Source organism: Antechinus flavipes, chromosome X, assembly GCF_016432865.1.
Source record: "Antechinus flavipes isolate AdamAnt ecotype Samford, QLD, Australia chromosome X, AdamAnt_v2, whole genome shotgun sequence".
NCBI lineage: Eukaryota > Metazoa > Chordata > Mammalia > Dasyuromorphia > Dasyuridae > Antechinus > Antechinus flavipes.
This window is the reverse complement of record NC_067404.1, coordinates 54,124,405-54,245,410: the sequence shown is the minus strand read 5'-3', so window position 1 is coordinate 54,245,410 and position 121,006 is coordinate 54,124,405. Positions and strand designations below refer to the sequence as shown.

The following is a 121,006-nucleotide window of genomic DNA, read 5'->3' as shown; positions in this document are numbered from 1 at the left end:
ATCTTGGTACTTCCCAAGAGCCAGGTTACTGCTTAAAATCAATACTAACATCAATCTGTGACATGTTTCTTTTAGAAAGGGGAGATATGCTGATGGAGATAACATCAGCATAAGTTAATAGCAATTTTAAAAAACTGGACAGATGAGTCTTAAAAAATAAAATCAGCATAAAAATAGATTAGGTGAGGAGAGGATACATAAAATTCAACTACTAGGCTAAAAATATGGGCAAACTAATTCTTACATAAAACTAAGACAATAGGAACACTATTGCAGGAAAGTAAGAACTTTTTCTCCATGTTTCTGTGGATGCTGCCACTACAGAATATTTGGAGCATCTCAAAAGGTTTTAAGCCTTAATAGCTTTATTTTATTTTCACAATCAGAGGTGTAAATGCCATTACTTCAATGAAATTGAAGGCCTGGAGAGTTCTCTGGAAACCGTGAGATAAGGCAGCAGCACCTCTAAGTGGGTAGTGGGCAGAGCACCAGTCTTGGAAGTGGAAAGATTTATCTTCCTGAATTCAAATTCACCCTCAGAGGGCTTATTTGTATGAACCCCGGGCAAGAAGATTTGGATGACAAACCACTCTCGTTATCTTTCTTTGCCAAGAAAACCCTAAATGGGGTCACAGAGTGAGACAACTGAAAAGGGGCTGAATAAATACGGGTTATCAAGGGCCTCAGTTAAATACCCTTCAATAGCATGTCAACTGGTGGATTTCTACACATGGCAGGATGGTACTGTTGCTACAGAAACTTGCCTTTCACTTTTAAGTTTCCATTCATAATGAAGTTATGAATTAATAAAAAATTAAGTGAAAAAAGATTGTTAGGAAGATTGAGATATCTATATATGGCAGGAAACAGTTTACCTTTTGCTGCCCTTTTTTTTTTATACACTAAAAAGCCAGGATCAGTAGGTCACCAGCTTCACAGCCATTAACTATTACAAATATTCTCTTCATTTTTCTCCATAGGAAAATTTGGGGGTGGGTAAGAACGTCAGTAATAAACCTGGTGACAAGCACAGACAAAAATGACTGTGGGACTCAGCTCTGAAATGGCAAACAAACAAATTTAGTAGCAACTAATACTTTTGAAATGTGAACATTTAAGGATTTTGGTAGCTGATGATTCTCAGCTTTGGTGCAAAATTAGGACCTTTCACTCATTGCAAACTGTTTCCACTATAATACTATTAAAAATAATTTCTCATTTCTATACAATCCCTCTGAGTGATGTAGGGAAAGTTCAATCTGATTTTCATCTCCATTTTGAAAGGAAGCAAACAGGTTCAGAAATCAAGAGGCTTTTCCATGATCACCAGTAGTACCTCCTAATTCCAAGACTAGAGTTTGTTACATTGTGAGCTCCTCTAGGGCAGAAACTGCCTTTAGCTTTTTTTGTAGTTCCATCGATTTAGCACAGTGCCTGACACATAGTAGGTGCTTAATATTTATCAACTGGTTCCTACTATGCCACAGAAGAAGGAAAAGAGATAAATAACTAAAATTTTCATTTAGCTTAAAAGTAGAATGGGAATAACTGCTGGTGCTTTTCCTATTCCTAACACCTTAAAACTCAAAAAACAACAAATCAGGACCACCTTTGTATCCTAGAACACTGAGGCAAGGAAAAATTCAAAAGCTGTTTCTTCTAAATTCCCATTTTGATTCAGAAACCCAACGTTTCAGCAAAATAGTAAAAACAGAAGGTTGTTCTACTTACCCAACACAAGATACCTTTAAGATTCTTAACCATGGCATTAAAGACTTTTTTTCACTAACTTTACACCAAAAACATGGAAGCCAAATCTGCTCTTAGCAACTAGTGAAACTCACTTTGGGAAGAGGCCAGATCTTCTGAAAGGAGGGTGGTTAGTAGGAGACAAGAACCACACAGGACATGGTAGGTAGGAAGGGCAATTGAATAGGTTCCTGTGCAAAACAAAGTAAAAAACACAACCAGCCTACTAGCAACTTCTGATTTAGCATGATAAGTTGGATGGGTACCCAACAATCTTACACCAAAGACCACTATGGTGCTATTTTAGATCGACACCTTATTGTCCTGAAATGATTTCACCTTCTGAATGATTCCAAAAGAAATAAAAGCAAGTTTCAACCATAGCCTGGATACACCACCTCAATCCAAAAAAAGTTCTGTGATGGGATACTTCCATGAGTGGCCATTCTAGTCCAAACTTGATCAAGCATTAAAATACCTTAATGCTTCAAAAACAAGCCGTCTGCCATTTGCCAGGTGAGCTCCTGCTGTTTTTTTAAAAATAGTTTTTACCACTCAGAAAACATTCAGGAGTATGTGAAAATAAAGGCTGGAGATATGATACAAATTGATCTTTTTAAGGAAGGAGTATCCATCTGCTTCATGGCTATTTGTGGATCTGTAATAAGTACAGATAATCTAATTTTATTTTCTTGAACTTTAATTTTTAGGAAATTTAAACAAATCTTTTCTATGGTTCTCTTAAGTGCTGTTTTCCCATAAAATGTCAATTCTCAAAAGACTCACTTATTTGTACACTTAAGAGGATTCAGCAACTGTTTAGTTTTAGATGGCATAGTAGCTAGGGTTAAATGATATGGATTACCAGCCAATACTTTTTAAATACAAAGTGTATGTTTACTCCTTAAAAAGAAATTTTAAAAATTCAAAGTACAGGTTAAAATGCAAAACGTCGTTGACAGTTGTAGTTTTATTATAGTCTGATATGAACACATTTACTCCAAATCGCTTTGCTCTTCAAACAAATTAAAAATTCTTTAAGGGGAAAATACAAGTTTTTAATTTTAAAGGGAAGAGGTACATTTGGATGTATTTTTGTTATCACATGATCACATCACAATATAAAATAACTAGTAACATCAATGACATCAAGGACAATTTTGTCTTCTGGACTACATACTAGTACAACTTGAACAAGAGTCTTCCTACAAAAGCATAAGTAAAAAAGAGCAAAGTTTAACACCACTTTAGAATGAATATCTTCTACAACCAGAAAATGCAACATTTCTAATTCGTGTCACAAAATGTTAGGAAGTGTTTACATGATAATTTTGGTCTCAATTTGCTTGAGGCATAACCAGTTCATAATGTCCAACGTGGCCTTCCTGTTTGAGCTGATCTAGTAAATCTTCCTTACGCCTTTTTCTACCTACCACCAAATATCTTTCACGGCCTATTCCATGAGATTTACTCCTAAGACCATACTTCTGGGCAATCTGATGTATTTGTTTCCGTTCATCATTGGTAAGCTCTGTAGAAAAAGTTAAATCGGTGTGGCTCTCTGACCGTGCATAATTTCGGATGATCTGTTCGATATCTTTCTTGGCAATTTTATTTCCCTCTCTACATCAAGTCCAAGCCCTTCCCGTTTATGCTGCTCTTTAACTGAGATGGGCTCCCGGATACCTTCCCCACACTTCCCTAAACCACCCCCCGTCCAACCCATTTTTCTTAAGAGCCGATTCCCTATGTTATCCTCTCTGATTTCTTGTTTATAAGCTTCTTCTGCTGAGCGACCTCTAATCTCATTTCTGGAGATTACATCCTCAATGGTACCTTTCTTCAGGTTGTTAATGACGGTCGGCTGTGTCTTTTTGAGGATTTTCACAGCTTCTTCTGCAGCCGCATGCTTGACAAACTTTTTCACCCCAACTGCTTCGGTAATGAATTCGTCCTCCAGAATCACCTTACATTTCCACCTTGAGTCTGTCAGCCTTTCAAAAACATATTTGACAGTCATTTTGTTGAACTGAGCCGTGTCATTTAGTGTGCATACAGGGTTTGAAGAGTTCTCATAAATTACAAGATCCTTTAAATCTTTGTTTCCAGATCCCTTAGGTGAATAGCCTACTGTTTGAACCTGTGTAGCTTGGACAACTGGGGTATCAGATTGTGTTTTTTGAAGAATTTTCAATGCTTTGGAAGCAGCTGCATGTTTACTTACTTTTTTGCTTCCAAAACCTTCCGCTAAGCAGTGCCCTTGCAAAAACACCTGACAGCGCCATGTGCGATTTGGCATAATCTCATGCTTGTATTCAATTGTCATTTTGTTAAACGAGGCAGAATTGTTTAGGATTCCAATAGCATCATTTGCATTTTCTATAAGGACAAAATTGGTCCAGTGTTTGGAACCGGAAGCAGAGTCAGACTGTTCGGCCCCGTTCTTGACGGAGAGATCTTCTGGGGCTTTTAGGGCTGGAGGAAAATCGTAGGAGGATACGCCAACCTGACACACCACGAGGTCATCTTGATAAATGTGTTTAAATTTCCTTTTAATGACTCTAACCTCAACAGATTTTTGCAAGAGCTTTATGGCCTGCTCAGTAGCTCGATCCCTAGAACCATTTTTGCTGCCAGCATAACCTGTGGTCAGATAGATGCTCTGGCATCTAACTTCACAAGCAAAGCCATCAATTAAAAGTTTTTTATTTCTGGGGATGTCAACAGGGGGGATTTCTTTTAAAGAAGCATATATATACTCAGGATTCGTCTTACATGCCTGAATGCAACGAGTTAACATATACGTGTAATTAATTTTATCAGCTCCGAGAGTTATCCCTGAAAGGCTCTTGCAAATAACTGCAGAAAGTCTTTCGATAAACTGTTGCTTCCCAGCTACCTCTGATTCTGAAAATTTGACTACTGGGGAAGACACAGCAGCTGTTTGAGAGGCTGGAGGAGGATGGGATGTACCGCTCTGGGCAGGGTTTGCACTATCTGATAACATGCTAGTTGTTGCAGTCTGGTTATTAGTGAGAGCACAACTTGTTTCGGAATACTGAGACTTTTGATCTTGGGAACTGTTGTTATCATCTTGGTAGGTGGCTAACGGCGTGACGGTAGAGTTTGCTTGCTGTGTTTGAGTGTCTGAAGGATCTTCCATTCTTTCATCTTTATTACTACTAGCTACAAAGTGTACAGGTTCAAAACGAGGTTTCACCTGGAGTCTGGAAGCAGCTTGCTTTTTGGGAGGGATTTGACCTACAGAGTGAGTGAGATTTATAGTTAAAGAAAAGCATTTCAAATGATCATTCCCCAAACCATACTACAGTTAGATGGCTGCTTCATTGATAGACTATTCAAAAAAGGTCTTCAATTTCACAACTGACAATACTTGGCTTACCTTCAGGGAAATGGTAATATAGTGCTGCACGGGTCAATTTATTTTTCCTGGGAAGGGGGAATGCAACAAGATAGAAAGGGGAAAAAAAAACGCTGATCTAAAAAGGCATTTATCAGTATTAAAACAGAATAAAAATGTCTATCCAAGTTAAAGAAAATCTCACTATACCCAGTGGCTAAATAAATCACTCTCATCATCTCAGCCCAGGCAGAAGCTTAGCTAGGAACCCTGTACCTGTTGAGCAGCCCCAACCATAGGGCAGATGCCCTAGTTTTTACTTTGCATTTTATGACAGCAGTGGCAAAATACAAAAGATCCAGTTTCCAAACCCTGCTTGAACTTTTAAAAAAATCACTTATGGCCTGTCCTCCAATCCAGAATCTAGCTCACCAAACATGACTGTTCATAGTGTCAATCAAGAATCCTGTGTGTGGAAGGTAATGAAAATAATACCAGATTGGATGTTAAGAGACCTGGATTCTGGTTGAGGGCTCGGTCCTTAGCTTAACTGTATAATCCTAATTGGGCAAATGAGAGAACTGGTCAAGGTCATTTCTAAGGGCCCTTCCAGTTATCACATTCTACAACTACTATAATTTATATATAAGTAGAATTTAGGGGTGAGGCTTGGAGAGGGTCAACATAATATAGCTAAGACAACAAACGGTCAGGGCAGCTACATGGTACAGTGCTTAGAGCACCTGTCCTGGATTCAGGAGAACCCGAGTTCAAATCTGGCCTCAGACACTTAACACTTTCTAGCTGTGTGATCCTGGGCAAGTCACTTAACCCTGATTGCCTCATGAAAGGGAAAAAAAAGATAACAGATAGTTGTGAAATGGTAATAAAAGATGCACTATTAATAACGGGCTAAAAAATATATCACAGGTCGTAATTTATCATGGGACCATCAGAAGCTATTGAAATAAGTGTGCCATGTATCCAATCACAACTTGACACAAAAGGAATGAAAGCATAAAGGAGACACCTAGTGGTTATGCACATGTAAAAAGAATTATAATTTAAAATATCTGAGTGCTGTATCTCTGGACTTTGAAGGTAATGGCACACAGGGAGACATTATTTGGATTATAAAAAGGAAGTTAACTTGTGAGACTCTTTCATCTGCCTGGGTAAGATGAATGAGGTAACACCTCCCCGCAAGAACTAGCCTTCTTTAAATCCAAGTGGGAGTACGGAGTTAAGATTTGTGATATTGACTAAGGAAGGACTAATAAAACTTGATATAAATTCAAAATACAGTAAGTGATCTATGTGCCTCCAAATTAATTAAATCCATTTCACTTATTTGGGGGGGGGGAGACTTTGAAGGCTCGGATCCAAGTCCTTCTACCACCAATTTAGATCATAACCCCTTTTTGCCTTGTCATTGTCGTTTTCTCCCAAATCCTTCCAGAGAAGAACATTTAAAATTTAGAAATCCCCCACTTAATGCTTTACCTTAATCACTCTCATGAATTTCTATGACCAAATTTTACCTGTATATTCTGTACTCATTTGGAACTTGTGTTGACTAACTTTTCAGAAGATCTTATTTTGAACAACTTAACTGTCCCAAGATTGAATCAGATTAGTGAACATCAAAGAGGTCCAAAAAGGAATACTTATCTCTCTGTGTATATCTTATGTCTGACTATCCCTTGGGCAAAAATGTGTCTCCAGTATCTTTCCTCATCCCAACCCTTAGCAGCAACTTTGCCCTCTTTTTCTTTCCCAACACATCCCCTAAAATCACTCCAACAGATTAGCCCCAATTAAGTAGCACTTAATTCTTTCAGGGTGCATACACTGTCACCCCAAGGCAGGGGCAGGGGAGAAGACTGGAACGCTAGTTACTGGAAGCCTATTCCGTGGAGCTGTTGGAAGCAAAATAGCACATGTTCCATCATGTTCAGCTTCTTCCAGCCTATGGCTCGCCCAACCTGAGCACAATTCCACCAGGCTGGCCCCCTCGTCTCCCCAACTTGAACCAATCCCCCCCCCTTTGCCTCTGATGAAGACTCCAAGATGCTGGTAATTCACAGAGTCCAGTAGAGAGGCAGCTTGGTGGAGTGGAAAGAACGTTATTAGCCTTAGGAGTCAGAAGAGAACTGGGTTTGAATCCTGCCTCTGACATTTACTAGCTGTGTGACCTTGGGAAAGTCACTTAACCTCTCTAGGCCTCAGTTTCCTCACCTGTAAAATGGGAATAGGGTCACCCAAATGTTGAAGTCAATATTAAAAAGCAAAACAAAACCACCATTTCATCCAAGCTATAGGCTATAGCTATCCTTCCTATCAACTGCTACAAAAGTGCAGAAATAATATGGAGTGGATATACTTTGTAGGGGAATTTTGGTACTGATGGTATATTAAAATGTGTGAAAAATATCTGCTGTACCTACCTCACAAGATGGTTATATAGCTCAAAGCAGTAATGTATGGGAAGGGCTTTACACATCTTAGAGTGATCTAGGAATGTCGGCTCTTAGAATAGCCATCTTTTCGAACCTCCTCTTTCACCATCCTTGGTCTGGGCTTCATTCATAACATTCACCCATCTTGGTAGCTGGGCCTTGGCATCCCCCCGCCCTCCACCCTCCCCACCCCACCCCCAATCTTATGGTCTATGTTCTCCAGGCCCATACATCTTTTAGCAACTAGAAAATCAAGAATACAGAAGGCCTTGAGCTGGCACAGCAGGACTGCCAGTAGTCTCACTGTTAAATGGCAGTCTAACTTTACAAAGGTACTGTGAACACAGTACTGTGCCAGGTGCTAATGGAGACACAAGAAACCAAACATAGTCACTTGGCTGTGACAGAAATACAAATATTATATATACCCTATGCAGGTCACTGCAAAATTCTCCCTATTCTTCATTCTTGCTGGGTGCTCGATGGCAGTGAGATCCTCAGTTCTTTGTCCTTCTTGCTAGTAGCACGTCCTGGAGAAGTGCTGGGGCAAGCTGATTGGGGGGGGAGGGGAGGGAAGGAGGGAAGGAGCAAGGTGGGGAGGGAAGGAGGGAAAGGGAATCTTCAACTCTTGAGTTGTCATTCCCCTTCTCACTTCATTAGCACACACCCAACTTCCCCTGAATTAGATTCGCCTTCCACATCTATCCACTCATTTGGCCACCACCCTAGTTCAGGCCCCAATATTCCCTCTGCATGCATTACTGTAATCACCTTCAGTCTTTCCCCACTCCAATCAATTCTCCATCTAGCTGCCCAACTGATATTCCTAAGTCACAGTTCTGACTGTGGGAATTTCTCAGAGGCTTAAATGGCTCCTTCTTCCTCAAATCAGTATTCCAAGCCCCTCACGATCTGGCTCCAACCTATGTTTCTAGAAAGATTTCAGATTCCTCCCCACCCGACATTCTGGCCATCCCGGCCTACTTACTGTTTCATTCATGTACATGACACTCGGTTGCATGCCCCTACACCTGGAATGCTCTCCTCCTTCCTCATCTCCACCTTTGGGCAACTTCAAGGCTCACTTCCAAAAGGAGTTATTTTTGATTCCCTTCATTGTTCTCGTCTCATTCCCCCAATTATTTTGTTATTTAATCTGTATATTTTACATATTCACTTATCTGTGTCTGTAGAATGGTAATTATTGAGGGCAAAGACGATTTCATTTCTGTATTCCTAGTACCTCGTAAAGAGCTTAATAAATACCTGTTGAATCCTGCCCTCAAGGAGCTTGCCAGAGGAGAGATGATATACATAAATACCTACGGTGTGAACTAAAATTATACCATCAGAGCCACACAAATAAAATGTCATGACCCTTAAGGTGATAGAGAGACTGTTTCTGGCTGGGGATATCTCTAATAGGCAACCAGAAATTTGGATATAGCCACATGCATTGCACACACACAAACCAAGGGGCCATTGTCCTTAACCCTAAAAAACCTTAAAAAGGACAGGTTTGCCCATTGATATCCAAATTGTTTTTTTCATTTAGGTATAGACAACCATTTGAGTAGAATCCAGGAATTCATCATCTGACAGAATGGGATTAAATGGTTATTAAGGTGATCAATCGTAGTATAGTAAATTTATTAGGCTTGGGCAAAGAGATCCAGACCTCCATTCAAAATTTCATTTGCATTTTTCCAAAGCAGAGACATTTTAATATTTGAGACCTCATGACACTATTCTCTCCTTTAATACTTGCTATATTATTTTACCCAAGGGTCTGGGTAGGATGGTGGTAAGAGAATACCTACATTTTACAATTTTTTAAAGAAAAAACAAGTTGTCTTAAGTCAAATGTGAATGGGAAAAATTTGACTGATTTTTTCCCAGATATTAACAAACCGACCTTCACAGATAACTTTTGTCAACTTCCTATAGCGTCTAGTGGGTCTAATATCTACATTCAAAGCCCTCTAGCTCTATTCTTTCTGACCATGAATAATTCAAAAACATGTGAAAGGTAAAGAATCAATTTATGGTATAGTTTAAAGAGCTGGAAAAGAGATCCCTTCATTTTGGCAGATGAAGAAATTTTTGGCCTAGAAAGGTTGCAGAGCTTCCCCAAGGCCACACAGCTAGTCTCGGCTCTGGTTCTTTCCATTCAAGCATCTGTTAAAACTCCTACTGCAGGCAAGACACTGGAAGAGGTCAAAGTCCCAGTTCTCAAGGAGCCCAGAATCTACCGGGATGATAAAACTGATCTGTACAACATAAAGCAGGGAGCCAAGAAAGATCAAAATGTTCTTTTCTTCAAATTATTCGAGAACTAGAATTTTCAGTTAATACATTTACCCCAATTCTTCTATTCCAGGGCTATGTAGGTAATAAGGATTTGTAAGTTAGGGTCAAATCTTCCATCCAGAGTAAGATCCTACCCCCTGTGTAGGATCTGTATTTTCAAAGCAACCTGCAAGCTAAAGAAGTAGGTTCATTTTTAGAAGCTTTAGGTTGTTATCTTTTAAAAATCAGCAGGATCAGTTATTGGGAGATGCTAAGTTTGTCCATTTAAATGACGTTTTAGAAGTGAGGATGAAAACTTTCCATCCCTTCATTTGGCCAGTCTTACTGTCTAAGTAGGACTTCATACTAGATCCACATACTCAAAAGTGCTTTTTTCTAGGAAATAAAGCTACAAAACTAAAAATTTTAAGTATTTTAACAGTACAGATTGTAATTTCACTGAACTGCTGATTTTTAAATAAGATAGGTTGAAAACAAGCGGCACCACTGATTTATATAAGTAATATAAAAACAGCATCTAGGGGGTGCGTGTGTTTGTGTGTGTGCGTGTGTGTAAGATGGGCCAGTCTAAGGAAAAGGAGACACAATAAATGGAGAAAATCCCATTCTGGTTTAAAAGAACCAGAAGATGGCTTCCAGTGAGTACATCAGTTAAATTATATCCTCCAGGGAGAAATAATAGGAGGACACAGACAAGAATTGCACAGAAGAGGCTACAATCTGTTTACTGTTTGTTAAGGGCAGCACCAAATCAATGAGATCAAAGATCCACCCAAAAGGAAAAAGTGAGGAATATCAGACTTCTTAATCACTTACTTTTAATCATAATGAAGAAAAATGTTTTCCGGATAGACTTCTCAAGAGAAAATTGCCAATTTCTAATCCCTGCCTCAAAGTCTGTTTTCAGGAACGACCCTGGCCCTGACCCATCATACAGAAACAGAATCCATTTTATTTTTAAGTGAAAAAAAGATTAATATAGCTGGATTAGGAAAATGAGGGTGCCAAAATTAAAACTACAGAAGAAGTTGCTGCCAAGATCTGTATCTAAAGATAGAGGTATAAAGGATATTACACTTTACATTTGTGCAAGACACTGTGCTGGGTCAGGGGCCGAGTGGTATAAAGATACAAAAATGCCAAGCCAGACCTACCTTCAAGGAAATGAACACTGAGTAAGGGAGACAGCCCACATAGAAAGAGATCATTTTAAGAAATTAAGTGCATGAAGGAGGTAGAAAGCAAATGTTCTTCAAGTCCAGAGGCAGGAGCTGGGACATATCATAGCAGAGCAAGCAGCAAGTGGGCACCCGAGAGGGTCAGACGTGGGCCTGCCTGGAAGAAGGAACAGCATAGGGCATGCCTGTTTGAGGAACGGGCGGTAGTAGTTCAGCTTGAATAGGACCAAAGATGTAAAAAGCAATCTGAGCAAAAGTAGAGTAGAAAAAGATAAGGCTAGAAAACGAGCCTGAGGTCAGGTCCGGCCAGAGGATCATGAATGCCAGGCTAAAAAGTTTGGATTCAATTGGAAAGATAGAAAGTCTTTAAGCAGTTAGGTGATTACAGCGATCCATTAGGAAGATGAATCTGGCAGTGACAGACAGGCTGAACTAGAGTGAGTCAGACACAAAAAGAAATTAGGGAAAAGCTCCTGCAAGTATCTAGGTATTATCTAAGGGTCTTGATTTAAGGTGGCAGCAGTGGGGAAGTCCCCTGCAGCCAGAAATCCTGTCATACCTCAATTTGGTATTCCCCAGCCCTGCCCAGCACAGTGCTCTGCCCATACTAGGGCCCGAATGAAGGGCCGCAGTCACACGCTACAATGCGAGAGCATCAACAGTGTGTGTGTGTGCCATCATGAGCAAACTCCATCTTGGGAAATCTGGTTTAAGTATGGCATTATTATTTTTATTTTAAAAAGTGGGATCCCATTCCACGGGCCTCAATGATATTTAAGATACTTATTTTAGTGTTCTAGTAAATGCCTATTCTCCATAAAACTGTTCATTTCTGTTTAACAGAAAGTATAACAGAAGAGAACTCTCAGATCCTAAGTTTGAAAGTAACTATTTTTTACACTTACAAGAATTAAGTATCACCCTCATTTTACCAAATGAAGTAGAGACCTCAGGTTTCTTCAGTTCACACATCGAGGAAAAGGAAATATACTCACCAGCACAAGGCGAGGGGGGACGCTTTTGAGCTTTGGGAGCATTAGGCAATACCAGTTCATGTGAAGGCATCTCCCCAATATCAATACCTTCAGCCATCTTGAAAATTTTTTCCATCAATTGTGGGCTATACCTATGTTTGAAGTAATAAAAAATGATGTTAAAACATATAAGAATTAAACTAGTTCCAAAACTTCTAAATGGGCTATTCCTGTTATAAGCTGTTGTACCCCATGTGTGGAAAACTGTGAAAAGGGTCTCAGAAATGACCAAGCCTACACTGGCTTCCAAGGACAAGTGATCCGAGTTTTGGTTTTACCTCGTAACTGTTTCCCATTCTTACCTTGGGGTCCCGGGATTGATCACGGGACCGATGATGCCATTTGGGGAGAATTTTTTTTTAATGGATGTAAAGTACACGTGCTGAATTTGAATGAGGGTGAGAATTTGTCATTTCTGGTACCGTTCGCTCCTCAGACCCAACCGTCCCTTTTCCAAGCAAAGCAGAGAAGTCAGTACACAGATAAGCCTACAACTGTCTCTTAGAGCTTATTGAGAATTTGCTCGGGTCTATCTGAATAGTTCTTCCCATAGTTAAAAGGAATATGACTCTTTTCTATTTAAGTCTTTTCCCCGATACCTCCAAATATCACTGTCTATTCCAGAGTTCACTATCTGGCAAAGTCCATCCTCTTTGCTAGGTTCTAGTATAGAGCTAGATATATACAGTCTAGAACTCTATTGGGTCCCTGTGCCAGCCTTTTTTCAGGAGTCTAGGTCATGTCTCTTCCCCTTCCCCCCAATTAACGCTTTTGAGTTTTCCAGAAAAAAAAGTTTTTATACAAACCCACCAGCACTGCCTACTGGCAGCTATTGGGGTAGCACGATTCCATAACTACAGTTAGTTCACGATCCACTCTAAATAGATACTTTAAGTCGGACATTTACTCTATCTGAACTTGGGAAATCACAAGTTATATATAATAGGATCAATTACAAATCAGACATTTTAGGGTCAAATTTTCAAGGTGTGAGGAAAGCAAAGGAGAATATGGAAGGTCTAGAGCCAGGGGTCCTCAAACTGCTGGCCAGATGCGGCAGCTGAGGACAATTATCCCCCTCCCCCAGGGCTAGGAAGTTTCTTTATTTAAAGGCCCACAAAACAAAGTTTTTGTTTTTACTATAGTCCGGCCCTCCAACAGTGTGAGGAACAACGAACTAGCCCCCTATTTAAAAAGTTTGAGGATCCCTGGACTCTAGACAAACCTCAAGTGGAGAGAGCTAAAGGAAATGCCTTCGTTATGCTTACATTCACTCTCAGAACCTGGGGCCTTAAAACAGTCACAACCTCAAAAGTGGTCTTTAGGTCCATCCAATTCCAAAAACAGAATGCAATGATCAATTCCATGTGTGGTATCCATAAACAACGCACACATGCTCAGTATAGGAATAGCCAATGTTTGCCCGTTGATTTTTTCTTTTCCAACAATGCTATTCGTTATAACTTCGTTCACTCTATGAAACCCAACTAATAGGATAAAAATAAATCTTGGTATAAAATGGGAAACAGTTTCTTCGACTTTAATAAAAAGTTACTATATACTTCAACATATTTAACATGTATGGGACTACCGGCCATCTAGGGGAGGGGGTGGGGAGGAGGGGAAAAGTTGGACAGAAGGTTTTGCAAGGGTCAAAGTTGAAAAATTACCCATACATATGTTTTGTAAATAAAAAGCTTTAATAAATAAAAAAAGTTACTTAAGAGTTTAACGCTTGCTAATTCTAAAGATCAAGTTCGATCAGAAAGACGGGAGAAAATGCATTTCCCTCCTTTTTCTGCAGGATAGGGTGGGTAGCTCTGAATGAGAACTGCTGCATACAATGGGTAATTTGAAGGAACTGCTCTCCCTCCTCTCCCCCCTCCCTTGCTTTCATAAAGTTCCTTACAAACTTTATGAAGGAGAGGAGAAAGATTTAGAAATGAAGGCGGTGTAAAAACAAAAGACATCAATAAATTTGTCTTAAAGCTTACCTAGCACCTAGTTAGCAAGAATAGTTACCTAGTGATTAGAGGAGGTATATGAATTATTTCCCTCTAGTAGCTCAAAAGAACGCCTCAGGCTTTTTGCATTATTTTCACTTCTTGGTTTGCAGAGCAGATAACAATTAATGTTGACTTACAAGGCAAGGTGGCCAGGAGTGGGGATAAAAGGAAGAGAGGGAGGACTCAAAGTGTTCATCCAAGTTAGAAGGCGCCTTTCCCAGTTGCAGCTCCCTCTGAAACTACTCGTCCATGAAATCCAGCCCCGACCCCACCCCCCAGTGCCAGAAATCATTGGGCGTAGTATTTCAAACTTTACCATTCAAAGAAGACTGCAAACATTATCCTGGATGACAATGTTCCAGAACACGTTCCTATTTAGTTTTAATTTCGCAGGAAAGCAAACCAGCCCACCCACAAATCTGAAACTGGTACAAGTGATTAAAAACTTTCGGTCCCCTCGTCGTTTATTCCGTCTTTCCCACTCACAGAAGGATTGGATGATGCAACAAGAGGAGCATCTCTACCAAGTAAAGTAGGGGGTCTCGAGTTGGTTTAGGACAGAGCACTTTAAAACTTGTATAATTTAGTCTAGAAGCTCTTTTCCTTCAAAAAACAAATAAAAAGCCTCGGAAAAGTCCTCAGTCCAGTCTTAAAAACGGTGATTAGCCATGAACTGTTAAGTCAAACAAGAAACACACATCTAAGGAACACAAGCTGTGACATTTGCCCTAGAGCAGCTCCATTCTGGGACCTGGAAAAAACAAACACACACACACAAAAAAGCGCGCACTCATCCACCCACCCACACTCTCCGTCTCTCACACAGTAGTATTTGCAAACCAGCAATGTACAAGGAAAAAGGTGATAGATATTCTAGGAGAAAACCGCAATCTACTGTGATTGTTAAAATTCATGGGTTTAAGCTGTTCAAAATTCAACAACCCTAGCATTTGCCAGTGTGCCTGCAATTTAGCATTTTCAATATACTAAGAGAGTCAATGCATAAGTGCATAATAGAGATCCGCCGAGATGCATAGAGAGGACTTAATAGTTTGACTAGTAATGGCTTACCAAAGAAATGCCGAAAGGATTAAATTGCTCCATTAGGTCCCACCAAGTAAATGAGTAAAAGCACTTGAAAATTAAGCAGAGGTTAGGATTTGCAGTTACAAAATTACTATTTACAGACTCCTGCGAAAGACAAAACCGAATGCATATAGCCAAACTACTGCTACCAACGCATAGTTGACAAGAGGGCAGGAACAATTTCAAATAACTTTTAAATAAGTCTTTGGAATTATTCAGAAATAGCCTTTTAAGTTGTAAAACCTACCTCTTTTCCTGCAATGATCAAGAAATCCCAGATTTGAAAGGGAAAAATCATTTCAAAAGCTCCCCCTTACTTTATTAGCAAAGTGACTCATCCACTTTACCCACTAGCCAACTGTTAATTTCATACCCTATCCCTAGCCAGCATCTATCATCCTAGGACTGATTTTAGACTAGTACAGAAGGGATATTCATAATAAAACAACTAAGGCAGAAAACCCTAATTTTACGATACCAAGAAATTTCTCACAAACAACATAATGGCCAAAAAGGACTCTTGCTTGATACATACAGCATTCAACAACAATGCTTGGGGAAATAAACTTTTGGCTAACGGAATATTCTGGATAACAGAGTTCCCATACATAAACATAGTATCATTTGTCAAAGAACCAGAACATAGCAAAGAGAAAACTGACACTAAAACTATACTCTACATAGGTGTTGTTCTCATGATTCTAGAGGTACCTCCAAGTGCATTATATAAACACCAAGGATCATCTCATAGTATCTTAAACTCAGAACTAGATGGGACCTGAAAAACCACCTAGTCCAATTCTCTCATTTTACAGAGGAAGAAAGTGAGCCTCAGGAAAGTAAAAGAACTCATTTCTAGATCACACACATACTCCTAGATCTAGGACTGGAAGGGACCTCAAAGGTCAACTAGTCCAATTTCCATATTTTATATAAGGGGAAACTGAGGCCAGAAAAGGAAAGGGACTAGTCCAAGATCAGAAAGAAGTTCAAATTTGAACCCTGGCCTTTGGACTCCAGCCTGGAGTCAGTGTTATAAACGGTACCTAAAACACACCCAAGAAATACCTTTCCAGGATAAATCCCCAATATCACTTTATCACTTTGTTTTTCTTTCATAAAGAGGAAAATACAGAGAAAAACTCTAATTATCCGAATTTTCGAGTAGGTCAGATTTTAAATAAAAAGGAGTTTGGGGGCTAATCCTTTAAAACCATGGTTCTACTGAATAATCCTAGGAAATCTGAGGCATATGAACCATACAGGTTTGAGGATTATGAAGATTACGGGTCAAAAATCAGACTACTAAACTTTATGCTTCTTTAATAGGATAAATTCACAGGAAGATAGATCTGTAAACCACAAAGGGCTTAAAATACACACCTCTCCACTTCTTTGAATCTGGGGGAGGGGGGGGCTTTTCCAGCTGTTTTAACTCAAACTCGAAAGGCATATCAGTAGAGTGCATAAGGACTAGACTCTTACAAATAAACAAAGTACAAAAGATACCTTGCTTAAAGAAAGGAAATGCAAACAATTCCCTCTTCATTGCTGTTGTTAGGCTACCTAAGGCTATTAAGAGCTATTTATATGAAACAGTGAAGCGCCAAGGCACCAGGGATCTGGGTTCGAGCCCTTTGCCTCTTCCTCCCCGTGTGACCTTAGCTCCTTTGGCTTCAGTTTCCTCATTTTTTAAATGAAGGAGTTGGACTAGATGGTCTCTCGGGTTCCACACATTTGTGATGCTCTGAACCCCTGATGCCAGCTAATTCATTTATCTCTTGAAATAGCAAACAAAGAAAAGAAAAATTCAGTAGTTTTCCCTGGGGAATACATCTGGTCGATGTTTGTGTTTCTGATCTCTTAGAGGAAGAAATTCTATTGAGCAAGAAGAATAGAAGAAATGGTTTGTGAAGTATAACAAACTGAAGTTCCATTAATGACAAGGGAGAACGGTAAACTTACACTAGCATTAACCCAAGATAGTTTAAACTTTATTAGACCGATGCTTTGTTAACTCAATTTTTCATTCGAAAAAGAAAGTCCCACTGAGTTAACTTGAGGGCCAAATTTCAGTCAGAAAAATGATCAGTCTGGCACAGACTGGATTTTAGTATTTTGATGGGTGGAGCTGCCTATGGCTAGTTTAAAGAAAAATCAACCTATGAAATGCCACATGGCAGTTTCCGTTGGATTGGACAGGATGGTCCAAATTCCTCTATCCGGGAGGCCCCAAAAGGAAGGGGGTGGGGAAAAAAAAAAGACCTGAAGCCCAATCCCCAGGCAGAATGCTACTGATGCCTAATCCCACTTGGGGCAAAAAATGAAAGAAATCCTTTTTCTACAGTAGATTTTCCAGTTCCTCAGCCAGCTTCATTGGCAAAAGTAGGAGGCTCTGTATGTGTTGTGGCCCAGGATGCTGAAGGAGCCTTCCTACCTATTGAGAGCCAAGAGCAGCAAAGGGATATGGGCCAAACAGTGCAGAGGGAGACACATTTGCCCTCCCAAGGGGAAGAGAGGGCCACAGAGGGCCAGAAGGGTGATTGGAGACCAAAGTCTCTAGAAGGGGGGAGGGGTGGAGAAGGAGTTGATGTAAAGTCAGAACTAGCTCTAGGCCCACAGGAGGGCAAGGGAAAGAACAACATCAAACTCAATCAGAAAAGGATGGGAAGTGAGAAGGAAGAGGAAAATGGGAGAGTTTAAAGGAAACTGAAAGGAAAAAAAGGAGAGGAGGATAGAAGTAGAAGGAAAATGGGAGGTGTGAAAATGGGAAAGGTGAGGATGGAAGAGGAAGATGGAAGGAAAAAAGGGAGAGAAGGATGGGAGGGGAAGGAAAATGGGATGAGAGAAGGAATGGGAAGGGAAATTTATGAAAAAAAGAGGTTAGAAGGGGAAGGAAATAAGAGGAGCGAAGAAAGGGAAGGGAAGGAAAATAGAGGTTAAAAAAAAGGAGGGAAGGAAAATGGAAGGAGTAAAAATGGATGAGGATGATAGATGGAAGGAAAAAAGACAGAGGAAGGGAGGGGAAGAAAAGTGAGGGAGAAAGAAGAAAAAAGGAGAGAAGAGGAAGGAAAACGGGAGGGGTAAAGGAAGGGGAGAGGGAGAGGGAGAGGGAGCAGAGGGAGAGACGGAGGAGGGGTCGAGCCGGACAGGGAGCTAGGGAAAAGGGAGGGGGCGAAAAGAGGGGAGGGGGCGGGGACAGGGGAGGCGGTCGATGGAGGAAAGAAGGAGGGAGGCGAACAGGGGGAGAGCCGAAGGGGCGCGAGTAGGGGAAAAACGGAGAGGGAGAGAAAGGGGGGGAGAGAAGGGTCTAGAGAGACTGAAGGGGGCGAGCGGGGGAAGAGGAGGCGGGGTGAGCGGGGGAGAGATGTAAGAGGCGAGCCGGGGAAGGGGAGAGCGGGGGAAGGGGGGTGCCAGGGAGAGTGAGGGAGAAGGAGGACTCCCCGGACCTCGGCTCTGGTCCCCCCAAACACACCCCGCCCTCCGGTCCTCGTCCTGCTCACCTGCAGCCCAAGAAGATGTGGTTGGTCCACGCGGACGAGAGAGCCAGCAGCTGGTCGAGCGCTGCTCCGGGGTACTTGTGCAGGTGGCGGCAGATAAAGGTGCGCCGCAGCCCCCACTGCCAGTCGCTTTCGTGGCTGTAGCGCCACTGGCTCACCACAGCCTCCGGCGGCATCACCGAAGAGGAGGGCGGCGGCAACAAGTCGCCTTCCCGCAGCAGCCCATCGCCACCCTGCGCCATCTCCAACTAGGGTCTCCGCGGCCACCCGCGCAACTGCCAGCGACCGAAGCGGGGGTGGTGGCTGGATAGAAGGCGGGGTTCGAGGGCTGCGACACCGGAGCGGTCCCTAGAGACCACTCTCAGGGCGGGGAGCCGAGGCTGGCGAGCCGAGGTCGCAGGGCGAGACCACGGCTGTGGCACATGGGGAGAGGAGCGGAGATGTGGGGAGACTGCGAGCAGGGGAGCTTGGGAGCAGTGGGCGGGGGAAAAGAGGGGCAGGGCGCTGGGGAGGCAGGGACGCGTGCGCCGGAAGAGAGGACTGGGCTCGAGTGCCTCCCCCTTCCTTGCCTCACGCAAACTCACACGCTACGCGAGACCATCGGCTTTCCTCCACTCCTCAGCATGCGGCCCGAAAGCCTCAGTGCGCACGCGCGTCTCCCTACCCAGCTCTCTAAACTCTCATCCAAGCATCTCGCGAGACTACTTGGGAGAGGGGGGGGGGAAATCAAATGGTGCCCCAAAATGGTCGGTCACGCCCCTCCGTGATGTCACTATACTGCAAGCCGCGGGACTCGAGGAACTTGGGAGAATGTTCCAGAGAGGAGCCCCCACCTCCACCCCACCCTCCGCCCTCGCTGGAGAGGATTCAATTGGTGTCCCTCCCGCGGCCGGTGGTGGTGGTCGCGGACGACCATGGGTGTGGGATCCCTAGATCGCTGCAGTCACGTGAACGACTCGGTCCTCCCGCGGGGCGGGGCTTAAAGCCCTCCGGCTTCATTTTGACACTTGCCGCAGTGTGTACTGCGAAATGCGACAGAAAGAGAGACCTTTACCTCCTTGATCTCCTCCCCGCCCCCAATCAACCCCAGGAAAAAAGGTGCTGCAGGAATTATGAGCCCCATTCTACAGTTGAAGCAGGCTTAGAGTGCAAGAAGACCGAGGATAGCTCATGAACCGAGAGCTACCTGACTCCCAGGCGCTGCTTTCCATCCATACCACACCCTTCCCTCCCTAGAAATCAGGCAAACATTTATGAAACACCCACTATGTGCCAGGCCCTGGACATACAAAGGCCAAACGAAAACGGCCTCAGCGCTCCAGGAGAGACAACACGGACACATACACAGAATATACAGAACCTGACCCAGCAATGTCATTAATAGAGGGAATACCTTCCACTAACTCAATTCAGTCAGTCGGTAAACATTTATTAAGTGTCTACTGTGTACCAGGCACTGTGCTAAGCTCTGGGTATACAAAAAGGGGAAAGAGACCCTGTTGTCAAAGAGGTCAATTTAATGGGGGAGACAATACAAACATACACACATACATACATACACACACACAAGGAAAGGAGAAATGGGAAATAATTGAGAGATGGCTCTAGGATTAAGAAAAGCTGGGAAGGACTTTATGTAGAAAATAGAGTTTTAGTTGGGATTTACATTGTACAGAAATAGGTACCAGAAAGATAGATGCAGAGTAGATGGAAGCTAACCTTAAAGGAGAAGGCTTTAGGAGCTGGGTGGACTAGGAATAAATAGCCTCCTGAAGAAGGTAGCATTTGAACTGAATTCTTGATGTAAGTCAGAGATGCTAAGAGGTGAAGATGAAGAAGGAAAGCCTTCCAGCCATGGAGGGAAGTCACTGCAAAGGCACAGAGACTGGAGATGGAGTGTGTACAAAGAAACAGGCCAGAAGTGTTATCCAGTATCGACGTGTCCTTTTTCAAAGGAACAAAGGATTTGATGACTGTGTCCAGAACAGAGTTGGGATAGGGAGAGATGGCAGAAAAATGGAAGTAAAGTATGGTTAGGTGCATGGGACAAAATATGTGGGAAGCTCTCCCTAATCTGTCCAACAGGACTGGAAGGCAGGATCTGGTTGAATCTGGTTGATTGGATCTGAGATCTGGTTTTCATCACCAAGCCAATCCCAACTTCATGGTGGCCAACCAGAGCAGAACTACTTCACCAATCACCAGGCAGCTAACGAGCATTTGTTAATTGCCTATTACTAGCCAGACACTCTGTGAAGGACTGAGAATACAAACCAAGTTTAAAAAGGCAGTCCCTGCTCTTATTTAACTTGGGGGAGCCAACATGAAAACCAACATGTACAACCATGAGATATACAGGGTAAACTGGTGATAACCAGAGAGATCAGGAAAGATCTTTCTTGGAAGATGGTATTTTAACAGGGACTTGAAGAAAGTCCGCAAAGCCAAAAGATGAAGATAAGGAAGCAGAGAATTTCAAGCGTGGGAAACAGTCAATGAAAATGCTTGAAGTAGGGAGGATCCCAAAGTATACAGGGATGAGTCAGGTTTAAGAAAACTGGAAGGGGTGAGGGGTTGTAAAAGGCAAAAAAAGGAGAATTTTATATAGAATCCTACAGATGATAGGAAACCATTGGAGTTTATTTTATTGAGTTCAGGAAGATATGGTCAAACCAGTTCTTTAAGAAAATCATTTTGGGGTAGAATTCTGGGAAGATGGTGGACTAGGTTGGTAAATTTCAAGCTTCCAGATTTCCCCCACAAATAGAACAAATTTTTACCTTAAGGTAAGCACAGACTGGTGAAACCCAAAGAAGACTTGGGTTGTCTAAGGACAACCTGAGAAGATTTGAAGAAAAACTTCAGGCTGGGGATTAAAGACAGAAACTTTCACCTTTTGGACTGTTTGTAGAGTCAGGGTCTGAGTCTGGGAAGACTGAGTAACCCGGGGCTGGTTAAGAAAGCCAGGGATGCAGGTGATTGCCTGCACTTGCTGGAGGGTAGAATTCTTGGTTTGGGCTTCCAGGTCAGAGGGGAGAGCTAAGGTGAAGCTTGAGGCACCATCCCCCCATCCCATGATTAGAGGTAATTATATTAATACCTCTGATTTTAAAAATAATGAACCAGCAAAGAACCTCATCATATAAACTTACTGTGGGAACAGGAAAGACCAGGATTCATCTTCAGAGGAGGACACTGAAGTAAAAAAAAAAAAAAAAAAAGCTTCTATCCCAAAGAGTAACTTGAAATAATTCCCTGCCCAGAAAGAATTTATAGAATAATTCAAAAAAGAATTTAAAAATCAAATGAATGACACAGGAAAAACTAAAAAAATTTTTTAAAATATCCAAGTAAAGCAAGCAGATTATGAAAAAAAACTTAACCTACTAGAAAAGGAGATAGAATCTCAAAGATGAAAATAACTTTGAAAATTAGAATTGGGCAAGGAAAAGCCAGTGAAGCTATGAGAAACCAAGAAATAACAAAACATTATAAAGAATGAAAAAATAGAACAAAATGTGAAACATAAGAAAAACAACAGAAATGGAGAATAGATCAAGAAGAGAAAATATAAGAATAATTGGACTGCCTGAAAGTTGTGACCAAAAAAAAGAATGTCGACACAGTAATGCAAAAAATAATCTGAGAAAATTGTCCTGGAATTTCTTTTTTTTTTTCCATTTTTCCTCATGAAGGGAAGGTAGAAATAGAAAAAAATCCACTGATCACCACTTAAGAGATCCTTTATGGAAGACACATAGGAATATTACTGCCAATTTTAGAAACCCCCAGATCAAAAAGAAAATTTTGCAAGAAATAAGGAAAAAACCCAATTCAAATATGATGGCACTACAATTAGAATTGTACAGGATTTAGCAGCAGCTACAATAAAAAACCGCAGGTCCTGGACTCATATCTACTGACAATCAAAAGAACTAGGCCTGCTGCCAAAAATATCATACCCAGCAAAATTATCTACACTACTGAATGAGGAAGAAATGGACACTCAATGAACTTACAGATTTTCAGGACTTTCTATCAACCAAACCTCAGCTTAATAGAAAAGTTAACATATAAGAAAGAGCCAATAACAAAGCTCAATTTCAAGGAATGCAACATGAACAAAAGTTTGGGTTTTTTTACATGGGAACTGTATGTATATCTTTCAGATTGACATGAACAATAGGGTAGCACAAAAGAAAGATTGAGGTTAAGGTAAAAATAGTAATCATGTTATACAAATGGGGTGCAGAGGAAGAATGGACACAAAGACTAATGCCTCCCCCACAGAGGGGGAAGCGGGGCTCATAGTTTTGGAAAGCTACTCACGTCAGGAATGGGTTAACTAGGCAACAAGACATATATACCATAAAGGATATAGCACCCTCCAAAATCTATGAAGAAATAGGGGGGAAGTATGGGTGGACAGGGAAGCAAAGGGTGAGGGAAGAGGACAAGGGAGGTGTCCATGAGTGGAGGGAAGTTAAGTAATAGGAAGGCAAGTTGAGGAGCAGAATCAAAGAGTCAGCAGGAATAAGAAAGATATATGTATGTGTATTGATAGGGGTTCGGTGTGTATATATGTATGTGTATATATCTATAAATACAGCCTTTCTTAACTATAGCCTACTTGGGAGTAGGGTGGGGAATGAAAGGGGGAAAAGAAGAATAAAGTAAAAAAGGTTTGCAGCAGAGAACATAAGAACAATTTATAAGACAGTAAGGAAAAGATGGACACTCAAGACTATAACTTCTGCTTTTATACATACACATATGTACTTTCTTGATGTGGTAATTTGTTGTTATATATTTTGAATTTTCCCTGATGTTCTGCTGAGCACATGACACTATTCTCTTCTGTTTTGTTTTATATTCCTTTTCTGTTTTTCTTTTTTTCTTATTCTGATTTTTTAATAAAATAAATTGAAAATAGAAAATAGAAAATCACGCTGACAACTAAATGGAGAAGTACAATAGAGAGATGCTTGAAAGAAAGAAACTGACCATCAAGCTATTGCTATAGATCAGGCCTAAAGTGATGAGAGCTTGTCCCAGGGTGGTGGCAATGTCAGAAGAGAGAAAGACATTATACAAAAGATATTAGAAAGATAAAATGATCAAGCCTTGGCAACATATTGATATGGAGGGAGGATAAGAAGGGAGGAGGAATTGAGGATGACACCTACGTTAGGAGCCTGGATGACTGGGAGGTTGATAGTGCCATTAACAGTGATGAAGAAATTAGGAGGAGAAAAGGGTTTGGGGAGAAAAAAAGATGATGAGTTCAGTTTGGGCCAAATTGAGTTTAAGATATCTACAATACTGTTTGCTAGAAATGTATCAAGGGAAACTTGCAATTCCTTACTAATTTCAAGGATATTCCCAGGAACTCGGACAAAAAGAAACTTCTTAAGCTTTATTTTCCAGCTCATCTAGGTAATAAGTTACAGTTTCACTACTTTATCTAATCTCTTGGGAAGATTCCTCCATGTCTCCCAAAATGTGATCATTGCTGTTTTCTGTCCAAGGTTTTTTATTTGTTTGTTTTGTTTTGTTAGCAATTTATCCTAAACATATTTTCCTTTTTTAAACAATTAAATCTTTTTATTTTCAAAGCAAATGCAAGGATAATTTTTCAATACTGACCCTTACAAAACTTTGTGTTCCAAATTTTCCCCTCCTTCCCCCAACCTTCTTCCCTTAGATGGCAAGTAATCCAATATATAAACATATTTTCTATCCTAAACTGAAATAAGAAAATGAGCCTTTAGGCCCCAAGCTGGTTATCCCATCCAGCTAACCACTACCCTAGAATCTCTAGAACCTAGAAAATTGAAACATTCCAAACATGTGGCAGAGCTGGGACCTTTTCTTTGTACAAAGGGGGAAGCATGTGTGCCATTTGGTACCAGCATGTGAAGCTAACGCTAGGCATTAGTTATCCCTTTTGTTTTCCCCTCCCTCATAGATCTGAGGCCTTCGCTCTGACTGAAAGGTGGTGGAAAGCCAGCAATTTTTGGTACCCCAAACTCTGGACCCCCCCTTCCCCAACCCAGTTTGTACTGAATCCTCTGGTAGCCATTTGGAGAACTGTCCCCCTTTTCCACATCTCTGAGACCCCACATCTCTGCTCGGATAATTGGTGGAGCTTAACTGCAGGCCCAGAGGCAGAGTGAGCCAGTCTTCTTTCTAGCTCCCATACTGGCTTCAAAATATATTCTTCAGCAAACTGACCTGAGGCATGTTTCCCTGTCAATGATAGTTGATCACAAAAATCATTTAATGGCAAAGTCATTTAGTGGCAACTGTCCGTGAAAGTAAGAAAGAATTGCTGTCAAGGGACACTATTGCCTAGATCAAAGCAAAACACCCCGCCCGCATCACACAACTCATAGAAAAGTACAGAAGAATCTGAGGGAGGGAAGCTTCATTCAGACAGGAAATACAGAGCCTGGGTAATGTTCCTTAACAAAAAACCTTGATTGGAACTCGCTGGGTACATTTACAAGTCTAGCTACAAGTTCTAAATATTTGCCCCGAGGCTTGATAGAAACTTGAAAGCCAAGTGCTGAGAAATCATTTCCCAGAGAAAGAAGTAGTAATCCGAAAGGTCTGGCTGGCAGTTTTAGGTAAATCCGGGGTGACCAGAGCTGGGAAAGGCCTCTGAGTCCTGGAGTTTCATCTCCTCATTTTGAACAGGAAGAAATAGAGGCTTGAAAAGTTAAGTGACCTGCCCTAAGTTACATGAGTAGAGAGTAGCAGAGTTGGAATTTGAACCCAAGACTTGGGAAACTAAGACTCCACACTATGTTCTGCTCTACCATCCTGGCATCAAGCTAGATAAAGTATTTAAGAAGTGCTTACTGTATGCCAGGAACTGTGCCAAGTACTGGCAATATAGTAGAAGCGAGGAAGAAATCCTTATCCTTTTACATTCTAACGGGAGAAATAGCTGGTAGCTATTATATCTTTTTTACTTTATATTTATTATATTTTATACTTTATTATACTGGAGTTTAGGGCACATTTTCCAGAGGGGACTAAGAAAGCCTAAAGAATGCTCAGTTAGAAGCCCTTCCCCAGCCACTCCTCAGTTTTCTGCTAACTTCACTCCTCCCACTGGTTTGGGGAACATCTGGCCTCCATTAGCCCTCCCACTATTTCGAGAGCTTAAGTGATTGATATACCCTAGTCACTAGAGGCAGAAGAGGCTACATTTGATTGGTTTCCTAGAAAGGCTAATTACCTCTCTCCAGCTGTGCCTCCTGATAGTTTCCAGAGCCTTGCTAAGGAGGGGGAAAGAGGGAGGGTTATGGGAAGATGAGGGAAAAGACAGAAGAGGAATGGGATCTTTCCCCCTACTTCATGCTCCGATTCTTTCCATCTTTGTATGTTGGGAGTTGGGGGCGGGGAGTATGGAGAAAATGGTTTGTTTTGTTCTCTTCCTACCCATGGCCTCCCCATCTCATATTTCATTGAGCTCAGAGTCACTCCAGATGGAATCCAGTGGGTTTAGTAGCCCAGCCTGCGATCCGTCAGGTAGAGTGCCCCCTCCTTGAGGAAGAAAATCATTGAAATCTCAGAATAATACTGCCTTGTGTTTGGTCAGTTCAAAAATTTAAAAAAAAGATGGCATTGAGCATTTACTCTCCATCAGTCACATGCTGAAAAGCAGAGATAAAAAGAAACAATCCAACTCTCCAGAAGTCTATGTTCTAATGGGAGAAACAATGTGTCAACAGCAAGAAACATATAAGATACACATAGTGTTGATGGAAGATAAGGGATTAGCTTCTGGGAGAATCCCAAAAAGCCTCCTACAGAAGGTGGGTTTTGAGTGGAGTCTGGAAGAAAGTTGCCAAAAGCAAGAGGTGGAGGTAAGGGGGGCGGGCAGAGCATTCCCAGCATGGGAGACAGGGAGATGGAGTGTCCCATATAAGGAACTGCCAGTATGGCTGGGTTGTGGAATGAATGGAGAGGTGAAAGGTGTTAGGAGACCAGAAAGCTACAAAGACCCTGGGTTGTGAAGAACTCTGAATGCCAATCAAGGACTTTTATATTTGGATTAGAGTGGGAGGAGCCAAGGCAGAAAGTCTAATTTAGAAATCTACTTCAGTAGACCAGGCTAGAGGTCACACAAGAGATATTGTGGGAAGAGAGGGGAAGGGAAAGGGAAAAGGGGAGACTGATGGGGAGAGAGGAGGAATGAAGAGGAGAGGAGAGAATCAAATATCTAAGTTGTAAATTTGGGTGGCTGAGAGCATGTGGAGATATTTTCAACAGTAATTGGCAACTTGGGGAAAGGGGAGGCTATGAGAAGGATGAATTCTGTTTTGGACATGTTGAAATCGAGACCTCTACAGGATAATATATTTGAAAATATCCCAAAGGCGGTTGGTGAGTTGGGAGTAGAGCTTGGAAAAGAGATTAGTCTTGGATACATAGAGGTGAAAATCATTTATACGGGGGATGATAATTGAATTCATGAGAGCTGATGAGATCACTCAGGGAGAGAATATATAATGAAAAGAGATGAGGGTTCAGGACAGAGCCTTGAGTTATTTTAAAATTAGTGGGTACAATGTAGATGAAGAACCAGCCAAGGAGATTGAGAAGGAACGGGCAGACGGCTAGGAGGAGAGTGAGGAAAGGGTAGTGTCACTAAAACCTTGAAGTTGTTCTCCCCTAGATGAGAGAATCTATAGGAGAGGAAGTTGATCGACAGTGTCAAAGATTGTAGAGAGATTATGAAGATTAAGGGTTCAGAAAAAGCCATTGGATTCGACAAGCTCCCCTTCGATTCCCCCGAATTCCTATCTAGGACTTTGTTCTGTTTCTCTTTAATGAAAGTCCTTGGGACTTTAGCTTGTTTTCCACGTGGGCCTCTCAGTGAGTGGGTGGTATATAAGAAATCATTAACTAGTTCCCAAGTGGTCAAGGAAACGCCAAAGGGGAGCTGGGGTGGGAGTCAAACTTCTATCATTGACTAGCTGTGGGATAGGAAACAAATCACTTTAGTCGTGCCTCAATGTCCCCATTAGCAAAATGAAGGGTTTTGAACTTGACAGTCTCTTAGATCTTATCTAGATCTAGGAGCCTATGATCCTTTGAAAATAATATAATCACAGCTGATCTTGCCAACTTTCTTAATGCCCGGGCCGTTGGTAAATGATAATAGTAGCTCTGCTTATAACAGTAGCTACATTTAGTTAGCACTTGAACCTTTGCAAAGCAAATCTCCTGCGAACAACTCTGGGAGACAGGTGCTATTCATTTTACAAATGAGGAAACTGAGGCTCAGAGAGGTCAGTTGATTTGCCCAGGGTTAAACAGCTAGTAGATGACTGATCTGGGATTCATACTCGGGTCTTTCAGACTTGAGGTCCAGAACTCTTAGCATCCTGCCAAAACGTCTCTCAGTACTGGATAAAGGATGGTTTGTGCTTCCTAAGAGTGTTCTCCTCTAGGCTCAAAGATAGAGATCGTGCAAATGAGAGGCCTTTGGATCCAACCCCTTGTACCTCCCTTCATCTTATGGAGAAGGAAACTGAGACCCAAGAGGGAGAGAAGGTTACTTACCCAAGGTTTACATAGGATCCTAGGTCTGAGACTGGAAGAAACTTTGGAGGCCACTCTCCCCCCCAATCCTACCATCCTATGTCACAGGAGGATGAAGTAGCTTGCTGGGTCATAGTGATAATAAATCTCAAGGTAGGATTCGAACCTCAGTCCTTTAACTTGGGAGTCAGTGCTCTCTCCATTCTACCACACTATCTCCCTCATCTAATTATATCTATGATGTCTCTTCACTCTTGCTATTTTTCTAAGTTTTACCTCTGTTTTGAATCCCTCAGGGGCTAATGGGACTGTGGTAGAGTCTGTTGCTGGAACTTAAAGAGGTGACCCGGAAGAATTGGCCCCTTGAAAGTAACAGTCCTTTTTATTTGGTTTAAGGGAGGGGCTACTTAGCTGAGCTCTCCAGGATAAAAAGTGGGGATTAGGTAAAGGGCAGGGGTAACAAGAGAAGGTTCTTAGGGCACTAACCTCCCACAGCAAAGAATGGTGGGCCAACACCTCCCAAGTGAAGCAGGGAAGGGATACAACCAGGGAATCTCGCCAGGCTGATTTGGTTCCATGGTCTTCAGGCCTTAGCCTGAGGAGAAGGGGAACTGTGATGTTGGGAGCATACAGCTTCCAGGTCCATAAGTAGGATTTCTGGCTCTGACATCTCTTCATTCTGCAGAGGTACTCAAGGGAGCTAAACAGAGCCAGGTGTGGAGAAGGGAGGGGGAAGGGTTTCTCTTAGGTTTATCTGATTGGTTTCCCATCTTGGACGTCACAGGCAATGAGCCTGCCAATTAGCTAAGAAGCTGGAATTTTTCTAGCTTAGAAGGTTCCAGACATAGGGGATTTCAGAAAATGAGCAGAGAGAGGGGGGAGACATGTTTATGGCGGGTTAGACTGTATTACTCTGGTGGTTGTTTTTTTTTTTCATTTTTTTTAACTACAAGGATTTTGTACATAACAAATACTGACATGTTCAACCCTAGAGTGAACTAACACACACACACACACACACACACACACACACACCCCTTGAGTAAAATATGTAAAGTTATAAATCTGAGTGCTGAGGATTTGGCTTCCCTCTGCCTTATAGCCTCTTGCTGTTCTATAGTTTTGTTTCATTAAAAAAAAAAGACACGAGGTAGTGTGAACTGTATTTTTAAAAAGTTTTATTGAGGCCTTTTAAAAAATATCAGTGTTATTTCTAGAAAACTGCCTTCCCACTCCCACCCAGTGAGTCCACCTTTGTGACAAAGAAAACCAGTTAAGAAAAATCAACTGATAACAGTGCCAATTCCTGACAACATATTCAACATTTTGCACCTTTAATTTCCACCTTTCAGCCAAAAGGAGGGAAATTTCAACATCTGTTCATCTGTTGTCAACAACCAAGAACGTCCATTACCATTTCAATTGATCATTGCTATTATTCAGTTTCCCCAGGTTTATTGCTCTTTCCATAACCTCCCTTTCCCTAAACTGAAACCTATCTCATTCCCTCCAGCTGAAGCTCTCTTGACTTTTAGCTAAATTCAACCACACTGCTGTGAGAAGAGCCCAGGAAGCACCCCTCCATTCCCAAACAGCTGCGCCCTTGGCTACAAGTTGGATATGGGGCAACAATGTGCCATCTCCGTCAGTTCTGAAAGCTAATGCAAGCTTGGGTGCCTTCCAAGAGGCACAGTGCAGGAACTAGCATCCCATCTTACCCTTCCTTGGGGACCTGACATCTACAGTAATGCATCTTTTTCTGGGTGCTCCATTTTAGAAAAAACACTGGCATTCTAGAGAGTAGCCAGGTTGCTAAGTAGTCTGAAACCCAGGTCAAGAAGCAGTGGTAGGGGTGTTTGGCCTAAGGAAGAGGAGACTTGGAGAGAGAAAATGGCATTCTTTGTGTATGTGAAGAATTAGATGTATAGAAGAGGTATTAGAGTTGCTTTAGGCAAATCAGCCTAGACAGCATCAAGGTACCTGGAGGAAGAAACAGGAGGGAGCATGGCAGTCGGGTAAGTATTAAGTCCTTCCTATGTGTCAGGTACTGTGCTAAGTGCTGGGGATACAAAGAAAGGCAAAAGAAATCCCTGTTCTAAAGGAGTTCCCAACTGAATGGAAGAGATAACGTGCAAATAACTAACCATATATAACCTATAATACAGCCGAGATTGGAGATAAGAAAGGGAAGACACTAGTACTAAGGTGGATTGGAAATGCTTCTCGGAGAAGGTGGGATTTTAGTTGGAAGGAACCAGTTTGGCCAGCTCTTAAAGCAAGCCGGGTGGCAGAGATGAGGAGGGAGCAAATTCCAGGAGCGGTGGAAACGGTGAAAGGAAAACACCCAGGATCAGCATGATGAAAATGTCTTCTTTGAAGAGAAACAAGGAGGCTGGGATTCCTGGATAACTGGGGAGAAGTAAGGTGTGAGAAGACTGGGAAGGTAGGAGGAGGACAGGATATGAAAATCTATTAAGGGCCAACAGAAGATTTTATATTTGATCGTGGAGGTGAGCCACTGAAGTTTGTTGAGCAGGGGGAAGTTGTGTGGTATGGTTATATCTGAACTATAGGTAGATTAATTTGATAGTTGAGTGAATGATAGACTGCAGTGGGGAAAGACTTGGGGGCAGAGAAAATAAGCTGAAGGCTAATTGAAATAGTGTAGTAGAGTTGAGTAGTGATAAGGGCCTTCACCAGGGTGGTGGTTGGGTGAGGGGAGAGTAGGAATCACACAGGAGAAATGTTGTGACTGTAGCAATGGCAAATTATGGCAACAGACTGGATATGTACAATAAATGAGAGTGAAGAGCTAAGGATGACATTGAGATTTTGAGGAGTTAACAACCACCAGCTCTTCTCCACAGATCCCAAAGGAGACAGCCCAGGACCCTGAAACCAAAGTCCGCTTCCAGCGTGGCCTCCCAAAACCATCACTGAGGGAAGCAATCCTCATGGTACGGGGGCCCATCTTTCTTGACGCCACCAACGTCAACCATTGATTAACTATCACCAGTGGGCTGGTAAGCCCAAGAGCCCCAGGAATGGCAGTGTGCCCCAGCCCTAGAGACTTAAACCACTGCCACTACCTTAAGCACCAGTCCTTCTTCCAGCTTTGGCCCCCGAGCCATCATCCCAGAAACTGGTACCCAAGGCGATGTGATCCGGGGACTGCTTATGGAGTTGCAGGATCCTCCCCTCCCCTCTCATCACAGCCACAGCTGCTAAAATCCTGCAAAAGAAAATTCTCACCACAAGAGTCTTTGGCTTTGTCAAACAGTTGATATCGGGAATAAAACATCAATGGAATCAACATCGTGGAGGAGACATTACCATCTGTTTTGCTGCTATACCTTTAGGACCATGGGACCATTCCATCTGACTTGCCCCTGAAATCTTCCTTTTCCCTAGTCTCACCCATTAGAATTTGAGCTGCTTGGGAACAAGGACTGTCTTACTTTCCTGTTTGTATTTCAATCAGCCCAGTGCTTTGCACACAGTAAGTGCTTGTCCCCATTCATCTATTCATTCTCCTTTGCCCCAAAGAATAAAAAACAGAATTAGTGGCTCAGAGTTAGCTTTAGGTATAAGAAAAATAAATAACAATATAGCTAGCCTTTCTATAGCACTTTTACGATTTGCAGAGCGTTTTATATGTTATCATATCTGATCCTCCCAACAAACCTGTATGAGGTAGATGTGATTATTACCTCCATAACGATTAGAAATATGCCTAAATTCTTAAGCTGGTACTGATATTTCCCTCACTAGAAGTCTTCAGAAAATGGCTGAAACACCATATATGGAGAGCTAGTGCAGAGTCAGAGTTCTTGTCAAGTATGGGTTGGTTGGAAGACTGAAGATATTGGAATGGATAGGGATACCAGGGCAGTTCATCTTTCAAAACTCCCAGAATACCACACTCTGCCATTTGAAATCTGGCCTTGATATAGATCCTTCCTCAGGATTCTGGGGTAGTCACTCATTCTTAGCCCACATCCCTTGAGTTTCCTTTTTTTTTTTCTTTTTGTCTGTCCCCCTCAGCGTGGCATTTATGGTTACAGCAACCTGGATTTTGATAAATCGACTGTACTCAGCTCATCTTGGAGTAGGTAGAATGGTTTCCATTTCCCCTGCAGTATGACAAGTGAACCCAGGCTGATAAACTTGCCTCTGTGTCTATTGGGCCACCCATTCTTTTTCCCCAGCAGATGCTATTTGTGGGCGATAGTGAATGCAACATACAGGTAACCTTTTATTGTGGCGGCTGTAGGGCAGATTAGTTTCCCAGTACACTAGACCTTTCCAACCAGCTAGAAGGGGAAGGTGAGGCCATGGAAGAGCGTTGAGGGAGATGTTAGAGGAATTACAGGTACCATAGCAATACCCTTCAAGTCACACGTGCTGTTTGTGGTCTCTCAATCTGCTTAAGCATTTCACTTGAAGGCCAGTCTTGAGCCCTGGAACATTGGCTTACTCTGTGCCTCCTCCGACCAGAATCTCTTGCTTAAACAGAAACTGGGAAGAGCTCAGAAGGCCATAACTCAGGTATTCTGTGCAAGTTAGAATTGATACCATAACTAATCTCATTCCCCAGGCAAGAATCTAAGTTGCCTCTCCCCCAGTCCTAATGACATGGGGCTCTTGGGATAGCATTTCCTGTATTTTTCTGAGTTTTGTACCCTCAAGTATCTCACTCACCTTGTTCTTGTTAATGCTCTGCTTTCCATCAGTGCTTCTCACTTCCTGGTGGGAAGGGATTCTCAAAACATGTTACCATTCTGTCCTCCAATCTGTCTCACCCCGGGTCCCAGTGCACAATTAGGACTCCCAAGTTCTGCCCTTAACCTGGGCAATGCTTTCTCACTGAAATCACGCTGCCAAACATACTCCCCTCTCCCTCTCACTGTGCCCCACAACCAGAAAGCACCTCAAAATAATCCATAGCTCTCTGGATATACCCCTTGAAGCATGGCTCTCAAAACAGTCTTCTGATCTCCAAATTGCCTGGTAGCTGTTCTGAAGTTACCCCTCACCAGCCTACATTCTTAAATTATACCGCCGAATTGTCTTTTAACCCGTAGGGGTGATGTTTGTCCCTTTATCTCCCTCTAACCCACAGAAAGACAAACTCTTGAGAGATGAGATGGATCAGATCACAGCACTATTTTGCACATTTTATTTTATTGAAAATTGACATGGATCATAGAAAGGCTTTGAGCTAAACAGTGCTGGTTCGGAGGTGTTTCTTTTGGCCATCGAGGGCCCCTTGAGCAGTGACACCTTTGAGCAAAAAGGGCAAAGGAGAAGAGGAGGATAAGGAAGAGCCTGGAAAACATGCAGAGGGGGTCCCTCAAGAGACAGCAGAACAGTGGCAAAGGATGGGGGTGGGGGTACATGAGAGAAACTAAGAGCACGTGTCATCTAGGTGTAAGTGAATCCAGTAATTCAGGACAGATTGACCACATATGGCTAGCTCTTCCTCCTGGCTCCTGGTCTGAGCAGAAACCCTCTCTTAGGATCCCAAAGGGTCCAGAAGCTTGTATTAAGGTGGTATCATTACTCCTATTTGATTGAACACCCTCCTGTCTCTCCCGCCACCTGGGTTTAGCTGGTAGATCCATTTTTCCTCACTCGTTGAAGAATAGATGATGCCTCTTGAATTTCTCTTCCATGTTTAAGAGCATAGGATATCGGTTGAAGACAGAAACCTTTGAACTGGCTTAAAAAACCCCAACCCAAACCAACCCACTTCTACCACACCCATGTGTGGTCTCAGATGGGCCACGAGCTCCGTTGGCTCATGTGGTCCTTGAGACCGTGACCCAGTCTCAGATCGACCCTTCGTTGCCTCTGGGCATTGACCAGGTGGGCAAGGCTGGCGTTGGGCTGAGGCTGGGTGAGTGCCGCAGCTGTCTCTGCATGACTGATGTTTGGTCCCCATCAAAGCTGGTTCTCTCCGTGCCTTGTTAGGTAAGGACAAGGCACTTGCATATCAGAAGATGGCCTCTTGCCCGGATTAGGGACACGTGACCATTGGTAATACTTGTGGGAGGGGGGAACAATGGGACTGTGTTGTGAGACAATATAGGACCCTAACTCTTCTACAGTGGCAGTCTTCTCCTTTACACTTAGTGCAGCTGCCGAAGACAAGATTAAAAAAAGCTAGAGAGGTAGAGAAAGAGAGAGAGAGAGAAAACATGAAATTAGCCAAAGAAGTGCATTCAAAGCAAGAAAGTGGGGGAAGGCCAGAGAAGATCCCAGCACACCATAAGTGTTGGACTCTGGAAATCAGGGCTCTCCAGGGAGCCCCAGGAAATCTGTGAAAGGGGCTTGTAAGAAAATCACACTCAAGTTAAAAGTCATTTTGTTTTAATTAGAACATGCAAGCACTTTTTCAAATCAGCATTTAATATTAAAACGATCTCGATCAATGGTTGGCAACACAAGAGCCAACTTCTTGGCTCCATTGGGGGGTGGGTGGGGTGGGTGGTTGGAGAGGAGCTGTCCAAGGTACACGTAGAAAAGCACTGGCCATTATGAGGTGTGCCTAAAGGCAAATTCTTAAGGCTGCCTTTGCTTTATATCATAGCAACAATCAAAATTTAGAAAGCTTTCTAAAGGAAAAAAGACATTCCTTTTGTCTTTACAGTAACATGGGTTACCTGAGAAAGTAAATACGTTCATCATTAGTTTAATAGTTTGCATCAGAATTTACTTTCACACGTGGGTTATAAGGAGAAAGGGAAGAGCCTCTTCTATCCTTCCCAGTGTTCACTGGAAACATCAAGGACCCCCTGACAGCGGGTAGCCGTCTCCATCTGTCAGATGAGAGGGAGTTGGTCTGCATGAACCACCTAAGGCCCCCTTTGAGCTCTGACAATCTTTGGTTCCATGATTCCTAGGGAATGTAGTAAAAGCTCTACGGAGAGGTTGAGTATTGACGCTAAAACAGAGTTCTGGATAAGGTTGTCCGTTTTTAGAATTATGACGAAGGCAAAGGACCCTGTTTTATAGTGAAGCAAACTAAGGTCCTGGGAGGGAAAAGGACTTCACAGTATCAAAGAATGTCTGAGCTAGAAGAGACTCTAATAGTCACCTAGTCCAATGATCTCATCTGACATATGGGGAAACTGAGGCTCACAAAAGGAAAGGGATTTAACCAGGATCACACATATAGTTAAATGAAAGAGACAGGACTGGAAAACAAGTCAATTCAATTCCACTGCTGCTGTGTAAATCATATATCCAGAGGAAGTGCCGTTTGATATGATGGGGAAAATGCTGGCTTTGGAGTCAGACCCTGGCTTCAAATACCAGCTCTAATAGTTTCCGTCTGAGAAACCGAGGACAAATCTGTGAATCTCAGCTAGCCCTGCAGTTAAACAGGGATTTTTACCCTCTAAGGTTCAAATAAAGATCAAATGAGGGTGATTCTCTACAGCTCATTACTCTAGGGGCATTTTCTTTTTTAATGCAGATAGTCAACCATCAATGGGAGTCCTTATTGCAGACTACACTCCCTAGGTTTCTTTGAAGATATTAGGAAATGTCAAATGGGGAACAATGCAGCTTTCCAGGGACCAGAAGCCACAGAGACACCCGAGTATTTGTTTGGGAGGGGAACACCAATGAGTGTTTACTGGAACCACTTGAAGTATCTTTACCCACAGAGCACTGGCCCATTGGCCAATCCAGGTGAAGATACTTCAACTCCTCAGTGAATACACAGTGCCCAAAAAATTTGATTGACAAAAAAGGGAAATGTCTAATGGTGTCTGACTTTCACTTTTCCCTAGCTTAGGGGGAAAGAAATCTTCTCAAGGTTAAGGGGAACTCCCCTACCTCCCCACTAAAAACTCAAAGCAAAATCCATAAACCTGTGTATGAAATCAATAAATGAGCAGTGGAAGTTGCTGGCTGCGCTGGGGGGGGGGTGACTCAGGCTATGGGACGGGGTGGGGGGAGGGCAAAGGCAGACAGTGGTAAAGGAAGGGGCTGATTATTGCATGGGGGCCATAGCTGACATGCTAGAAGAAGCTCTCAAAGAGGGAACCTCAGCTTAAAAGGCCAAGTGTGGTCCATTCCAGCTGTAGCAGGGAAAACTATTCCGTACACAGCCACGGGTTACTGCAAAGGAAGGTCAAAAAGATGGCATGTTAGCTACATCATTGCCACAGAACTCCTTTTTTTCCAATCCCCAAAGATTCTTCCAAACTCAGACATTGCCTGGCACATCTAAAAACTGCCCATACCCTTATTATATGGAAATAGTCCACGCATTAAAAAAAAAATACTTCGAAAAGCCCCTGTTATGTGGAAGCCATTTGAAAATAAATCTCTGGTTGTTAACATTTTTTAAAAATCCAAACTTTTGGCCAGAAGTCAAGTTCAGGACCTTCCTTTGTATCTCCGTTACTTTTTCATATGGCATTTGTCAATTGGGAAATGACTTTGGTCGCATTGATTTTGTTTGTGCAAAACCTTTTCAACTCAATGGAATCAAAATAATCCATTTTTCATTTTATAATGTTTTCCATATCTTGTTTGCTCATAAATTCTTCCTTTCTCCATAGATCTGACAAACTATTCCTCATTCTCCTAATTTGCTTATGGTATCACCTTTTATGTCTAAATCAAAGTCTATATCTCTAGTGGGATCCTCCTATTCGCACTGAGCACTTTGTGTCTGATGTGCTTGACATTTTAAAACTGGCAATGATTTGGCCAGAAAATAAATAAAGAGGTGATAAGAGTCACCAGGGCAGACCTGAATACCCAACTATTTTGTGAGATCAGTTTTGAAGTCTGCTGGAGGGAATTGCCACACTTGGCCCTGGCCGGACCTTGTGGGCCACCATAAGCAAAGTGTTCCAACATCTCCAAAGAGAGAAGTCTTGTCACTTTACTTGTCGCTGTTGATAACATAGAGCCCCGTTCTCTCTCTGGGTTCCATAGGAGTGTAACGACATCCCCTCTGGAGCTCATAGAAGAGAAACGTGTCCTTCTACTCCTATACCTGCTAAGGAGGAAGAGCCCTGGCATCCATAAATTCATCATGTTCCCGGGATAAATTGGCGGAGAGTTTTATACCACCCCAGCTTTCAATGTGGAACTCAGAGAAATGGGGTGACTGCAAACACTGCAGACCTTTCTTTCACACGGCTTGCCTAAGTCTGGAATTTGGCCTTTCAGACAAGGAGGTTATTATTGGAAATATCAAAGAGACCTTACTTGGTATCATGCCCGGTCTCACAAGGCCACAGGGACACATGTGACAGTAAATGGTCACGCTGATAGATATTTCCTAAGAGTAGTTATGTGACATTCACATAGAGGGACTCGGGACTGAAAAAGGGTAAAGGAGTTGGGTTAATGGGGAATTGAATGAATTTACCAAAAGTCCTCAAAGCAGCAGGTAAGAAATGTCAAAGTCACGGTCCCTAGTGAATAAGCGAGTTAGAAAATTATTATATTAGGCAGAAGAGGCTGGAGCCAAGTCAGAACTAAGGGGAGGTAAGGGAGGCAGCCTTTTAGAGGAGAACATGTGGTGGGAGAAGACATCGGAGAACAGTTTTTATGCATGTGTTGTTGATGCCAGAAAACAACTGAAGCACAGAAAAACAACTTCTGGGACTGTTAGAAGAGGGGTAGCTCCAGTGAGCAGCAAGGGCTGGAGGTACTGTTCGCAACTCTAATCTGGGGCATAAAAGGAGGGTCCCAGCTTAGGCCCAGAGGTCCAAGGAGGGACTGTAACGTCACCAGCTTAGAGGGCAGAGGTCATAGCCAGGGAGCTCAAAGCTCTGGGAGTAGCCAGGTGGAAAATGATAGGAGTCAGCTTTCTGGGAGGGACCTCCTGCTGGCTGAGAGAGCAACGCAGAGGTTTGCTGTCTTTCTGGGGCATGTAGCCACGAAGGGACACAGAACTTCCCAAGACTTGGCAAAGCGGATGACCACAACCTACTTCTGGTGACTCACACAGACACAAATGACATGGTCAGAAGGAACCTAGAAAGCGTGACTAAAGAAAGAAAATAAAGATCTAAGAGATACCTGTGGTGGACTTAGATTTTTTCAAGTTAAATTAATTTTTAAAAAATTAAATCATGGCTGTCCAATGAAAGCAAGTCAAAATGGATTTGGGAAGTGAATTGCTGTTTAAGACTATGTTGTCTGAGATTGGTGATTTGCATCTGTGGCCTACGGCTTAAATATAGGAACGAAAGGGTCAAGGATAGAGCGTACAGGACAAGACTTGTTAAGTCTCGCAAGATGAACGAGAGGTCCTATTGCAAGGAGACAAATTGGACCTCACGAGTGTCCTAGAGATTGGTAGGACGAGAACCATATCAGGAACAAGGCTCTGGAAGGGTTAGATATACTTTATCTATAAGAAGCAGGAGAGGTAATGGTGGGGCAAAGGAGCACTGTATATCTTGAAGATACACTCATGAAGAAATCTGGTAGCCATAGTTGGGGAAACAGAGTGCATGATATGGGCAACTGGGGCAGGAAGAGAAATGATCAGAGTATACACACTACAGGCCACCTGGACAAAGAACTAGAGAAAGTTAAGAGAGTGTTAAGGACCATGTCTAGGTGAAGGGGCGGGTCAATTCTGCCAGAGCCTCCACGGCTGTGGATCATAACATCGGAAGGAGCTGTGGGGCAGCCTTTGCTGACACAGGTGTTGCTTGTGGACTGGGAACGAGATAAATTGGAGGCAAAGGGAAGGGTGCCTCTCAGTGGGGAGGTCAGAGAACAGCAACTGCCCCTCAGTCTCCTATCATCATCATCATCATCATCATCATCATCATCTTCATCATCTTCCTCTCACATCAATAGATCCATTCTACAGGTCCGAGTTAGATCTCCAGCAGCCACTGGCAGGAGGCTTCCATATCATAACAAGATAGAAACAAATAGAACCCAGAACTAGCCTAGAATCGAGGCAGGGAAATGAACAGGATGACTATTGGTGTTCTCTTTGGGATAGCCAAGAATTTTCTGACTTGTCTTAACAATCATTTCATCCTTCCAAAAGTCAAATGAGCAATGGAGGTAAATTCTCTTCTGGATCTGATTCTCACCAACAGAAAAGACTGGTTCCTGAGGTGAAAATGATGGGGACTCTAGGGAGAAGTATCCACTCCATACCAGAGTCTGTGATAGAGAAGAGAGGGAAGCCGGGTCTATAGAATATGACACATATCCTAGATTTGTGAAAGTAAAGTGTAAAGGAGTCAGAGCAATGATGGGTAGGACCCCATGGTTTATACCGTGCAGGAGCATTAGTCCAGGAAGGATGGGAAATTCTCAAAAATGTAATTCTGAAGACACAAAGAGAAACAATTCTGATGAAGAAAAGGGGGCGCAGTCTCTACCACTGATGTCAAACTCATAGAAACAGGGGCCACTGAACCCTGCAGGTATAAAGATGTCTGCTAGCTGTATGTTGACTTAGAAAACCACCTTTTCACATTATCTGTGTTCTATTGTCTTTTTATAGCTTTTGCTAAATCTTTCCCAATGACATTTTGGGGGGAGGGGCAGAGGCAATTGGGTTCAAGTGATTTGCCCAGGGTCACACAGCTAGTAAGTGTTAAGTGTCTGAGGTTGGATTTGAACTCGGGTTCTCCTGACCTCAGTCAGGCCTGATGCTCTATCCATTGTGCCATTTAGCTGCCCCCTTGCCAATGACATTTTAAACTGGTGAGCTGCCACTTGCTTGACACTTCTGGTCTAGAGAGACCATTTTGGATGCAGAAGGAACTCGACAACCAATGGAGGTTTTGCAACCCCATGTGCTAAAGATGAAAGCTAGGGGAGAAAACGGAAGATGAATCCAAAAGCCTCACATAGTCCTGCCAAACCAGCGTCAGGAGGACTAAAAGAGAAGGCAAGGAGGATAGCAAGGGAAGTTAAGAAAAATAAAGAGGGATTTGTATGTGCATTTATATGTATAGCATGTTTGTGTATATATATATGCATATATGTATCTTCACTGTATGTCCATGTGTATGCATGTGCATATATGTATCTCCACTGTATACAGATCCATGTGTATGTGTGTATATGTATATGTGTGTGCTTTTATTTATGTTCAATGTGTGGTCTGTGTGTATATCTATGTGTATGTATTTGTGTTTTAAAAGACACACTGGGAATACAGGAGGATCAAAGCAGGGTCAGAGTGGCTGTTCAGGGTGTGGGAGACTGATGAGGCACAGAACATAACAGTCCACTCTCTTGGGAGGGGGCTTTGGTTTTCTCTGCTAAGGAGAATTTCCTTGATCTAGAAGAGACAGGAGAAAAATGCTAAAAGGAAGCTTCTAAATAAGGGAGCGGGAAGAGACTTCCCAGCTGCCCTTGAAGAGCTCGAGTCACCTGACCTGGATAAGCTTGTAGGGGATAAATCTAAGGGGATGAAAATTTTGGAAGAAATTTCTCTTTCTAACAGGAACATAGACTCGCACAAAGAACGGGAGTGTGTTCTAGAGCACGACATGTTATTCCTCTGGGCAAGTCGGAACGATGTGGGCCAGAAGCCAGTGGGTCTCTGTGCCCGAAGAATATCGGTATCGACAATCGGCACAAGGGCAGATGCGGCCTGTCCGTCACTCTGGCCGACGATATCGGTCACTGAGGGGCAGTGTGATTCCAAAAGACCTTGACAGGCTAATAGCAGATAACATGAAATCTAAGAAGTATAAATTCTAACATTAGAATTAAAAAAAATCAACTTTACAAGGACAAGAGGGGACCCCTGACTAGATACTAGTTCCAGTGAAAAAGAGCCAGGGATTTAGTGGCCACAAACTCAGGAAGGATCAATAGCTGCAAAAACGCTCGTGGACGCTTAGTCCACATGAAGAGACTGCTGTTTCGTGGCTTATTTTAGGCAGGACACTGATGAACTGGCTGCTGTGGGGCCTTGATTCAGTGCCACAAAGGGATCAATGAAAAGAACTTAGAGAAGGCTGAGGGGGAAGGGGGACCATAACTGTTTCCAAGTATCCCTAAGGGATGTCTCCTGAGGCTTGTTCCTTTGAGGTTCCCCTTTATTGGAAATCTCCAAGCAAACGCTGGCTATCACTCCCTCACTGGGGGGCAGAGGGCCATAAAGGGCATGGCCATTTAGGAGTTTGTGGTTCTAGATCGCGTTTGAGGCTCCTCGTAGCCCAGAAACCCCGGGATTTCTCCCAGAGACTCAGTGTTCTAAGAGGACCTCCAGAGTTCTGTAACCCTACGTGGAAAGAAAGAGAGGGGCTGGCTCGCTCTGTGCACGTGACTCTAGGGAGGGGGAGCCTCCAGGAAGGTGGTCTAGCGGAAGTCCAATGTGAACGTTCCATTTCAGGGGGAGGGGAAGGCCATTTTCAAAGCGTCTGATGAAGAAACAAATTCAAATCTAGGCAGTTACACTGTATGAGTTGCTGACAATTGAATTTTGGTAGCCCTCACGCACAGACACACGTTTCCCTCTCAGCAATCCCAGAATGAGCCAGTGGCGGCATTTAATACTCTTTTCCCGCCACGTCCCCCCAGCCCCGATTATTTTTCCTTCTTCCTGAGCCCTGGATCTGAACTGGAAATTCTCAGGAGGTCTTGGCTCAGTGTCTGGTGCTCAGTTCCCCTCTTACTGAGAAAATCAGAGTTCAGGTTTCCCCATAGGCCTCCTTGTCCCCTAGGGGGAGGCCCATGGAGGCCCTAAAAGAAAGACAGAGAGGGAGAGAGAGAGAGACAGAGAGACAGAGGGAAGAGACAGAGGAAAAAATAGAGGGAGGGGGGAACACAGAGGGAGAGAGATTGAGATAGAGGGATAGACAGATGGAAGAGAGAGACAGAGAAAGAGGACAGAAAGAGACACACACAGAGAAAGAAGATTAGACAGAGATGGAAGAGACAGAGAAAAAGAGAGAAAGAGAGAGAGGGGGGGGAGAGGAGAGAGAGAGACAGACAAAGAGACAAAGAAAGAAAAGAAAAGTTTAGAAAACTTTTTTGTCTTTTGTCTCTCTCTCTCTGTCTCTCTCTCTCTATATCCTCCGAATTGAGCTCTCTCCTATAAATAATTCAAGCAAAGCATCCGAAGAAGGGACTGGCTGTGAGCAGGAAGCCACCATCCTCCTGGCGGAGCCCTGCCTTTGCTTTTGCTGGGAAGAGGAAGGGAGGTTTCATGAGCCGGTCTGGGGGCTGAAGTTTCTTTTAATTACTTGAGAATTGCATTTCCTTTTAATGTCGGATGCTTTGGGGGGGGGGTGCCCTGAGTAACCGAACTTCTGGGCCTTCTATCCTAGGTGGAGAAGCTCCAGCAGTATCCCGGAGGCCTTGGAAGAGGGGAACCAGAATAGCCAGGGGAACAGAGCAGAGAGCATTTTAAGCTTTAAACCCCATTTTCTCTTATTTGAATTTCAAAGTCCTGTTAGGGGAGGCTGGCGGGCGCCCCCACCCCCATCTAACAGATGAATCACAAAGAAGGCAAATGCATGGCCCCAAGTTACTTAGGAAGTCAGGCCCAGAGCCCAGATCTCCCAGTTTCCAAGTTCTTTCCAGTGGGCTACATGGCCCCTCCCTGCCTCCGCTCCAGCCGCCTACTTTGTGTATTTCAGTCAGCTAGTAAATTTCTCTAGCCTTTTAAACTCAAATCATTGGCAATTTTCGGGGCAGATAGCTTAGCTATGTATATAAGTGTTATAACTAAATTAGGCTTACTTCTCAATAATGAGAACTCCTTTTTTAAGAGCTTTAAAGCTTACTGAGTACTTTGGACACAACAATCCTGGGAGGTAGGGGCTGCAAGCATAAATATCCCCATTTTATAGATCTGGAAACTGAGGCTCCGAGAGGAGGAATCTTAGCAAATGTCAGTCAAGATATAGCTTGCCAGTATCAGCCAGGATTAGAACCCGGGTCTTTTCCGACTCCTGGCACAGAAGTGGATTAGGTCGTGCAGTTTCTCAGAGCCACCATTTCTCTATTTGAATTTTTTTGAGGTAGGAGTAAGGAGGAGGATGACTGCTCCCCTATCGACCCCAAGGCATTGGTATGAAGATCTAGTGGGGTGCAAGGAATTTTTGTCGTTATTTAGTCGTTTCAGTTGAGTCCTACACAAATGAGTCCCCCATTTGTGGGATTTTTTTGGGGGGGGGTTCATCATTTCCTTCTCTAGCTCATTTTTACAGACGAGGAAACTGAGGTACACAGGGTTAAGTGACTTGCCCAGGGTCACACAGCTAGGAAGTGTCTGAGTCCAGATTTGAACTCATGAAGATGAATCTTCCTAACTTAGACCTTGCAATCTATCCACTGCACTGCCGCATGGCTCCCTTGAGCCACATGGGAGCTTTACGGATCCTGGGTTGGGAAAGGGTCTTATTTATATGGATGGGGGAGAAGGAGGGAGGAAGTGGTATTGGTGGTGAAATGGGCTTAGGGGCAGCAGTGAAAAACAGAAAAAGTGACTCCTCTTCCGCCTGCCATTTTTCCTTCTTGGCTCTCCTGAACCTTAAGTTTTGAATACGGAAAAATCTACCAGTAGCCTCTCACATCTGAGAGTCCCGGATGCAGCTTGTACTTAATGGGAACAAAGGGGCTCTCTTTGATGGTGAGCCTGCCATACAACAACTACAGTCCCAAGAAGGGGACTCAAACCATCCTGGGAGCAGGGAGCAGCGGCAGCAGGAGGGGAAAGCCTTGTGCTGGGCTTACGGCAGACAGTGTTTTGGGGGTTGGCTGACCACGGGTCCCAGGAAGGAGTCAGCGCTTGGTCACCAACATAACCTCCCAGAACTTAGGAGAGGAGGCCAGAGTTTTGGATGAAATGGGATTTGGGTTGGCTTCCAGTTACAAATAAAGTGACTTAATGAGCTCCACATTAATAATAGTCTGCTCGGGGTTATTTCCAATGGCGGCCAGAAGGGAATTTTCTTCCTAAATGCATTAGTGGCTCCTCCAGAGCAGGGAAACCTAGATTATCTGGAACCCAGCTTTTCTGCTTCTCTTTACTCCTATTAGGAGCCAAGTCCCAGAGCAGCAGTTCGGGAAGTTCGACAAAGAACATCCTCCAAGAGCTGGCGTGGACTCTAGCCAGTCAAACTCAGTCTCTAGGACTGGGCAGTGAGCAGAACAATGACACTAAGGCCTTCACTGAGGGCACTGTGGAAAGGCCCTCGCCCTAGATTTGGAGTCAAGAAGCTGGGTTCAAATCCCGCCCCTGTCACTTACTACTGTCTGACCTTGGGTAAATCACCTCCCGTTTCTGAACCTCAGTTTCTTCCACAGTAAAATAGGTGTTATAATGAGGTGATTCAGGCCAGTTCTAAGAGACTTGTGATGGCGAGAGCCATCTGCATCCAGAGAGAGGACTATGGGAACTGAGTGTGGATCACAACATAATATTTTCAACTTTTCTGTAATTGTTTGCTTGCTTTTTGTTTCCTTTTTTCCCTTTTTAATCTGATTTCTCTTGTGCGGCATGATAAATGTGGATATGTTTAGAAGAACTGCACATCTTTAATCTATACTGGATCACTTGCTGTCTAGGGGAGGGGGCAGGTGGGAAAGGAAAAAAATTTGGAACATAAGGTTTTGCAAGGGTGAATGTTGAGAACTATCTTTGCATGTATTTGGAAAATGAAAAGCTATTATTTTAAAATGGGAATTATATATAATATATAATACTTGAAAAGCATCTTTGCATGTATTTGGAAAATTAAAAAAAAGCTATTATTTTTTAAATGGGAGTTATATATAATATATGTAATACTTGAAAATCACCTTTGCATGTATTTGGAAAATTAAAAGCTATTATTTTTTAAATGGGAATTATATATAATATATAATACTTGAAAAACATCTTTGCATGTATTTGGAAAATAAAAAACTATTATTTTTAAAATGGGAGTTATATATAATATATATAATACTTGAAAAGTATCTTTGCATGTATTTGGAAAATTAAAAGCTATTATTTTTTAAATAGGAGTTATATATAATATATATAATACTTGAAAATCACCTTTGCATATATTTGGAAAATTAAAAACTATTATTTTTTAAATGGGAATTTTATATATAATATACATAATACTTGAAAAGCATCTTTGCATGTATTTGGAAAATAAAAAGCTATTGTTTTAAAAAATGGGAGTTATAATATGTGATATATTATAATATTTTATATATACATAAAATATGATATATATACATATATATATATAATATAATAGTACCTATCTCACAGAGAGATTGTGAGGTTGGACTATGGAGAAGTAGCATTAGGAAACCTGAACTCAGTGAGGGTTGCCATATTCTATTTACTGAGGTAGGAAAGTCAACTTAGACATTTTAGAAAAACTTTCCATTCAACTTAAACATTCATTTAAGTGCCTACCAAGAGAGAGGGTACTGTCCTGGGCACCAAGAGTGAGAACAAGTTCCAAGAGGAAAAAATGTTTTTTTCTGGATAATTAGTCAATTTTCCCCTTACCCAGAATGCCCCATTCCATAAATATTTCAGTGAAATGAGGTTTAATCAAACTATATAGAGGAGTGTGTGTGTATGTGGGGGGGGGGAATTAAAGCTCCCTTACTTTGAAATTCTTGCCTCTTCCCTAGGCTTTGAGAAGAGTTGCTAAGGTGAGTGAAAGGATACCCGCTGAAAAGACTGTCTCTGTTTAGTGTCTTAAGGTAGCAGGTGAGCAAGCTTCCAAGCCAGGTCTTAGTATATCCTCATGAACTCTGCCAGCATCTGGTGGCTCCTGGGCTGCCCCCACCATCTGGGCTGCTCAGCTGCAATGCCGCCTGCCTGATGAAAACCCCCGCCGTGCCAGCCACAGGAGCAGGCTTGGCCACTGCCAACACTGGCTCCGTCTACATGGTAACTTTGGCACTGGAAGGGCCCGTATTTGCTAATTACCCTGGCTTTCCTCTCTATCCACAGAGTCTGGTCTATGACTATGAATGCAGGGAGTGCTCAATAAATGGATGAATGAATAGTCTGAGGGTTTCCTGAGCTCCAATAAACCCGATATGGAGTAGAGTAGAGGGAATTAATTCCCATCCTTCTCCGAGCATCTCCTCTCCCTTCGACTTCCTATCAGCTTTCAACCAGGCTACAGAAAGGAGATATTCTTTGGCTTTAGCAGCAGAGAACTTGTTTTCATCTTCCTTTCAGGTCTGTGCTGACCCGAGAAGCATGGCTCAAAAGGGGCTGGAGAACTCCCAGCACTAGAAAAATGACTGCCCCAAAAGATACTGCACCGAAAAGCGGAAGAGGAGACCGGTCTATTTGGAAATTAATGAAAGGGGCAAGGGCTCCCTTCCGGACTCGTAGCTTGGGGAAGCCAAACACTGAACTGAGATCACCAAAATTTCTAAGAGCTGGAGGATGTTGCTCCTTGACTAAGCTCCCAAAGGAGTGGAGGAAGGATTATTGCGTACCCCTCCCCTTCAAACCACCCGGGCCTACTCTTGCCAAGCTCAGAAAGGCTCACCAGTCAAAACCTTGTATCCTCACGGGGCCGAGTATAGAAGTATATAGAAGTATAGTATATAGAAGGCACTCGGTCCGTACATTCTCAATGGTCGATAGACATTCGTCTTTCGAGCGGCCCTACGGTCTCAGAATCGAGGCCCCTTGCACTGGTGGACGACGGGGTCTTGCCCCTTGGCCATCAAAGCCTAACATTTTCCCTTTGTGAATTTCCCATCTTTGCCAGTCATGAGGATACTGGCTTGCGCCAAGGGAGAGGCTCTGTGGGACTTATAGCTACTTTTTCAGTCCAGGAAAGTCCAAGACAACCAGGAACGTGGCTTTTTTTTTATTAAATGGAGGAGGGAAGTGCCCCAGAACCCACTGCCAGGTCTATTTGAATTAAGGAATCACAGAATCTTACCAGGGCCCTCGTGCTCACGCAGCATGCAGCAAACAGCAGAGTTAACTGTAAAACAGTGAGAACTGATGAAGATGGAGTGAGAAAGGGAGGGGGGCAATCAATACATCATGCAGGTTAGAGATCAGAGAGAAGATAGGTGCGGATGTGGGAGGCTTGGGCTCACAGTCCCTCCTGCCAAACCTACCAGCAAACATCTCTGTGTGCAAAGTCCACCTCACCCGAACCCAACCACTCGTCCCCGGGCCTAGAGGAGATCGCGCTTGCCACCCCGGCCTACTATCCCCAGCTTCGGGTGGGAGAAGGGCCACTTGGAGCCGCCTGAGTTCAGAGCCCACAGTGGCGGGACGGGCAAGGGTCTGGCTCTCATTTTGGAGTCGTGTGACGACTTGGACCGCTCCGAGCGTTAGCCTCTCCATCATTAAAATGGAGAGGACTGCCTGGCCCTACCAACTTCATGGGACAACTGATGAAATGAGATCATATATAGGAGAGGGATGGAGTCTGGACCTGGGATGTCACTGACACAGGGAATTAATTCCCTGGTCTAGAAATTCCCTCGGGACCTCCTCAGCAAACGTCTAGGTTTAGAGTTGCTTAGAACACTGAGAGGGAAAGAGGCTCGCCCAGGGTCACACAGCCAGTTTGGGTCAGAGAGTAGATTTGAACTCAGGGCTTTCTGACGCCAAGGCTGCCTCTTTCTCCACCATGCTGCATTGCCAAAATATTCAAGAAGGTCCTTCCGAAAAGAAAAACATTCAACTGAGTCAGATCAGGTTATAATGCTGGTTCTACCACTAACTTGCTGGGTGACTTTGGGCATATTCCTTCCCCTCTCTGAGCCTCAGTGTTCTCATCTGTAAAACGAGAGCACAGAAATCAATATCCTCCGAGCCCCCTTCCAGTTCCGCCATGAGACACGCCACATCCATGTGGGATTGCTCTGATTCTTCAAGTGTGTAAGCAGCCCACAGCCATGTAGAAGGGGACGGTTGACCCCCTTAGGGACCCTTCCTTCCTACCTTCCTGACTAACCCCTACTCCTCAAGCCAGGATTTTAAAAACATCTTCTTGGCTCTTTCCAGTGCTTAGTAATTAATCTCCCTCCCACTCTCCCTCAAGCAGGGATTCTTAACCTTTCTTAGTGTCCTGGAACCTTTGGTGAAGGCAACGGCGTCCTCCTTGGAACGAGATTTTTACATGCAGAAAATCCAATACGTAGAATTCTGAAGGAAGCCGCTCAGAGTGAAATAGTTATTGAAATATTAAAACAAGTTCGTGGACCCCCAGGTTAAGAACCCTGGGACTTGAGACAAACGTTTCCCTAGAGACTCTTCCTGTCTAGGAGCCTGGCACCCAGGGAAACATCGAAGGGCCAAGAAAAACCCCACTTTTCTGGACAATCTCCAAGACTCCTATTCCCAGCTCAGGCTCAGTGGGAAGAAAAAACCAGGTAAGTCAAGTTGACCTCCCATAGTAGTCAGTGAATAGCCTAAGGGATTTCGCCACCAGCCAGTGAACATCCACAGGACATTTGGAGACTTTTCTTATCTTATAAATAAGGTTCCGTCCCATTGGTTTCTCTCATTTAGACCGATAAACGATCTCCCGATGTCTGTCGGGTACACTCTGTAAGGTTCACGTGGGGCGGTTATGGAAACGGCTGTCTCCTGGACCCCGTCCGCCACTAGACAGGAGTTATGCCTCTACAAACGTGCGTGTGTATGGATGCACGTGATAAAGACGGCTTCCTCCAGGATGCAGGCTGATTCCACAAGGCACACCTGCTAGGTTTCAAGGGTTCATGTTGTAGACAGCTTCACTAAACTGATTTACCGATCTGCTTTTAAAAAAAGTTCCTAAAGGGATCACTGGAAAAAAAAAGAAAATTCTGAAAATCATTAACCCTTCAAAATGGCCCCCAGAGCTGGGAAATGCGAATCACTCTCGTTGCACAAACACCACTGGAGGTTTTTGCTCAGTGCAGAGAGGAGGCCGCGCCTCTTGTGGCTGGATACCTGGGGTCTAACTCGGGGCTAGAGGGCTAATGAGAACAGCAGCTTATGTTGCTCATCCTCTGGACCTGTCCTGGCAGTTAGGTAAGGCAAGTGGCGTCAGTCCCATTTTTCATGTGAGCAAACTGAGGCAGAGAGAGGGGAAATGATTTGCTCAATGTCACAGATACACACACCCCACACTACGTATACATATACCACTCAAGGTACACAGATTACACATACAAACCAGGTGTACACACCATACACACAAATGTACACACCATGTACACACACCACAATTAACCAAACCATGTCCACACTACACACACACCACACCACATACATACACACCATACAATGTACACACTCTACAAATATCAGACACATCAAGTATACACACCACACATCACATGTACATACGCTACACACACACCCCACACCATGTATATATATACCACTCAATGTACACAAATTACACACACAAACCAGGTGCACACACCATACACACAAATACATACACCATAATTAACCAAACCATATACACACTACACACACACCAGATATACATACTACACACCCCCCCCATCATGTACATACATACCACACAATGTACACACACTGCAAATATCATACAGACACATGGAGTATACACACCACACATCACATGTACACACACACACACACACACACACACACACACACACCAACAAAGAAGTGGCAGAACCATGACCCAAAGTCCCAAGCCCAGTGCTCTTTCTCCTTTCTCCATGGAGTCTCTTCCAATATGTCTCTATTCCCTGGTCTCCCCTGGGGGTGAATAAACACAGTCAAAAACACCTTTTCCTTCCTCTGCCTCTGGGAGAAAGGGCCGAGAATGCTTTAGTCACTCAGCTGGAAGTCGGCAAAGGAAGCACAATTAGACTTTCCTTCTGCTAGATTGCCAACTCAGATTGCCAACTGAATGAGCCTCTCAAAAGTTCAGTGAGTCTTCCCCCCTACTCGGGGTCAGGTTTTAGGCCGGGCAAATAGGCTACAACAGCCAAGGGCCTATGGGAAACCAGCTCCTGAGGCACGAGTGGGGGGCCTGGAAAGGGAGGGGTGGTGGGAGCCTGGGGCAATGGAGAGGGGACCCAGCACTGCTCACTTGCCTAAGCTCCCCGTTCTTTAGCTGTGTTGGCCAGGGCAACTGATAGCAGCATCTGGATGAGAGTTGAGTTAAGCAGCAAGCATGGGCCAAAACTTAGTTGGACTCGGAATTCCGGTTCACTTCTATTCTGACCTCACCCTAAATCTCCGACAATATGGTTCCCATCTGAGGCTCCTCTTTCTCTCTTTCCCACTGCTTTTTGCTTTTCCTTCTGACCCCTGTAGGTCTTTCTCCTGATTGCCTCTCCCTTTGTATTCTCTCTCTCCTTTTTCTTTGCCTTGCCCTGACCGCAGGAGATCTCTGAGGGAGCCAACCCTCCTGGAGATGCAGGGCCCCTGGGGCCACATTTCTCCAAGCCCCTCAGGCCTCCATCCCAGATGGAGAAACTATCCCAACACAAAGGCTGATCACTAGGCTCAGGGTAAGAGCTCCAAACTGCCTGTGAAAATCTGAGGGAGCTGCACAGACAAGACTCCCAATACCACCCTCCCTCCCCCCAAAGACTGGTTCATACCTGAACCTGCCCCTGGGGAAAGCGGAAGGAGGAAGCTAAACCAAAACCCCAATTAGCCACTTACTTCTTCTTCTCTTTGTCTCTTTTGAGAGTCTGGGAGCTCCCAGCCTGCTGTCCCTGGGACAGCTCGGCGGCTGACTTCCTCTGTTTAAAGGCATTCATTTCTTCATCCAGAGACTTCTTTTTGTCCTCCAGCTTTTTCTTTTCCTCCTGGTGTATCTTCTTCAGACGGTCAAATTTCTCATGCAGCTGTTTAAAAAAAAATCCAACAACAACAATGAGGGGCAATAGGCAATTTCATTTAAAAATAAATCCGCACAAACAAAATCAATGCAGCTCAGACAAGAAAGGAACCTGGCAATCGGAGGGGGTGGGAGAAGAGAAATCTGCGTCAAACATCTCTGATGAAGGTCTTACAGTCGAGAAATTTAGGGAACCGATTCAGAGAATGCGTAATGACGAGAGGCAGCAGGCTGTTGGCTCAAACTCAGATCAAAAGGGGGATCCTAAGGATCCTCACCAATGCATCTCAACTTAGAAAACCGCCATTAATATCACGTCCTATTGTATTTTTATTTATTTTGTTAAATATTTCCCAATCTGGTCCCCTTCCCCCTCAACTCAGGAGTGTTATGGGAAGGATGTGAACAACAGCTGAGAGTCTGACGCCATCACTCTAGCAGATAAGAGAGCAAATTTTGAATTCACAGGGAGATTAAGTCCTGCCTCTTACACTATGGGACCTTAGGCAGATCACTTAAACTCTCAGTGCCCAGGGTAACTCTTTTGAAGACTAGATACTGCAGGGAAAGAACCAATCTGTATTGACAGAAGGATTTTCTCCTCCAGGAGTTTCTTAGACCATTGGAATTTCAGGTCCAGTGTTTATCCCTATAATAGACCAGTTTTCAAAAGTAGAATCGCAAACTATTAACAATCACATGGTGGATATTCCAAATTCCTAATAAAGTACTATATTGGATACGCAAAGACCAAAATTAGACACCTATGGAATGAACGTCTAGGGGTGACTAGGCAGAACAACCTAGAAACTAGCTACTTTCTAGCAAAAAGTAGAAGAAGACCTTGGACTACAGGCTCTTTTGAAAAATTTTAATTTAATTGTTTTCTCAACAGTATTTTATTTTTCCAAACACATATAAAGACAGTTTTCAATACTAATTTCTAGATTACTAGTTCTTAACCTAGGGTCTATTAACTTGTTTAATTTTTAAAAAACTGTCTTTTGATATAATTGCTTTCCTTTGCTTATACAGTTAAACACATGATTCTAAGCAGTCCAAAGGCTTCACGAGTCTGCCCAAGGAGTCCAGAACACACAAAAGGTTAAGAAAAGCTGCTTTGAACTGGCCTTGTTTTTGTGAGGCTACATTACGACCTCGACCTTTCAAAACTGAGAAGAGATTGGTTCAGAGACTAGTCGGGACTGTGCCTTCAGGGATAAAGGCCCAATGAACCTATGGTCTTGTCCATGCAAGTGAAGAACATCTGCCAGATATCTGCTGCCATCCTCCACGTCCTATGGGAATGAAGGAATCTCGCAGATTTTTCTCTGGGAACCGAAGGCCCACCCCAGCTCAGCCCCTGCTTTTTTCCTTCCCTTCACTGTTAGAGATCAGCCAGGGTTGGACCTCACGTTACCTCTTTCTCGGCTTCTTTGAGCTCCGCTTCCTTCTCTTTGACTCTCTGGACAAACATTTGCCTCATTTCCTCTTCCTTTCTCTGTAGCTCTCCCAGGAACTCATTCCTCTTGGCTTCATAGGTCTCCTGCAAACTATAGAGAAGACCAGTTCATTCCTCCAAATGGCTTCTTTTTGGCAGAAGGCAAAAAAAGGCCCCTGATAATAATACCTGGTTCTTACTGGCTCCTCAGAGCTCTGTCCCACCCTCAATTACATAGATGATTGAAACACTGACTCATAATGCCAGACCATCTACCTGAGCAGGGGAGTTCCAGGATATGGCTAGGACAAGGAAGCAGGGGGCCCACTGTTCCCTGACATCAAGATCCCCTTCTCCTCTGACCCCTACCCGACCACCCTCTTAGAGGACTGAATCAACTTTATCTTCATACTAGACCTTACATGGTCCCTGGTCCCACAAAGTATCTCCTGGATAGTGATGCTCGAAAGGCTTTTTGTCCACAGTGAGAAATAAAAGATGGTTATAAGATTGTTTTCAACTTTGGGCAAAGGTGGGGGAAGGGTTGGATGTCAATGAACAAGGACACCGCCTCCAGATTCAGAGGACTCGGTGTCAAAACCACCTCTGACACTTTGTGACGTTGGCTAAGTCACTTCACTTGAACTAATGAGCTCTGACTCTAGCTAGAACTTTGATCCGAGAAAGTGGGTCTCAGTTTCCTCCCCTCTATAATGGGGGGGGGGAGGGCTGGGTCCCTTCCAGTCAGGGTCATGCTTGGGCCAGCTCAAACTGGCTCTCAAGACTCAAAGGTAAATTCGTACTGTGGGCATATTTATCTCAGAAATTGCCAAATGCTACAAATCAGGGATGGATTTATTTTTTTTGTTGATTGTCTTGACCAGAACTACTGGACAGGCAGCCCTTGGACCACAACACTCCTCGGTTCGGCCAGAACCAGATTCGGTCGTGTTGGGAAATATTTGATAAAATAAATGAAAATACAATGAAACAGAGAAAACACTACATTTTAAAACTAAGTCGATGTGGGGGGAGCAGGGATTCCTATGTATGGATTAACGTCCTCCATTACTATTTGAGTTTGACCCCGCTGCTCTAGACTTAATAAAGTGATGAAAAAAAATCTTAATATGCAGATTAAACTTAAAAGTGGGTCCTGTATCCAACCATTCTGGAGAGCAATCTGGAATTATGCCCAAAAAGTTATCAAACTGTGCATACCCTTTGATCCAGCAGTGCTACTACTGGGCTCATACCCCAAAGAGATACTAAAGAAGGGAAAGGGACCCGTATGTGCCAAAATGTTTGTGGCGGCCCTGTTTGTAGTGGCCAGAAACTGGAAAATGAATGGTGGATCAATTGGAGAATGGCTGGGTAAATTGTGGTCTATGAATGCTATGGAATATTATTGCTCTGTAAGGAATGACCAGCGGGATGAATACAGAGAGGCTTGGAGAGACTTACATGGACTGATGCTAAATGAGATGAGCAGAACCAGGAGATCATTGTACACTTCGACAACGATATTGTATGAGGATGTATTCTGATGGAAGTGGATTTCTTTGACAAAGAGACCTAACTCAGTTTCAATTGATAAATGATGGACAGAAGCAGCTACACCCAAAGAAAGAACACTGGGAAACGAATGTGAACTATTTGCATTTTTGTTTTTCTTCCCGGGTTATTTTTACCTTCTGAATCCAATTCCCCCTGTGCAACAAGAGAACTGTTCGGTTCTGCACACATATATTGTATCTAGGATATACTGCAACATATTTAACATGTATAGGACTGCTTGCCATCTAGGGGAGGGGGTGGAGGGAGGGAGGGGGAAAGAACAGAAGCGAGTTCAAGGGATAATGCTGTAAAAAAATTACCCTGGCATGGGTTCTGTCAATATAAAGTTATTATAAAATAAAATAAAATATATAATAAAAAAAAGTGTGTCCCGTGCATAGTTTCCCCTGAAGTATCAATTGTTAAACATCTACCAGCAAACCCCAGCTTGCAGCTCTAGACAAGGATGCTAGGTGTGACTATGGACAATTCACTATCTCCCTGCACCTCAGTTTCCATCTCTGTAAAATGAGGGAGTCTGGGACAACAAAGAAGTTAAGAACTTCTGCTTGGAAAAACCAACCTAGAAAACTCTTGACTAAAGCGAATCTGCTGACCCCTAGTGGCAGTCAAGGTGCAAATGTTGCTAGCTTCTGTGTGTGTTAATTCTTTCACTGGCCTTGATTCATTCCCCACTTACATTGAGCTCCAGAAATGGGCCCCAAACTCTTTGTCACCCCCAGCTGACCAGAGGTGGAAGCTGTCTAGTGTATTTTGTCAGAGGAGGAAATTGCAGTTCCAGGTCTCCCTCTGGAGTCAGACACTCCAGCCAGGTCATACCTAAAAGGTTTGTTGTCTGGGTCAGTGTCCTGGAAACCCATCTCCTCCAGTTTGCAGCGCCGGTACAGCTCGTAATGGCGGCTGTGGGTCTGCTCTCGGAGGTCCTCCATGTTGACGCGGATCAGCATCTCCCGGAGCTTCACGAAATCACAGTGGGCCTCGTTCTCGACTGCACGGTTAGCGCGGCCCGGTTCAGAAGGAGGACGAGCCCAGGAATAGAAATCCAAGGGATCTGTGTTAGTGAATCTCCTCACAACGATTAATGAGCCCCTGTTTGGGTTTCCCTTGTGTTTAACTGTTTACAAAGCTAAAAGCAGAGAACCTGAGAGCACAGAGAGAGCCCACGGGTCATGAACTCTAACCCCAGGGCCCTTTTAGAGAAGGCAAAATGCCGAGGTGGTGGGCAACCAAAGCTGGAGCCCAGGGCATCTCATTTGGAATCCAGCGCTCTTCATAGCAATCCTGCCAATTTGAGTTCACAACTGCCAACTTTTCAAAATGAAAACCGTCAATGAAAATTCTAAGCCTTCAGATCTTTAATATATATTTTTTTAATTTTTTAATTTTTTTATTTTTTTTTAAATTTTTATTTAATAATTACTTTATATTGACGCTCGTTTCTGTTCCAATTCAGATCTTTAATATAACAGTGTAGTAAGTAACACAACAGAATCTCTACCAAGCAAAACCCAACTAACATTAACTTTTTACACATTATTAAGGACCTTTTGCCAAACCCCACTTTAAGATCCAAGATGGCGACCGTAAGAGACTAAAGAGAAGCCCGGGACTGAGGCAACTTCCAGGAATGGTCTAGAAATAAGGAGTTCTTAACCTTTTTTAATGTCATGGACCCCTTTGGTCGGAGTCTGGTGAAGCTCACGGACCCCTTCTTGGAATCATGTTTTCCCATAATTGACAGAAATGCCCAATTTGCAGTTAGGGTTAGTGAAATGAAGATGTGACCCGAAGTCTTGGTGAAGAACTCCCAGCCTGTCCTCTCTGACATGGGCAGGGACCAGAATCCTCAGTCAAGAGCTATTCACTACACTCTGTTTACTGAGGCAGAGAAATAAGTGGACTCAGCATTTTAGGTAGATTTCTTAAAAACCAAAGAGGGAAAAAATCCTTCCTTAACCAGAAAATTCAAGCTGCTAGCTATTTAGCCTTCTGGGACACCAGCAGGAAGAGCCAGGATGGATGGGAGGGCTCTGACTTGGTCACAAGGCAAAGAGAAGGAAAGGCAACGTAGATGGCTCCTTTGTTCTAACACTTGCACTACAGACTCCGCCATGCTAAGCTGTGTCCCATGGATACTACCCTGTAGACTCCCTCTCCCACTCTGCATATGCACAATGCCTCATGGGTACTCCTCTCTCAGGAGAGACTTCCCTGTAGACTCCCTCTCTCAGCCTGCGCAGTCCCCCATGGATCGATACTACCCTATAGACTCCCTCACTCACCCTGCACCGTGCCCCATGGATACTGGCGGGCCTTCACCATCTTGTTGCCAATCTTCAGTTCTTCTGTGCTGCCCACAACTGCAAATGGCAGGTGGCCCTGAAATGGAACACACATGCTCGGGACCACCGGGAAGGCCAGTGTGCTCATGGGCGAAGGCAAGCTGCCACTGGACTCATCATCCCCGTCACCAGGATGAGTCACTGACTTCTGCACATCATCCCTGGGCTCTCTTGGGCTCTGTCCTCGAAGGCCTTACAAGCAAAGCCAACGACCTCACAGAGAGAGATAACAGGCAAACGAACCCACCCCATGAGATGCGGGGGATCACTCAGATTGACTCGAATCAGCTTCATGCAAAGCCTCCAAGGCCCCGGGCCAGGTGCTGGGATTAATGGAGCTAAAATACAAAGACAACACCGGCCCTCAAGAAGCTTCCATTTTATAAGTTGGGACATGCTTATTCCCAAGGGCAAGCGCCCTCCTTGTCTTCACTGTGGAGGCGGTGGACTATGGCTGAGGAACACTGGTGGACCCAACTAAGAAGTTGCTTGGTCTGGCCATCCTGTTTTTTCCCTCTTTCTCACGTAATCTTTGTTTTGAAGTCGTGCCCGAATAGAAGGGGAGATGGCAAGGGATATATTTGGAAATGGAGGTGATGTCATGACCAAATAGATCAATAAAGATTTTTAGAAAGAAGAACATATAAAAAAGGGCCACTGTCCGCTCCCCTCCCTCCCCCCGCGGGATGGTAGCTCCTTGTCCCGCATTCCAGCCTGCCAGTTTCTGCCCCCAGCCTCTCTTCTGGCCCATCTAGAGCAAGCTGAGAGAGGGCTCTCGAGCCCTGGATCTCTTCTGGTTACGTGATGCCGGGCCTCGAGCCTGGCAGCAGGCTCCCCTGCCAGCCCGGGAAGAGTGTAGAAATTCATCAGCAGATAATCTGGAGCTTCCCCCAACCCCCCGAGGAATGCTCTGACCCCTCCTCCCCCCCATGGTGCTCTTCTCCCAGGACCTGGCTCCCCCTCCCCCTCTTGCCCATCTGTCCCCAAGTTCTAGGTAGCATCTCCGTGGCAGTGCCCCCCATGATGGGCACGGAGACATGGAGCTGCCGGAGCAGGCTGAAAAGTGGGAAGAGGTAAAAGTCTTACTTGGGGGGTTACCCACAATGGGTAACTCAGTCCAGAGCTCTGAGACCCTGGGTATGGATCATTAAACTGGGCCATCCACGGGGCCTAGAGGAGGCTGAAAGGTCTCCAGTCCTACTGGGGCAGGCAGGACTGGGCAGACAACAGAGGCGGACAGGCTGCCACACGCCTGGCTGGGCCGCCCTTGGGCACAGCCAACACCCCTGCCTCATGGGCAAGAGGGACACGGAGGAATCAAAGTGAAAATTGGGAGCTATTCCCCTGTGCTCGAAAGCTCAAAAATCCCAGCAAGATGATGGAGGCAGGAAGGCTCCGAGGCTCCCTGGGATGGCTTCCTGATACCAGGGTCACTCCAGCCTCCTCCCCCAAGGGTGGCATTTCATGCCTGTAACCCCCTCCCCCCACCACGGCTGCTCTGGAAATGTCACAAGACTTCCCAGGGCGCACTCCCTTTACATTGGCTTCGGAGTCTGTTCTAATAATACTTCCTCTGGTGTTTGCTCACTTCAAAATGCTTTCGCGTCTCAGACCTTATTCCATCCTAACACACGACGATGAGTCAGGCTGGGCCGGTGTTCTCTGTTAACCCCGATTTGATGCCTAGGGAAACTGAGGCACAGGGGAGTGGAGTGACTGCCCGAGTCACTCTGCCAAGAAGTATCAAAGCAATAAGGAAAAGCCACTCTGTCAACTCCCAGCCCCATGGCTTTTTATTGCTTGGCATTCCTCTCCTGGCCCGCGATGCCCCAGCAGTCGATCACGACACCGCTTTCTTTCCCATGACACAGGGGCCCTAGAACAAATCTCCGGATTTGGGGAGACTGAAGGGTCTGGGTTCTGCCCTCAGAGGCCGTACAGACTGATTGGTGCCCGCCCCAATGACCAGCATAGCTGTGCCCAGGGGCCCTAGGGGGCACTTGGCAGACCCCAGCTGCCCCCTGTCCCCAGGGCAGCAGGGAGGACGCGAAAGGCCCAGCTGCTCTCCCCACTCCCCAAAACATCGTCTGATCTGCCTCCCAGCTAAATGCCAGCTGAGGAAAGGCAGCTAACTGTGCAGGGACCCTTTCCCCCTGTTTATCAGCATCAAATACGGTGGAACAGAACTGGGCCGCAAGCACGTGGCGTACGTCGCCCCGCCCCGTACGTACACGTCGTCCTCCCCCGGAGAGCAGAAGCATGCTGCAATCGCCCGGGATCCCATCTCTGAAGACTCAGGCATCAAAACGTTCATTTGGGGGGAGGTTTACAAGCACACAGAGGACAGAGGAGGTCACCTCCCAGAAAGAGGACTCGGATTACACAATATTAAAGAGCGTTTGCTCCAACAAAACCAATGGAACCAAACCGAGAGGAGAATCCTGATGGGGGAAATTCTCACATACAATGTCTCATAAAGGTCAGGGAGCTACCGGCCTTGGAGTCAGGAGGACACGAGTTCCAACAGGCTCAGACACGTACTAGCTGTGTGATCCTGGGTGAGTCATTTAATCCCAAATAATGCCTCAAAAGAAAAGAAAAGAAAAATAAAGATCTACTTGCTAAGATAGCTAAGAAACATTTAGAAGATCAGGAGTGGGTAGAGAGCCAGTCTCAGACCCTGGAAGACCTCAGTTCGAGCCTGATTTCTGATATATACCATGTGACTCTCAGCACTTGACCTCTTGCTGGCCCCAGCATGCTTTCTAAGACTATGGTTGCAGAGAAGGAAGGTACCAACTTGCCCTGCTGGAGGGAGTTTCCTCACCTGGGAGTTCCCTATAGGAAAGCAATTCCATCTCTAGTTCCTATCCTTAAAGAAGCCCACGAGCCGTTCCCCATTAGCTAAGTGATCAAAGGTTATGAACAGCGGGAATAAAACATTCTTTATAGATCCAGTGATGAACTGAAAGGCAAAACAAGACAAAAAGGAATCAGAAGGTCAAGGGGCCTGCCTTCACACGGCACCGTTCTGATGCCTTCCACAGACCGGGGCCGGATCTCCGCTAAAAGATACTGTCGCCCTCCTCTGTTTACACTTGAAAACTTTTCCCGGTCTGTTGACAGCCTACCTTTCTAGAATAATTTCCCATGTGCCTCCTCATCCACCTTAGGGTCCAGATAAGTCGGTCTACTTGCTCTTCTTTGTCCAAGATATTTGCTCGCCTGCCTCAGCTGTGCCCCTGTACCTCAACTTCCCAAGCTCCTTACCGCCTACCCAGGAGTCTTTGCTGCCTTCAAGGCTCAACTCAAGCACCTCCTAAAGAAGCCTTTCCCGATACCTCCAGGTACCTCAAATTCTACTGGATTGACCTGCTTACTTTTTCCCCCTTTCCCTCTCCCCCAGGACAGTGTAAGCTCCTCGAGGGTAACCTCATCCAAGCTAATTGGCCCTTAATGGCTTTGCTAGCACGATACAACCAATCCTGGCGCTGGCTTCGGGAGACCGAGGATCACCTCACATCTCCAGACTTCCTGAGTTGGCAAGAGTAACAGGATTTATCAGTGTCCCAGGGGCACTGATAATCTAACTGGGTCAATGGGACAGTCAGTCGCTTTCCAATCCCACTAACACTGTGTCAGTTCATTCTGTCCCGGACCAACCTCGTTCCTGACGCTCCCAGGGTCAGGGGCCATTTGTTCGCCCAGTTTGCTGCAGCGGAGGCTTCTGGGACCCTCTTCCCCCTGTTCTGAGAGACTACTCAGACTGGACTTGGCTTTCTCTCAACTCAGTCATTAGATCCCATAAGCCCTGTCCATTAGGAGTTTCCTCCAATCAAACAGCTTTCTGCTGAGGCCTCGGAGAACCTCTCTCCCCATCTGTCTCTCTCATTCCTCACCGGTCATTTCCAGGAAATGCAGGTGTTGTCTATGGAAATTATGGCACTGACCCATCATGCACTTAGACTTGCGGGCTCCTTGCTCTTATCTCAAATGGGGAGCCAAGGTAAGGTGAAGTGGACAGAACACAAGCATTCTCTTCCTTGGGAAGCCTTGGGAAGGAGCCTCGATGCTGAGCTGGGCCCCAGAGGTGAGCCTGGAGGCTGCCACGGGAAAGTGGCATTTAAGTCTAAGAAGGGGCCAACGAGATCCAGTGTCTCAAAGACACTGGGTTTCTCACTTTTTTTTTCCTGAGGCAATTGGGGTTAAATGACTTGCTCAGGGTCACACAGCCAGGAAGTGTTAAGTATCTGAGGACACATTTGAACTGAAGTCCTCCTGACTTCAGGGCTGCTGCTCTATCCACTGCGCCACCTCGCTGCCCCTGGGTTTCTCACTCTTGGCCAGTAGTAGACTTGATGGTGTTCTAAGTGGCAGTCAGAGAGTTGTGAGAATCCCCTTTCGATCAGAGGCGCAGATCCTTCGTGAAAGAACTCACCAACCTGAAAAGTTCCAAGTGGCAAAAGGGGAAGTTTATTGTTGGATGAGAAGTCAGCTTTGCTAGGAAGACTGACTTCCGAGTGGAAATTAGGGAAATGGAGGCTGGCACTGAGAAGAGAATGTCTTTATGGCGGGCAGGGTCCCGGCAGGCAGCTGTGCCAGGGGACGGGGCATAGTCCTGCTCTGGACATTCCGCAAAGAAGTGAGTTTAAAATTGCCCTTTAATAGGAAATCTGAGGCTCAGGTTGCAAACTGAAAAGAAAGCCGAAGTCCCCGGGCCTAGATGCTTAGCAATATCAGGCCCAGATCTCCCACTGAATGGAAATCACTTCGAAGGCTTCCTGAATGAGGATCTGGCTACCAATGGGGGGGGGGAGTGATTTGCCTTAGAAAAGGCCCAGTCAGATGACGCCCTTAACTTGTCTGGGGAGGTCTGCTTCCCAGGAGGGCCTGAGACTCAAATCTCCCTTCTTTACAGATCAGAGGGGACACAATTTCAGAGTGTTAATTTTACAGCTCAAAAGGGGACACAGTTTTTTACAGAGTTCACCCACATCAGACTGACTCTAATTTCCTTTCAGCTTCTCCTTCTTCAGTATCCCATGAAGCCCTTCTAATATTTCTGATCCCAGCCCGGCTTAGTTTTTATTCCATAAGCTTCTAATCAAAGGGGAAAGGGGAATGCCGCCATTATCGCATTCTGTTCTCTACCCACCACGCGATATTACCCAGGATGGGAAGAGACTGTCTTTCGGCCACAGCAAGCGCCACTTATTAAGTGCCTACTGTGTGTCGGGCGGGCTGGCCAAACTCATAGAGATGTGAGCCTCTGCAGTTCCTCTCTGGCACTGCCCCGAACACATAGACAAAAGGAACGGCAGGCTGCTGTCTAAAAAGAGCTTTTATTACCAGGTCTTTCCTGAGCTTGGTTCCACAAACCCATGATGTCATTAGGAAAACTGATGCCTCTCAGGAGAGGGCGAGAAAGCCTTTCCCCAAACAGAACTCTTCTGGAAACCATTAGCTCCACCAAGGCCCAACACCGAGGAGCGGTGGGCTCTCTGCCGTGTCCATTACTCATTCCTCCGGAAAGGAGGGAGGTATCTGGCAAACTCTGGGCTTCATTCATAGGGCCTCTCGAGTGAAACAAAACCTTGGGCAGGAGGAAATAAGAGAAAGGGGAAAAAACGGCTGCCCGACCAGAAGCGGGCCCCGCGTACCCCAAGTCTCATTCCGGGCCTCCTCCCGTGCCCGGTCTGGACCCTTCATAATCCAAGGTGGGAGCATACCCAGCAGCCACCCGGCCCACTGCTCACCACCTTTGCAATTCCCCTGTGCTTTGGGTTGTACTTGCTTCCCCGGCACTGTCACTGCTCTGCTGGGGCTAAACAGAGTAGGTGGTGAAGGGGGGGGAGAGGGGGAGGAAAAGACTGGCCTTCCTATTCCAGATTCTTCCCAGGGCCTGCCTTTTTCCCCTGCCCGATTCTCTTGCTAGTGTCTCGAGGAGCTGACTTGGGGACCCGGTGACTTTGTCCCACTGGGCTGAATGGGGACATTTTAGTCACTCCCCTAAGGCTACAGTCACCCACCCGCTGCCTGGTCCTTGGCTGTACCAAGCATGAAGCACCCCGGCGGGGCTCCTTGATGCCCGCAGAGGCCGACCTGGTTAGCCCCAATCCCAGGGTGATCAGAAGTGAGATCCCTGGCTACCTCCACTCCTCAGCCCAGACTCCCTTCTCTTATTTGCTCCTGTCCCGTGTCACTATTAAGCCTCCCCCCCAACCCTGTTATTTAGTTGTGGTGCAGAAAGCCGTTTAGCTGAAGCCGTAATTCCCAAATGGGCATCCAATCTTTGTGGAAAACTTCCAGGGAGAAGGGACCCCACTCCCTGCTAATACAGCTCCGTCCCCTTCAATTTCCCCCTCACCCTATCACGAGCTCAAGCTGCCTCTGCCAGCTCCCCACAAAAGTTCTGTCCCCAGGGCCAAGCCGCACAAGGGACTCTCAGAAGGCAAGGAGAGCAGTTATCCTGCCTGTAGCCCTCACCGGCCATACCACGGACTTGGCCAAGTACCTCCCTCTTTCAACTGTTTGCCACAAATTCAAATATTCCCAGCTCTGACTGCAGAGAGCGACAGATGTGACCAAGTTCTGCAAATTATCCCAACCCAGACCTAGAGCTGGAAGGAACCACAGGAGCCATCTAGTCCACCCCCTCATTTGTACACAGGAGGAAACTGAGGCTCAGGGAGGCAATGCGCGTGTCTGGGGTCACATACCTACTAAGTGTCTGAGGCGAGATTTGAATCCAGGAAACTGGGTCTCCCTGACTCTAGCCACTACAGCAGCACCCAGATGCCTCGCCGGTGATCGAGCTCCCGTTCCGGTCACAGGGAGCTCCCGGGACCAGCGGAATGTCGGCAGCCTAGCCCGCCGGCCTGCCTTTGTGTTAGCCACACTCCCTGACCCTGCGCTGCCGGGGGCTGCCCGGCTGCTCCCGCAATATGACAGTTGGCCAGTTTTCCCTTTTGAAGCTGGCCCAAATCCCCCAAGCTGAACCTGGGGGCTCTGACTCACGTTCATGGTCCCGTTGAGCTCAGCTACCGACTCGTCATCAGTAGGGAACTGGTAGATTTGGACTCCGTTGCTCACCAGCTCGCTGGTGATTTTGATCTTGAACTTGGTTAGTTCACTCTTGGCAATGGCGTCTGATTTGGCGATGATGGGGATGATGTTGACCTGTGGAAAAGAAAGCCGTGAGATTGTAGGATGCCCTGAGAGCTAAGTAACTGAAAGAGGAAGCTCAACCCAAATCGATGATTTCTGTCAGGAGTGCAGACTCCCGGCTGGGATGATGGAAAACAGCTAGCAACTCCCGGACAGGAGCCAGGGGGCCAGACGGGCCACGAGAGGGCGGGCCGGGGGTCATGGAGGGGAGATGGGGCCCTCCTGCCTCCCTCTCTTACTTCCAGGACAATGGCTGGGCTCAGGTGAGAGTCAATACCTACCGATTGGGGACTTTTGTCAAAAAGGGACCGTGAATGGCTAGTGAGCTGGATCCAGTTGTCCAGGAAAGAGAGCCTGTATCTCCCAGGGCGATTTTTGAATGATGGGGGCGATGTTCCTGCCGTCCCCCCTTCCCAAGCCATCTCCACTTAGTCTCTGCTGCTTAAGGCAAAAGCTTTTCTTCCAGTGTTAGATGGGAGACTTAAATGTATCCTCCTATCCTCCAGAGAGAGGGACTTCCCTGATTGACATTCATCCTCATGTGGAAATAAATGAGGTGGCTCTTTGACCGAGACTGGCCATGGGAAGGAAAGAGGAGGGAACCTGGGGGCACAACGCTATCATCTTATTGGTGGGTATCCTGTTCCCTGAGGGACCAGCCTCACAATTAGGAAAGGAAGTTGAGGGGGGGGCGACATCTTGCTGGATGAGGAGGGGCGACTGTAGTTGTCCCCCATCATCGAGGGGACCGTGAGGGCCACGACAAGGTTGAGAGACGCCGCTAGGGCTCTCGGTTTAGGAGTCCCGCTCGGTGGGCCTGTGGCTGGCGGAGCCCGGTACCTTGCTGTCCAGCTTCTTCATGGTCACCAGGTCCAGAGACTTCAGGGAGTGGCCCGTGGGGGCGATGAAATACAAGCAGACGTGGATGCGGGAATCGTGGTAGCTGTGCAGCACCCTTCGGATCTTCAGCTCCTCCTGCAGGTACGCCTCAAACTGGGCATCGATGAACTCCACGATGGGTTTGTAGCTAAAAGGGGAAAAGGGAAAGTATGACTCCGGCGGATGACCACGACCTCGGAGAGCCCCCTGCCCAGCCTTTCCCTGGTCTCACCAACGAGAGCTAGCCACGTTTCCTGTTCCGGCAGACTCACCATCATTCAAATTGTGTGTATGGAGGGGGCTGGGGTGGGGCTGGAGCAAATAATCCCCCCTCCACTAAAACAAAAATCTCTTCTGTGTGCAGCCTTCAAATGCACTGGGGGGGGGGGGAGGGAGGAGGAAGGGGATTCAGGATCTAAAATGTACCTGACCCAGGCGGGGTATACAGCTGGTGGAAGAAGCTGACCTGGCTTTGAACAGAGTGGGAGAAGCAGTCATGCTGGGATACCCGAGGGAAAGATGGGGAAAAACCTTCCAAGGCCCAGCCAGCTCAGCCCTCTTCTTCCTCACCTGTCCTCCTTGTTGATCTGGTCTCCAAAGCCCACCGTGCTCACCACGGTGAGCTTCAGCCCCACGTTACTCTCCTGGAGGTCGTAGGTATTGGAGCGGAGCTGGACACCGGGCAGGTAGTGGGTGGTCGTCTCGCCCTCGAGCTTGGTGTTGAACAGTGTGTCCATCAGGGTGGACTTGCCCACACCCGTCTCCCCTGAAAAATCAAAAGGTCCGGGGGCCTGCCTTTACCGCCATAACCCCTTCTTTATCATCAGCTCTGAAGAGAACAGAGTGTTCCGCCATCTCCCCCCAGCCCCCTGCTCACATCCCGCCACCTTCTGGTTCCCCCAGCTTCCTTTGGGTCCCAGCTAAAATCCCATCTTCTACAGGAAGCCTTCCTTGATTTCCCTTAATGAAAGGGCCTTCCCTCTATTTCCCATCCAATTTGTCCCCTACGGGGCTTGTTTGTGAGTGTTTCTTTGCTCGTCTCCCACATTAGATCGTGAGCTCCGAGAGCAGGGTCTGCCTTCTGTCTGTCTTTGTATTCCCGGCACTCAGCGCGGGGTCTGGAACACAGCAGGTGCTTCCCTACGCTCACTGACTAAAGTGGCGAGGTCGCGCTCAAAATGGAAAACCAAGTCAGGGGATGTCCGCCACAGGCCACTGACTGGGTGGGCCCTCTGGCACTCCCCGTTCTGCTTCTGACCCTCACCTTTGGGACATTTCATCGAGACTGCCTTTGGCTTCCGGAGAAGGGGGCCAAGCAGCCTCAGGAATACCTGAATGACACCATTAACAAGTGGATGGCAGAAATGAAAACGTACTTCAATTCTGGGAGTCATTTTCTGACCATCAACAAGCATTTATTAAGTGCTTACTGTGTGCCAGGCACTTGCTAAGCTCTTGAGACACCCAAAAGGCGAAGTCCTTGACCTCAGACTGCTGTGAGAGGGAGTAAAAGAAAGTAGGCGGGAACTTAGCAGGACAATCTTTGGATGGCAGAGCAGAGGAGGGTGGGAAGGGGAGGAAACGGGACTAGAACTACCGTAGGCAATGATGAAGCGAGATGGGACTCCCCCCCAGCCTTCCCTTCTAGGCCAGGGGGGCCCCGCGGACACCAGACCGGCACCCCATGTCTCACACGGTCCAGAACTCATGGCGCCGCCCTTCGACAAGGGACACGGAGTTGTGTGAAGCGCGATGTGAGCTGTTTTCTCGGAAGGGGAACCTCCGCCCTTCTCTTGCCCAGCGCCTCGGGCCCACTGGCAGGTGGCTGCAGGGGCCCAAGAGGGACAACAGCTAAGGCCACTGTTTTCTCACCTTTTTAAATACTAAATTAGGGTCAGCTAGGTGGCGCTGTAGTGCACTGAGCGCCAGACATGGAGTCAGGAAGGCTCATCTTTTGGAGTTCAAATCTGGCCCAGATGCTTCCTAGCTGGGTGACCTTGGGCAAGTCACTTCTCCCTGTTTGCCTCAGTTTCCTCATCTGTCAAATGAGCTGGAGAAGGAATGGCAGACCACTCCAGATCTCCGCCAAGAATGAGGTCAGGAAGACTCGGACACGACTGAAAGTGACTAAACTGCAATAACAGCCAGTTGTGGATATGGGTAAGTGTGTGTGTGTGTGTGTGTGTGTGTGTGTGTGTGTGTGCGTGCAAGCACACACGAGAAAGGAGAGAAGAAAAGATAGGAGAGAGAGAGAGAGAGTCCTTGAAAGTGCCCACACCCGTCCTCCCCCATTTCATGACAGAACCAGGAAGCTGGGGGTGCAGAGCTGCCCTCTCCATCCTCTCCGAAGCCACAGTTGGAGCTCCCAAACCCGCGTGCTTCTCCCCCTTGCGCCCCACTGGGCCGGCTGCTAATGTGCTTAGCAGACAGGGTGCTAGGAACCGGGCCAGCCAGATCCGGTTTCCATCCTGGGTCTGCAAAAGCCATTAGCTCAAACCCCCAGCGCCATTAAGCGTCTTCCCACTCCGGAGCTGGGGAGAGCGGCTGGCCCCTGGAAAAGTTTGCCGAGGGCCACCTGCCTAGCGAAGCTGAGAGGTGGCAGACTTGGCCGCTCGGCCGGAATGAGTCACCCCCAAAAGCGGGGGAAGAGGAAGTCGGCCCAGACAGTAAGTAGGGACCGGGGCCCCTAAACGGGAGATCGCATTTCCAGCACCAAAACCCCAGCCTCAGCAAAGACTTCTTTCTCGGATTTGTCAGGAGCGATGGCTTTCAGGTTTGGGATCGGATCGCCACCCTACATGAAGCGCGCTGCCCGTTCCACCGCCCACGCCAAGACTCCAGCAGCAGCAGCCGTGGAGGGGCGTTGGACCAGCTTAGACTTTCCCTAGCAAGCAGTGCTTCTGGGGGCCTTGCTCTTCGTCTCCCATGGCCTCTGACCTCGTATTCCTTCTGTGTGTTTCTGAAGGCTCCCAGAATCTTAGAGTAGGAAGGGGTCATGGAAGCTCAGAACTGACCAAGAGTTCACACACACACACACACCCTTGACAAACAATTATTCCACCCTTCCTTGGGCTAACTCCTCTAAAGTAGCTCCTACTTTTAGTAGCTTTTTCCGACAACAAGCCCAAATCTGGCTCTCTATATGATGTCCATTGCTCCTAGGGTCTGCCCTTTGGAGTCAAGCAGGCTAAGCAACCCAGGGGACTTGGAGTCAAGAAAGTCTGGGATCGAATCCTGCCTTTGAAGGATTGTTTGATGGACTGAAGACCAGGCAGCAGTTTGTCTGAGAAAGATCTGGGGGTCCTACTGGACTATAAACTTGGTTATGTCAACTGTGATATGACAGCCAAAAAAAAAAAAAAAAAAAAAACAAGCTAAGGTTGCTTTGAGCTTAGGCTACATAGTATCTGGAACGGTGGTTGTCTCGTCTTCCTCTGTCCGGATCAGACTACATCTGGAGTATTAGGTTCTGGGTCGCGATTTCATTTAGGAAAATAATCTCATCTCTTTAAAACTCAGTTTCCTCCTCTGTCAAATAAAGAGATTGAACTAATGACATGTCCAGAGTCACACAGCTTAGTAAGTGTCTTTTTCCATTCCAGTCCTACTGCGCTCTATCTACTGTGGCGCCACCTAGCCGCCCCTAACTCTGGATTTGAAGGGGAGAGAAAATATTGATAATAGCTCTCCCTCTCAATCTATCACCCTTCGATAAATCTAAAGTCTCTTCCATGATCCGGCCCTGCGTGATACATTTGAAAGGAGCTCTCCCATCCCCTGCCAGGCCTTCTCTTCTCCAGTTTCCTCCATCACTTTGCACATATTTGACATTGGAACCGTCCCAACATATGGATGCTATAAATCTGACTCCCGACTCAAAGTATGGGAGACAAACAGCAACTCCTCCGTCTCTGTGAGGTTTCGGCTTGGCTCGCTGCGGCCTGAACAGTATGTACCTTCTCTACGCTCCACACGTGCGTCTTGCATTACGGGCAAAGACCCAGAGACTCCAACTTTCCTATAGGATAGAGAATCCCTCCAAGGGGGCAGACCGTGTGTCTCTCCATCAGACAGGAAGCTACCCGGAATGAGAGGGCCCCGAGGGTCAGGGACGGGCCTCCTTAGAGTGGAGATTCTGACGAGCTGCAACCACGTCTCCCCCACTGAACTACATTCTTCTCCCTGCCATCTTCCTCTCCCTTCTCCTTTCCCCCCTTTCTCTATTCCCTCTCCTTCCACCTTGTCAGGGCTGGAGAAGTTTCTCAGCTTGTGGTGGGTAGAAGAACAAAATATCCATGGAGTCCCAGAATCCCCCGAGGTGATCGGGCCCCCTCTCCCCGACGGTCGTGCGATCAGAGACGTCCCAGAGCAAGCAGGCGTCCAGACTCCACTTGGAGACTTCCAGGAACGGGGGGCTCACCACATTCCTGCCTGTTATTCGGGACCCCCCGGCAGGACAAGTCATATCGTCTCTCTCTGATCCTCTGTTTCCTCATCTGTGCAATAAGAGGGTTGGGCTTCCAAGCGCGGGGATCTGGCGAGCCCTCCGGCCTCCGAAGTAGCCCCTTTTACTCTGGGGCCAAACAGAATCGGGCTGATCCCTCTTTCACAAGGAAACCCATCAGATGTTTGAAGATAGCCGTGACATCCTCACTATCGGCGTCCCCCGTAAGGCTTCTCTTCCCAGGTCCAAAAGCCCTGCTCCCTTTCACTGCTCCTTGTGGGCCCTTCACTATTCTGGTCACCCTCCTCTGGATACTCCTCAAATTATCAATGCCCTTCCCAAAATGAGCAGCCGGGAACCTGATACTCCAAGTGTAGTCTGATCGGGACAGAGGAAGGCGAGACAACCGCCGTTCCACATGTAGCCTGAGCTCAAAACAGCCTTAGGTTTGGGTTTTTTGGGCTGTCATATCACAGTCTGTAGTCCACTAGGACCCCCAGATCTTTCCCAGGCAAACTGCTGCCTAGTCTTCACCATTTTGTACTGGTCCAGTGACTGGGACTCAAGCGTGAGACTCTGGGGCCCATCGAGATCTTGTGAGATCCTGAATCTGTCAGATCTCTGGCATTAACCAGGCCCCCCTCTTCAGTCTGCACCTCCCTACCACGAGAAGACCTCATTAACCCCCACAGTTCTGTGTCATCTTGGACCAGTCACTCACTCCTCTGACCTCCCTCCTCCCTCCCCCCATTTGACAAGTGGGTCGGATGAGATGAGCTCAAAGGCTCTCTCTTCCTAAACCAGCTTCATCCCACAATCCTTTATTTTAGGCCCACAGGACCGCACTGGCAACGTGACCCTTTGCCTGCTTCTGAGCAGCCCCCTTCCCTCCACCTGGGGCCCGCATAACAATCCTTCTCGGCCCAAATAAATCTTTGCAAGAGGTCCTAGGCTCTTTCACCAGACTTCTGTCTTGTTGAGTCTGGCTTTAAAAAGCAGATTGCCCGCTGGGTTTGGGAGCTTGGTTTCCCTCCAGGGCACTGGCTGGGACGGGACCCGATTTGAAGAAGAGCCTCCATGTCTCTGATGATCCGGCTAGATCCACAGAACCAGAGTGCGGCAAAGGGGGCAGGGACCTCAGAGACCACTAAACTCCTTTTAACACAGAAGGAAACTGAGGCTCAGAGACAGGAAGGGACCTTCTCCAATTAGTGCTTAGCAGCAGGAGCGGTCTGCCGAGTGGCGATGCGATCAATGATAACGAGGGTAACATGCTTGCATATCCTCCGTGAGAAAGAAGGCTATGCTCAAGAAGGGACTTGAGAAGAATTACTGTAGTTTTAGCACTCAGCTCCCAGGGAGCTACAAAAGAGAGATGAGTCACTCTCCTAGAATGGTAGGATCCTTCATTTAGAACCGGAAGAAGCCTTAGAGGCCATCTAATCCGACCCCCTCACTTTACAGGTAGGGAAACTGAGGCTTAGGTGGCGAAGAGCCTGCCTTCCTGGAGCTCACAGTTGTGACGGTCGGAGAAGGACTCCGAACCGAGGGCTCCACGCCGTGACCACGTGGAGAAGTTGCAACCACGTGTTTCTGTGGCCCCAGATATTCATCCCGTTATGGCAGGCGCGGTGCCGAGCCTCTCTACTCCTGGCCAACTCGTTCCTGGACACCAGGTGGCCGATACGGGGCCGCTTCTCCCCTCGATGCCTTCGCCGGCACGGGAGAGCCTGCCAGGTTTGCAACGTGTGCGAGGAGCCAGGAGCCATGAGGAGTCCCAGCAGGCCTTTAGCGTGGGAGTGCCAAGGACGAGAAGAAGGGCAGCTCCTACTGGCGCGGCACCGCCAACTTGGCACTGAGGGACGCGGCACGCACACTCGCAGCTGATCGGGATACGGGGTGACGGCTGGAAATTGTGGAAGTACAAGCGAATGAGCATTTGGGGAGTGATCAGGGAAGACTTCATGGAGCAGGTGGCAAATGAGCAGGAGCCCAAGGGGACCCGGGAGGTCGAGATGAATGTGTGTGCTGGGCAGGCCGCCAGGCGCAGGAACAGCAGAAGCAAAAGTACGGCGATGGGACAACAGATACGGAGAGGGGATGGAATGGCGGGGAGCCAGTTTGGCTGGAGTTCTGCCGATGGTGGGGAGGAGTGGGAAGGAAGGAAGGAAGGAAGGAAACAAGCATTTATTGAGTGACTATTATGTGCCAAATGCTGTGTTAAGCCCTTTCCGAGCATCATCTTACTCAGTCTTCACAGCAACCCTGCAAGCTAGGTACTGCTGCTATCCCATTTGACAGATAAGGAAACTGAGGCAGACAGAAATAAAGTGACTCACCCAAGATCACACAGCAAGGAAGTTATCTTAGGCCACATTTGAACAACACAGATATTCCTGCTTCCAAGCCCAGCCCTCTACACACTGTCACGTAGCTGCCGCTAAACGATGATGAGATAATACTCAGAGGATAGGCCGGTGCCAGATGATGGAGGGTCTTGAATGCCAGATAAGGATCTGGCAGGCAATGGATTTTAAACAGAGGAGGGACGTGAACAGGCTGATGAATAAAGAGAGAAGCAATATAGCATAATGGAAAAAAGTATCGGAATTAAGAGTCAGGACTTGATTCAAATTTCCTCCCTTTCGCTGGTTAGCCGTATGCCTGGGACCAGTCCCTAATCTCTCTGCGCCTCATATTCCTCATCTGGAAAACGGGGCCATTCATCTCCACGGCCTCCAAGGTCTCTAAATCTCTGCTCCTCCAAGTCTGATCTCATTGTGACGGCCGGGGCCGAAGGGGAGAGAGAGGAGCCGGGGACACCCCCGGGGAGGCCGTTGCCGTGGCCCGGGCACTGGGCAAGGAAGGCCTTCGCTGGGCGGAGGCCATGAGGAGAAAGAGGAAGGGTCAGAAGTGAGAGATGCCCAAGAGAGATGCTTGTGCTCCATTTAGAAGAAGTGTCTGTCTACCCGTCTGTCTCTTTCTCTGTTTCTCCATGTCTCTGTATACATACATAATACGTGTGTGTTTTCTTCCCTCAGACTGGAGGCTCTCTGAAGCCAGGGACTGCTACATGCCCAGCACTTGGCCCAGGGCCCAGCAGCACAGAGTAGGTGCCTGAGAGATTCCTACTGATGTCCGGAGCTTTCCGAGGCGGGAGAAGCGGACCTCTCCAATCGGCCGAACGAGGTTAGCCCACTCTGCTGCTCGGCTCCGAAAGCAGCTGTCCCCGTCCCCCAGTACGGCGGGGTCCCGGTGCCGGCGGAGCCCCCCGAATTGGGCCTGGGCAGCCCGGCCAACGGGACTCTCCCCGCCACCCCCGGTTCGCGGCCGAGCAAGGTTCCTTAGCATTGAGGTAAGAGGCTTAGGCCAATTAGCTCCCTCCCAATCCCGGCTTGGCTCCTGTTTGCCGTTAAGGAGTAAAAATAAACTTGACGGCAGAGCGCTGAGCCTGCCAGCCCCATGCAGAATTTCCACGGGGTCTCACGCAGCGCTGTCCCACACGGCCCGGCCCCACGTTCCCCTTCTTCCTCGGCCAGGACGACCGTCAAGGGCCGCCAAGACAAGGAGCCGCGGCCCGCGGAAACGACCGTGGAGAGAGCGCTCCGGAAAGCGCCGTAATGAGGCCATCGGAACGAGATGGGGCCGACACATCATTTAACCTAATTACCTACAAAGCTTCAGGCCTCCATGAAAAAGCCCCATTCGGTAATAGAATTTCCTGATATGGAAATACTCACCCACACACAGGATGTTGAAACAGAAACCCTGGCTGACCGATTTATTCACCAGCTGGTCGGGCAGGCTGTCAAACCCCACATGGCCGGTGAGGGGGACCGTCCGGCAATTTTCATCCTAATTTGAGCGGGGGGGGGGGGGAGTGAGGGGCGTAGGAGGGAGAAGAGAGAGGGAGGGGAGACAGAATAAAGATGATGACATTTTGAAAAAGGAGATCTGTGTTTCACTTCTCCATTCAAACATTCTCCACCCTAGGAAGTAACACCCACCCAAGCAGACTGTGTCATCTCTTCCCTCTGCTGCCCCCGTCCCCAAACAGCTCAGCAGTCACAGAACAAAGCTCGGCTCCCCCCGCTCCTATTCATGAAAAACCTTCCCAGAAGCTCCACGTGGGAACTCAAGGTGGGGAAGGCAGCAGCTCTGGGAGTGACCGCTTGTCCAGTGAGGTCTGATTTTCCCTTAATTCTCATGTATGTGACACAAGGGTGACGGCAAGGACACGGCCATGACCCAGGGATAACAAGGATGCAACTGTGATCCAAGGATAACAAGGATGCAACCGTGACCCAAGGATAACAAGGATGCGACCGTGACCCAGAGGTGATGGTAAAGATGCAACTGTGACCCAAGGATAACAAGGATGCAATTGTGACCCAAGGGTGACAAGGACGCAACTGTGACCTAAGGGAGACGAGGACACAACCATGACCCAAAGGTGATGACAAGGATGCAACTGTGACCCAAGGATGATGGCAAGGACCTAACCATGACCCAAGGATAACAAGGATGCAATTGTGAACCAAGGGTGACGGCAAGAATGCAACCATAACCCAAAGGTGATGACAAGAACACAACTATGACCCAAAAATGACAAGGATACAACCATGACCCAAAGATGACAAGGATATAACCATGACCCAAAAGTGATGGCAAGGACACAACCATGACCCAAGGGTAACAGAAAGGATGCACCTTGCTACTTTGTGATTCAATGGATCCCATTCTCTCCTGCAGGAGTTAGCCACACTCCTAAAAAACACACTCCCCTGTTAATAGGATGACCTGGGAGGACGAGTACCCAAAGGTGGAGGCGGGTGGATGGCGTGTGTGTGTGTGTGTGTGTGTGTGTGTGTGTTCATTAGGATGGCACATGTTAGTAGGACTGAGAAAAAAGAGGCACAAGGAAACACCATAGTTGAGCTGTGAATTGACCCAGTCATTCTGGAAAGTGATTTAGAACTGTGCTCCCAAAGTCACAAACATACTCTTAGATCTGGTGAGTGATACTGTAACAGGGCCCAGATCCCAAAGAGATCCAAATAAGAGAGGAGTCTAAGATCCAGTGAGTGATACTGTAACAGGGACCAGATCCCAAAGAGATCCAAAAAAGAGAGAAGGACTCTAAGATCCAGTGAGTGATACTATAACAGGGACCAGATCCCAAAGAGATCCAAAAAAGAGAGAAGGACTCTAAGATCCAGTGAGTGATACTATAACAGGGACCAGATCCCAAAGAGATCCAAAAAAGAGAGAAGGACTCTAAGATCCAGTGAGTGATACTGTAACAGGGACCAGATCCCAAAGAGATCCAAAAAAGAGAGAAGGACCCTAAGATCCAGTGAGTGATACTGTAACAGGGCCCAGATCCCAAAGAGATCCAAAAAAGAGAGAAGGAATCTAAGATCCAGTGAGTGATACTGTAACAGGGACCAGATCCCAAAGAGATCCAAATAAGAGAGAAGGAGTCTAAGATCCAGTGAGTGATACTGTAACAGGGACCAACTCCCAAAGAGATCCAAAAAAGAGAGAAGGACTCTAAGATCCAGTGAGTGATACTATAACAGGGACCAGATCCCAAAGAGATCCAAAAAAGAGAGAAGGACTCTAAGATCCAGTGAGTGATACTATAACAGGGACCAGATCCCAAAGAGATCCAAAAAAGAGAGAAGGACTCTAAGATCCAGTGAGTGATACTGTAACAGGGACCAGATCCCAAAGAGATCCAAAAAAGAGAGAAGGACCCTAAGATCCAGTGAGTGATACTGTAACAGGGCCCAGATCCCAAAGAGATCCAAAAAAGAGAGAAGGAATCTAAGATCCAGTGAGTGATACTGTAACAGGGACCAGATCCCAAAGAGATCCAAATAAGAGAGAAGGAGTCTAAGATCCAGTGAGTGATACTGTAACAGGGACCAACTCCCAAAGAGATCCAAAAAAGAGAGAAGGAGTCTAAGATCCAGTGAGTGATACTGTAACAGGGACCAGATCCCAAAGAGATCCAAAAAAGAGAGAAGGACCCTAAGATCCAGTGAGTGATACTGTAACAGGGCCCAGATCCCAAAGAGATCCAAAAAAGAGAGAAGGACTCTAAGATCCAGTGAGTGATACTGTAACAGGGACCAGATCCCAAAGAGATCCAAAAAAGAGAGAAGGACTCTAAGATCCAGTGAGTGATACTATAACAGGGCCCAGATCCCAAAGAGATCCAAATAAGAGAGGAGTCTAAGATCCAGTGAGTGATACTGTAACAGGGACCAGATCCCAAAGAGATCCAAAAAAGAGAGAAGGACTCTAAGATCCAGTGAGTGATACTATAACAGGGACCAGATCCCAAAGAGATCCAAAAAAGAGAGAAGGACTCTAAGATCCAGTGAGTGATACTATAACAGGGACCAGATCCCAAAGAGATCCAAAAAAGAGAGAAGGACTCTAAGATCCAGTGAGTGATACTGTAACAGGGACCAGATCCCAAAGAGATCCAAAAAAGAGAGAAGGACCCTAAGATCCAGTGAGTGATACTGTAACAGGGCCCAGATCCCAAGAGATCCAAAAAAGAGAGAAGGAATCTAAGATCCAGTGAGTGATACTGTAACAGGGACCAGATCCCAAAGAGATCCAAATAAGAGAGAAGGAGTCTAAGATCCAGTGAGTGATACTGTAACAGGGACCAACTCCCAAAGAGATCCAAAAAAGAGAGAAGGAGTCTAAGATCCAGTGAGTGATACTGTAACAGGGACCAGATCCCAAAGAGATCCAAAAAAGAGAGAAGGACCCTAAGATCCAGTGAGTGATACTGTAACAGGGCCCAGATCCCAAAGAGATCCAAAAAAGAGAAGGACTCTAAGATCCAGTGAGTGATACTGTAACAGGGACCAGATCCCAAAGAGATCCAAAAAAGAGAGAAGGACCCTAAGATCCAGTGAGTGATACTGTAACAGGGCCTAGATCCCAAAGAGATCCAAAAAAGAGAGGAGTCTAAGATCCAGTGAATGATACTGTAACAGGGACCAGATCCCAAAGAGATCCAAAAAAGAGAGAAGGACTCTAAGATCCAGTGAGTGATACTATAACAGGGACCAGATCCCAAAGAGATTCAAAAAAAAGAGAAGGACTCTAAGATCCAGTGAGTGATACTGTAACAGGGCCCAGATCCCAAAGAGATCCAAAAAAGAGAGAAGGAATCTAAGATCCAGTGAGTGATACTGTAACTGGGCCCACATCCCAAAGAGATCCAAAAAAAGAGAGATATTTTTAGATCCAGTGAGTGATACTGTAACAGGGCCCAGATCCCAAAGAGATCCAAAAAACAGAGAAGGACACAAACATATAAAGAAGCTCTCTTCACAATAGCCCCAAACTAGGACCTAAGGGGACGCCCACCTGGGGGGATTGGCGGGACTTATTATGGTATGTGAATGCAACGGAATGTCACTGTGTCCTGAGAAGTGACAAAATGGACAATTTTAGAGGAGACTGGGTCTGCTTAGAACGAAGCCCAGAAAAGCAAGCGTGGGAGGAGCGATTTAGAACAGGCTAACTGCATCCTAAAGAAGGGCAACTTGGGAGGACTTTAGAACTCTGATCAATACCATGAGGAGGCATGGGGCCAGAGGGCTACGGGGCACGTGCCCACCCCCACCCGTCAGGGAGAAACGAGCCGCGCTTTTGGCAATCCGACCAATGAGGGAGTTTGTTTTGCTACACGAGGCACTTTTGTTAGAAGGGGTTCCATTTTCTTTTTACCTTGTTCACTTCAGGGTTGCGGGGAAGAGAAAGGAAAGGGAAGAAGCCTTTATATAGTGTCTCCTAGGTGCCATGCATTATGTTCAACACTTTACAAATATTATCTCATTTGTCTCATAATAACTCTATGAGGTAGATACTATTATGAACCCATTGTATAATCAAGAAAATTGAGACAAAGGTGACTTGCCCAGAGTCACACAGCTAAGTAAGCTTCTGGAAGGGAGACATAATAATATAGTATTATATTATATAAGTACATAAAATAGTATTATATATATTGTATATAAAATAAGTATATAAAGTAATATAGTATCATATTATATAAGTGTATAAAATACTTCTTTTTTTTTTTTAAGGACATAGGCTTCTCCATTAAAATGAGAGCTCTTTGAGATTAAAGACTATTTTGCTTCTGGCTTTCTGTCCCCAGAGCCCAGCATGGCCCTCAGAACATCGCGAGTGCTTAAGAAATGTTTGTCGATTGGCTGATCGATCATGTGTCAGCGCAGCATACGTGGACGACCATCACTATGGGCGAGTTACCTAAACAGCCACCTTAACAAAAGACCAGGGAGGGATAGGGGGGGTGGGGTACACCAGAGAGAAAGGAAAGGGAAAGTTGGGGGTTGCCAATAATAGAACCAGGCGGGAGAGGAAGCTGTGGAACGGCAGTTTCCAGAGTTGGGGTCGTATGAGCCAGGTTGGAACTGATGCAGCAGGAAGCACGAGGCAGCATGCTGGGCTGGATAAACTGGCTGTTCCCAAGCTCTGTGGGAGCTGGGTCCCTGGGAAAGATAGAGACACTGCTAGTAAGGGAGGGCCTCTGGCTCTCTAGAGGCTGCCATGCTCCTTCCCGACTCCTTAGAAAGCTCCTTTCCTGGGAGCTGGAGCCGATAGTCATCTTTTGGTACAACTGGCATCTCCACATCTCCTTGAGGAGAGATGCAGCATCACATTTCCCAGAATTCCCGTGGGCTGTTTTCCCCCAGAAGCCTCCTCTCCCCTTACATGCTCCCATTAGGCTGTGCTGTCCCAGGTCTCCCTGGCCCAGGGTAGGGGCTCTAGCTATGGGAGGCTCGGGCTGCCCACTTCTTCCATGAGCAAGGTTTTGTTTCTCATGTGGCAGGAGCTCCTGGGAAGCTTCCTCCACCAGGTCCGCTCCGACTATTAGCAGCGAGTGTTGCTTCCCACCAGGGCCCTGGTTCTTCATTTCTAAACACTTGTTTCTATTCAAAGAAACAAAGGAAGACGTGAAATCTTCCACTGCTGGGCCCTCCCTTCTGAGGATGAGGCACGGGACTTAGGAGCGAATATACTTTGTCATCGGGACCTCGCGACACAGCAGCGTCCCACACTGGGACGGCCCCAGCCTTGGGGTTTCCGGAGCTGTTCTATCAGCTCCAACTGCTCTTCCTGTCTCTTTAGCCAGCGAGAGAAGACTCCAGCCCAGTGGGTGGGGGGCGCCAATGACTCTGCGGCCTCCACAGCATGGTTAGTCAACCACTTTATAAGAACCTACCCAGTGTGTCCAGTCCTGAAAGAGAGGCTCACAGTCAAATCGGGAAGACGAGACAGGCAAAAATGAAACGAGGAGACAATACAGAGTCAAGAGCCGAATTGCATGGTGTGGACTGGGAAGGTTATAGGTCGGAGGTCAAAGCAGGAAGATCAGGGTGTGATGGGGTAGTTCGCAAACCTCAGATGGGGAACAGCCCAAGCAAGGGGAGGGAAAGCAGAGTAAGAGCGACATTCAAGAGGACACTGAAGGGATCATCCTGGTGGGAAGGAAAGGTCTTTCCAGAGGAATAGTGGGAAATAAGATCTGGTAGACAAGGTGGGGGTCAGATTATGCAGGAGGCAGCTAAGTCGTAGAACCGATAGAGTTCTGGACTCAAAGTCAGGATGGATCTGAATTCAAATCCCGCCTCAGAAACTTACTTAACTGTACGCCTGGGCAATCGTCTAACCCTCGGTCCCCTTACCTGTAAAATGAAGAACTGTTATAATAGCATTTACCTTCTAGGATTATTATGTGGATAAAATTAGATAACATTTGGAAAGAGCTTCGCAAAAGCTTAAAGCGCTATAGAAATGTTGCTTCTCACTATTACTGTGGTTGATCTTGAAGGTAGGAGCAAGAGCAAAAAGGAGGCAGTCTGAGGGGAACAGTGTGTGGTGTCTGAGAGTGAGCAGGTCACTTAATTCCCCTCTCTTGGTCTCAGTTACCTCATCTGGAAAATGGGAATGAAGATAAGAGTTTGTCCCATCTTCCTCCCGGGGAGAAAAGCCCAAATTAGTGCACCCTCTTGGGGAGGAGAGTGCTATCCTGGAAACACACAAAGGGAAGGAAGCTACTCTCCTCCTAGATCAATCCTTGTCTTTCCAGACAACCCGAAAGCTGTTCATATCAATAATAATATTAATAACAACATTTAATAAAATACCAGTAATAAGAGTTGACATTTCTATAGCAAGCAGTATAAAAATATGTAAAATAGGTGATCTCCTCTGAGTCTCACAAGAGCCCTGGAAGGCAGGTGCCAGAGACATTAATAAATCCATTTTACAGATGGGGAAACTGAAGCTCAAGGTGAAGGATTTGCCCAAGCTCACTGAGGTGGGAGGTGAGATTCAAACCCACGTCTCTCCTGACACCGATTCCTACAGTTTTTCCAACACAGACTTTTTAATAAAAGCTTAATGAATATTGTTTTGAAAAGCCCACTTGTCCATCCGCCTTTCAGAAGCAGGGCAGGTCACTGAGTCAGGTACCAAGCTACAGAGCCCTTTGTCTACAATGGCCCTGGGAGGTAGGGAGCGAAAGGATAATTACTTTCCCCATTTCATACAAGAAGAGGGTAAGGGACTTATTTCCTTGGGGTCTGAAGGCCTGAAGCTCCAGATGAAGCCAGATTTGGGCTCTTGTTCTCCCGATTTCCAGTTCAGTACTCTTTTCTGCTATCCCTCATGACCCCTAAGACAGAACCCAAACTGGAACTAGCACATTGGGTTCCTCGGCTTGATTGGAAAAACTAATTAAGGATAATTAGCTTACCCAAAGTCAGCCAGTAGTCAACAAACAATTAGCGAAGGAGAAAGCAAGAAGAGATTTTGTAAAAGCCGGAGTCTGACAGCCAGGCAACGATTTGCCTACTGTGCGCCGGGTGCACTAAGTGCTGGGGAGACATGGAAATGAAGAAAACGGTCCCTGCTCTGGAGGAGTTCTCGGTCTAATGGGAGAGGAGACTTGCAGAGACCTCCCTCCAAAAAGGGCGTGGGACAGGATAGCTTGGGAACAGTCTGAGAGGCAAAGGACTAAGATGAAGGAAAATTGGGAAAACCTTAGTGCAAAGGTGGGATTTGAGGAAGGCCTGAAGGCCAAGATGAGGAGGAGAAGGCCCAACATGGAGGCCAGGAGGCTGAAATGAGGAAGAAGAAAGGGCCAAGTGGGCAGGCCAGAAGGCCAAGATTAGAAAAGATCCAGCATGGAGGCAAGGGGGCTGAAATGAGGAGAAGGAGAGAGCCAAGTATGGAGGCCAGCCAGTGGACACTCTGAGTCAGGAGATAAAAGCCCACCAAAAGTACTAGAGAACTCCAGGGGTGGAAATGGACTCCCCCAAAATTAACTGTATTTTTTATCTTAACTGAGGATTGAAGACAGAGCTTCCCTTCCCCCCCTTAGATATATCTGCAGTTTTTTTGCTTGAATAAGTCAAAGCTGAGCTTTGCCTCGAGTCTCATATGAGGCAATATATGGAAATGAGATCATATATTCAGCACCCTGAGATAATGAAGGTAAATGAAATGATCTATGCACAGAGCTTTGCAAACTTTAAAGCGGTACTCAGCAGTAGCTATTATTACTGTTGTGATTATTCTCTCTGATAACCGGGGATTCTGCAGCCCATCAGTCACGCTGTCGACCATCCGTTTCAGCTGGTCAGGGTGGTTGATGTCTGAGGGAGCAGTCGGACAGATAAGAGCTTTGAAAAAAACTCTTCTTGCTTTCTTCTAAAGCTTGACCACTGTGGATAATGAAAGGCCCCCATCTGCGGGGTTCCATTTCCTTGAGGTCTCGCTGAACTGCTAATATAGCACACGGGAGGTACGTGACTAATGTCCCAGAAAGGCGGATCTGACTGAACTGATAATGCTCACCAGTGCTAGTGGGCCCAGAGGCTATCTTTATAATGCTCATGGGCCCAGTGACCAATGCTACTATGCCCAGAGGCCATCTTTATAATGCTCACGGGTCCAGCGACCAATGCTAGTGTGCCCGAAGGCCATCTTTGATGACAGGGGACACCATCCCGATACACAATAAGGCCACACAAAGCTTCGTCCTCTTGGCCCATTCTGGACTGGGTCCCAAGACACTAGTCTCTCTTGCTACCAGCAAAAGTTATAATATTACTGTGGGCAGAGCTAAAGGGCAGCCAGAGGAGAAGAGACCTGTTCCTGAGGGCTTTCCTTTGAGAGCCACCCCACCCCCCACCATTCCCCCCACCCCCACCACTACCTCTCCAGTTTCATTTCCTGTTTTCTCCTCGCTTACAGGCACCTCCACTTTCAAAGGATGCTTATCTATCATATTTCATTTCGTAGGCAGATATGGCGACCTCCTCCTCCTCGCCGCTTCGTTAAAGACGCACCAATTTAGTTTCTGATCGAACACCATCAGCTACACTCTGCACAGAGGGAGGAGCTGGCTCTCAGGGCCCGACTTCTCCTAAATTGTCACCGCTCTGAAATACAGTTAGAGCCGGAGGAAAGCCCAATGCAGCTAACGCAGCTAGCGAGCAAGCAACATTCAAGGCCTCTGGGGACCCACAGTCTCTAGTCGGCATTTCCCACATCCCTCTGAAGCTGTGCTCTCCAAGCCAGTGGCAATCAGTCTAAAGGATCTCTCTCTCTCTCTCTCTCTCTCTCTCTCTTTCTCTCTCTCTCTCTCTCTCTCTCTCTCTCTCTCTCTCTCTCTCTCTCTCTCTCTCTCCCTCCTTTTCTCTGTCTCTGTCTCTCTCACACACACATACTATGACACATACATCCACATAAAGGGGCATTCACACAGGTTTGGTGCTCCGATGAACTAGAGTTTGTTGAAATTCCCCTTGGGCTCCCTGCATCCCAACATCCAAAAGGAAGGAAAGAAAATCAGGTATGCTTTTAGCTTCCCTAGCCAGATAATTTGGGTGGCAGCCATCTTGAATGAGACAGAAGGCACCACGCTGAATGAGGTATTGAGAAGTAATGCCTAAATTATATCCTTGAGGCTGTTTTATTTGTCTAGACAGATAAAAGAAGACTGGAGACAGGGACCATTTATCTATCAAATCTCCCTCCAAAAATCTGTCATCCTTCCCCATACACCCATGGCACCGTAAACTCAATTTCACTAGAACCCTTTTTAGGTTTCTCTCCTCCAGAAAAAAGGTTCATCGAAAGAACTCGACCTATCTGAAAGATTTAGTCAAAAGCGTAACTTCCAAGAGATGTTCATCCTTACTCGCGTAGAATGGAGGCTTCTTCAAGGCAGGAAGGATTTTCAGTTTTGTCTCGGTTTCCCCGGCCTCCTCAGCAAGTACTTAATGAATCCTTGGGGATGAATGAATGAATCTTTGTGAATGAATGAATGAATGAATGAATGAATCCTTGTGTACTTCAGCTCCTGGACCTTCTCCCTCTCCAATCTAGGGCAGTAACCACTTGGGTTCTGAATGAAATCCTGCATGACTCTCAGGCAGCAAACAGTGATTGAAAGATGATCACTAGCCTCTGCTTATGGAACAGGCAGAAAGGTGGACGCCAACTGTTTGAAAGCCTTTCAGCAACAAGGACAGAAATGGGAATGGGGTGTTTCTTTGTATCTATCTAACCAGAAAACAATTAACCAGAATGTCCTATCTTCACCTCTCTCCTTCACCCATTTTAATGCGCAAAAATCATGGTGTGTTAAACTGATACAATAAAAGCCTTGAATAACACACCACGGTACACTATGAGACGGGCCCAGATTTGGGCTGAGTCCGTTACCTGATCTGCAGACACCAAAGGTGTCGGGATGGTCCCATTCGCTCAGCGTGTAGTGTGAACCAGTGAGAAGATCTAGAGTCAGAGTTTTGGCTTTGAATTCTTGTTCTTACCGATGGCTAGCTGTGAGACCCTGGGTAAGTCATTTGCCCCCATGGGCCTCCATTTCCTCCTCTGTCAAAGGAGTGGGAGTGAGACGAGACGAGATGGCCTCCGGTTAGATGGCAGGCTTGGGGAACGTGGGGAAACGACATGAACACAGAGAAATCCATTCAGAATACATGCAAAGAAATGTTGAGGAAGAGCAAAGTGCCTTTGTATCGGTATTGTCGATAAGCATCAATAAGCAGGAGATGCTTTGTAGAAAGGAGACGTCCAAGCCGTGCCCGAAACGGAGGCAAGGATTCTAAGAGGCCTAAGCGAGAGGCTAAAGCTTCTGCAAAGGCTGGGACAAGGGGTGGGGTGCTCTGTATGTTGAACGACACACATGTCGCTAAGAGAAGGCCCTAGATGAGAAGTTTGGGGATATACTCATACAGGAGGGGAAGGATGTGGATGAACTTGTAAACGATGGGAAGGATATGGATACACTTGTACGTGGCAGGAAGGATGTGAATGGATACTCTCTTACATGGAGGGAAGGCCATGGATACATTCATATGTGTTGGGAAGGCCATGGATACATTTGTATATGAGGGGAAGGACCTGTCATCAGAAGCAAAGGAAACAGTAAGGGAGAGGTCAGAGAGGGAGGAGGAGAATCAACGGGGAGAAATGTTACAAAAACTCATCAAGGAGAGAGCATCTAAGAGAGGGGAGCTAACATGCTCCAGAGGGGTCAACAAGTATGGGGACTGAAATAAAAGCTAAAGGGTTTAGTGAGGGAGATAGCCCTAAAAAGATCCTAGTAATTAACTGGTAGGACATCAAGGAGAAGGTATCTAGGAGAAGGTATCTAAGAGAAGGGAGCTAACCCACAGAGTGAGATGCTCCAGAGGGGTCAAGAAATATGAGGACTGAAAAAAAAAAAGCTTAAAGGTTTAGCCCTAAAAAGATCCTAGTAACTAACTTGTAGGATTCCTTTAAGGAGCTTGGTTTCAGGTCAAGGGTGGAGTAGGAAAGCTGGATTATGAGTGATCAAGGAGGCAGTGAGGGGACTATTCGGTACCCAGGATGCATTTCCTCTGGGCTTAGAATCTTGAACTCATTTAGAGCAACTGAATGCTCTCATTTCCTCATCTCTCCTGGGTTTCATTTCTCTCTTTTCAAAACTGGGGAAGCAATATGGTACAGTGGAAAGAGAGCCAGATTTGGAGTCCCAGGACCTAGCTGTATACTCTTAACTCTACTACCCACTGTGTAGTAGATGTGCCTCAGTTTCTTCATCTGTAAAATGAAGCTGATGGCTTCTAAGGTCCCTTCAAGGTCTAAATCTGAGACCCTAATGCCGTGCCAGTCCTGTCTGCTGATATCAGCTTTTTCAGGTCCTCCCGACTCCAAGGGTGGGTGGTCTAACCACTGCACTGCTGCCTTGACACCTGCTTTTTCAAAGGTGGCAGAAGGCTACAGTAAACTTAATTTGGAGACGCCTTCAGCTTCCCCCAAAACCGAAAACATGGAGATTAGAGAGAGAACAGAAAGGGAAACAGGGCGGATGGAAGACCTCCAACCTCGGCGGTGAGAAACGAGGTCCCGAAGACCGGCCCCGCCCGTGTATGCTGTGTCCTCACGGCAGCCCGGAGGCTCCCCAGGACAGGCCCTGCCTCCAGATTTTATCTGTGTATTCCCAGTTGCCTAATAAGTGCTCGCTGAATGTGAGATGTCAGGGGCTCCGCCGCAGGATTCCTTGAAGGAGGCAGCCTCATGGTGTATTTCAGGGAGGATGCCATTTATGGAGATCCAATTTTCCGGACCACACCAGTCGCCTAAAGCAAGGAGTCCCTGTAGAGCATAAACCTAATGGATCACTTATGTTTCCCTACTTTCCTTTCCCAGATCAACTCTGTGTGTGTGTGTGTGTGTGTGTCTGTGTGTGTGTGTCTGTGTCTCTGTGTGTGTATCTATGTGTGTGTCTGTCTCTGTGTGTGTCTCTGTGTGTGTCTCTGTGTGTGTTTGTGTGTGTCTGTGTGTTTCTATGTTTGTGTATGTGCCTGTGTGTGTGTGTGTCTGTGTGTTTGTGTGTGTATATTAACTGGGTACTGTACTAAAGAAAAAACAAGAATGAGGTCGTTCCTACCCTCAGGAAGCTTCCAGACTATCAGAGCCAGAATGGTGGAGTAGTGGCCAGAAAGCTGGATCTGGAGTTTGGAAGAAGTGAATTCAAATGCAGCCTTAGCACTTAACTATGTGATCCTGAGCCTCTTTTTGCCTCAGTTTCTTCAGCTGTAAAATGGAGATAATAATAGCACCTATCTCAGTCATTGTGAAGCTCAGATGAGAAAAGACTTATAAAATACTTAGTACCATATAGTAGTATGTCGAAGGACATACCTGTCCTTCTGTCAAAGGAAAGGATACGTAGACAGGTATATGTGTACAAAAGAAAATTGGGACGGTCTGGGATGGGGAGACCCTGGAAGCAGGGCAGCGAAGGCCTCATCTGGGGGTGCCGCCTGTACTCTGGGGGCTGCTAAGAGTCCTGGGAGGGGGACTGCATTCCAAGCATGGGGCACGAGTGCCTTCTCGCCATCCCTGAGGCCCCCGGAGCAGTTCAGGGCACTGAAGTTAAGTGACCCGGGGTCACGCAGCCCCGGGCCGGCTTCCTGGCTCCACAAGCAGGGCTCTGTATCAGGTCACACTGCCCATCTCTCAAGTGGAGGGGGCGGTCTGGCCCCCTGGGGGGCAGGAAACAGTAACAGAGCAGCACATTCTCCCTTTCTGAACTGCCTACCGTGCGCCGGGCACGGGGCTAAGGAGACGGGAGGGACTTCAGAGACTGGGGGCCAGGGGAGCCCGAGCATCTGAGTACGCAGGGAAGGGGGAGACATGGATTTGTCATCCAGCCCTGGCTGCGTCCCTGTCCTGAACAAGAGGCTGCAAAGAAAGAACTGGGCCCGAGCTGAGTCGGCAGGATGAAAGAAAGTCAGAATCACACATTAGTCGGATCTGGAAAGGTCGGAGGGAAAATGAGCGGGGCCCAAGGGCCGAGGCCTGGGAACCACCCCGTTAGGGTCCCTCTTTCTTCTCCCTGGCTGACTTTTTTTGTAGCCCTTTGTCCTTCCTTTCTTCACCTTCCCCCTTCTCTCTTTCTGTGTGTGTGTGTGTGTGTGTGTGTGTGTGTGTGTGTCTGTCTGTCTGTCTGTCTCTCTGTGTATGTCTGTCTGTCTCTCTCCTGTCAGTCTGTTTCTGTCTCTGCTCTGTCTCTATGTCTCCTCTCTCTCTCCTGTCTGTCTGCCTCTGTCTCTGTCTCTGTCTCTGTCTCTGTGTCTCTCTCTCTCTCTCTCTCTCTCACACACACACACACACACACACACACACACACACACACACAAACATCCCTTAGGCCCTGGGCCACCCAGTTTTATCAATGAGTCCTCAGGGCTTCAGAAGTCACTAAGCTTGAAACCAGCCAGATTGGAGGTAAGATATCATCCTCAGGCCAAGGATGCCCCACCCTGTTCAGGGCTGGGTGACCCGGAAGCAGTTTTCCTCAAAGATCACTATTCACCCAGCTGGAAAAATGCAAAAAGGTCAGGTCACCCCGCCCCCACCCACCTGCCCTGGTGGAAATATTCAAGTGCCCTTGGAGGGACGCCCAGGCCTCCACCATACAAGAGCACTGGGCTTGAAGCTACAGGCCAGAAGATCTGGGGCTGGTTTTCATATTACAGAGGAAGAAACTGAGGCAAAGGGAGCATCGGTAGGATCCTAGATCAAAAACTGGGACCTCAGAGGCCACCTCCTCATTTGAACTGAGGCCCAGGGAAGTCAGGAGACTCCTAATTAGCCGTGTGACCTGGGCAAGTTATTTCATTTCACTCACTGGAGGCTCATTTTCCTCATCTGTAAAATGGGCAGGATAACACCCACGGTTTCCACGGGGATTGTTGGGAGCCTACCCGAGAGCGAGAGCAATAAACTACTAACGTGACCCTGCTTACTAGGAATCTGAAAAAGAAACCTGTTCTCTCTTCTCTGAGCAACCTCCTCCGGGGCACGAGGGGCACCCACCCCGGCCCTGACCTCAGGAGGCCCCTTTCTCATCCGCTCCCTTAAGGCCCCGTCCCCGTGAGCCAGCTCCGACCAGGCCTTTCCCCTCCAGCGGAGGGCCCTGCCGAACCAGCAGATGGCTGATTGTGTCTAACAAGAAGGCAGGGAGAGAGAGGGGAACCGGATTTCTCACCCCCCCCCCCCAACCGCTGTGCAGGCGGCAGAGAAACCCAGTTTCAACCCCCTACGGCAGACACCTCCTCCTGCCAAGCTCGGGAGGAAGGGGCTGGCTTTCTAATTTATCCCCCCCCCCACCGGTTGTTCCTTAAAATAATCTCTCATTACTTGGATGGTGGCTCCGCGATGTTTATTTAAAGCAGTTTGGGGAGGGGGGGGTTAGAGAACCAAGACAAAATAGCCCGGAATCCATGACTGAGCTCTCTCACAGTTAACTAAGCTTTCTATTGCTTTATGGGAGCAAAAGGGGAATGGGGAGGAGGGAGAAAGGACAGCAGGGTTCTTGGGATGCTTTCCTAGAAATTCCACCCAAGGAAAGTATTCCTAAAAGGCTGGATGGCCCAGAGGGGTGCCTCAGTTTCCCCATCCTTACAGCGAAGAGACCACTACTACTCGATGGGAAGGCAGTCGGGGGGCCCTTTAAGCTGTTACAAAGAAGCAGGCCATATTAAACTAAAGTATTATTTTTATTACATAATCCTATTATATAATATAGTCAAGTCAGTTATCCATATCCATGGCATTTCTGTGGGTCATCATGCACTGAGATATTCCTGCATCCCTTCAGAGTCTGGGCAACACAAACCAAATAAAAGGCTGGTGGGGATATGGGGGGGGGGGGAAGCACGGGATGGAGATGGGAAAAGGAGCAGGGGATTCTGGGCAGAGCCTCAGTTTTTCCTCTAAGTGGCAGGGAGACTCTGGGCATATCATTTCATCCCTCCGGGCCATTGATTCTCCCCATCCCACCTCCCACTCCCCACCCCAAATGGAACTGAGAAATAAAAAACACGGATTTCCACAGAGCTGAGAGACCGACGAATCAAAAGGGCCTCATTTTACATCCAAGAAATAAGAAACGCAGATCTCCACAGAGCTGAGAGACCCATGAATCAAAGCTGTCTCGTTTTCCAGATGACGTGCCCAGGATCATATAACTAGGGAGTCCATTAGACGGGATTCGAATTCGGGTCTGCCTGATTCTGAGCCCAACCACCGTACCCCCTTCCTAGCTGCCTTACTGACATTATTGTTCTAAGATTCAAAGAAATGAATAGATGTGAAAGCAGAAAACACCAGGAAAAAAAACCCTGAGGTGTTCTTCCTGTCTGGTTACTTCCCTCCTCCACAAGCCCCTAAGCTCTTTGAGCAAACAGCCCTCCCAGCCCCTTTATATGTCCCACCATGCCTAGCGCCATGTTATAAATGCTGTTGACTTAACAGGGGCTCTTAACCTTGGTTCTGTGAACCTGAGGGGGTTTCTTGGGGGCTCATAACTATATTTCAATATAATTGGCTTCCTTGAAAATCCTGGGTTTTAGTTTGTGCGCTTAAAGCCCTTGTTCTGAGAAGGTCCATAGGTTTCCCCAGAGTGCCTGCCCAAGGGGCTCACGGTACAAAGAAAGCTATGGGCTGCTGGGGCCTGGAAACAGTGACGCTGCCCGAGACTGCCCGGCTGCCATTCATCATCACAGGACTCGGTTGGAGCCGTGAGCTAACCCCCTCGCCTTTCCCAGCTTCCCTATTTCTGTCAAGGGTGCCATCATCCTTCCCCTTACCCCCGGGTCCCAAGCCTGGAGACGTCCTCGGTTCTTAACCTCTCACCTTCACGTCCAGCCAACGGTCAAATCCTGCCAATGATACCCCTCCCATGTGCCCCCTGCCGTCCCATCATCCGACTACCATTTCCATTGCCTAGGCCCTTATTGTTTTCTCCCCTGGACTACTACTCCTTCCAGACTGGTCTCCAGTTTGCCCTCTCTTTGACCCATCTTCCACACAATTAACAAGCTGAGCTTCCCAAATTAGCTCTGGTCTGACCATGTCACTCTCCTGTTCAAGAAGCTGCCGGGATTCCCTATTGCCTCTGAGATCAGATACCTTAAGATAAGACTCCTGGAATCTAAAAGCCTTCCCAGTCTGACTCTAGTCTCCCTTTCTGGGCTCATTACAATCATTCCCCTTCACAGACTCAACCTTTCGACCAAGGTGACCTACTCTCTACTCCTCATCAACAGCGCCTCCCATGTCTGCATCTTTATCCCCAGGCAGTCCCCTACAACTGAAATCCACTGCCTCCTCACCAGTGTTTCTTGGAATGTGACAACATTCAGTCACGATTGACTCTGTGACCTCATTTGGAGTTTTCTCAGCAAAGATACTAAAGTGGCTTGCTCCAGCTCCCTTGATGGATGAGGAAACTGAGGTAAACGGGGTGAAGTGATTTTCTCAGAGTCACACAGCTAGGCCAGATCTGAACTCAAAAAGATGAGCCTTCCTCATATCAGGACTGAGGTTCTAACCACTACACCACCCAATTGCCTCAAAGCTTGGCCCAGCTGCCACCTCCTATTTGAGCCTTCTCTGCTCTTTGCCCCATCGCCCCCACCAGGCAACGGTGCTTGCCCACTCCCAACCCTGGCCAAAATGGCCATGGACTTATTTTCTGTACACTTTATTATATTTATCTGTGTACATGTCTTCCTCCCTGCCTCTGTCCCATAACAAAAGTTCCTTGGGAGAAAGGACAGGCTTCCCTTTGCATGCATAGGCCCAGCATGTAGGACCAAGCCTGGCCCGGTGTGCTTGCTTAATAAAAGCTGTTTAATGAGCAATTCACCCTAAACTGTGGCTTTGGGTTCTCTTTTACCTTTTCAGGATGAGCTAGTCTTTCCACAGCCATCTCCCCTGATTTGGGCCAGGGCTTTCTGCTGCTCATCAGGGCATCTCACCCCCACTTAAGGAACCCTATCATCTTTCAGGAAAAGAGAGTGACGAATGTCGGAGGGAAGGCAGGAAAACTGGGATACTGATGCATTGTTGTGAGCGGATCCAGCCATTCTGGAGAGCGGTTTGGAACTATGCTCAAAAAGTTAGCAAATTGTGCAGATCCTCTGACCCAGCAGTGTTACTACTGGGCTTATATCCCAGTATATCTTAAAGAATGGAAAGGGACCTGTATGTGCAAGAATGTTTGTGGCAGCCCTTTTTGTAGTGGCCAGAAACTGGAAACTGAGTGGATGCCCATCAGTTGGAGAATGGCTGAATAAATTGTGGTATATGAGTGTTATGGAATATGATTGTTCTGTAAGAAATGACTAGCAGGATGATTTCAGAAAGGCCTGGAGAGGCTCACACGAACTGATGCTGAGTGAAGTAAGTAGAACCAGGAGATCATTGTACACGGCAACAACAAGACTACATGACGATCAATTCTAATGGATGTGGCCATCTTCAACAATAAGAGGATCCAATTCAGTTCTAATTGATCAATGATGGAGAGAAGCAGCTACACCCAGAGAAGGAACACTGGGAAATGAGTGTGAACTGTGTGCATTTTTGTTTTTCTTTCCGGGTTATTTTTCCCTTCTGAATCCAATTCTCCCTGTGCAACAAGAAAACCGTTCAGTTCTGCACACATATATTGTATCTAGGATATAGTTTAACATCTTTAACATGTATGAGACTGCCTGACATCTAGGGGAGAAGGTAGGGGGAGGGAAGGGAAAAGTTGGAACAGAAGTGAGTGCAAGGGACAATGTTGAAAAATTGCCCAGGCATATGTTCTGTCAATAAAAAGCTATAATAAAAAAAGAAAAAAAGAAACCCCATCATCTTGCCTTTGTTCCAAGAAAAGAACAGCCTGTGTACTGGTCATCAGGGCATCTCATCCCCGCTTAAGAAACCCCATCATCTTGCCCTTGTTCCTAGGAAAGAACAACCTGTGTACTGGTTGGTCATTAGGGAATCTCATCCCCACTTAAGAAACTCTATCAACTTGCTTTTGTTCCTAGGAAAGAACAGACTGTATACTGGTCATCAGGGCATCTCACCCCCATTTAAGAAACCCCACCAGCCTGCCCTTGTTCCTAGGAAAGAACAACCTGTGTACCGATCGGTCATCAGGGAATCTCACTCCCACTTAAGAAACCCCATCAGCTTGCCCTTATTCCTGGGGAAAAACAGCCTGCAAACAAATGGGGGCTCAGTTCTGGCCAAAGGGAATAGATAGCCCCATTTCCCCTGATCAGGGACTCAGTTAAAACGTGGAGGATACATCAAGGGGAGAGGCTAATGATCCATAAGTAAAAGCTGAAGAGGAAGCCAGGGTAAAGGGAGTAAGGAGTGATACAATCGGTTGAGGAAACATGTAACATTGTAGCTGAGGACGAGTACCGAGTTACTTTGTATTCAAAGCTAAAAGCTTTTGGGATTTTGTCCAACCCCCTCATTTCTTTTAGATGGGCAAAATGGGGCTGGAGTAACTCGCCATTAGCTGGTAGCAAAAGTAAAATTTGAACTCACATTTGATCTCGAGATTAGGATTTCTTCCTTCATCCTATATTCTATAGCTTCTCCTAACACAGCAGGGTCTGAGTAAGATAAGACCCAGTCAGAGAAATAACAATGGTCTATAGGACAAATAGGGTGTTTGTAATCCCGGAGTTTGGGCTTTTCTTAGGGGACTGGAACTGGGTGATATTTCCCCTCACTCCCTTTAGAACATCTGCCCCACAGCCATTTACCCAGAGGGCCTTGGCCTCTGAGTCCAAGTACTTAGGACAGACTTCTCCCTCCCTTCCATCTTGTTGGAGGTGGGGGGACTAAAGATTCAGAATATCAAACAGACGAAAAGACACTGGTCTGGGTGTGGATTGGTTTAACTGAAATGCTCTTTCCCCCCCTTCCCCCTCCTCCCCGGGCCCTTCTTCTTTTAAAATATTTATTAGGAGAAATGGCTCCCTGGGGAAGGGAGAGGGGAGGGCTCCACACCAAAATGAATGTGATAGAAAAACAAAAGGCATTAATAAAAACATTTAAACACACGACAGAGTGGTGCTAATGACGTCAAATTCCCAGATTCGTGCCCCAAGGTGGCCGGGCAGCTTTACTAGAGAAAACATTGTTCCCAGGCTTCCCCCCACTTCCCCAGCTTGGGTGGAGATCGCTGTTCGCCACCTGTGTGACCTTGGACAAGTCATTTCCTTTCCTCTTGGCCCTGAATGAAGGTTTGAATTAAATCCTATCCAAAGAGCCTATCAGCTCTAAATCCTTTGAATGCATATGTGGTGAGATATGGCAGGGAGTGTGCCTAGATGGAAATCCGAAGCCCTGACTTGGAGCCTCTGCTCATCTGTTTCTTTGCTTACCGGCTTTAGGCCCCTCTCTGAGGCTCAGTTTTCCCTCTCTGTGAAATGAGAAACTCAGACGATCTCCAAGAGCTTTTCTGATCTTCAATCCTACAGTCCTAATTGCTAGCTGTGTGATCATGGGAGAGTTCCTCTCTCTTCCTGGTACCGTCCTAATTGCTAGCTGTGTGATCATGGGAGAATTCCTTTCTCTTCCCGGGCCTCCGTTTCCCCTCTCTGTAAAATCAGGCAGTTGGAGATTATTTCCAAGGTGCCTTCCTTTTACCTGAGAGGTCTATGAAAGAGCGAGCCAGACAAACCAAGTCCAAGGCCCATGAAAATGCTGGACTTTGTGACATCCAGTATTTCAGCTCTATTAATTAGTATGCCATCAGCCAGAGCTTGGACTCGGTATCTCTTCTTGGCAACTGCCACTGACTAGCTTAAGTGACTTGGGCAAAACTCTTCACTCCCGGATCTCTATTTTCCACATTTAGATCCCAGAACTAGAGCTGGAAGGGACTTCAGAGATCAGCTAGCCCAACCCTTTCCTTTTACAGAGAAAGAAACTGAGGGCCGGGAACTTGCTTGAGGTCATACGTGGAATCCCAGATCTGGAGCATTCCAACCCCATCTGAAATCCTAACCGTCGAGAGCTTGGCCGACCGTAATTTAGTATACACAGACTTGAAAAAGCCCCGATTTTGTGGTACCGCTTGCACTAACTCTTCCTCGACATGGTAGGTGGGGGCTGAGTTATGATTATTACTGTTCTTCCAAATGTGCTTGTGGTCTGCAAAGCAGGAATGGAAGGTCCTAGGTCACTGCTATGGGATGCCGGGCACCTCCCAGGATGGAAAACTTGAGGTTTAAAAATGGACATTTTTCCAGAGTTGGCTGCCAATCCAAAGAGATGCACGGTTGGAGATCCCGACCCTTTCCCCCACATCCCCACCGAGCTGGGCTGGCTCCCCGGGTTTGGGCAGCGGAGCACAGGCAGCGCCAAGGGATGGGCCGAACCCCCCAAAACCCCGGGCCACACCAGAACGTGGGCAAGGTCAGGGCAAAGGTACAGGGGCACAGCCGAAGCGGCCACCCGGCAGCACCCTACGCGCCCCACCCCACCACCGCGAAACACAGCCGGACCGACCCAAACGCGGAGCCGCGGAGACACCGATGTCCACCCCGGGTGCTGCGCGAGCGCGCTCGAGCCCCATCCCCCCCGCACTCTCAGAGGGGCCCGCATGCGGACCCGCACCCCGCTACACGTGCGGCCAAACAGGCAGAACCACAAAGACGGCCGCGTAGGGAGCGCCCCAGAGCCGCCGCCGCCGCCGCTGCCGCGCGCTCGGCGGGGCGCGGGGCGCAGGGCACTGCCCTGGCTCGCGCCCTCAGCCTCGGCCCCGCGCACCGCCCCGGGGGACAGAGTGTGTCCCTCAGCCTCCTGGGCGCAGGGACCGAGCGAGATGCTCTGGGGGCGCGACGGGGGTCCCGAGGTGGCCACGCGTCCGCCGGCAACGCCCCGGCAGCCGGCGGGGACTGCGGCTCCTGGACTGTCCGGACAGGGGGCAGGCTGGGGGCCCGGCGGACGCTGCGCCGTGGGGCCATCGGGCCGTCACTCACCACCTGGCGCGCCACATCGGCCGTCGCCATCGCCCCCTCCCCAAGGAGGAGCTCGCGCTCCGGGGCTGCCACCGTGCCGGCTGCTGCCTCCGCCGTTGCTGCTCGGGCTGTTGCCGCCGCCGCCGCCGCCGCCGCAGCCAGGACTGTGCCCCCACTGCTAGCCGGACGCTGCCTCTGCCGCTGCTGCCGCTGCCGCTGCTGCTGCTGCCGGGACGCTGCCTCCGCTGCTGCCTTCGCCGCCTCTCCAGCTACTGCACAGGAAGCCGGGGCGCTTCTCCGACAAAGAGAAAGTGTTACACTTTGGGCGCGACCAAGTCAGGCGTGGGGGGGGGCAGCGCCAAGGGGACGCCCCCTCCCTCCTCCGCCCCTGCCCCTTCTCTCTTTCTCCCCTCCTCCTCTCCCCGCCAAACTCAGCCTGCCTTAGATCTTCCACCTCCTCCGAGGGGCCAGCGGGCCGAGAGCGGCCTTCAGGGCTGGCCCTTCCCCGCCTCAGACTCCTCCTCCCTCGCTTCCCCTGCCACCGGGCCCGCGACCTCACTCCTAGGGCGACTGGGGCTTAGGCTCCCCTCCAGGGCCTGGCCATGCCATCTCCCCTCCTTCCCCCCTCACTGGGCTCCGTGGTACGTCCCGAGCTTGGCCCAATGGTCACACACGCACCACACTACCCCCCCCTCCCATCCCTGAATCCCTGGTCCTGGGGTTGCGGGATAGGGAGCCCCCACCCCCACCCCCGAGCCCCGTGCCCTGCTCTGTCCCGGTTGCCCGCTGCAGTCCGCATCCAAACCCCGTGGGCGCGCGCGCGCTCACACACAAACACACTCATACCCCCCCAAACACGCTTCCACGGACACACGCTTACACACACACTCCCCAGCTTTCCCATTAACACACGAGAGAGCGCACACCGAGCCTTATTCACACTCACATACATGCTTACCCACAGACACACGCTAAGCAACTCACTTCCGAGAGCGCACACACAAACACACTTACACACAGACGTACACACTCACTCGAACCGAGGCACGCACACACCAGCACCTCCACCTCCCAGCCCTGGACTCCAGCTGTCCCCAAGGGCCGGCGGGGATCCGGCCCCGGGGCTGCGGCACCTGCCATCGCCGAAACAAAGTGCTGAGGGTTATGGGGGAGGGGAGCAGAAAATAAAAGGCTTCCCTTCAGGCAGTCCCTAAAAAATCCCCTCCCCTCTGCCCTAGGACGTTGCAGGAGCAAGGTGGACTCTTTCTACTGGTAAGGGAACCCCAATTCAGAAAGCCAACCTCTCGGCTGCTCCAGGCTCGGGGCTTAGAGCGTGTGCCCCTTTTGTGTGGGCAATAGGGCTGCCAAGAGAGAAAGAGACAGTTAATTGGGGGGGGAGAGAGGGGAGGAGGGAGGAGAACGAGAAATGAGTAACCTCCAGCGCTCTCCTGTCTCTACAATTTGATTTCCCCTTATCCCTCACTCCTGACTTGGCAGGCTGAAGCAAGCCAGGGGAGATGATGAAGCTTGACCCAGGGGCCCAAAAGCAAAGGTTGCCCCCTCCCCTCCCCTGTCCTCCTCTCTTCTCCACTCCCCTCCCTTCACTCTCTCTTCTCCCACCTACTTGTTCTTTCTTCCTCTATGTTATGAAAAATGCCTTGTAAGACTTAGGCGGCTAACCGAGTGATGCAGGCTAGGAAATCAACTCCTTAGCTCTCCCTAAACTGGTCACAAAGCCTGGGATGGTGAGGAGAAAGCAGAAAGGGAACAGGGAACAAGTTGAGAGGGAGAAGGAAAGACAGAAGAGAGGGGAGAAAGAAAAGAAACAAGAGGAGGAGGACTTAATGAGATGAGCCCATGACCTATTAGAAAGAGCATCAGGCCTCAGAAGACCTGAGTGCAAGTCCCATCAGCTCTGTTATTTATTTGTATGATCTTGGGCAAGTCGTTTAGCTTTGGGGTTCACTTTTCCTATATGTAAATAGAGAGGGTTGGACTAGCTGTCCTCTGAGATCCTTTTAAGGTACACAATCCTAAAGGTGACAGAGGAGGTCACAGATGTAGGGCTGGAAAGGACTTTATGGGCTCTTGAATCCTACTCCTTAGTTGTACGAATGAGAATATGGAGGCCCAGAGGAGTCAAATGAATTGCCCAGCATGACACAGCTATTGTGTCTGAGACAGAGCTTGACTTCTTCCTGATTCCAGGCCCGATCCCTTCCCCACTACCCTATGCTGTCTCCCATGGGAACGAATACAGGACGATGAATGCCCCCAAATGTAGGCTACTCGGGAGAGGAAGAAATAGAGGGGAGAAGAAGAAAAAGAAGAGAAAAGGCCCAATCAAAATGAGTATTTACTGAGCCCCTGTTGTATACCAAGCACCCCCAAATAGATGCTACTCGGGAGAGGAAGAAATAGAGAGGAGAGGAAGAAAAAGAAGAGAGAAGGCCCAATCAAAATGAGTATTTACTGAGCCCCTGTTGTATACCTGGCGCTATGCTGGGTGCTATGGAAGGGTGAGATGATATGGGGAAAGATTAGCACTGTAAGTTCCCCATGCCCTGTTGGGAACTAAACAGTTAATGGCTATTAGAGAATGTTATATAATGAAGTGGGAAGCTAGGCTGCAGTGGATATAGGCTGGGCCTGGACTCAGGAAAACCCCAGTGCAAATTCTACCTTCACCACTTACTGACTGTGTGATTCTGGGCATGTCACTGAACCCTGTTTGCCTCTGTTTCCCCATCTGTAAAATAAGCCAGAGGAGGAAATGGCAAACCACTCCAGTGTCTTTGCCAAGAAAATGAAAAACAAAACTTTGAGGGATAGGAACTGGAATGTGGGATTCCAGTGGCACAGAAAACTCCCAGATCAGGAGGGAATTTCTGCACTGCAAGTGGGCACCTTTTCTTCCATTTAGACTTTTAGGGAGTTGCCTAAGTTCGGGTCATATAGTGTTAGAGACAGAACTTGAACCCTGACTTTTCAGGCTCATAAGGCCAGCTGTATACACTACAGCCACATTGCTTCAATTGAGCTGATGGTGAAAAACAGTCCTAGTCAGTCAGTCAAGGAAATAATTCCCAAGCATTTCTTATTATTGGACTCGAACAGGGTTCAGTGACTTGCCCGGGGTCACACAGTTAGTAAGTGTCTGAGGTGGGATTTGACCTCAGGTACTCCTGGTCCTGGCACTCTACCCACTGCATCACCTAGCTACCCCCACAAGCATTTGTTAAATACCTATTAGGAACCAGATACTATCAGAGAGTCTTGGAGCTGAGAGGAACCTTGGAAAGAATCTGGTGCAACCCTGACATTTTATACTCAGGGGCATTTACAAACAGGAAATGACTTCCCAAGGTCACTCCGCAAAGTAATGAAAGAATCAAGAGTTCCAGGTTAAACTGATTATATACATACACACATAAACGTGTGTATACATATGTAAGTAGATGTAGATATGTATGTGCATATTTCAAATCCAGCTGTACATAACAGACATTCTTATTTGCACTGCAATCCTTTATTTCTTTTTCATGATCTATATGGAAAAGCTCATTTATTTGGGGGTTGGCTAATTTAAAAAGAGAGAAACTAGAAATCCAGCTTGACTGATAGTGGAGTGAATCGAGGGCAGTAATGTACAATAAGGTTAGAAAGGTAGGTTTGAACCAAGTTGTAAAGAGCTTTAAAAGCCAGAAGAGCTTAAATTGGATCTTAGAAGAAATAGGGAGCCATTTAGAGTTTAGTGAGTAGGGGAGTAACAGTAAAACAAATGCTTTTTAAAGAAAAAAAGATGCTTTTGTTATGAATTTGACAAACACGAATATTTTCGTATATGAGAAGAACAAAAAAAGAAGATTGTGTGTGAAATTGTGTATCTATTCCATCCAGCTTAGTTTTTTTAAGTATATATTAAAATTGATATGGCAATACCCACACTATTAGCTTGTCAGACCTACTAAGAGAAAAATCACTTCCTCTTTCTCTGTCCTGGCTTTACTTCCCATCATTCAGAATCATATAGAATTAGAGTGAACCCCCAAACCATCTGGTCTAGCCCCTTTAATGTACTGTTGAGGAAATAACGACCCAGAGAAGTGAGGTGATTTCCCAGGGTCTTTGAGGTAGCAGATGACAGATGTGAACTCATGTCCTTTGACTTCAGAACTAGTACTCTTTCCACAGTACTGTGAGCCTTGAGTCACTGCTCTACCCATGAATTCCTCATTGCCGTTCTGTCCTACTAATCCTTGGAGAGGGTCACTAAGTGGTGCTACAGTGAGTAGGGGGCCAGGCCTGGAGTCAGGAAGACTCCTTTTCCTGAGTTCACACGTGGCCTCAGATTCGTTGTGTTACACTGGGCAAGTCACTTAATCCTGCTTCCCTATCATCTGTCACACAAGAAGGAGAAGGAAATGGCCAATCATTCGGTTTCTTTGCCAAGAAAATCCCAAATGAGATCATGAAGAGTTGGATATGACTGCAAATGACCAAAGAGCAATAATCCCGGGATGATTTCCCCTCTCCACCTTTTCTCCCCAATGAGTTAGGAAACTGTGCTGATGGGGTTCACCACTAATGAACACCGGGCCCTTAACGGCTACGTCAATTGTGAATTACTGACTCCCTCTCATGTCCTCCACAGCAATTGTTGGAAATCTTTACTCCCCTCAAGCTCCTCGATTCATACCCACTCACTGGGTGCTCACTGTCAGCAAATGACCTCAAAACCTACTTTACAGAGATCAAGGCCATGAGCTTCCTTCAACTCCCCTCCTCCGCTCTGTCTGTGTCCTCTTTTACCCTTGTCTTTCTCCTCCAGCCTAAGAAGGACCAGCCATGTCCCTTGTAAAGGTCAACTCCTTCCCCAATGGCCTTGATCCCATCTCCCGCCATCTCTTCCCTCTCTTTTGTCTTCAACGTCTTCCTGGCTCTCTGCTTTCAGACCTTCTACCTGCCCACTCCCTTTTTATGTTTAAGTTGTCCCTACCCTTGTAAGAAATCTCTCTGACTCTACTATTCCACAAAATTATCTTATCTTTCTTTTCCACAGCCAGATTTCTAGAAAGATTTTACCATTGCCCCATGCTCACCCATTCCTTAACTCCTTCTAATCTGGTTTTACGTCACTGACCTTACGCTCAAACTGCTTTCCCCAAGGTCAGCGAAACCTTTCTTATCATTCAACTCAATGTATTTATTCTCATTCCTCAGGCTCCTTGATAACATTCGCTCCTATTTGCTACCATTTTTGCTACTGCATTTGTGGTTCTAGTCACTTAGACATGTCCTCAACTTTAGTATGGTCTTCTCCAGCCTGACATTTACTACTACTGACTCTCCTTCCTTCTCACAAGACCGGAGATCTGACCTGGGAAAGGAGTCCAATCCCTTTGTTATACAGAGGAGGAAACTGAGGCAAAGGACCTTAGAGGCTGTTGAGTCCAACCTCTTTGTCTTACAGAGGAGGAAACTGATACATAGAAATAAACTTACTTGGCCAGAATCACACTAATAAATCTTTGGGGTTGAATTTGAACCAGGTCTCCCAGACCCTAAATCTGGTGTTTTCTCTATTGTACCACACTGCTTCTTTTCTTACTACTCTCTCTTTCTTTGACATGAGTCTATCGGGCATTATTTTAAGCTCTGATGATGCAAAGAAAGTGGGGAAAGTCCCTGCCCTCAAAGGAGATTATATTCTAATAATTAGATATAGGCAAGATGTGTACAGAATCGATGGGAAGTAATCTCAGAGGAGAAGGCATTCAGGAGCAGGGAAGTAGGGAAAGGCCTCCTGCTGAAGGTGGACTTTGAGAGAATCTTGAATGAAGCCAGAGAAAATAAAAGGTATAAGCGAAATGAAACACGGGGGACAGCCAGGAGATGAAGTATTGTATGCTTGAGGAATAGCAAGGAGAGTAGTGTGGATGGATCATAGAGTGCATGAACTGGGAAGGTAGGAAGGAACTGAGTTCTGAAGAGCTTTAAGTGCCAATTGGAGATGTTTATACTTGATCCTGAAAATAGTAAGGAGCCATGGGAACTCGTTAAGGAGAGGAAGGTAACATGATCCATCATTTCAGTCACGTCAGACTCTTTGTGACTCCATTTGGGGTTTTCTTGGCAGAGCTACCGGAGGAGTTTGCCATTTCTTTTCTGGGTCATTTTACAGATGAAGAAACTGAGGCAAAATGATTTGCCCAGGGTCACACAGCTAGTAAGTATCTGAGGTTGGATATGAACTCAGGTCCTTCTTAAGCGCATTGTCTGCATGAAAAACTGAGGCAAACAGGGTTAAGGGACTTTCTCTAGGTCACACAGCTAGGATATGTCTGAGGCCAGATTTGAATTCAGGAAGATGTCTACTGCCGTCACCCTGCTGTTCGTCTTCAGAATTACACTTTAGAAAAATCACCTTGCTAGCCCTAGTGGAGGAGCCGTTGGAATAGAGAGAAACTTGAGCTAGGGAGAACAATTAGAAGCTTATTTCAAAAGTCCAGTCAAGGGGTGGTAAGGGCCTCAACTATGGTTGTGGTTCTACGAGTAGAGACAAGTGAATCTTTAGGAAAGCTGTTATGAAAATAGAAACAACAAGATCTGACAATGGATTAGATAGGGGAGAGAGTGGGAGAGGACGATACTAAGGTTGAGGACGATGCTAAGGTTGAGGACATATCCAAGGGACTAGAAGTGTGGTGGTGCCCTTAATAATAATGTGGAAATTCTGGAAAGCAATTTGAAACTATGTTCAAAAAGTTATTAAAATGTGTATACCCTTTGACCCATAGGTCAATTCCCATAGGTCTATTCCCCAAAGAGATAAAAGACAGGGGAGGAAAAGGCCCCCTCTGTACAAAAATATTTGTAATGATTCTTTCTTGTGGTGGAAAAGAATCGGAAAATGAAAGGGTGCCATCCATTAATTGGAAAATGGCTGAACAAATTATGGTATATGAATGTGATGGAGCACAAACATGCTATAGGAAATGAAGAAGGGGATGTTTTCAAAAAGACCTGGAACACCCGCATGAAATGATGCAATGGACTGAGCAGGTCCAGGAAAATATTGTATACAGGAACAGCGATATTAAAAAAAATAATCGGCTTTGAAAAACGAAGGAACTCTGATCAACACAATGAGCAACTACAATTCCACACAACTCATGATGAAAATGCCCACCTCCAGATAGAGAACTGATGGACACACAAGTCAGACTGGAGCCCATTTTTTCCCTTCCTCGGGCTTTTTTTTGTTTGAAGCTGACTAATGAATACATTTGTTTTGCATAACTACAAAGATTGTTTGTGCTACTGCTCGTAGAGCTCCGATTAGGGCATATTTTGAATTGGATGCCCAGCCTGATCATAAAATTGAGTAGACAGACAAGCCTGACAGGGAAAGAACAAAGATGAGACCTAGATTAAGATCTAGAAGTGTATTAGGAAAAATTTGTAATGGTTTTTTCTTTGGGGGGGGTTGTCTCCTTGGTGGGTAGGACAAGAGGAAGGATGGAGAGCATTTGGTATTAAAAATAAAACAAAACTGAATTTAAAGAAACTATAATGAGAAAATTCAGAAGGTAGGAAGGGATTGAGGAAGATATTGAGGACATGCTGAATTAGAGATGCTTATCAAGTTTAGCGAGCATTAAGGTCAAGATGTCCAAGAGGCAGTTGGAGATGTGTGATTATAATTCAGGAGAGAGACTAGGGCTGGTTTTCCAGCTCTGGGAATCCAATGCAGAGAGATGCTAATCAAACTTTGGGGAACTGATGAAATCCACAAGGAAGAGAGTATAGTAAGTAAAAGAAGCGGGGCCAGGGCAGAGCCTGGGGATGCCCACAGTTAGCAGGTATGACATGGATGAGGAGCTGGCGAAGGAAATCGATGATCAGCAGGATACAGAGGAAGAGAACCAGGGGAGACCAGAATCAAGGTGGGTGATTAAAGGAGTGTTAAAGGCTGTAGAGAAGTCAAGAGAGGTCAAGATTGGGAAAAGGCGATTTTCAAAGACTTGAGGGGAAGGGAGATCAACCAGCAAGTTATTGTGGTAGTCCAAGTATGAAGTGATGAAGATTTATCTCAAAAGAGAGGTAAATGAGTAACGGCAGTAGAGGGACATTTGAGAAATGGCAATGGGCAGTATTTCAACTCTCCCACCTAGACCAAAAAAAGTCAAGATCACCCACTGCATCCTGGGGACATCACCAGTTGTTTTGACCTTTGTCTTGTCCCTGGACTCCAATGACTAAGAGGAGAGAAAGAGGCTGATGACCCTGCAGGTCTGCCTCACTCAAATCCAGTTCACATGCAAGTCAATAATCATACTCCTGGGCAGCTAGGTGGTGCAGTGGATAGAGCACCAGCCCTGAAATCAGGAGGACCAGGGTTCAAATTTGATCTCAGACACTTAACACTTCCTGGCTGTGTGACCCTGGTCAAGTCACTTAACCCCAATTGCCTTGGCCAAAAAAAAATACTCCTGATGTTATTGGTCCTTTTGAGAAGGAAGGATGAACAATAACAGTGTGATAACTGTGAGCGGAGAATAGGAGACATAGGAGAAATGTGGTAAAGGCAGAAATGACAAGGCTTAGTGAGGGAATGGAAGGAATTGGGACGGGGAGTGGTTAATTGTGGGAATTGAGTGAACCCCACAGACTCCATCTTGTGACTCAGTTCTGGAGTTAGCTCAGTTTCCTTTCTTTTGAATTACTGGGCTAATTCAAATTCTATCTTGTGAGAAAACTTTATTCAATTGTGGGAATTGGGAGAAAACTTTATTGTATTGTTTGCACCTGGCCCTGTGTGTCTGGGAAGCTGAACCTCCTCTTCCTGCTGCTTAGAGACCCAAGGGCTGACCAAAAACCCAGTCAGAGCCAAAGGTTGATGCAAGGAGTTTTCTCTCAGAACTATACATCTCGATTCCAGCCAGTTCTAATGGTCTTGCGATGGAGAGAGCCATCTACATCCAGAGAGGGGACTGTGGGAACTGAGTGTGGATCACAACATAGCACTTTTCCCTTTGGCTGTTGTTTGCTTGCATTTTGTTTTTTCTCATTTTTTCCTTTTTTGATCTGATTTTTCTTGTGCAGCAATTGTATAAATACGTACGCCTATATTGGATTTAACATATATTTTAACATAGGGGAGGGGGTTGGGGAAATGAGGTTTTGCAAGGGTGAATGTTGAAAATTATCTATGCATAGGTTTTGAAAATAAGAGGCTTTTGCATTTTGTTTTCTTTTTCATTTTTTCCCTTTTGATCTGATTTTTCTTGTGCAGCATGATAATTGAGGAAATACGTATAGAAGAAGTGCACATGTTTAACATGTATTGGATTACTTGCCATCTAGGGAAGGGGGTGGGGGGGAAGGTGGAAAAAATTTGGAACACGAGGTTTTGTAAGGATGAATGTTGAAAATTATCCATGCATAGGGTTTGAAAATTAAAAAAAGAAAAGAAAAGAAAAAGCTTTAATTTGAAAAAAAGAACTATACATTTCCAGCAAGCCCGTATGTCTTATTTGAACACTGAACACATACTGATCCATCGGTTACTATTTCCTATGGCTCTTTGTTCACAGACCTTTGACATGGGGAGACGAAGGGGGACACCTTTTTCTGATGTCAGGGAATTGCACTTGTTTTCTCTCTTCCTCTCAACTTGGAAAGTCCCAGCTTTCTTCCAGTGAGAAATCAGATCACCTAATTTTGGATCCTGGTTAATTGTTTCCTTTTGATTCATCGGTCTTATTTGGTTAATTGTTTTTCATATATCAAAGTCTGTCTCCCCCCGTCTTTGGGGTCCAGCCCTAAGCTGAGGAACGGGCTTGGTCATAATCTGCCCGACAGTTGACATGCATTGTTGAATAAATCGATAAGCTAGAAGCTCAGACTTCTGTTTCCTGTCGTTTTACCTCTCATCCTCCACATTGACAACAGATTGGCTGTGTGGGGTGAGTGCAAGGGAGCGGATAAGGATCAGATGAGAGGAAGGTTTGGCTTCAGGCAGGGTAATCTCTTCCCCTGTCTCTGTCTCTCCCCTCATGGAGAAGGAAGCGACCTGGGGCCTATAGATAGCATCCCATTGGTTCCAAGTACCACTGTCTTGCATCATCAGCCTGTCAGAGTCCCAGAGGAGGGAACAGGGAAGCCGGTGTCAAGAAATCAGCTGTAGCTCAATGCTCAGGATGGAGTACAAACTCCTCTCTTCCAGCTTCTTACTTCTGCCTAGAATTCTCTCCCACAACAAGTGGTGAATTCTGGGAAAGAATCTGCTTGTCATATTCATTTCTAGAGTCTGGCATCTTTTATGAGGGGAATGATGGGAAGGGAACAAGTTCGTATCAAGTACCTACTATATTCCAGGCACTGTCCTAAGTGCTTAATAAATATTATCTCATTTGATGTTCTCAGTCCCTCTGGGAGGGAGGTGCTATTATTGCCATTTTATAACTGAGAAAATTGAGATGGATTACGGTTAAGTGACTTCAGGGCACAAAGCTAGTAAGTGTCTGAGGCCGTGTTTGAACTCAAGTCTTCCCGACTCCAATCCACTGCACCGCCCAGCCATGTAGCTGATGGCCATGTGTCATTCTTAAACTCATCACATCTCAAACTGAACATCATCTTCCCCTTTAAACCTGCTACCTTTGAACTTTCCTCTTTCTATGGCTAGTACCTTCATTCTCTAAGTCTTACCTCTCCCTTACCCCCTACCTCCCATTGGTTGCCAAGGGACTTTTCCCTCCTCCTGTCACCGTCCTAGTTTGGACTCCCTTCATGTCTTACCTCAGTAATTGTCATGACCCCTAATTGGTCACTCCTCTACCAGGGTCATTCATCTCCAATCGATCCTCCATCTATAAAGTCATCTGCCAAGGGAGCAGGCCTGATCACAGCAATCCCTATTCAATGGCTTGCCATTGTTTAAAGGAAAAATCCAAATCCTAGCGTCTAGAGCCTCCTCAATGTGATCTCAACTTCCCTTTCCTTCTTTTAAAAAATTTAAAAAATAATAATAGCTTTTTATTTTTCAAATACAAGCAAAGATAGTTTTCAACATTCACCCTTGCAAAACCTTGTGTTCCAAATTTTTCTCCCTCCCTCCCCTCTCCCCTAGACAGCAAGTAATCCAATATTTCCTGTTTTTGCTTTCTTTTTTCCAATTCAGGAAACATTTCTTAGATATTTGCTGTATGTCAAGAATATCTCTGAGTGGGGCAAGAGAAGCTAACGAACTTTAGGTGACATCATCTTGAATTCACTCAATTTATAGTCTACCCAGGGCTTTGGAAACTCTTTCCACTCGTGACCTCTTTTTGTCCAAGAAATTTTTATGGGAGCCCCAGTATATAAGTGTGTAAAATAGCTATATGAACCAAATATTCACTGATAAGAAATCATAATTTTGCAACCCCCGTATTCAATTACAAGACCCCATATGGGGTCATGACACATTGGTCTAGTCAGGGATAGGAACTATGCAGAGAAATATATACACTTATATATGACTGACCTCATTTCCTGGTCACATGGATCACTGGCTATAGAGACAAAGAGAAGAAGTTCAAATCTGGCCTCCGAGGGCCCTTCCAGTGTAAAACTCTGATCCTCTGTATGACCTTGGGCCTCAGTTTTCTTATCTGTCAAATGATAGATTTGGCCAAGATGGCTTCTGAAGTCTCTTCCAGCTCCAGGTCTTCATAACTTTCACATAATGTCTTGATTCCTTCTACCTTTCATTGTCCACGCAACTAATTCCTTGAAGACTGTACAGCTTCATGATAGACATGGCAACATGAGGGAACTACTGAAGTCAGAAGGCTGGGGATCACTGAAAGCATTTCCAGCCACAATCTGCGGCAATCTCACCCTTCCATTCAGCCTTAGGACCACGGTCAGGGCTTTCCCAGAAACACATCTTAGGTCCAATGTATCTTTCCATCTTCCTCATACTTCTCTATTCAAGTCAAGTCGGCAGGCGTTTATTAAGTGATTTACAATGTATCAGACGTTGTGGTAAGCACTGAAAATGCAAATACAACAAAAAACAAAGTAGACTCTGCCTTCAAGGGATTTACACTCTCATGGGGGAAGATAACACATGAAAGGGGAGCTGAAAGAGAGGGGAGAAAGTGACCATTTCAGGGACATGATAGAGAAGTCCAAAGAGGAAAGACTGGAACCAGAAGAGTAAAGAAATTGTTGTTGTGGGGTTTTTGTTTGTTTGTTTGTTTGTTTTTTGCTGAGGCGATTGGGGTTAAGTGACTTGCCCAGGGTCACACAGCTAGGAAGTGTTACATGGCAGATTTGAACTTGGATCCTCCTGACTGCAGGTCTGGCGCTCTATTGACCGCACTAACTAGCTGCCCCCAGTATTGTTAAACATATGAAAACTGATGAGCTCTTTAAGGGAGAAGAAAAGGAAAAAAGGAAGAAGAGGCAGAGATTGGAAAGGTTCCTGTTTCCAACACCCCCTAGCATCCTGTTGCTTATGCAGACTACACTGAGTCCTCATGGTGGGTGACTCCAAATGCCACGACAATTCTGCGCTCCTACATTGACTTTCTTCTCTTTGCTTAGTGTTTTCTGAAGGAAAGAAAGCAGATGGAAGACCACAGAGCTGGAGCTGAAAGGGAGCTCAGAGGCCATCCAGTTCAGTGCTTCATTACTCTGGACCTCAGCTTCCTCCTCTATAAAAGGAAGCGGGCGGACACCAAGACCCCTTGCAGACTTAGACATGATTCGAAGCCTTCACCCAAAGGAGGTTAAGAAGGCAGGACGGGTTGCTAGAGTGAGGGTGGCCCCAAAGCCTAATGAAATGGAAAGGAGAAGGAAGGAGTCACTTCACAGTGACTGTGAAGATATAAAAGCAGGAGCTGTAAGGATCTTGGGGGGGAGGCGTCAAAAATCCTTTCTGCCTCTAAAATCCCTATATTCTTCGCTTTGTCGCCCTTGCGTTTAGAATATGAAGAACCTGAGCTCGTTTCTCAGATGTGACCTGGTGAGCGGAGCCAGAGACAGGCCAGGTAGGGTCGGATGGCCTCGCCGCTCCCTGCCAACTTACCGGGTCCCACCTGGAGTGGGGAGCGCCGATCAATGACTCACTTCAACAGCCATGAAAGCGCGTCTCTTTGCCAAGTCTGCCCCCAAATGGCTTCCCAGATTGACAATCCAGTTGGGGAGAGGGGAAGTCCCTAACACTACAAGCTTTGTGATCTCATCCTATAATGAATGCTATAGACAAGAAATAAGGCTCGCTCATTGTACCGCTGGCGCTTATGGTAGAGAATCGAGGAAAATGGGCCTCCCACCAGCTGAGCGCTCAGTATCTATCCCAGGCCCCGCGGACTGTTATGCAGACGCAAAAAATAGGGATTGGAAGAACACGGGATCACGCAAAGGTCCAAGGATTCCCACAATTAGGAAGAGGAGTTCAGAGAAAAGACGAAGAGGCATTAGCCAGCTGGAAGGCCCAGGCTCTCCGTTCCAAGAAGCTTGTCCCCTACAGCTAGGAATATTGTGCTGAGGACATGAGAGGCTTCAGCAGCCAAGGATCTCCTGGCACCAGCAGGGCAGGCTTTTGACTGGTTCCTGAGGCAAAGGATTTCTATTTTTTCAAAGGAGCTGCTGACGGGGGGAGTGGAGGGAGAGGGACTCTGACTGGGGGCTTTAAGCTAAAGAAAATATGGCAATGCAGCTTCTTCCCTGAGGAAGGACCAGCTGAGGAGTTCATCTAAGACAGAGGCTGTTGCTTCCATTTGTATGTGGCCTGGTGCTTGATACTGCCCGGGGCTATTGAATTTATGAAGTGGTCTGTGGCAAGGCTTTTTCAGAATAATTACATGGGTGAGAAATGGAAAGCAATGGGCCTTTTTTCCTGGGAAGTGACTTTTAACCCCGCAAAGGGGGAAGCTAACCCTACTAAATATAGCTGTAGTTTGGGATTTTCTTCATGTCAAGAGTCACTTTGGGAGACAGAGAGCAAGAGGCAGGGCTAGCCTTGGATCTGCATGAGGCAGGGCTAGCCTTGGATCCGACTATGGCCCACGGGAAGTCTGGATTTGAAAACTTCTGGTTCTACCTCCAGCCCCAACTAGGTGGGTTTGTTGAAAGTGGGGGGGGGAGTTAACTCTATGGACATATACACATATATTGTATCTAACATATACTTTAACATATTTAACATGTATAGGTCTGCCTGCCATCTAGGGGAGGGGGTGGGGGAAGAAGGGGAAAAATTGAAAAAGAGGGTTTTGCGAGGGTCAATGTTGGAAAAATTACCCATGCATATGTCTTGTAAATAAAAAAAAAATACCTTGTAAATCAGTCCAGTTAAGCAAAAGGAATCATCACACTGATCATGTGTATTGCTGACAATGCCTGCCTCGTTCTGTAGTCCACCTCTCTACTAAATCATACGTCATCATCGGCCCCCAGAATTCCTGACTGATCATCTCTGCCTTGATCAGAGTTCTAACCTTTTCATGATATTTTCCTCTGCATTTCTGCCCAGTACACTTTCCACTTAAATGATATGAATTTACATAATTGCTTCTGTTCAGCATTGTATCTTAAGGATCAAAAGAACTGACACATATAAAACATTATTAGAATTATCACCTCCAGGACTTAGTAGAAGTAGAAGGAACCAAGGTGTATAATTCATCTCTAGGGACTAGGAAACATTTCCCAGAGTCTTCCTTGGAGATAAATTAAGCTTGAAGATATTGCAGTTGTTGTTTGTCCTTTATTTTTGAAAAGGACCAATGACGTGGAGTGACGTCTTAATTCCTGCAGGGACTGGATGTCTGTTCCTTATTTTATTATTATTATTATTATAGCTTTTTATTTACAAAACATATGCATGGGTAATTTTTCAGCATTGACCCTTGAAGAACCTTCTGTTCCAACTTTCCCCTTTCTTCCCTCCACCCCCTCCCTTAGATGGCAGGCAGTCTCATACATGTTAAACATGGTAAAGTATATGTTAAATACAATATATGTGTACATATTTATACAGTTATCTTGTTGCACAAGAAAAATCTTATTTAGAAAGAAGGTAAAAAGAACCTGGGAAGAAAAACAGAAATGTAAGCAAACAATAACAGAAAGAGTACAAAGGCTATGTTGTCCCTTATTTTTGAAGAGGACCAATGACATGGGGTGATGTCTTAATTCCCGCAGGGACTGGATTTAAGTGGGGCAGAGTTGCAAAAAATCAGTCTCGCTCCCTCTTCCAGATCATCAAAGACCAAAGTGATGGTGACTTGGTGATGACCCAGGATGCAGTGGATGACCTTGGCGTCTTTAATGTCTGACTCAGCTCTGAGTGCTCCACGGTGCCTGCTTCGTTGTCTTATCTTGAAGATAATATACAAGTAGAAGCAGAGATAGCAACTCCGAAGCAAAGGTTTAATATCCCTGGAAATTGACGGGATGAGTTTCATAATAGTGGGATGGAATATGACTATGGTGAGAAATGATTCATTTGGACCTTTACTCTATTCCAAACAGTATTAATCAGTTTGATATTTTACACAAACCATAATTAGACAAAATAGGTTCATCTAGTAGGCCCTCATAATAGACCTCAAACTTTAACGTAGTACTCATCGCTTGTTTAACAGTCCCAAAGCTCACATGCCCAACCACCAGAACGATGACAAAGATATCTCCATCTGTTTTCCTCAAATTCCATGTCCAAACCCAGCCCGGGTGGGTTGCCTTGACGCTTTGGAAAGTTCCCCAACTTATTTTTGTACCTCCGGTACACTCTCTGTTGCCCAATGAGAGCAAGTGACCCTCTTATAATCCCTGGTCACCAAAGCTGATTCTTGCCCTATCCATCTTCATTTTTACTCCTTGAAGCGAGGTCTATCAACCAATGGGATTCTGTATTTTGTGCAGCCCCTCTAGAGTGTTCAGGTAGCAAACCTGGTAGCAGATCTTGTAAAAAAAAATAAGGCCCTGGAGGAAGGGGACAACTCAGATCATGAGGAAGATCCTAAGTCTACTACATTAGAGGGGAGCACAGCCCTTTAATAAAGTATCATTGGCTCAGAGCTCTGCCTCAGTTTCTTGTATCGTGGATTGGACAATTTAAAACCCCACGATACAGAAGTTATACAAAGGGAACTGAGTAGATAAAAGAGGGGGCAGAACGGCATTGATCAAAAAGAAAACATACTCCAGTCGGGAAACTGAAGAGGGGGAAAGATGGACGTATTTGGGTGAAGGCTGACAGAGAGGGAAAAGAGAAGCATATTACTAGAGAGCACCTGAAAGGGAGACAAAAGATGGGGAGCTTGGGAAGCAGACAACCCCCTGCTAGGGAGTCATGATAAGATACTGGTGAGAGCCTTCAATCATCCAGACATCTGCTGAAACTCCCCCTCTACATAAAGTTGAGCAGCTGATAAAATCTTGCCTTGCCTTAATGGTAATTGCAGCCTTCAAAAGATGGAGGAAGTGCAAATTAGCAAAGATGACAAAATCCAGAAACAGTCATGGCGGGGGGGAGGGGGCTGGTGAGAATGGAGACTAATCCACCAAAGAGGAGCTGACTTTGTCTGACCGTTCAGGAAAACAAGCGAGAATTATGGGAGAAAAGCATCCATATCCTTCGTACCCTTTAACCTGTTAATCCATCTAGGGAACATAGACCCCCAGAGAGGTCAAAGACAGAAACAAAGATCCAATAGAGAGCAAAATATTTATAGCAGCACTTTTTTGTGGAGGCCAGAAGAGCTGGAAGCAAAATGGGGGCCCATCCATCGGGGAATGGCTGAACAAACCAGGACGTGATGGAATAGTACTGTGTGGGAGAAATGACAAATGGGGAGGGGGGGGGGAATTCAGAGAAAGGAGGAAAGATCTGTATGAGCTCATGAGCAGTGAGGTAAGCGGAGGCAGACAATGACTATGCAATGGAAACCAAAGGTCACTAAAGAGAAGCCAGATTCTGAGTAGCTGAAAAACTAGTAATGATTTCAGAAAAAGGAAGATCCAGCCTTCTTCCCTCCGAAGGCAGAACATTGTAGACATTGTCAGATGTGGTCACTGTATCGGTTGTTTTTATTTAACTGGTTTCTTTGTTTCGAGGAAGGGTTCGATTCTGACATGGAGGAGGGATGGGAAGTGGGACTGGGATTGCAAAGCAAAAGGCAGTGGTAAAAATAAATAAATAAAAATGTGATTAGAGTTGAAGGAAGGGACAATGGCAGCTGCTACTTTGGATCTGGTTCTGACCCAAAAGGAGGAGCAACATTAGGAAAGAAAAGCAGCTTAGTTAACTGAACGGGGCACTGGACCAGCAGGTTCAAACCCCACCGCAGACGTTTACTAGCTGGGTGACCTGAGGCAAGTTGCTTAACCCATCTGTGGTGCCATTTGCAAATCTGATAAAATGAAGGGCTTGGACTCATAGGTTTCTAATGTCTCTTCTAGCTCTAGAATCTATAAAAGCACTAGGCCTGGAGTCAAGAGAGCAGTGGATAGAGCACCAGGTCTGGAGTCAGGAAGATCAAATACAGCTTCAGATACTTACTAGCTGTATGACCTGGGCCAGTCACTTCACTCTGTTTGCCTCAGTTTCCTCATTCTTAAAATGAGCTAGCGGGACAAGCCACTTTAATATATTTGCCAAGAAAACCCCCATGGGGTCACAGAGAGTGGACGCCACTGAAAAATGAACAACTGGAGCCAAAAAGACCTGAGTTCAAACCTAGCCTCAGTGTGGGATCCCAGGCAAGTCACTTAACTTTTGTCAGCCTCAATTTCCTCAACTGTGAAATGATGCTATAATAATAGCACCTATCTCCCAAGGCTGTTGTGAGGATCAAAAGAGAGAATAATGAGAAATCACTTGGCACTATGTCTGGCACATGACAAATGCTTCCTTCCTATCATCTTATCAAACTTGGGCTTGAGGGAAGTAGAGAGGAGAGGAATCATCCCTTCATCTTAGAATTGGGGATTGAGAAGATAGTGAACATTTAGTGAGCTGAGCCATGATTTCAAATCCAGAAGAATTCAGTCCTAAGGGATGGAAAGATCTCAAGGGTGAAATTCTGAAAATATAGTAAGAAATGATTCTGAAAGGAAAAAAGAGATCGCTTCCTAAAGAGACTGGTGTGAACGCACAGGGGCTTCATATTCCAACTTGGACTTTTAAAAGACATGTCTAGAAATATGTTCAGAAGAATTGTTCACATTTAACCCATCTCAGATTGCTTGTTGTCTAAGGGAGGGGGCGAGGGAGGGAGACAAATTTGGAACACGAGGTGAACGTTGAAAACTATCTTTACATGTACTTGGAAAAATAAAAATCAGCAAAACTATCCTAGTGGGGAATCCCAACCTTGCTCAGAACTAGATTAATCAAACCACAAAATAAATAAGAAAGAATTTAAAGAGGTAAACAAAATGTTAGAAAAGTTAGGTATGACAGATCTTTGGAGAAAATTGAGTTTACTTTTTTTCTCGGCGGTTCATGGAACTTATACAAAAAGTGACCATGTGTTAGGGCATAAATCCCTCAAAATCAAATGCAGAAAGGCAGAAATAGTAAATGCATCTTTGTTCAGATCGTGAGGCAATAAAAATCGCATGCAATATAAGGCCAGCGGAAAATAAATAGACCAACAATTAATTGAAAAAATAAAGATCAATAAAAAAATTAAGGTATAGACAAATATAAAAAGACATGTCTAGAAAGAGAAGACCAAAGGGAGAAAGGATAAATAAGGGGGCATGGTCCTGTAACAACAGTCTCAGAATCACGGAAACTCAGTGATATGAGGGCTAGTGATATGAGCTAAGGACAACAAAGTTGTGGTGGTAGTTCAGTAGTGTCCTTCTGTCTCTGACCTCATTTGGGTGCTTTACCATTTCCTTTTCCAGTTCATTTTACAGATGAAGAAACTTAAGTAAGCAGAGTTAAATGACTTGCCCAGGGTCACTTAGCTAGTAAGTGTCTGAGACTGGATTTGAATTCAGGAAAAGGAGTCTTCTTGACTTAGGACTGTAATATCTGAGCCACCTAGCACAGATATCTTCTTGTTCAATCATTTCAATCATGTCTGACTCTTGGTGACCCCATGTGGGATTTTCTTGGGAATCTGGAGCAATTTGCCATTTCCTTCTCCAGCTCATTTTACAAGTCTGAGGAGCCAGGATTTTGAAAGAACTCACAGATGTGATTGCTGGCCTACTGCTCAAAAACTTGTCAAAGAGGAAATATTTTCTAATATTTAAAAAAGAGAAGAGAGTGAAATCTGAAAACAAAAGGCCTGTGAGCATTGGCGGGGAGTCAGTAAGACCTGATTTCAAATCTGGCTGTGTTATCCTAGGCAGGTCACTTCACCCTGTTTGTCTTAAATCACTGGAGAAGGAAATGGCAAATCATTCCAGTATCTTTGCCAAGGAAACCTCATGGATGGTATTGATATGCTCTATTCTGTGGGATCACACAGAGTCAGATACCACTGAACAACTGAACAATAAGTAACAAAGCCCTGTGAGTTTGACTTCTACTCCTGGCAAACTTTCTGGTTGTATTATTATTTTTGTTATTTTTTAAATAGTAGCTTTTTATTTTCAAAATCCATGCAAAGATAGTTTTCAACATTCACCCTTACAAAATCTTGCATTCCAAATTTTTCTCCCTAGACAGCAAGCAATAGAACGTAAGTTAAACATGTGCCATTCTTCTAATCATAGTTCCACAGTTCTCCTGCTGCACAAGAAAAATCAGATCAAAAAGAGAAAAAATGAGAAAGAAAAAACAAACAAGCAAACAAACAACAACAAAAAGGTGAAGTGACGGAGTTGTGATGCACATTCAGTCCCTATAATCCTCTCTCTGGGAGCAGATGGCTCTCTCCATCACAAGACTATCAGAACTGACCTGAATCAGCTCATTGTGGAAAAGAGCCATGTTCTGATTGTATTTTTAGAGGGCTGATTTGTAAAAACTTAGAAAGGGAAGCAGTCATCATCACTAAGAACGGTTTAGCAGAGAAGTTGATCGAACTCAGGGAGTATAAATTAAGCACCCAAGTCGAGGGAAATGACCTCCCGATATTTGCAATGTGAATAAATCTATCCCTGCAAATTAGCAGAGGAATATTTGCCCAAAGAATGGGGAGGAGATGGGTGTGGTGGCAGGAAGGCATGGAAAGGAGTTAAGTTGGGTAGCCTTCACCAGCAAAGGTTGGGACATGGCTGAGAGGAAGGTTTGGAGGAATATGGACCTCTGAAATCATTCTGTGTGCTGAAGAATTGAGCAGAGAAATATGGCTTCAACTTAAGACTGAGTAGCCACTTGTGCTCCTTTCCTCAGCCCTGAAAGCTGGTCTCCTTAAACATGTAGACCATGCAAAGGATATGAACAGACAATTCTCAGATGAAGAAATTGAAACTATTTATAGACATATGAAAATATGCTCCAAATCATTATGAATCAGAGAAATGCAAATTAAGACAACTCTGAGATACCACTACACACCTGTCAGATTGGCTAGAATGACAGGGAAAGATAATGGGGAATGTTGGAGGGGATGTGGGAAAACAGGGACACTGATACATTGTTGGTGGAATTGTGGACACATCCAGCCATTCTGGAGAGCAATTTGGAATTATGCTCAAAAAGTTATCAAACTGTGCATCCCCTTTGATCCAGCAGTGTTTCTACTGGGCTTATACCCCAAAGAGATACTAAAGAAAGGAAAGGGACCTGTATGTGCCAAAATATTTGTGGCAGCCCTGTTTGTAGTGGCTAGAAGCTGGAAAACGAAAGGATGTCCATCAATTGGAGAATGGCTGAGTAAATTGTGGTATATGAATGTTATGGAATATTATTGTTCTGTAAGAAATGACCAGCAGGATGAATACAGAGAGGACTGGCGAGACTTACATGAACTGATGCTAAGTGAAATGAGCAGAACCAGGAGATCATTATATACCTCAACAACGATATTGTTTGAGGATGTATTCTGATGGAAGTGGATTTCTTCGATAAAGAGAGCTTTAAATGATCAAAGATGGACAGAAGCAGCTACACCCAGAGAAAGAACACTGGGAAATGAATATAAACTGCTTGCATTTTTGTTTTTCTTCCCGGGTTATTTCTACCGTCTGAATTCAATTCTCCCTGTGCAACAAGAAAACTGTTTGGTTCTGCATACATATATTGTATCTAGATTATACTGTAACCTATTCAATATGTAAAGAACTGCTTGCCATCTGGGGGAAGGGGTGGAGAGAGGGAGGGGAAAAATCGCAACAGAAGTGAATGCAAGGGATAATGCTGTAAAAAATCACCCTGGCATGCGTTCTATCAATAAAAAGTTATTAAATAAATAAACAAAATTTTAAAAAATTAAAAAAAAGATGTAGACCATGTCTTTAAAGGGTATTGGCTCAGGAATCAGAAGACCCGAGTTCAAATCCTGCTTCTTGGGTGACCCTAGAAAAAACACTAAATCTCCCTGAGTCTCAGTTTCTTCGTTTGCAGAATCAGGACGTTGGACTAGAACAGCCTCCATAATCCCATATGTAAGCTTTGCCAAGTCCCTTTACCTCCCTTGGGCTCAGTTTCTCCATCTAGAAAACGAGAACTGTTAGACCAGATGGTATCTGAGCTCACATGTTGCCCAACACACCAGCACAGGGCACTCTGCATAAATCGGGTGCTAGTAGTTTTACGTATTGCTTCAGAATTCAACCGTGATTTGGGGAAGTAAATAGAGGGCTGATCTTGTGGACTTCTTTGTGTGAATAGAAAACCATGAAAGCCAAGGGCTCTTGTAAATGCCGCCAGAGGCTATTAAAAATCATCAGAGGCGTCAGGATCAGCTACATGGACTACACACCTGGCTACTACTCCCCTGGAATTAGTGTCCCTAAGGCCAGAATTTGGGTAGGACAAGTGAAAAGGCAGAATTTATTTATTTTTTCATTTTTGTTACTTTTTAATGTTAAATTGACAACCATTCTGAAGCCTGTGTTAACTAATATTGAGACTTAAAGGATTTTATAATGTTTAAAGTGATTCAACACATTTGAGAAATTTTTCAGTTACTTCCATTGAGAGCACCAAGGTTAGATACAAAGATTTAGAAAAAACATAGTCCTTGATTTTACATTCTAGAAGGGAGATTAGACCCAAATATCATTTAACTATAAGACAACCTTGTGAACTAGATAGGGCTGTGATTTCTACTTCAGAGTTTGGGATAGTAAAACTGCTACTACTACTACTACTACTACTACTACTACTACTACTACTACTACTGCTGCTGCTGCTGCTGCTGCTGCTGCTACTGCTACTGCTACTGCTGCTGCTGCTACTACTACTGTTACTGACATCTCATTCCCTCTAATAATAATAACTAGCATAAATATTTTTGTTCTTTCTCTCTTTTCTTTATTTTTTATTAAAGCTTTTGATTTTCAAAACATATGCATGGATGATTTTCAACATTCACCCTTGCAAAACCTTGTGTTCCAAATTTTTCCCTCCCTTCCCCCCACCCCCTCTCCGAGACAGCAAGTAATCCAGTATAGGTTAAACATATGTTAAATCCAATCTATGGAAACATATTGATACAATTGTCATGCTGCATAAGAAAAATCAGATCAAAAAGGAAAAAAAATAAGAAAAAATAGAATGCAAGCAAACAACAACAGAGAGAGTGAGAATGCTATGTTGTGGTTCACACTCTGTTCCCACAATCCTCTCTCTGGGTGCAGATGGCTCTCGTTATCACAAGATCTTCAGAACTGGTTTGAATCGTCTCATTGTTGAAGAGGGCCACGTCCACCAGAATTGATCGTCATATAAACTTCTTGTTGCCTTGTACAATGATTTCCTGGTCCTGCTCATTTCACTCAGCATTGGTTCATGTGAGTCTTTCCAGGCCTCTCTGAAATCCTCCTGTTGGTCATTTCTTACAGAACAATAATATTCCACAACATTCATATACTACAGTTTATTCAACCATTCCCCAACTGCTGGGCAGCCACTTAGTTTCCAGTTTCCTGCCACTACAGAAAGGGCTGCCACAAACAGTTTTGCACACGTAGGTCAAAAGAGCAGAATTTAAAGAATGCCCCAACCATCCTTAGAAGCATGGGGGAAAGTGGCTATGAGTCTTAGATTGCGAGGAGATGGGGGCCTAGAACCACATACTGGGGGGAACCATCCCTGACCTTTTATGCTATATAGCCTCCCCATTCCCTCTTTCCTATACAGCAGAGGCAGCTAGACCTTTGCCACACCCAGCCTGAAACAAGATCTCACCCAGCATCAGTGTGAAGATAGGTGCCTCGTGTCACAGTTGAACAAAGTTGGCAGTGGAAGGGAGGAGAGACAAATGGATAGAGAAGGGTCTTGGGGTCCCCTGCTATCCCTCTGGCTTCTAGTTGTCCAGAAGAGTTAGTTTCAAAAAATGAATCTGGCTCGTCTACCTCTCCTCCCTTTTACCACCAAACTCCTATAAAAAGCTGTCTACACTCACTACCCCCACTTCCTTTCCACCCACTCTGCAACTTCTTACATTCTGGTTTCCACCTCACCATTCAACTGAAGCTGTTAGTTACCAGGATCTCTTTAGGGTTAAACCCAGTGGGTATTTTTTTAGTCCCCATATTTCTTGATATCCGGAGCATTTGATGGCTATCAGTCATCCTTTTCTCTCTCGTATATCTTATCCTTCCAGAGTTTTTGCTTCACCAGTTCCTCCTGCTTCTCCTCCTCCATGTCTAACAGCTCCCACTCCATCTCCTTTGCTGGATCATCAGCCACGGCCCCCCCCATCCCAACCCCCTCAAACTCCCAACCGTGGTGTCCTAAGCTTTAATCTCTCAACAGCATCCCTATCTGTGAGCTCATCAGCTTCCGTGGATTCAATTATCATCTCCCAGATCTATTTATCCAGCCTTAGTCTCTCTCCTGACCTCCAGTCCTGAATCACCAACTGCCTGCTAGTCATCTCCGCCTGGTGTCCAGTAAGCATTTCAAATGCTGTTCCAGACAGACTTCATGCTCTTCCTTCCTCACTCCCCCTCCACACTCTTCCGAACTTCCCTGGTTACTAGTCACACTCACCGCCTGTAGCTTGTCAGTTGCCAAGAACTGTCAATTCTACCTCTGTGGATCTCCGCCAGCCGTCTCCTCTTCCCTTACAGCCGCCATGCTAGTTCAGACGCCTATCACCTTTCACCCAGAACGCGCTCCTAACGGATTTCCTTCCTCCCCATCTCTCCTCTTTCCAATACAAAATACTGCGAAAATAATCCTCCACAGTCTATAGGAACAGATACAGAGTAAGCCAGAACCAGGGCAAATAAGCACAATGATGACAATGTAAATACTGAGGGGTACCATGGATAGAGCATTGGTCTGACCTCAGATACTTCCTAGCTGTGGGACCCTGGGCAAGTCACTGCATCTCCTTCTACCTTAATTTCCTCCTCTCTAAAATGGGAATCATAAAAGCGCCTACCTCCTAGGGTTATTTTGAGGAGCAAATGAGGTAACCTATACAAATGCTAGATATTATTTTTGTAACGAAAAGAACAAAAAATTGCAACCGGATTCAGTGTTATTTTATCGGTCAAATTGGGCCTCAAAGAAGAATTAATAAAATGCAGAAGTGGGGGGCTATGGCTGCAAAACATTGCATATGCTTTCAGACACGCTCAATGTATTGGTTAGTTTTGTTGAATTGCATGTTTTTCCTTTTGCTTTTTAAATCTGGGCTATAAAGAATGATTCACTTGCTAAAAAAGAGGAGGAACAGATATTTTCGGAAATAAGGTGTAAAAACAAAAATTTCCAATAAAAATGACATCCAAATAAATAAAATTATCTTCCTTCGCATGTTCAGCCACATCGCTCCTTTACTCAAGAAACTTCTGTAATATCCGGGCTAGCTTTCTGGAGGTTTCGGGATCAACCCGAGTCCTTGGTCTTAGTGGAAAAGGCATGAAGGCAGGAGGGCCACCATGAGGCTGGTCAAAGATGCAATGTCTGTCTTCCAGTCCTTCTTAGCCCTTATATACCTTAGTACAATTACATCATTACAGTATACTGAGCATGTGTGAACTACAGAATCATTACATCATCACACTAAGCACTAAGTATATATGTGAACTAGAGAACCATCATCTCATCCATTCCACTGAGTTAGCATTTTATTTCAAGAATACTTCTCTAGAGTTCTGGCCTTCTACAAACTTCAATGGCTCCCTATTGCTTCTGGGATAAAATATAAATTCCTTAGCTAGGTATTTAAAGCCTTTCACAATCTGCTTCTAGCCTATATGTCTAGGTTTCTGGTGTTTTATTCTCTTTCACAGTCTATATTCTACCCAAACGTACTTATTCAATTTCCTCCAAACTCAGAAGTCCATATCCCACTTCCATGCTTTTGCCTAAGCTGTGCCCCATGCCTGAAAGACTCTCTCTCCTCACCTCCACCATTTAGAATCTCTAGTTTTCTTCAAGGTTCAGTTCATGTACCACCTGTTTTTTTTAGTTTTTTTAGTTTTTTGTGCCTTCTTCCTCCTCAAATAATCATGTCTATCCTTACATGTTTATATGCAGAAATGAACACTCTTTGAAGGACTGATTTTTTTGTTTGATGTTTCTTTGTGCAGGGGTGTATAACCTGGAGTCTGGGGATAGATTTCATTGGGGGAAGAAATATATCTTTATTTCATTCATCTCTAACTGAAATATTACATTTCCTTCAATCGTGAATGGAAGCAACAAATCTGGTAGTACTGAACTTTCCCAGGATGCCAGAGGGTCCTATGGCTAAAAAAAACTTCAAAACCCCTGCTCTAGGGCCTGGCAGAGGACATTACACATGAGAGGTGTTTCATCATTGTTGGACTGAATTAACTTGGTTTGAGTGGAATTGGAAGCTGGAAGCTGATCAGCTTCAGAGGGAGAGCTTTTTCCTCCCACCCTTAAACCAGTGTTGCAGGGTCTCAGTCCTGGCCTATCATCTCTCTTCCCCATCCCCTGAGTAACCATCAGCATCGTGGGCTTGCTTGATTGACTGTGTTCTCTAATTCCTGGGAACCCTGAGAAACAAAGGGAGATTGAAGAGGCAGCTCAGATGCTTCATTATGCTTTAAATGCATGTCGAAGTGTGAGACTGGCTCTGTTTTTGCTCCCTGGCTCCACTCAGACTATGTGGGACAGCTCTGTCCTTAGAAGCTGCTTCTGTTCTCACTCAGGATCATTAAGGAATGAAACCATGGCAAGTAATTCTACCGCCATAATTTTACAGCTGCTCCCACCATTTGGCGACCGGCTAAGGAACAACACCAATGGCTAACCCGCTCTGGTTAAGCTGGCAGCAAGAGACCCTGGAAGTGCCTCATCTTTCCCAGAAATGCCAGCTGCTTAAGTGGAATGGGAACATAGTAGGCTTGGACAAGGTAGATCTGTTCATAAAAGGAATCTTGAGAGACCAGGAACGATCCTGAAAAGGATCAAAAGTGTCCTGTCACATTCAGGGACTTTAAGGTTGAATGAGGCCTTCTGGGTATGTAACCCTCAGACAAACCATGCAGAGAAAGTTGGTGTTCTTCTCCAGCCAGAACAGTGGGGGTCATGCCCGATCACAGAAGACAACACAAAAAAGAGAGAAAGAAAGGGGATGGGAGAAAGGGATGTGTCTGATCCCAGTGAAGCGGTGTGAAAGCCTGATTCTGGGGTAAGATAGGCCAAAAGCTCACCCAGCAGAGCCCAGGTTCATTCTGTGGGTGTTATCTAGAGGAGGAGATGGGGATGATGGCCAAAATGGAAGTCTTATAGCGTGAGAGATGACTAGAGTGATCTGTTTAGTTACCTATGTTCAAGAAAGGAAGACAACCTGACGTTCGCTGGATTGGCAAGTGATTTTTGTCCATGTCTTTCAGGAAATCCTCCCCAAAGGATCAACTACACATACTAGAAGCCTTCCTCTGCAACTTTCAATATTTCATGGAGACCCAGTGATCAGGACGACCATCTCTTCCCTCTTGGTCTCAATGTGGGACCAGGTCTCTGTCCTTTCCCTTCCTGAATATTCTAGTCTGAGAGCGAATGAATGGAGTAGAACCTGCCCCCTTGAGAAGATCAGTACTCTATTAAAACATTGGCAGGTTGCTGAAGGGTCTTGAGACCATCCCATA

At 45.8% G+C, this 121,006-nt stretch overlaps 2 protein-coding genes across 5 annotated transcripts; both read right to left on the bottom strand.

Annotated features, from left to right (window-relative positions):
• Nucleotides 1-2,701: 2,701 nt before the first annotated feature.
• NKRF (NFKB repressing factor) lies at nt 2,702-19,308 on the bottom strand. The gene is given in 4 exon segments (XM_051968998.1): nt 2,702-3,367; nt 3,370-5,010; nt 12,053-12,183; nt 18,687-19,308. Coding segments are annotated over 4 exon segments (2,292 nt in total). The 5' UTR covers nt 18,926-19,308; the 3' UTR covers nt 2,702-3,086.
• Nucleotides 19,309-33,406: 14,098 nt separating this feature from the next.
• Nucleotides 33,407-94,496, bottom strand: SEPTIN6 (septin 6). 4 transcript variants are annotated; one of them, XM_051969004.1, is made up of 11 exons: nt 93,815-94,196; nt 72,623-72,737; nt 65,009-65,204; nt 64,400-64,586; nt 63,410-63,571; nt 56,333-56,429; nt 54,870-55,038; nt 52,452-52,584; nt 50,854-51,038; nt 47,135-47,179; nt 33,407-34,406 (listed from the first exon to the last, which is right to left on the bottom strand). In XM_051969004.1, exons 1-10 carry the CDS (start codon nt 93,842-93,844, stop codon nt 47,176-47,178), a joined length of 1,278 nt encoding a protein of 425 aa, XP_051824964.1. In that variant the 5' UTR covers nt 93,845-94,196; the 3' UTR covers nt 33,407-34,406; nt 47,135-47,175. The 4 variants fall into 4 exon arrangements, with proteins under 4 accessions (XP_051824964.1, XP_051824962.1, XP_051824963.1 ...); XM_051969003.1 differs by lacking the exon at nt 33,407-34,406 and adding an exon at nt 34,597-36,371 and having other exon boundaries at nt 93,815-94,195; XM_051969002.1 differs by lacking the exon at nt 47,135-47,179 and having other exon boundaries at nt 93,815-94,194.
• Between the last annotated feature and the right edge of the window lie 26,510 nt (nt 94,497-121,006).

Excerpts from the sequence above, each read along its gene's own strand:
- SEPTIN6 (XM_051969001.1), bottom strand. The coding sequence starts at position 93,844 with ATGGCGACGGCCGATGTGGCGCGCCAGGTG. Across the intron at positions 56,430-63,409 it reads AGCTCAACGGGACCATGAAC|GGCCACCTGCCATTTGCAGT; the intron begins GTGAGTCAGAGC and ends GTTCCATTTCAG. Across the intron at positions 52,585-54,869 it reads CCAGACAACAAACCTTTTAG|TTTGCAGGAGACCTATGAAG; the intron begins GTATGACCTGGC and ends TCTTCTCTATAG.